The sequence below is a fragment of the Psittacula echo genome (genome assembly GCF_963264785.1).
Source record: "Psittacula echo genome assembly, chromosome: 2".
NCBI lineage: Eukaryota > Metazoa > Chordata > Aves > Psittaciformes > Psittacidae > Psittacula > Psittacula echo.
Window position 1 is genome coordinate 8509217 of NC_137737.1, and position 144179 is coordinate 8653395.

Below are 144179 nucleotides of genomic sequence, written 5' to 3' on the forward strand. Positions count from 1 at the left end.
TGAATGGCTCTGCACAAAGCAGATCCTTGTCCAAATAGGTGTTCTTTAATCAGGGAAACACAGCAGAAACAGAAAAACCATTTAGGTGATTTACTGTGAAAACAAAGTCTGTACAGTGCTCATTGTAACATTAAACTGTCGTGTACAGCAGAAAACAGCTGCTAAAATTCTCCTGGTTGTAGAAGACAACCTGAACAACTGATCAGAAAATTGGCGCCTAATGGGGTTCTTTGCTGTGGAGTTCATCACTTTTAAGATCCTACAGCGAAGCCTTGGCAGAAAAGCTGTTTTGCTACAGAGCAAACGGGAAAGAGTAACTCCATCCGAAACGTGGTTAATTTTCTAGTTAAATTAGAAAATCTAGTAGTAGTTTCAGGTATAACAGATGAACAATCTTATGTGCAAGAGAGAAAGCAAAGCAATCTGTGCTTAGGTCTCAGACAACGCAGGTTTTTCTGCCTTGTGGCTTGTTGTGCCCCTCGTGTGAAGTTACCCTGTGCTTATTTAGCATTTATACTCGTCGTCTAAAACCAGGTCCCACAAAGTGCAACTCTAAGAATCAGACTAAATGACAAACCCTAAGTTGTGACGGGGCTGGGTAGCCATTTTGGTGGTGGCAGCCATCTTGGGGCAGAACAGATTGAAATAGCTGAATTTCCAGAAATGACTAACATATTGCAAATGTGATAATTTTAAGATCCTCCTTCCAATTGTCAGCCACTGTGCTAGAATTGGAGGCAGGTTATGACAATCTGTTGCACTATGGTGCATGACCGTAAGAGGGAATATTTTCTGCCACACATTTTTGGGCTCTTAATGCACAAAACACCAGAGATTAAAAAATAAGTTACTTGTAGAAACCTCTTTCCAAGGCCATGAGGCAAATCGAGAGCATACAGTGTAGGAATCCTGACTCTCAAGATCTTATTGCAAGTTTAATATGTGATGAAGCCTGGAAATGTTAAGTACTTACACATGGAAAGCACACAAGCACATCACCTTTAAGGAGAACACAGCCTCATTTGACATGTAAGCCAAATGCATGATTTGGGAATCAGGTTGCACTTGAGATTTATTTCCCCTGCAAGAAACTTTAACCACTCAGGGCTTCATTACAGCAGCCACTGCTCATGTTGGCGTTTTGACACTCAAGATGTACCCAGGTATTTATAAGGAAGAAGGGAGATGGTATTTGGTGAGGAAGGATGACGGGAATACTGTGGAAGCAAGGATGGGGCTCACATTTGGGATGTGCAGGAAAGGGATACAGTCACAAGGGAAAGCAAAAGTACCTGTTAGGAAACTTATCTTTGCAATTTTATTTTTCAGCTAGGCTTAAGAAAGGCTGAAGTGACAGAAGAGCGAGATGACAGCAGGCTAAAGAAGCAGGAATCCTCAAACACAACCTCAGCGACAAGATTGATGAGCATGGCTCACAGATTATAAACGAGGGAAAACGATAGCAACCTCCGAGGCTGGAGACAGCACGTAACAAGCACCGCGATGTGGAGCGGGCACCGTGCTGCTGCTGTGATCTATCACCGCTCCCACCACAGGGTAGGGCAGGGCTCTGACAGCCGAGAAGCCGCTCTGGATGCGGAGCGGCGAGGCAGAGAAAGCCAAGGGGAGCGGCGCGATGCACGAAGAAGGGCTCTCGCCGCTGAAGTTTGGGTAAGCGAAGGTCAAACGACGCGACACGAGGGCTCATCGCGGAGCTCCGCAAGTGACTTAGCCCGCCGACAGCGGCGGGGTCCGGGAAGCGGCCCGGCCTGGAGCCGGCCAAGACCCTTTCGATGTGGCGCCGTGAGGGCGGGCGGAGGGGCGAGCCGGCGGGGGAGCAACAGGCGGGGAGCAGCAGAGCGGTGGCTGAGGGGAGCGCCCTCCCCCTGTCCCTCCCGCCCTCTCCCTCAGGGCTGCCCGCTCCCGCGCGCGGCGGGACCGTTAAAACCGTTACGGCTCCCACTTTCGAACTGATTCAAACTCGGCAGCCGCACGGCCCCTCCCGCCGCCCGCCAATCCTCACCCCACACACACACCCCGCCACCCCTGCACAACGTGAGGCGGCGGAAGGTTCCAACTCCCCCCGGCCCCGCTGTGGAGGGGGGAGCCGGGGCGCGGGAGGGGGGAAGCGCGAGAACAAAGAGTCCCCCCACCCCTCCCTGCCCCCCCCGCACGTGTGGAGCGAGCGCCCGCCCTCCGCCCCGCCCCTCCCGCTCCTGATTGGCTCGGGGTGTGTGTGCGGGGTGGGGGGGACGGTACCCCTGTCCGCGTCCATCCAATGGAGGCGGCGCTCGGCGCTCGCCAATGAGAACGATGCCGATTGGGCCGCCGCGTTTGGCGCTCGGTCCGGGAGGGTGAATCCGGCAGCCGGAGGCTGAGGGGAGGGAGAACGGGCGGGCGAGCGGAGCGGAGCTGGCGGCGGCGGCGGCGGCGGCGGCGGGGCGGCGGCGAGAGGCCGGGCCGGCGGGTGAGTGAGTGGCCGGCACCGCGCCGGTTCGAGGCGTTGGCGCCGGGAGCGGTTATTTATAACCGGTGCTTTATAATAGGGGGGAGGGGGAGAAGGGGGGCGACGGCTCCCAGGGAGCAGCCGCCTCTCCCGGCCCCCTTCCCTTCTCCTCCCGGGGGGCGGTGGCGGGGAAGGGTGAAGGGGTGCGGCGACGGCGACACACGCGCGCTCCCGGCCGGTGACAGCTGGAGCGGAGACATGGAGTCTGAAGTGCCCTTTGTCTAAGTTGGCTCCGTGCAGCCCGGCCGGCCGCTCCCGTGCCGACCCCCGCCCTGCTGGGGGTGAGCTCGTCCTGCCCTCTCCTTCCAGGGATGAAGGGAGAATGGGGAAGACCCGGCGGTTTCTTTCCCCTCCTCCCCGTTCCTGCCGACCGCATGCGGCGGCTTCAGGCGCGGTGTGGTTGAAGGGGCAGAGCGGAGGTACATGTGCGCCTAACGTACGCCGGGTAAGGTCTCGCCCCGGTGGTGCGAACGGCACAAAGCTCTCCGCCGCTCAGGCGGGCTCCCGGGACGGAGCTCGGACAGGTCCGGTCCGGGCTCGGGTGCTCTCAGCCTCCCGGAAGCCGGCACTCGGCGGGGTGAGCCGGGCGGGGAGGCTGAGCGCGCCCCGGGCCGCCCGCCCTCACCCCAGTGCCCTGGAAGCCGGTGCTGGTTTGGGGATCGGCGCCCGTCGGGGTCCCCTCCTGTCCTTGAAGGGTCCCGTTTCGGGGAGGGAGTTTGAGGGCGAGGCAGTAAATCAGTCTGGCGGTGGCTCCGGCGAACTTCCTATCTTAAGGATTCGCAGGGCACCGCGCGATCCTGATCTTCCAGAGCGCCGCAAGAAAAGTTCATAGGGAGCTGGAAATCGCCGGGTTTGGATCTGATGTTGCCAAGCAGGGGTGTACAGAACGCTATCTAAAACTAGGGTATTTGGGGAGGTGTGAAGGAGAGCACTGAGCAGAACTGTCCCAGAGCAACAGATGTGTGACTGGATAAAGCCGAAAAAATCGGCGTGTTGTGGTCATAACGCATATGTATTTGACATTAGCAGGTATTCGTGGTAATTTGGAAATAGTGATTAGCAGACAAAAGGAAAGCAGTCCGTACACAGATGCAGCAGGAATGGGGTAATAAACTTGTACATTCCTCAAGATACTTAATTCTAACTTAAGAAGTGCTACCTTTGTTTTATTGGAGCTAGAGAAAAGTTTGTGTGTTTTTTATTAAATGTAGAGCTGGAAGTTCAGATTCTTGATCTTTCTAAAAAGAAGCCTGTAACAGTTTGAACAAGGTTGGTTAACTGTTGGAGGATAGGTTCGTCTTTAAGTCTAGCAACTGTAGTTTCAGCTATTATGGGTTTGATTCCTACTAATACAGACTTCAGTGAAGAATTTTACCAGCATTTTCAGTGTGATCATAGATAGGTTAATTTTATTTTATGGTTTCTTAGGGGCTGGTGCATTCAGGTTCTTTGTGATTTATAGAAATTAAAAGGTCGTTCTTTGTTTGTCCCTAGTGTCTATATCAAATTGAGAGTCCGGGGAATGTTTATTTGTGGTAACAATAAAGCGTCTTCAGAAGGGTGAGTATTACTTGTACACAGCGTATTGTAACTACTCTCACTTTAGATTATTAAATTGAGAATATTTAAGATCTACAGAGTCTTTCAGAAAATGTGCTTCTAGGATTTTAGGAGATAGGACTCAAAAGTTTAGGGTGATGTGTCAAGTGCTTTTCAACTTTGAGAGCCAGTGCTTTATCAAGTACTGGCTTTAAGATTGTTACATCAAAAATGGTACATTTCTTCTGGAGTTTCCTTTACCAAAAATAAAAAAGAGGGGAAAAATAAATTATGTTTTTTCCTTCCTCTGTCTACATGAGGAATGAAAGTAACAATTAAACAACCTGTGGAGAAATATGTGACAGTAAAATATTCTGTGAGATGTCAACACTTCTTTTAATCTGGAACTTTGGAAGAATTCAAGATTCTAATTTAGGACAAAAATTGGTGAAAAAAAGAAATGCTAATTTTTTAATATGTGATTTCACTCTGACACTGAAAATCCACATCATCAAAAGGTCATAAAATATCTTTGCTCAGTTTAAAACGAACTGATGTGGTAGTGTGTAAACTTAGGCCACAGACTTGAATATCAAGCTAATTTTTTTTTCTCCCTTTCAGTATATTTTTAACTTTCCTGCTGGGATTGCCGCAGCTGAAATAGGGTGATTTTGTTACAGGTGTGCATTCAAATGGTTTTTTGTTTTTTCTGTAACGTTGCAACATTCCTAGGTGAAATGTAAAGATACTCCTGTACTTCTGCTTACCTCCAAAAACACTTGGGTTTAGCAAGAAAGGCATTTCTGTAGAGCATTATTGACTGCATTAACTGCATTATACATTGAAAGGGTGCAAGCTGACTGCCACTTTGTGTAAAGCAGTTCATGTCAGAATAAGCTACATCTAACATGCAGTGCACTCCAGCAATGTTCCCAGAAAAGTTGGTGCACTCTAAAATTGCTTTTGAAATTAAACAAGAAAATCTGTTCTTGTTACCATTCACAAGAAGATTCAGCCTCTTGCTGTGTGTATCATGTACATGTTCACAGCTATAATGTTGAACTGAAATGATTTTAGGTGACTGTACTACATTCATGTGGTTGAAGAGAGTTCTTTTTAAAAATGGCTGCAATACTGACAGAAGGCAGATTTAATAAATGTTTGCTTTTTGTTGTATTTGAGCAAAAGGGCTGTGGGAAACTTTAAGTGTTGGCTGTAATCTGAAAGTTCTGTAGCTGTACAGTTAGCGTTTATAGATGTGTCTTAGCTGACTTGAGAAGTGTCTGTGAAACTTAATAGTGGTGGGAGGATAAAGTTTTCCCCAGCAAGGATGCTGAAAAGCTCAGGAGCAGGACCTGGCCTTTGTTATACAAGGGATTTTACAGAGTCAGGTAGGTCAGCTTCACAGAATGAACTTTGCAAGCAACATTCAGTATATCAGATTTTTAAAACCATGGCGGAAATGGTCTACAAACTGTAAATGTAATTCTTAATGATTTGCTGAGGTGTTTGAATAATACGTACATTAGGAACCAAGCCCTCTGTTAACAGAAGCCGTAGCAGAGTAATTGGAGGTTTATTTTAATGTTAAAGATACTACCAACCTTCTGTTCCTGCTGTCAGTAAGGTCCATGGAAAGAAGTGCTGGGCCCTTTGAAATGTCTGATTGAAGACAGCATCTGTGCTGTCTGTATCTAGAAAAGTATCTATACATGTATCTATACATTTAGCATCTATATATGACTTGCTCAGCTGTTCTAGAGTGGCTAAGTCGATCTTTAAATGGGTGAGTTGTGCCAGTACTGACATAGTTTAGGTTGTAACTTCAGTTAAGTGGCAGCGTCTGGGAGGAAGAAAGGTGAGACAAAGAAAAACCTTGTATAAAATGGATGCAAAACAGGGAGAGGTGCTTCCCAGGGGAATGATAAAAACATTGGTTACAAGTTAGCAGAGTGCTTAGGTTTGTTTGTTAGCTCTGAGTATATACCCAAGAGTTTTGTTGAGCTAAAGATTGAAAGGACAACAATGTACAGAATTACTAGGCAGGTATTCTGTCTGTTCTCATGGAGATCAGTTAAAGGCTCTGGGCTGATGCTGTGTATGTCTGTTTATGGATGAGGTGAAACTAAAGAGTGAAATTTGTTGGAGGAGGCAGTAGTTTTTATTGAGCTCTAAGCAAGGAACAGTGAAGTTTACTAAGCCAGTAGTGACAGTGCTGCTTTCTGTAACTGATCATAGTAGGTAGTTTGATTGTTACAGATTTTTTCTAGTTGTGTGCCTAGATTTCCATTAAGATGTGTCAGAATGTGGGCTTGAGGTTTGGATTTTCAGTGGAAAGGAGAAATCTATCTGTCATATTATAGTCTAAATATGTTTTCTGAATTAAAAGGGTAAAGTAACACTGGTAAGCTTGGGTAAAGGCAACTCTTAAGAGTGAAAAGTATAATTTGCATAGAGCATTGATAAATCAAGCTTCTTTTTAACATAGTAAAAGAGGAATTCTTCAATATATAACCAGTAAGTTTAGCACAGTCTCGCAAATTAGTTTTCATGTAAAAAAAAAAAAAAAAAAAGAGGTAGAAGAGGATGTCTGTTAATGTCTCTGCTGAGTCCAGAAAAAAAATGTAAATACAAAACAAACACCTCCCAGATGAATGTGGGTTGTGTCCTTATTTTAGGAATCTTTTGGCTACCTGACAAAGTCTGCATATAGGGTTTTTCAGCATTTGTGCTTCTGCTCAATTTGTGAAAAATACTGTTGTCTTGGAACAATTTATAACACATGCTGTGCTTCCTTTCTAATGGTAAAAGCAGTAGTACTTTTAAGGTGAGAAGGCCATTTGGAAATCTAGATAGTGTGCACATTCTGAATGCTGTAGATAAAAATAACAGCAAAACGATTTGAGTGGATCACAGTGATATTGTCATTTGCTTGAAAATGTTATGTAGTGCTTCCAGAGCTTCTCATTTGCATATATAGGACCTCATTAACAAATGAGGTAAAACTGGTGCATTACTGTGTGCAAAGAATGATTTTCTTGATACACAATTGCAGATGAGCTTCAGCATTTGCTATTACTTTTCTTTTTTTCTGTATGACTGATGTTGTATATATAATTACACAAAGTAGTACAAATTACAGTCCACATCCTGGATTTTCGAGGATGTGAACTGAAAATAAAGCTTTACAGGAGGGCATGATTTCTTTATACTTTAAAATTACTTTTTAATCTAGAACCAGGCCTGTTTCCCTTGTCAGTTTTTGTTGTATCTGGCTCCTTCCCATTCTGCCTTTTACGTGGTTGGTTCAGTTTTTCCTGCCATACGTTCTCTTTTTCACAGCCTGCATGCTTGGTTTAAATCCCAATCAGATGTAATTTAAAGAACAAAGTATTTGAAAGGAAGGAAACTCAAACCTTAAGACTCATTTATTTTATTTTATTTTATTTTTAATGTGAGCTGGTTTCCTTTCCATGTTTCTGAACGTAAGTGGATCTGGCAAGCTTTATATTTTTGGTGTGTAGTTGTCTGATTTAGTTTTTCACTCATAAGATGAAAAATTCTAGAGATGAAATTCAGTTTGCTGCTTCTGTCAGAAATCGGGCAGATGTGTATTACAGATGCTTGATTACCTGTGAAACTATACTATGGCAAATGGATTGAAGCCATTAAGTTACTATCGTCTCTTTTTTTAATCATCTCCCAGCTATATGTCCACTAGTTTGCCATGTTTCTAGTGTGTATTTATTGCTGATGTGCTTAATGCAATGTTAAATCTGCTGTTTAACTATTGGAAGAGATTGACATAAGTTCTTTCATTCTTAAATTAGTTTAACCATTACTGGTGTTCAATTCATCATTGCTTTCAAACTGGGGAGACGTAACTGGTGCCAAAGCCTTACTATTTGTAATTCTCTTCCACAGCCTAAGAGAGTTGTTTGATTATATTCTTTCACTGTAGATTTTTTTGGGGAGGTGGGTTGGTTGTTTTGGCTTTTTTATAAGATAAACTTCTTATTAATTTCCTCCTTCAAATCAAGCTGCTGGAAAAGTAGTTATGTTTTATTTTCCCTTTATAAGCAACATTTCGTCTTGGGTAGGGATGCCATACATTAAACCTAGTTATTTTGAGGACTCTAAAATGACAGTGGCGTAAGTAACTCCTATGCTTTCATCATTTGAAGCTCATTTTGGAGTTTTCAGACAATTGGCAAATACCAGCTCAGCTTCAAATTTTGCCAGACTTCTTACAGTAAATACTGCATACATGGAAATGTAATTAATGTCTTTCGAAGTTCAGGCTATTTGTGCGGGGAAAGAAGGGTGGAATAGCTGTCAAACCACTTCATAGTTGTGTGGCAGGGATTTTGGAGTGGGGGTTGCTTCTGTGTGTGTGGATTGAGCTGAAGAACCTGTGGCTATTTTGGAGATTTTAGAGTAAAAAAGGTGTGTCCACAGAACAAGTTCGGGTGGAATAGTGAGTGCACTTCAAATTCACACCCTAAATTATTTTGCCTGTGGAGACATGCCTTAAATGTTCTCAGCAAGTGTTACTTTTCCTGCCAGATTTATCCAGGATATCAAAAAGCTGAATTTTAGGAGATGGAGGTGTTGGGCAACAGGGGTTATTTGGAATGTGTGTGGGAGTCATAAAACTCTTCTGCGTGTCTGTGAATGAGTATGAAGGGAGAAATTGAGGTACACATCTGAACTACTCAAAGGTGAAGTTCAAGTGTTTTGCAACAAAAATTTGCTTTCTTCCGACAAATAGCCAGGCTTGGTCCCGTGTAAGAAATGTAGGATGGGTTTAACAGTGACTTGTAAAAAGCATGGTCAAAATTGGGCTTGAAACTTTTTGTTGCTGTCCTGCTGTTTGGAGATTTAAAAGGTTTTATTTGTTTTTTTATTCCATATAGTCCTTTTGTGTGCGCAGATATAGTTAAAAGTATTCATGCATGCAGCTATCCAAGTAAAAAGTAAATAGTTGCATTACTTAATGCATAGTGTTTTGTTGATGGTGCCCAAACTGAAGTTGATTTCACCTAGTGCTAATATTGGTTTGATCTTTAATAGAGAATACTTGGTCATGATCTTACCCTTCTGTCTTTCCCTTTTCTCCCACCCAAATGGATGAGTACTGGAACTTGTGATTTTTATTTCCCAAACAGTACTTTTCTAAAAGTATTGTTAATATTAATATTGTTTAAAAATTAATTTAACAATTAATATTGTTTAACATTTGTAATGTTAAAATATTCTGGAGCAAAGGAATAATATAAGGAGTTTAGAAGAATTCTCTTTGAAATGCTTACTCTTACGCTTTGCATAGTATTTAGTAGTTAGTTCATGTCTGATTTTGTTTCTCTGAATGGTGAAACTGTAGGGGGATACAGAAAAAGAACTTAATTTCTCAAGGCAAGAATGCCTTTGAAAGTTGCGGGCTGACATATGCAGACCGATTGACCACTAGTAAAGGTTTCTGTTTTTCTTTTAAGGGCTGCCTGAAAACAAATTATGCTGGATTACTTCTTTTGTTTTACTCTTGTATTTGTTTAAGGAAATGTATTGGAAATCTAATTATTTGTATTGAAATTTTACTTTCATATTATTAAACTCTGAGAAGTAGCTATGCCATCGTTTCTTGACAAATATTCTAAATGAAGGACTCCCACAAGATGAGGTAATGTCAGAGTAAATCCAAAGGCAGTGTACTATTAGAGGAAAAAAAGTTATCAGACTGATGCCCTCCTCTTTCTTTATGGCTGGTAGACAACATGAAATAAGCTTGTTTTCTAGAGCAGTTCTGTTGAATTTTACTCAGGTATTTAATGCTTAATTAATCTATAGCTAGTGCCAAAAACTTTTAAAATGGTTGGGGGATTTTGTACAGACTGAGTTCTCCCCTTTTTTTTCCTTATTTAAATCTTGGAAGCAGATTGGTTAAAATTATTTGGATATTAAGAAAATTTTGGTTATATTTTCTGAAGTCCTTTTGAAAGGTCTCAGCTATTTATAAACTGAGCTGCAAGTTTTTAACATGCTGGTGGATAAGGTAAGGGATGTTGAATACCTGGTAGTTGCTTTGCTTTGGTAGTTTTCTAACAATAGAAATAAAGTATTCTAACGTAGAACCAGTAACAACATAAATTAAGATTCCTCATGTTTTTTCCAGGAAGAAAAAAGAAGTGAAGGAAAGTTTCCTTCTCTTTAGTATCCTAAGAGCTGCTTGACTCTTCATTCTTTCTTTCCTCCTTGTTCTGCTTGGTTTATAATGGTGCTAGAAACTCCTGAAAATAATATTCAAGCAGCATAGTGTTAAACTATCTATATGAATGAACTGTTTAGAGGAGAAAGCAAGAAATAAAATACTGTGGGGGGGCAATTTATTTTCTCATTGTATTTTATTTTTTAATCAGATGGGGAGCATGATTGAAGAAAATGTGAGTTCTGTAAACTCTAGAGTTGGCTTGTTTTCTGCCTGTCTTGTGTGCCAGTAACTGAACTGCTCGGGTTTACTCTGCGAGGTGAGCATTTCAAATAATAAGTGGTATGAGTTTCAGTATGGATTGAGCACATTCAGAACCTGATCTGCAGGCTTTGGCATTTACTGCTCTCACAAGGAGCTGAAAAATGAATGTCTAAGGCCATAGTTCACAGTGTCTTTAGATGGGGACAGAGTGGCTGGATGGCCACTTAAGTCAAAAGTAACAAGTATTTTCAGCCAGAGGACTTCCTTGCTTCTGTCAGTCTCTGGCTGCAAAAGTGCTTGTGCTGTCAGGAGGCAAATGACAGCACAAGTGCAGGAACAAGTGGCAGGTAAAAGTCCTTAGTTTTGTAGGAATATCGGCATGAAGTAGAGGTCAAAGCCATCTGGTCCTCCAAGCAGTTTTTGTCTGGTATGTGTGGGAAATAAACAAGAAATTGTGTTTGAGTAGATTCATTTAACTGTAAAAACAGACTAGAAACAGTAATAGATGAAAGAAGGTAGATGTTGTGATCAAGGCAAGCAGAAGTCAGGAGGTGGATAGGGCCACTTTTCTTGGCCATGCCAGTGGACAGGATGAATTTGTTTTGTTTGTCAGGACTTCCCTGATTATTATTTGGAGTTCACACTGCAGCTTTTCATAATGCCAGAGCACTTACAGTCTTAATGAATCTGTTAATCTGTTACAGAAAACATATATAACTTGGTGATCTCTAAACCATGTCATATTTGATTTGTGTTTGCTACTTATATCAGAAGATACTGCAGAGTATGTATGCAGAAGGATGCATCAGCCTTGTTATTACAGGAAAGCTAAAAAAATCAGTCATTTGGAAGGAATTCTGATGTACCTGAGCTAATCAGTGTAAAGGTATTGCTTATGTCAATAATTTAGTAACCACTGCAACTAGTTTTAATTTAGGGAATAACACTATGAGTAAAAATATAGTCATTACAATTAATAAGGTAGTTTGCTAGTAGTACTACTACAAGTAAGGAATTCGATTGAATGAAGTATATCATGAAACTGTACTCTTCACCAATAGCTGTTCACACAGCTGTAAGAGAAGGGTATGTACATTTATTTTGTTTATGATGGACATCTTGATCAAGGCAGCATGTGGTGAACAATTGGCAATTTGTCACTATATGGTGATTTTACTTCTTTTTTTTTTTTCTTTCAGCCTCTTTTGAAAGAAGCTGAAATTCTTACTCTAAAGATACAGAAAAGCATCTCGGTTGTCTTGTGTGTTCTGAAGTATCCATTGGGAGCTATTAACTTAAGGAACTGCTGGGATAAGAACAAGGTCCAAAAAACCTTGTGCTTGGGAAGGAATAATTGAGGAGGCACATCTGAGTTGCAGGGAAGCAGGTCAGAGAGTAGTTGCTTATTGTGAACATGTGTCCTGCTTGACTTATCTTTTTTCTAGAATGTGTTCAAGTTTATTTAAAAATGAAAAACTAAAAGTGACATTTTACTTTGGGGAAAACCAAACAAACAATAAACCAAACCAAAACCCCGAATCAAACAACAGTTTAACCTTCCAGGGTAGAGGTCAGGCTCCTGATCTGAAGTACACCGAGTGCAAGGTAAGGCTGTAGTCACTGAAGCAGCAGAGAATAAAAGATCTGAAGAGAGTGACACTTCAAAGGCACAAAGGTTGGGCTATAAGAGGAGCGGAAACCTATTAGGATAAGATGACAACTAATTTGAAAGAAGACCGCTTTTATGGTGGTTTTTTATTATCGTAATTTTAAAAGTAATGATAACTTTATGAAGAGTATGTAGCACTCTAGTTAGACAACACACTTCATTAGTGAAGAGCTTTCCGATCTGTCTTTAATTATGCTAAGAGGTAGAACTGAAGGCTCCAACTGTACCATACAACTGTACCGCTCCAACTGTACAGAGGCCTCCTTCAAATGAATAAACACATGGAATAGTAGTGAGAAGGGGTGTGTGAACTAACTAGTTGATGGAGTTGTTAAAGGAGTCTGTAACATAAATACTTCTACAGGTTAGAAAAATCGGTGCTTACACACAAAACTGAAGAGTTGGGGCTGATTAAGCTCTTAGGCATTTTAATTCACAATTTATTGCTCTCAATAATAGCGGTGTTTTCCAAATTGTACATGTAGCTGATTGAAATACCGAGAATTTTGGAATGCAGTGGTGATGGTTTTCATCTTCTGAAATATTAAACTGGAATTTAAAAGGCAAGCAAACTCTATAGCATCAGCTTTAAAAATAGCACAACCCCTGGTTTTGAGATGGCAGACCCAGTTCAGAGTTGAATAGTTCAGGTTGCAAGGTACATCTAGAGGTCATCTGCTCAAGTCTCCCACTCGGGCAAGGCCAACACTGAAATCGTCTTTTCCAGATCACTTTTAAAATGTTTTGAACATTGAAGATTCCAGCACCTCTTGGCTTCATGAATTCCTATGCTGGACTGCACTTTGTTGAAGAGTTTCCTCCCTATGAAGAAGTGAAATCCCTTCCTGTATTGTCCATTGCCTCTTGTACTTTCATTTAGCATAGGTCATGTCTCAGCAGAAGGTCTAGACTAATGCACAGCTTCTGTGATTGTCTGGGTTTGGCTCTGATTTGTGTAAGAAAACACGCTGTTCAGGGAATTAATTCTTTTATGTATTAGTTGAAATTCTTGAAGTGACTTGTCCAGTTTTGATAAGGCCCAGAAACAGACAAAACCATGGTTTAGAGTGTTTAGGAGTTAGGGAGCCTACATGTAATATTCTTAAATAATTAAGAATAAATGGAACATGCCTTGAAGCCTTAGACTTGTACAAATAATAGCAGATTGAAAATAACCGTTGTTAACCAATGGTCTGAATATGTGCAGTTGTGAATATCTCTAGTGGGATGTATGAGGCAGAACTGAACTGTACAAACCTACACTCTTCCTTTGCTACAGACCTCTTCTATATTTGTCTTGTAATGGCAACTAATGTAGGCAAGTTACAAATGGTTGCTGCTGTTGTTTTGCTACTCACTACATCTTTTCAGAGCAGTCTTAAGCTCTAGATCTAGAGATAGCAGGAAATGTGTTTCTTGAGAGCTACTGGCACAGAAGTAGTTTGCCACATTAACTGCTTTGCTGATTGTGCAGAGTCTTGTAAAGAAAAAAATTACATGGTGTGAATAGTATGTTTTACTTGGTATGGAAGTGTTGTAATCTAAGGCAGGTGGATAATAGGCCCTAACAGATTACTGACATTGACATGGAGAGTCTTTGCTCCTTTCTCTTGTCCCTGGTTGCATGGTTCCTCTTCTTTCCTGCCAGATTGAATGCTTATCTGGCCAGCATGAGCAATTTGGACCAGTTAAAAAAAACCGCCGCTTTTGAGTGCTGAAGAGATCTGATTTGAGGTAACGGATCACCTTAATCAAATTTATCATGTTTGCTGTGTAAATTCTGAGATGCTGAAGTATTGCGGACAGACAATGAAGGGAGGAAACGAATGCCATTTTAAGATCCCACTTCCTTTTCCAGTCCTAGCTGAGAAGTACATTAAGAGGATGTATTTGTCATCAGCTTCCAAAAGCAAATAGGTAAGTGAATGTGCTGCTTAGCTTTGGTTAAGTTGTTCTTCAAAGTTAAATTGTGTTTGATAAATGGTAATAAAGTAGTAACCATGGATTACGTCACAGAGAGTACATAACTCCCCGCCCCCCCCCACTATTGTAGTGACAGACAACTACCTTTGAAGGGATTCTACTAAGTGAAATGTATTTTAGTGTTGCAAGTAGTAATTGTGAGTAACTAACTGTATCACAATAATAGGAGCTTAATTGCTCATAATAAAAACATGCCTATTCATAGCAGCAGACCTCCTGCTTTTGGCACTGCTATATTACCTGGAAAGCCTACAGCCATCATCAGTCTAGTGTTAGGTGTTAGGGTTGAGAGTAAAATGCCTTGCAATTAAAACACGGGCTTTTAATTCTGCTTGCAAGCCAGGATTTTTCTGCTGACTTTAGGGAAAGGAAGTATTCTGAGACTTGGACATTTGTTTTTGCACACAGACGTTGTTTCTTGGTTTGGGGTTATGGCATTGGTATGTCTGGGGCTGTTCATGGTTCTCTCCCTTACATCAAGTTTGTTAAAATTGATAGTTTTGTCTTTAACGATAGCTTGTATAACAGTTTCCATCTCTTGAGCAATCAAGAACATCTTGCAGAACGTGGGATCTCAGTGGAGTTGATCATGATTGTTGCATTAGCCTGCGTGATCCACAATGACTGAAACTAGTCAAGTGAGGAAGGACAGATTGGGCTGTTTGGAGTTACCTGTTTAAATCAGTTTCTTCTAGATACTGCCAAACAGAGCCCATTGGAGGTTAAACTTTTGTGGGCCGATAAGAGCCTGTTGGCATTTATCTGGCTGAAGGGTGGCACAGCTGGCACTGATGGCTTAATAAATATTTCTTGTTTCTGGTTGTTAAGAATAACTTTTCCATGCTTGTAAAACTGAGTGGCAGAGAGGCAACGTGCCTTGACAAACACTTCGGTTGAAGCCTTAACTGCTGCCCTCTCCAGTTTCTGTTCTTTGCCTCTTTTTCCTGCCCCAGTATTGTCCCCCTTTACTTGTGTTGATTCAAGAATTCATGTGGCTGCTGAGCAAACCAGCTTGTGGAGCTGATTTTGTTGAAAAATTGTATTTAAAAACTAAGTGTGTTTATTTTCTGGGCTGTTCGGACAGACTTTTTTTTTTCCTGACCTATTTTGATTAACAGAATCATAACACTTAAGCCCTCACAGCAGAGAAGGCAGAGTAGAGGCAGAAGTAAGTGATCAGGGGCCACTGATACAGCAGACAGATGATATCTTTTCCAGGCAAAACTGACACTAAATAGCATTTGAGGAAGGTAGTTGAACTAATGGTAGCATTTGCTGCAAGTTCTCTCTCTAAATTTAAACATCCTTTAATGATACAGTACTTCAGCATATGGAATAACAACATGATGCTAATTTTAAAGGAGAGATAAGGTATTTTTTGATTAAAAATAGGTTGAACTGCACTATAAACTTTAAAATACAACATTTCTATAATGTAGAGTAGTAAAAAACACAGTTGAGTTTACTCCCATCTACTTTTCTATGACTAGCTCTGTAAAAGATTCAATGTGCTGTAGTTGGTTTTGTAGTGAAATGTTATTAATGAACTATGTTGATCTTTCCTGTGGTGGTGTACTTCAGAGCTAGAGATTTGTTAATCGGTCTGGTTTGGTGTCTGAAATACCCAAGCTGTCAGTGTCCTTGGGAATATTTTTCTTCCCATGGAAATGAGAATGTGCTATTTTACATAGATAAGTTAGGAAGAAAACCATGTGTTGTCTGGCTTTAGAAAATCCAGAGAGTAGCAAGCAAGCAACCACAAAACTTCTAGGTGTATTTTTTGTGTGTCTGCTGATGGCACAGGTAAAAAGCCCTTTGAGGTGCTGGGAGTGTCATTCTTCCCCCGCCTCTGCAGCTTGCATAACTTGATGTGGAAATAGCAGCTCTGAAATCGCAGCAGTAAGTAACTTTTCTTACTTAGCCCGAGCGAGTAATATTGTTTCTTGACCATAGTGTTTTCATGAGTCTTTCTGTGCTGTTGAGAAAAGTTTGGTATAAATGAAGGAGACGGGTCTGACAGATTACAGCATTGCTTTATGGTTAACATTGGAGTCAGTTGTTTTGAAGGCTGGCAATATGTTTTATTGATAGTTTATTTTCAGGTGCTTGAGAATTGTAATAAGAGTCTATTAGAAACTGATTCCTCCAGAAAGGTTTAAGATAGATTCATAGAGAATATTGTCTTGGTTTGCATTTAGGGTGCATGAAGTAAAGTGTTTTTCCAAGAGTTTCTAAGTAGTACGTTTTAGTGTAGCATAGATGAAAAAATCTGTAGCTGCAGTTGAACAGTCATTTCATTGTATCATGCTATGTAAAATCATGTAACATAAGATAGTTCTTTACTGAGAGGGTGGTGAGGCACTGGAATGGGTTGCCCAGGGAGGTTGTGAGTGCTCCATCCTTGGCGGTGTTCAAGGGCCAGGTTGGATGAGGCCTTGGGTGACATGGTTTAGTGTGGGGTGTCCCTGCCCATGGCAGGGGGGTTGGAACTAGATGATCTTAAGGTCCTTTCCAACCCTAACTATTCTATGATTCTGTAATTTGATTTATTTTTTCATGAGGTTTTGGAAAGTTGACAACTTGATGTCTAAGCTTAATAAAAAAAAAAATCAATGCATTATCTTCCTTGTTTGTTTGTTTTCTAGCAAGTATTGAATTTTTTGCAGGCTTATGGGAAAATCATGTTAATCTCTTCTGTTGCCAAAATTCTGCTTTTTGAGTTGAACGTGAAAGTTGTCCTAAATTCTGCTGCCTGATCAAAACAATTCTTTTAGTGTGAGAAGCAGCATAGAAGGGTGTGTTGGGGGGTGATTTGGTTTGTTATTGCTGTTGTTTTGTGGGCTTTGTTTTGGTTTTTGTTGTTTGAAACTAAACCACAAGTTTTGTAGATGCTTCAAGAAGTTCAATGATGGCTTCAGATAGGGTTTAATAGATAAGAATTTCTCCATTAGTAAGATTTTGTGTATGCTGAGCCTAAGAGACCTGTGTGCTGTCTGCATCTGATAACAGCTTCCAGCTAAAGAGCATGTTTGCCACTCCAGGGCAACCTGATGTATAAAGCCAGTGCCTGTTTGTGGTGAGAGCCACGCTGTTGGCCTGAGTGCCTAACAAATCCTTCCTGCTTTATGGTTGTGCACAGGAAGCCACAGTTGTGGATGGCATCATCAAACTGATCGGTGTTTCAGAAAACAATCACAAAGAGAGCTTTTATTTATCATTAGTTTAATCCAGTTTATAGGCAGTGTTGAGGTGAGAATAAAGAGTTGGGAAGGGTGAGATGATTGTGAGATGCCACCACTGCTGAAGAAATTACACAGGCAAGTACCTTGTAGCATTGAATCTAAATGAGTAAATATGATATCTGAAGTGACAGTTCATGAAGCCAGCTCAGATGCATGTTTTGAGCTTACCAGTGCATCCAGAATTTAGTGAAAGTGCATCACTGTTCACAGTGAGGTAGAAGAGGTTGAGAAGCAGCATGGTGTAGCTCATGGGGCAGGGTCATGCAGTTAAACGCATGGTTTTAGAAATCAAGGTTCTGAGAAGCGAATGTGAAAGTGTTTGTGTTTGGCTTTATGGGAGGTAGAAGTAGTACTTCCCCCCTACCTGCCCCATCTGAGTTATTTTATTCCTTTGTTACTCTTTCATTACTCCAGAGAACAAGCCCCGTGATTTTATTGCTCAGTTTGCGTCAGGCTGCACATGTGGTTTCCCTCTTGGGTTTTATATTATCCTGCATCCTCCCCCTCCATATCCTTCCCTACCCTGCTCCTTCATTGGAACTGTTGGTCAAGAGTGCTCTGAAGTGCAGTATTGTACCAGTGTATGCATAAATTTAAAAGATCTGAATAACCTTTTGGGCATAGATTAATTCACAGTAAAAGAGCTGAGAAGTTACACTGCACATAGTATATTTTAGTTCAGGAATATCTCCAAACAAATCCTGAGTAGAGGGAAGATAATATAACATTGTTAGTTTAAAATATTGTGTAATATTAAGCGCAATTTGAAACTAATAGCATCCTTTTAAAAGGGCAGAGCCCCTCATTTGTTCTCCTATGCTTTTCAGCATGAAAATTTTCATTGGATCTTTTTCCCCCCTGAAATTTGGCACTGTAGCCAGAGGAGCTTAAATATAGTCTTTGACAGCAGTATGACTGCTTGAATAGACTGCCTAATTTAGAGAATTATCTGTGTGCTTGTCTGTCACTGATGGATATTGCCAAAAATGATCGAAGCAAAATAGGACATTGTCTTTAAATAAGGCACTTTTTATGTTCTGTAGGCAAAACAGAAACAATTTGGGCTGAAATTTTTCTACACTTCTTTCTCTTATGAATTCTAGGTATATTGTACATGCTTTGCTGAAAGTAAGCACTGGCTCATTTAAGCTTATAGGCATGAAGTGTCTTACAGCTTCCTGTAAAGAATGTTGATCTTGTACATCATTATGAAATGCTCAGCAGAGTTTATTTGAAACACAAATGTATCTCCTCTAGGTCATTGCCATTTTTTGTTGTTTTTAATTTCCAGCTATGCAAGCACAAGTAAGAACTGAAAAGAATAGCCATGTATTTGCTTTTATTTTCCTGTAGGGTCTTTTTAAATCAGTGTTCAGGAGGGTTCAGTGTGTCTCGTTCCCAATACCATAGTTCAAGCACCTTATTGCTCAAGAAGAAGTGTTAGTTTTGTTGGTTTTGTTATTCTTAATGGTGGTTTGTTTAGATTACACTGATCTCTCATTAGTATGAGCTGGCTGGGTTAAGTACAGCTTTGGACCCAGGGTATTAAGCCTTTGCATTTAAGTGTGGCACATGCATCTCTTTGCTTGCCACCAGGTTGATTGCCCAGCTTGGAATGAGACTGTCTGCCTATGGCTGTACCAGGTTGATGCTAGCATCTCTTGGGATGTCTCACCATGCTTCCAGTGCTCCCTCTGCTGCAAGGAGAGTTATGGCAGGGTTTCCCTTATTAGTGTTATACCAGGTAAGGTCTGGCAGTGTTAGTTGAGAAAGTCATTCTGCGCTCTTGGAGATGAGCTCTCGGTAGAAACAGAGTAACTGCTTTAGAGTTATGCTTGCTTTCTTGTATCTATTTTGGACATGAGATAATCTGCACATAAATAGCTGAGTTGGCTGCTACATAGTTTCTTTCTTTTGGGTAAAAGTTCTTAGGATTGGGATCTGTAGCAGTTAGCTCTGTAGGCCCTTCATCTGAAGAGGATGAAAAAATGGGAAAGAAACAGATGTTAAAACAATAGAATCGGCTAACAGTATTCAGAAGGGGAAATAGGGACAGGGAAGTGGGAGATGGCCTGGGGGCTTTCAAAATCAAATCATTGCACTAAGACAATCCAGTATCATGTTTTTGTTTATTAAATAGAAACTGCTTAATGTTATGCTGTCTTCTTGAGATGGGCCATAAACTATTCTTAGACAGATGGGATTTAGCTTGTGCCACTTGTGCTGCTGTAGGGAATATTCTGAAACTTTATACGGGAAGTTGACTAGTTCTGAGAAATTGATCTTAACATTCACTAGCTCTGCAATCCTGGCTGCAGACTGCATAAAACATCATTTAAGGCAAATAGATAGGCTTTTCTTGTAACAAACTGTGTAGTTTATTACAGCTCAGAGTACTTGCAAATGTGAACAGCAGAAATGATGGAAGAAAGTGATTTGGAAAAGGTTGTTCTTACACCTAGGTACTAGTGCAGGTGAATCAACAGTAGGCTGGAGACAGCATCTACAATCCTGAATTTACCCCCAGAGGTTAGTTTTTGTTGCTGTTTCCCTGAAGTCTTAATTCTCCAAATTGCCTTTACTTTCACGGATGGAGGTAGTGTCCAGCACCCTTCTGTAGGAGTTAATCTTGCTGACTCCTTTTTTTTTGCTCTCCCAGCCCTGACGAGCATGAGCTGTCCTTGGCTGGGAAACTTCTTATCCTAGTTTCTCAGGTTTAGTTTCTTAAATGTATAGTTTTGGAGGCAACCTTTGAATTGACATTAGCCAAATGCCACTGACAATTTCTGTAGTCCTAATGTGAAGATTAGAGATCGATTGCACTGTGATAATTAACCCTGTCTGCCAGGAATATGCTGTTCTCTTCCTGCTCCTTTCCCTACCCCGCCTTCTGTCTTGTGTTTGCTTGGGTTTTTTCCCCCCCCCCACTCTCTTCTGAGATTAAGGACAGAAAACCAATTGCCTCTTACCACAGTACATGTGTTAATAATAGTGTAATTCTCCTTTGGTGATGTTGCCTACAAATCTGGAGAGGGGCTTTTAACAATGGCCTGTAGTGACAGGACAAGGGGGGAATGGCTTTAGATTCTCATTTCAAATCTAAAAACCCAACAGTTTTTCTTACAAAATATTGTTTAATGTCTTGCATAAGGCAGAGGGGAGATTGAGATGAGATACAAGGAAGAAGTTCTTCCCTGTGAGGGTGCTGAGGTGCTGGCACAGGGTGCCCAGAGAAGCTGTGGCTGCCCCACCCCTGGCAGTGTTCAAGGCCAGGCTGGATGAGGCTTGGAGCAACCTGCTCTAGTGGAAGGTGTCCCTGTTCGTGGCAGGGGGTTGGAATTGGATGAGCTTTAAGGTCCCTTCCAACCCAAACTGTCCTAAACATACAAATACGGATCACTCGGTTTAAAAATCTGCTGCTCAAATTCAGAATTCATGAATAGATTTCAGGGATTTTTCAAGATTAATGTTTTACAAACATGTGTCCAGGACACTTTGGTTTTTCCTTATCTGTAATTTTTCTTTAACCGATACACACATATACTTCCTTCCCACTTAGTGCTTTCTCTCTTAATATGGACTTGCCATTTAAGAGGCCATTTCTAATTTTATACATATTTGACTTAATGTACTATGTGTATCCCACTGACTGTTGCTCATTAACATTATTACTTTACCTAGAAGAACTTTTTCTTGCTATAACTTGCCAAAAGCAACAGTGCGTCTTTTCATTCTCTGTGTTTTGTTGCTTGGTGCCTTGAAGGTTAAATTGTTGTTTATGTTGTGCCCCAGATAGCAGTTTGAAACTAGTGCAAGAGGAGAGTGTTCTTGTAAGTCCCATTTGTTCTCAGATAAATCACCTGACTGTTATGTTGTTTTAAAAGAAAGTTTTTACCTTCTTGTGAGATATTATTTTACTCACCATTTTAATACAGGAGGTAACAATAATGTTCATTACTGAAAAATGGAATAGATTGTATTTGTTTGTTCAATGTGAATATGTTTCAGGTCTTAAATCCTTGCTTGCAGGGTCTTCTGGGAACTGCATTTCAGTCGTATGAAAGAAAGATGGGAATTCTGTTTGTTTTGTTGGTTTTAATCTAATTATGTATGATTTCCATGTGGACCTGATTTTGATGAGCAGGGCTTATCTGGCAATTTAATTTTGGTTAAGAAAGCTTTTTTTCTTTTTTATGCCTGAGTCATTTGTTATTCTTCAGGAAACTAGAATAAGAGGGGCTGTGGTTGGTGCAGGATTGGAGTAAGTAACATAATCTGTGCTTTGTTTTGATGGGATTCAATATTGTCAGCTGAGCTTTCATTATCTTTTGCGTTCATTGGTACTTTGTCCGTGTCTTTTGGCTGAACCATAACTGAAGTGATTTTGATGTTCTGTTTTGTATTACTTAAACTGAAATTCTGTGTTTCTGTTATTTAACGAGACTTACTCGATTTCCAATTTATATCCAGTAACTGGGATGTTTTTCCATATTTTTGCTTTGCTTAGGTTAGCATATAATATAATCCGTTTCCTGCACTACATAATGCTTTGACGCTGTTCTCTAATCAATACTGTAGTGCACTTTGATTCACCGATTGTCTTTACTGTGCTCCAACATGAATGGCGGAGGATATTTTTAATCTATATTTTTTATCTCTTGTAACCACTGGTGCTGTGGCAAATGAGAGAGAGGTTGGTTCAACTTGCTGCCTTGAGGCATGGAAGCAGAGCAATTATGTTTTAATACTGCTCTAGATTTACCTGCCTCTGATTGTTCTCTGTCCCTCCCCTCTGCCTAGTTAGGTGCTTCAGGCATTAGGTGAAGCTTATTTTTATACTCTTTTTTCCTTGAAGGGTACTTGCCATCATTTGGGGTGGCAATTCTGCCATTTGTTTGTTAATTCATTCTCATTTCAAATCTAAAAACCCAACAGTTTTTCTTACAAAATATTGTTTAATGCCTTGCATAAGAATGGATGTCAGGCTCTCATAGACTATTACATTTTGTTCAGTGTAAATGAACCTGTATTGAGAATAAACTGGTTTGTTATTGATCCCCTCCCCCCCCCCCGCATCATCATAAAGTCTGATAGAATGCAAATTTGACTTGTACAAAACTGCTGAAAATAGAGCTCTGCCTACAGCAGCAAAGAGCTTTCAATAATTTGGATAAAGCTGTACACATGGCTGCTGGGGAGCTGTGGTGTGGGGTAGGGGAGGAAGCACTGGGCATTTGACTCCAGCCTGAAGAAGACACCTTAGTTCATCTTTACCTACCTTGATATTTAGAAGGGGTGGAATTGTTTGAGGAATCTGGACAGGCCGGATCAATGGGCTGTGGCCAAATGTATGAAGTTCAAAAACGCAAGTGCTGGGTCCTGCATTTGGGCCCCAACAACCCCACGCAACTCTTCAGGCTTGGGGAAGAGTGGCTGGAGAGCTGCTTGGTTGAAAAGAACCTGGGGGTGCTGGTCAACGGCTGGCTGAACATAAGCCAGCTTATGCCCAGGCAGCCAAGAAGGCTGATGGCATCCTGGCCTATATCAGTACTAGTGTGGCCAGCAGCGCCAAGAATGCGATCATCCCTCTATACTGGGCACTGGTGAGGCTGCACTTCAAATACTGTGTTCAGTTCTGTGCCTCTCACTACAAGAGAGACATTGAGGTGCTGGAGCAGGTTCAGAGAAGGGCAATGGAGCTAGTGAGGGGTCTTGAGCACCAGTCTGATAAGGAACAGCTGAGGGACCTGGGGGGTTTAGTCTGGAGAAGAAGAGGCTCAGGGGAGACCTTATTCCTCTCTACAGCTACATGAAAAGAGGATGGAACCAGAAGGTGGCTGGTCTCTTCACCCAAGTAACAAGTTATAGGACAAGAGGGAACAGCCCCAAATTGTGCCAGGGGAGGTTTAGACTGGATATTAGGAAAAATTCATTGAAAGGGTGCTCAGGCATTGGAACAGGCTGCCCAGGGCAGTGCTGGAATCATCATCCCTGGAAGCGTTCACAAACCATGTAGACAAGGCCCTCAGTGACATGGTTTAGTGGTGGAGTTGGCAGTTGTGGGGTAACAGTTGGATTTGATGATCTTAAAGCTCTTTTCCAACCTGGTTGATTCTGTATTTCTATGCTCAAATCGATTATGCTTGTTTGAGAATGTATGAACCTTGGGCAACTGAGCATTTCAGCCTTTCAGTCCACAACGGCTATTGTGAATGCTATTTTGAGCTATTCAGCGAAATACTGTGGATTGTTATAGTACAGCTCTTGAGAGGAAGGCAGTCTTGGATGTTGTGGTTTTGTTTCAGGATGCTGTCAAAATAGTCGCTGCCAGCATAGTCACAGCATACGGTCATGGAGCTTGAAAAATGCTGAGCAGATTGGCATATTCTAGCAATGCATTTGGATTATAATGTAAAAATACAACTATGTTGCCAACAGTCCTATAACATTAAAATGAAGCACTTGGTACTAAGAAGGTGATCAGTAAAAGTTGGTATCAGTGTCCTGTTTGCAGCCAGCTGCACAGTTTGGGGCTTTGTAGGATACTTGGGAAAAGAGCAAGTTGTCTTATTCTGGCTTATTCAAAACTTTTTGTCTGAATTCTAGAACTTTTTGACACTTGAGTGGTTGGGTAGGAGGACTGTACTTTGGGGTAGCTCTCTGCCCTTGAAATCAACTTCAGAAGTCTATTCAAGGAGTTGATATCTTACTGAAGAAGATCCCTTCTGCAAGGAGGGGAAGGTTTGTCTGCCAGAAGCATAACTGTACAGAAGTTGATTTAGGGGACCGCAAAGATTCCAGTGTGTATCTTTGCAGTGGTAATCTAAATTTATAGAATCATAGAATAGTTAGGGTTGGAAAGGACCTTAACCTTAAGACCACCCAGTTCTGACCTCCCTGCCATGGGTAGGGACACCTTGCACTAGAGCATGTCACCCAAGGTTCTGTCCAACCTGACCTTGAATACTGCCAGGGATGGAGCATTTACTACTTCTTTGGGCAACCTGTTCCAGTGTCTCACCACCCTCACAGGGAAGAACTTCTTCCTTGTATCTAACATGACCTTCCCCTCTTTCAGTTTGAACCCATCACCTCTTGTCCTAATGTTACAGGCCTCGATGAAGAGTCCTTTTTAAATCAATTAGGTATCTTGAGGCATTAGAAGTGCTTAAAGCAAATATGAAGGGTCTCACTGATTTGTAATTAAAATTCTGGTGCCTATGACTCAAGTATATATTACTTATTTTCTTTGGATTGGGATGGGATTGCAAGTGTCTGAAAGCAATTAAAGGAGTTCAATATGAAAAGTATTACAGGAATGTCTCTATCCTACCTAACTTCACTCTAACCTCCTCTGTAAGCAGTGGTGTCAGAGCCGGTAAGATTAACATCACATTTGTCTCTTGTAGGATAATCATGGGTCAAACCGGAAAAAAATCTGAAAAGGGACCAATTTGTTGGCGAAAACGTGTGAAATCAGAATATATGAGACTGAGGCAGCTCAAGAGGTTCCGACGTGCAGATGAAGTAAAGGTATTGTCACCTTTTGGCTCTATTTGCTTGAAAAATGCTACAAAACCTGATCTTCTGAAGTATGAGTTGTCCTGCAGTTAACACCTACGCTAACAATTTTGTTAAATACTTTGTTAACATACTGAAAGCTTGTCTTAACTCTGATCTTATAAACAGATATGATACATTCATATGTGATTGAATCAGGCATGCTAAGTGTCAGAAAAGATGGCGGAGAGCAAGTACCGCAACTTCTTCATCCACATATTCTTTCCAATTCCATTTAGAATTTAGTTCCATGCTAAACCTGTAGGTCTCTAACCTGAAAACATGGGTTGAGTCAAAGATAGGGATAGTGACATTTCAACAAAATTTGGACATCTTGAGTTTTGGCCGCTTTTTGCATCCTATCTAGTTTTATTTATTGTTTTAGTAAATGTTATAATTCCTTAAGATGCTAGCAGCTGAATTTAGAGTCTTTGATTTCCTTGTAACGTTTACAATTGTGATTGATTTTTAGAGTATGTTTAATTCTAATCGTCAGAAGATACTGGAAAGAACAGAAATCTTAAATCAAGAATGGAAACAACGTAGGATACAGCCTGTTCACATCATGACTTCTGTGAGCTCATTGCGCGGGACCAGGGAGGTTGGTTAACATGTGTTGTGGTAATCCCACTTACAAGGTTGTTAACACGTTTTTGGTTTATTATTGGAAAATTGCCTGTTCTTTATTATGTTTTCCAGCATGGCATGACTTGGCAGCTAAATATTTTGTGTATGAGTCTCTTAAAGAATTTGTTATTTACTTCAATCATATGACTTGTGGAAAGCAATAAATATGTAGCAGGTTACCTAGCTTGGATCAATATACACAAGTGAAACTTCTTTATTTCTGATAATACCCAGATCTTACTGCAGCATCCTTTAATCAAACTGATTAACTGTCTCACTGATACTGGGAGTTTAATCTTGCTCATGTTGGAGTTGACCCCCGATAGAACAAATGAGTGTTTAGTTTAGTTCTGATTGAGCTAAAGCACATGAAAGCTGTGAACATACCCACTTGACAAAAATCTTTTTATTAAAGTAATTTAACCACAGAGGTTCTGAAAGGAATTAGTTGAGTTGATGCACCCTTGTGTTGCACAAGCAGACTGGGCATCAGATTTATGAAATCCACTTTCATTATGGTGATGCAGTTTGAGCACGTAAACTGTCTTTCATGTTGGTAGCTTGAGCATTGGTTTAAGGGTACTCCAACTTTGTGTTCAGCCCAGGTTAATTTCTCATCGTTCTCAGTTGCTCTTTAGGCACTTCTCCAAACTAAGTTGGTTTGATGTTTCATGTGTAATAATCTGGAAAGCTAACTTAGTTCAATAGGATGAGAATGAAAATACTTTACTGTACACAGGGTAAATAAACCCTCACAAACCTAAACCAAAACACTTTCTCTTCAAGGAAATTTGTCATATTTTCCTAAAGTTTTATTGAGGAACTGAGGGGTGTGTGTCACAGAGGTGCATTTGTGTGCATGCATGATTAAATGCAGTGACCTTCACTGAAGTGTTTTCTTTTAAACATGATTGAATATGCAACTAGTCATGTACAGCTCTACACCTATTATATAGCACTATAGGATCAGAATGTCTGATAATTGACACAGGGTAGATATCCAGTTTTCACTTTTTTTTGTATGTGTTACAAGATGATCATTCCTTACCATTCCTCTTTATTTTCTTTGTTGTTTAGCTTGATTCACTATTATTTTATGTTAATTTCCTGCCTGAATTGATTTCCTGCCTGAACTGCTAGAGCACGCTAATTACTGCATTCAAATCCAGGCTCTGTGTCATGAATCGGAACTCCACTGCTTGATTTAGGATTGCCATAATTTATAGCGAGAGAAGTGAAACCAAAAACAAATGGTGGGGGTTTTAAAAAAATTCCTCTAATAATCTCTTTTTTTCTTAATATGCTGAATTTCTTCAGAGTTGCAGAGGCCACTGGCTAGAAGTTTAGTGACCTGATAGAAAGGTTTTGTGAGAGCCTCCATGTGTTTGGTGATGCCTGCAGGATATCACTGGTGGCATAGGTTTTTGCCAGTGGATAGTCCAGTCAGCATCAGCCAGAGACCATAACATGTCCTGTGCTAACCTCATAAGCATTAAGCTGAATTCCATCCCAAAACAATGGGGCAATGTGACTGAGACTTGGTACCAAACAGTCATTTTGACATAGTTTATTTGTCAGGCTGAGGCTTCCAGTTCCAAAGATAAAAGCAAAAATATGCTAGATGATTGCTAGCTAGAAAATTAAACATTAACCTGAAATGGAAATAAAGCACTAGCATAGGACAGTATCTTGAGTATTGGTATCCACAGCAGAAATCTAATTTCATGTGCTGCAGATTAAAAAAGAAAAGAAATAAATCTGGCTTGTGTCATTCTACCGGGGTACTGTCTCTGTATACTGTTTGTTACATTACTTTGTGTATTTCTTTAGAAATGTGAAGCTCTGTTCATCTTTCCCTTCTGGAAAGGAGAAAGATCTTTTGTCTCCACTTCCTTTTTTCCTTTCAGGTAGCTATGATAGCTGTTCTAAACTTTGTTTACCTCCAAATCCTCTTTGTTGTACTTTCCCTAGCTTTGTATGTTCCTGTCTGCTTTTGTTTGTAACTTTTCTTCCAGAGTTCTTCGTACTGCTGTCCAAGTACTTGAGAAAAGTTGATCTGTATCTGTTACCTGTTGAATAGATGCAAGAATAACCTAGAAGCTGTCTGTATTTCTATGGCATGTTTATCTTTTGGAGGCTATATAACCTCTGAATCTAGATAAAAGTCACGTCCTAGAGTTGAAAAAAAATCATTGGCATACCCAGAGTTGCATATTAAGAGTTAATTTTCATTTTTCCTTAGTAAATAGTGAGCATAATCAAAGGCTTGATGTTAAGGTAAACAGGCATAATGGGGAAACAGGGCAGCAGTTAAGACACAGGAAGAATTTATTTCCATAGAAATCTTGCAGGCATTAAAGTAAAATTTAATTTTTTTAAGCCCATAAATAAGTGATTTCTGCAGTGTATTGTTCTGGAGCCAGGGGAATTCAGTTGCTTCTCTGGTGGCTTGAGTAAATACTCTAACATCAGTGAGAGTATTAGCAGCAACAGGTGCTAAATCTGTTTGAAGATACCAAAGATAATTTGTATTGCAGGTTGAATGCTCTGAGTAAAATATTACCACAGCCACTTATTACTAAGTGGGGAAAAAAACCCATGATCTGTTAACAAAGGTATTGACACAGAAATAATTCTTGCCTCTCTTTTGCTGCTAAACCTATTCTTACTGTTATACCCTAAAACTCTGATGCATTTTTCAAAGGCTGATGTGGTTAATTTTTACAAACACTTTGAATTTTGTACATTATAGAGTGGTGTTCTGTGATTTATTTTTTGTTTGTTTCTTTCTTTCAGTTGCTGTTGTTGCTATGTAAGTGTAACTTCACCCTCTTTTTTTTTCAGTGCTCTGTTACCAGTGATATAGATTTTCCAAAACAAGTCATCCCACTGAAGACTCTCAATGCTGTTGCTTCTGTGCCTATAATGTATTCTTGGTCTCCCCTTCAACAGAATTTTATGGTAAGTTTATAAAGTTCTGGGAGGAGAAATGTATGGAGGAAAGGGAAGGGTTAATTTTGGAAATAAACCAGCAAAAATCTGTTGCCAGTTAAGCTCCTTCTTTTCTGTATTGGTAATAGGCAGTAATAATCAGAAATAGGGCCCCCCAAATAAAATAATAACAAAACCATGTAACTTAGATTGCAAATGCAATTCTCAGTGAACTGAATTATCTCTAAAACCTTGCTGTAAAAAACACCCTAAGTTTATTGAATTCAGCTGACCAATTCTTTGTGGCAGGTAACAAATGTAGATGTATTGGAAAGCATACAATTAGTGCAATGAGAAATGTTTTCTGGGCAAAATGAACGTGTTTATGCAAGACAGTCAACCTGCAGTAGAACAGTAATTCTTATGGAATAAAGAGAACTTAATCCTGAATTAGGCTCCCCACATAATGGTCATTCTTACATAGCAACTGGGTATAGCCTTTTCTTCTGATTAGCTTCACTGTGTGTAGAAGCCATGATGTTAGATTTCTCATGTAGGTATTTGACTTGTTTGAAAAACTTAGCTTATTACAAATCTTTGTCACAGCATTTTATATATGGTCACCTTTGCTGACAGGTTATTATGATAATAGCAAAGTGATTTAAATAACCTGTTTTATCAGCATACGCATGGAATTCTTCCACACATTTTTCTACGTGCTTTCAATTCATCAGTGTTTGGATAGTTTGCACTACTGCAGAATCATGATCAGCAGGAGCATTTACACTTATTTTCTTAACAATAGAAGGGGGTTCTGCAGTATTGGAAGGTACAATTGAGAATCAAGGGCCATAAATTCTAATGATAAAACATGGGAGTATTAATTCTTTTAGTCTATATACAGACAAAAAAAAATGACAGTGGAGTTCAGATTAAATTGTGAGGCATGTTTTTGTGCTTGCTGTTTAGACGACTTGAATTTAGAGCCTTTTTGTATCATATTTTTCTTATCTCTGGCAAAGCAATGAAGGGAAGGTTTCCATTGGACATTACTGTGGAAGAGAACCAGGGCAGGGAGAATGAACTTGTCAAATGCAGGCTTCCCAAAGCTAAGTAGTTTAGTGTGGTTCAGTAGCAGAAGCTTTATGGAAACACCCTGCTCACCTGCATGTTAGGTGCTAGTGTCAGTATCTGGAGCTAGTCACCACTAGTATGTGAAATTGTTGAAAAAAGATGAAGGTCTTGTTTTATTTATCTAGTTAATGGTAAATATACTAAAGCAGTGAAGCCAGTTAGTTAACTGGTAAAATAGCAATACAGAAATGCTCAATTGAAAATGCAATTTAAAATAGTTTGATTATAACTGTTATTACTAGGTAGAGGATGAAACTGTTTTACATAACATTCCGTATATGGGAGATGAAGTGCTTGACCAGGATGGTACCTTTATTGAAGAACTGATCAAGAACTATGATGGGAAAGTGCATGGAGACAGAGGTGAGCCCAAACACTCAGGTATACTTATCACTTCTTTCTACATAAATAATTGTTGTTGGTGCTGCTTGTTAAGGCCTGATGCTTCATTATTACAGTAGTATCTCTAGAATCCCTACGTTGCATAAACATTGGATATAAGACTTCCTTATTTAAATAAATTGTTTTGCATTTTTATAAGGCTATGAAGTGCTATAGTAGCAGTACATGGAAATTAAACACTTCAAATTTTTCCCTAAACCATACAGTGGTTCATCGTTCCTGGCAGTGCTCAAGGCCAAGTTAGACTGGGCTTGGAGCAATCTGGTCCAGTGGCAGGGGTTGGAACTGGATGAGCTTTAATGTCCTTTCCAACCCAAATAAATTATGATTTGTGATCATAATGCCTAGATGCAACTTGGAGACGTTCTTGGTCTTCAATTTTGTGCTCAGAGCTTTAGAATATAATAGTGTAACTTCTCTGCGTGTATCCTGCCTAGCAGAAAGTGGCAGGAGCAGTATGCAAAACTCTGATAGTGATATTTGCAAATGTGATATAATAGAATAATCTCTTGTGGGTTTTGGGTTTTTTTTCTCCTTTAGGGAAATTACCAGCTATTTAAAAACCTCCTTTCAAAACCTTCTTTTCTATAAGTCAGTTGTGTCTTTCTGTTGGTACACTATATGTATGTATATATTCCTAGGTGTTGTTTACCTCTTCTGCGTGGGAGCTGGAGTACATGTGATTTCATTTGCCTGTTAGTTTGCTAAAGTCTCAGTGAAGTAGCAACCTTTCACTTGCTCTATGTGCCCGCTCAGAACTAAGTTATCCAAACCTGAACTTAACAGTTGTAAAGGTTTCTCTGACTACTGTTTCCTCCATCACAGAAACATTGCCCACCACTTTCCTCCTCCCTAAATGTGGTATTGTTTCTTAAAATTAATTATATTCCTATTAATGCTGGAGTGACCGAGAGAACTACAGTTTTGAGTATATGGTGTGCCACTTGTGAAGGTTAAGCCTGAGGTTCAATAATAAATGCTACTCAGTCCTGTAGCTGTCTTGTTAATGTCCTCAGCATAGCTGGTGCCTTTATATTTTATGAGGAACATGAAAAGTTTCATGGGGTTTTGCGTTTGGATATTTTTACAGATTTACTGATTGCTGACATCCGTGTCAGAACTGGTTACATCAAAATGGTGACATGACTAGTAAATGTCTTCTATTATTGATTTATTATTGAGTCTAGCTTTACAATTGATTTTGTTTCACTGCCTTTGAGTCCCATGTTAATGATGGCAATTACTGTTCTTATGGGTCCTTCAAAACTATATAAAGTAGAAAGACTTTTTTCTTTAGTCTCCTAATAACTACTATTCTTGTGTGACTGTCATTAAATGTAAATGCTGTGGGTATCTAATCCAAAGACGTTCCCATATAGGAGTTAGAATTGTAAATTTACTCTGTAATTGCACTTTTGGGAGAGAAATTTGTACTAACCTGTGCATGTATATTAAGAGTTCTGTTTAAAACCTCCAAATTAAGTACCTGCTTGTTTTCATTGTCTGCATAGGAATAAAACTATTAGTTTCCTTCAAGTTATAGTTTGACACCCAACCCCAGCCCAGGTTCAAAAGGATGGTGAAAGCACTACGTTTCCCACGTAGTTCCCAGTTACTTTTTGGAAGTAACAACAGTCTGTCAATACTAACTATGATTTTCCTCTCTGCAGAAATGCCTTATTGTCTATCTCTGCTGCCCTCTGAATTTCACAGCAGAATATAAGCTAATAAGCAGACATGCAGCATTATATCTTTCAGTTTTCTCTTGAATTTTTTGTATTTAACTGTGTTCTTTTTTTATCAACTTGCCAGGGGCTGTGTAGTGGGGAAGTGAATGCAATGGAACTACCAACCAAAAATATCTTTGGGGATTCCCTAGCTGTCCAAGTATAGCTTCATAGACTGTTTCATGTATTTCCAGGCTGGCTTAACCCAACCGTGTTGGAACTGGGATTCTGGCATAGCGTCTCTGAAACAGTCTAGCTAGAAAGAAGATATTTCTTTATGCTTACTGAAGCACAGGGAGTCGGGAACAGAGAAATTTCAACATGTTTCCTTCTCCCCTTCCCAGCTGTCAGTCTAAGAAATAAATACTGAGTATTTTTAACTCTTCTCAGTTCATACACTGAAACAAAGAGGGGAAACCTACGAAATCGTTTTTCATCAATTACAGCGTTTTCAATATACATAATTGAATTCAAGTGTAGGGAGGATTAAAAATACTTCATATACACCTTGTGCTCTTCTGTTCACTCCCAATTTTGCTGACTTTCAGAATGTGGATTTATCAATGATGAAATATTTGTTGAGCTGGTCAATGCACTTGGTCAATATAGTGATGATGAAGATGATGATGATGGAGATGACAATCCTGATGAAAGAGATGACAAGCAAAAAGATCGGGAAGGTAACAGGATGGGTATGTCTGTCTGCAGACTTTACAAATTAAAACCAAAAAACGCTCTTTTTTTAATCACTCAATAAATTTATTCAAACCTTCTACTTGATAGTGTTCAGGTCTAAAGTAGCACCATTTTCTTCATCATTTCCTTTGTCATTTAGCTGAAGAGTTGTACAGAGAATACTATGAAAGGTGCTTTTGCTAATTTTTGTTTATCAGCATATTGAGACCGTCAAATGCGCACCTAAAATGAGTTGAGTATCCACCTAGTAAATGCTTTGGTACTCCTCAGAAAATGCAATATCATTATGCTAAAGTAGGCAGAGTTCTGAATTGCCATCTCCATCTGCTGGTGAAATAATGGTTTCTCCAAATTTTACTAGTAAAGAGTTCTTTCAGCAGGAAAGATCACTTAATGCAGTTTAACTTGTGGGTCATGTAGAAATAAAAACCTTTTGCTTCTTTTTTTTATTAGGATTTTGGCGAAGTTCCCCTTTCTCTGAACACCTCCTAGAGGTAACAAAGGAGCAGAAATATAATCTTTCTGGTTTCCAAATTTGTTTGCTTCTTTGACAGAGAAAGAAAGCCACCCACCTCGGAGATTTCCTTCTGACAAGATATTTGAAGCCATTTCCTCAATGTTTCCAGACAAGGGTACAGCAGAAGAATTGAAGGAGAAGTAAGAAAGTATTTCTTAAGATATGTTGTGGTGCTGCTTTATGAAACAAAAGATTCTCTGACTTCATTAAATACTGAATAATTTGAATTAAATTAACCAATATTTAATGGACTTCATTAAAAATTGGCTAACAGCTTTGTTGATTAGGAACGGTCCCTCTTGCAGCTAGATTCTGAGGCCATTGTGCAACTTTGCAAGTGATACTTGACTGGAATTGGCTGTTCCCACCAAGTCAAACAACACAGAAGTGTTTCTTAGCCTTGCTTTCAAACTATTAAAAAGTGGATGCTTGCATGTGTTTCATAATCTATATTATTTTTTTGAAGTGGTAAAATAAAAGCTTTTCTTAAAAAAAAGAGAAAAGTCATCTTTTTGGAGTTAATGAGTAGTCTATATGAGAAAATGGTGGTCCAGGAAGTAAATGCATTCTTTTCTAGCCAATTTTATATTTGTATTAAGGAATGTGGAATTAATAACTTGTCATGTCACTGACAGGTTGACCTTTCTAGCTGGGACATACTTCTTAAATTTCTTCTAATTTGCCACTGAAAACGCAGAGTGGTACTGGAATCAAAAATTACTTCTTTTTTATTATGCTGAGTAAATACAATTTCTTTCTTTCTTTCAAGATACAAAGAACTGACTGAGCAGCAGCTTCCTGGAGCTCTTCCTCCTGAATGCACGCCAAACATAGATGGACCAAATGCTAAATCTGTTCAGAGGGAGCAAAGCCTGCACTCTTTTCACACCCTCTTCTGTAGACGCTGTTTTAAATACGATTGCTTCTTGCACCGTAAGTACAGTTATAGGGCACTTGTATAGCTCTTAATTTTTGCAGGTTGGGAAACCTAAAAGTACCATAAGATGCAATACAGAAGGAAGGAAAGAAGGAAAAAATTGTAATAATACCACTAAAGTTTATGAAAACAACTTGTTCATGTTGACATAATTTAACAGTGAAAACTAGACCTCAAAAAACTGAACGCAGCTGTTTGGGGTAGTTTGTTGCCCTTTTTGCACTTAGCAGTTTGTATAGACTTCCTAGCTTGGACCAACCTGTAACATTCCTTCTCTTATAGTCCTCGAGAAAACGACATTGTTTTCTACCATTTCCTGTTTGTGCATGGAGAATAAGTTATATTTCTCCATAAAAATACCTGGTTATTCATCAGACTTCTTTAATTTTCCAGCAGGGAGAATGAATAGGCATGGACAGTTTTGTTTTGTATTCTCTGGGGTTCTTTTCTAGCCACTTGTACGTGGTGATTTGAAGAAGAATTGTTTCAGACAGTTGAATTTAGAAATTGTGATATCCTTTCCATTGAATTAGTCTTGTGTTGTCCCATTCTTTTGGGGGAAGGATTTAATGAGAAGGTTAGCAACGATGTTAAGGTTTGCAAAGTGTGAAGAATAATAGAGCTTCTTAAGTGCTACTTGAGACAATTCTTTCTCTGAGAATGGAGTCAAATGTAAAGGGGAACCTAACAGTCAAATATGAAGTGGTTTGACTTGTAATTGAATATTGTGATGCCTTCTCTTCCAACTTAATTTTCTCTTCTGACTGAACTGTTCATTTGCATGTTCCACTGTGAGTGTGCATGCGTGTTTGTTTGGAAATCTTTGTTTTGTTAGCAGCTCATCATCTAGCACACATGCTTGTATTTGTACGTCACACTGAAGGCTCTCCACAGTGCTGGTTTTTGGTATCCCTTAGTTGCCTTTCAGTTTGAGGAGGAACTGGAATTGTTCTCAGCAGGTGGGGAGGAGGGAAGCTTTTCCTGTTCCTAGTTTCTTTAGTATTTGTGGATTTTGGAGTTAGGTCTGTTAGTTTCACTTTCTCTTTGCAAGCAGGCCTTGCTTGAAATGCAAAGAAAGATGCTCTTACTTCTGAATAATGTTTAAGAACAATAAGCTTCTGGAGGTATACCTGCTGCCTTGTCCAGCCAGGTTCAACACAGTGAGTTCTGTGAAGTTGTAGATTTTGTTTAGAAGTACCTTAGCTGCCTGGATGATTCATTCAAAGAAGTGCTGTGTATAGCCTTGGTCAGTAGGACAGGGAAGTGAAGCTGTATGCTGCCTCTTGGCAGATCCATTCATCTGGCTTGACAGATGTTCTTGACACTCTCAACAGTCTAGCAGGGTGACTGAATGCCAGTCTAATTTGATGACTTTAAAAGGATTTTGGATTTTAAGTCCTCAAGAAAGCATTGTCCAGACATAGTGAGAACAAACTTCTAGTAGCACCCAAGAAGACTTTAGGTACTGCTGCAGTGGTGATTTTAGGCCATTTTTCTCATTAATTTTATAAGCTTGTAAGAGTTTTCAAGTGAAGATACGGGCTCCTCTAAAATACACATATATTTGATTACTCCCATAATTTATATATATTTGCCTTTCATAGTCATTTCTGCAGATTGTTGGAAGTAGAACTGAAAGTATCCACAGACCACATTTTCATGCCAACTACTCTGGAGCCTGGTATTAACAGATTTGAGTCCACAGTTTCGAGGCCCCAACTCTGAGACTTCTTTTATTCTAGTGTTGTGAAGGACAGGTTCATAGTGTTGTTCATTTTGGTATGTTCTTCAGTGCCAGATTCAGCCAATGACTAAGTCCAGAGTCATGTCACTGAAGGACCCCAGTTCTTACACTAGCAGCATCCTTTCAATTCTGTGTTCGTAACCTTCAGATTGAAGACGAAGTGTTTATGCTTAAAGACTGCCTAAGTTCTTGTTGCTGGTGATTTTTTGATAAGTCCCTTAGGTTAGTATTCTTTCCAAGGTGGTGTGTGTCCAAGGCCTCATTTTAAACCATGCCTTGTACTTAAAAAGGCCTAAACCTGAAGCTATCTCTTCAGGTTTTCAGGGTCATAGCAGAAAGAAGGAAGAATAACACTTCCGCTGTGGAAGCATTCAAGGTGTACCTTTGTGTCAGTATGAAACTACCGGTTATGATAATGCTCTTCATGACAGCTTATGCAGCACTTGCATTGTCAGTGATAAAAATGTATGTGATACTTGATCATTGCAAAGACATCTCTTGGCACTTGATTTACACAGTCACTATGTAGCCTCCAGCCTGGACACCGAAGGTAGAAAACCGATGCTTCGGTCACCATTCCCTGGAGACATACCCAAATCCCACCACTACAATGCCTGGTCACTGCTTTGGACTCATTGCTTCCTTCTGCTTTTTGTTTTTGTAACAACAAAGGAAAAGGATTGCTTCCTGTCTTTATGTGTCTGTCTGTCTGTGTGTGTCTGTCTAGAGCTAGGGATTGTTCTGTTAAAAACTGAGAGTGCCAATTGTAAGACCTCTTTGCTTGCTGTGAAATCTTAAGGCTGTTGGTCAAATCCATCAGATGCTTTGCTGGGAATAAGTAATTCATCAAGAAAAGCCTGCTCTGGTGATAGGAAGGCTTCATCAGCAGTTTTTGGTATCTCTGCAACAACTTAAATATTTAGCTTCTTTAAAAAGTGTATAACATTTCTACTAGCCCCTAATCAGTTGTTTGTATGTTCTACTTCTTCCAATTGCCAAGAGCTAAAGGGTGATGTCCTGGCTTCTGCAGATGCTCTTTTTGATGAATTACTTTGGGAATGTGGTGGGCTGTAGTGATCAGATTTGTTCTTTGAAAGCTGCAATTCTCTGGAGAAGGCAGAGAATTAAAAAACCAAAATCAACCCAGGAATTCTATTAGGTCTGGGTTTGATTTCTGTAATTGCCCCCTCTTAGAGTCCATTTTTGTTACTAGCTTTATTTTATGGAGTTTCCAATCTTTGTTCTAGAGCATTTGGGTTAAATATTAGAAAAGTTATCATTAGACTTTTAATGTGTCAAGTCCCCTTGACGACCTGGCAATCCCTTTATGTGCAGGTGATGACATTACTGAAAAAACTTGTGTACCGACTTCATTTGCTGGCAGCAAGGAATTATGCCTATATGTCTGGACTAACAAAGAATTTAGAAGAAGGAAAAATATCAGGTAGGGAGAATTTCCCAAATAGCTTGACTGTGAAGCAAATGTACATTTCAGGCTAAACTCTTGCCTGTGTACTTTCACGTTATGAAAAATATCAGATTTGAGCCCATTGGGAATGAGACAGGTAATAAATCTCAAAGACAGAAAACATGCTTAGTGAAGCAGTTTTAGAATGACTTTCTTAAGGAAGTCATTGAAGAAATATGGAGTTCAGTTATTTAGGAAAGTCTGCAAAGTAGTCTTTGGTTAAAAAAAAAAACCCACCGAACTAACAAAACCTACTGATATTTGCAAGACTTGTAGTGCAGCTATACAAAGAGTTTTAATCTTGTTCTGGGTCCTTTCGTTGTGAGAAACCTCCCAGAAAATACCTCACAACAGAGAGGTAGATTCTGACTTTAGTTGTCAGTACTTCGACTATGTTGTTCTTTTTTGATATAGTGGAATACAAGATATGGTTTAATATTAAGTGTCAGATATAGTGTATTTTTGAGGTCTTGCTGGTTTAAAAAGTCAAACATTGATTTGTTTCACTGTGTTTCAAACTAAACTGGTCTTCATTGTCTAAAGGAAAACAGGGGTTTTTTTAAACACTCATTTTAGGACCTAGCACAAATGAACTCCTGAGAGAAACCTTTGAATCTGCAAAATACATGTGAATAGTTTTGATTTCTGCATATTGCAGCGGTCTGATGTGGGTCATGGCTTGCAAACCTCTTCCTGTTCTTTTGCCTTGTTGCCAAATGATTTTCCTTGTGGTTGAAGAGAGTGTAAAGCCCTGAATGAATGAAACAGTATATTGTGCTGGTCTAAAGGTGCAGTGTTGAAACATGTGGGTTTTTTCTCCCTGCACGTTTGAGTGGAGGGGCTCCCATCGTCTCATTTTTTTTCTTACAAGCTGGAAAAAGGTGGAATATCTTTGCATTAAGTTGCAAGCTTTCTTTGTTATTTAGCATATTTTACCTACAAAATGTATGAGCGTATTGAAATGCATAAGGAGCGATATGTCAGGTAAAAGCTGGAATGTGGGGGAGGAAAGAGTAGCATAAATTATACCCCTATACTTGCTTGCAAATAATCTTTACATATCTGTATGTCCATATATGGTAAATTGAAACTTTTTTGTGATTCCAGATTCATAAAGTGTAGTGTATTTCTCTGGAGAAAGTGATGCAATATTGATTAGTGAAACTTTTATACTGTGTATACATTTTTAAGGAAGCTTTCGAAGAATACATTGCTTCCCTGAGGTTCCCATGTGCTGTCATTAGTGCAGGCATTACTTATAGAATTTATGATTTGATTTCCAGTACACCTTTCCTTATGGGAGGGAAGCGTGAAGTGATGGTTCCAAGATGGAGTGGTTTCATTAGAGAAGCTCTCTTACGAAGTATTTGTCACTCTTGGTCACCCTTCCCACTGGTGCCAATAAGTGCTTGTGGAGCTATGTGCAAGCCAGATCGCTGCAATGAGATTTGCTTTATAAACTTTGCCTGTGAAAACACGTGAGCTCTGCCCACATTCTTTAAAAGGGAAGGAACTGCATTTGAAAAGTTCAGTCTTGAAAGCATAGTGGGCTTAGAGAGAAGGCCTTGTGTACAATCCAGACAGAGATGAGTAGGAAAGCCTATGGTGGTGGCTTATTGAAGGGGAAGGATGTCTGTGATATTGGTCTGGAACAGCTCTTATGGATTAATATGGGTAACAGGGTAACATTCTTTCAGATTAAACATTAGCACTTTTTCTTCACTGAGTGTTGAAGAACTGTGGGTTACAGCTGCCTATCTGCAACTGTGGTGAAACTGTAGCAGAAGTGCTTTTACAGTGTTGGGAAATCGTGTTTTCAGATGGGTGTCTTTTGTAGGTCCTCATGGAGCATTAGGAAACAGGCAGCTTGCACTGAGTAGTCTCTCTTATTAACTTGAGTACGGTCTGCATTTTTGTTCCTTGCAGTTGTGTATGACACTGTTTAACACACTGGGTGGGGGGGAGTATTTATTTACACACACATATGAATATTTTTATACATAAATTTAATATATGTATTAAAAGAAAAAAATGCATGGCTCGAGCATGGGAGAATTCTTGTTTAAAAGAGAATTGCAGAAAATTAACGATGGTATTTTGAAAAGCTCCTGGTAAAATGTGGGGCCATGGATATGAATTCTTGTGAGAATCTAGCTGCAGGTTTTCCAGGCTTCAGTTAAGTAGGAGATACAGAAGAGTTATCAAGACTTCCAGCAGAACTGGGAAAGTCAGCCTCTCTGAAAACATTCTGCTGGGAGACAGAGGTTGCATGGGAAGAGAGCTGGTAGAGATGAGCTCTGGCAAAGGGAATGGGTAGGGAACTCTCTCATCCTGTTATAAAGGTGCTCATGCCCAGTTCTGCTCTATTCCAAGTCACTGTTCTGCAACTGATACAGAGCTATTTAGTCCCTCAGATACATGAGCAGACACTTCTCTGCAAGTTGCAGGCATAACTGTGGCTGTTCTGATCCACAGTGCTTTGCAATGCTAACTTACCCTGCAGCTGGGGTATGAGAACTGACCTTACCACCTGTCAGCTTATTTGGAATGCTGATACACTAATAGAGTAAAATGCGTATGTGCCCTTCTCTCTAGCAGAAATGAAAAGCAGGTCCATTGCCTTTCCAAAGTGTGTGGGGTTGGATTTTTTGACAAGATGATAGAAATTGCACACCTGAATCTTACTGGTTGAAAAAGGATCATGCATTAATAGGGGAAGCCCTGAATAATTCTGTTTAACATGGTAATGGAAGTAAAGTCTGTTCTGCTTGCTGGGAAGGGAGACTTAGCAATTTTTCCTTGATATGTGAAACAAATGGGATGATTGTGTTCACTGATGTAAATAGGCATATGCAAAATTTAACCATGTGCTGTCTCTGTATGTAAGTGGTAAGTCAAATGTCACCAGATGGGGTTTATTTTATAGGGTTTTTTCCATTTCTTATAATTTTTATTCTATTTTTAGTAAAGTCTTGGCAAACCTTGTATTTTGATATTGTTTGGGATTAGGTATTGAATGTATTTTCATAATAAAACTTACAAATGTGATGTTTTGATTCAACAGCATTCCATGCAACTCCTAATACTTATAAACGAAAGAATACAGAAACAGCATTAGATAATAAGCCTTGTGGACCGCACTGTTATCAACATCTGGTAAGATAATTTCATATATTAGAATTCACTAAGTGCTAGTGCTAGGAAGCTACACTCAGTGTAAGGACATGCTGAATCTATGATAGTGCATATACTTGTGGGCCACTTGCAGCCAAGTATGTTATCTTCAGCTTGTGCATAAGAAAAGAGGTAACTTGCAATCATCAAATGAAAGTCTAAGTAGGAATAATGTCAGCTCTATTAGATGTAGCCTAAGATAATTGTAAGGAAGAAAGATTTGCTTCCTAATAATGTGTTGCTGCTCTTGTGTCCAATTTAGTCAAAGAACTGGGTCTTGCAGACTTATAGCTCTCTTGTAAGTAAAATTACAACTCAAAATGATAAAGGTGTTTTAGTTTGCTGAAGGCAGATTCTATCCAGTGTTTGTGCTCTTAAGAAACAACAGGGATAGAAGTTAATAAAGTGAAATCCCTAATAATATAGTTTCAAATTTCTCTCATACTTCTCCTAATTTTTTTAGTATGAGAAACCATCTAATTTTCCAATCTGGAAATTGGCTATGCATTGTCAGACCCTTTTCCACTAGAAAACAGATTACCAGTGACTGCATTTTTAAAAATGCAGAATGCATATTGTATAAGTGCCATGTGCAAGAACAGTTCTTGTATTTTGAAGAGTATTTGTGTGGCAAATTCTCTTATTTTTTGTCATGTAGAAAAACAGAAATTTACTATTGAGTTGTTTTTCACTTGGCAGTCAAAATGAAAGTGGAACTCAAATACTGACATAAATGTTTTGTAAATGTAGGGTTGGGGTTGTTTTCATTATAGCATCAGAAGTATTTATGGTAATGGTTAGAGTACATTTAACTGGAATTTGTGTGTATGTGATTAATTTGTAGAATAATGCAAAGTTATATAGTATGCAAGTAGAATGTGATCTCCCCCAGTCCCTGACATAGGTGAAAACAGTTTTTGCTATGAGGTTTTAGGCCTCAGCAGCTTTCCAATATCTGAAGGGGCCTACAAGGGTGCTGGAGAGGGACTCTTCACCAGGGACTGTAGCAATAGGACAAGGGGTGATGGGTTCAAACTGAAACAGGGTAGTTGAAGTTAGATATAAGAAGTTCTTTACTGTTAAGGTGGTGAGGTGCTGGAACGGGTTGCCCAAAGAAGTGGTGAATGCTCCATCCCTGGCAGTGTTCAAGGCCAGGTTGGACAGAGCCTTGGGTGACATGGTCTAGTGTGAGGTGTCCCTGCCCATGGCAGGTGGCTGGAACTGGATGATCTTAAGGTCTTTTCCAACCCAAACCATTCTGTGATTCTATGGTAATTCTTTTACTGAGAATGGTAATGTTTTGTGTTTAGGAAGGTGCAAAGGAGTTTGCAGCTGCCTTGACTGCTGAGCGCATAAAGACACCACCGAAGCGCCCTGGTGGCCGCCGGAGGGGAAGACTTCCAAACAACACCAGCAGACCTAGTACACCGACAATAAATGTGTTGGAATCTAAAGACACAGATAGTGATAGAGAAGCTGGAACTGAAACTGGAGGAGAAAACAATGATAAAGAAGAAGAAGAAAAGAAAGATGAAACATCTAGTTCCTCTGGTAAGGCTAGTCAAGGCTTCTTTATCCAGTTTGCTGCAGTGCTCAAAAGAATTAAAAACAAGTTGAGCCAAGTGATCCTAGAAACCATGTATTTGGAACGTATGGATCTGACTCAAAAGACAGTAATAACATGAGCTTAATCAAAGAGAAGACTAAGAAAATTTCCGGATAATCTCACCTTTATATAGAAATTGAGACAATGTAATTTCAGTAGCTACTGTTACCTAATTTTTAACTTCTTGAAGGGGCATGTGGAAAGTGCTGTATTGTTGTGGCACTTAAATTAGAAAAAAACCAATAGAAACCTGGGATATATTTAAGGACAATTCATTATTAGACATTTTTAAAGGCTATATAAAATTTTTGGAACATAGTCTTCCATTGACCCATACGCTCAATTATGTATTACAGAAGCAAATTCTAGGTGTCAAACACCAATAAAGATGAAGCCAAATATTGAGCCTCCAGAGAACGTGGAATGGAGTGGTGCAGAAGCCTCAATGTTTCGAGTTCTTATTGGCACCTACTATGACAACTTCTGTGCAATTGCCAGATTGATTGGGACGAAAACGTGCAGGCAGGTAAGAAAGGAAGCTACTTACTAAGGATGGTAGCACTTTACTTTTAAAACTGAAGAAATACTAGTTTTGATTACTAAAAGAGAAAATTAATGAATTTTCTTGGTTTTCCCAAGAATGCTATGATCCAGAATTCTTGCCACAAGTAGATAAAAGTTAGTTTTAAAACTGTTTTAAAATAAAATTTACAGGAGTCTTAAATTAGACTATCTGTTGTTAAATGACAATCAACTTTAAATGTATTGAAAAGAGACTATGACTGGATATAATCTGTCAGTTGTTGGTTGGAGGAAATCATACTAACTTGGAAAATGAGCAACTTTCTACCAGTGAGAGATTTATCGTGGATGTATTATGGTATCTCTTGTTAGGTGTATGAGTTTAGAGTAAAGGAATCTAGTATTATTGCTCCAGTCCCTGCTGAAGATGTTGATACTCCTCCCAGAAAGAAGAAAAGGAAACACAGGTAAATCTGTTACTAAATAACCTTAGCATAACAATAAATTTGAGATACAGGGGATCAGAACAGAAAGTATTTTGGAGGAAAAAGTCATGCAATTCTTCACCTTTTTCTTCCAAAAGCAAAATTTGCAGCATTAGAGCAGAGTGATGTTTTGGTTTCAGACGAAAGGCTTACTGCATTGGGAAGTGTAACCTTCCACTTCTCTTACCCTCTCCCTTCTTTTTAACCTCTTTTACAGCCAGATTCTTCTAGGTGTATTGCTGCAAGTAGTCAAACTAAGTTAAATTAGAAATTCTCTACACAGCTTGTTATAACATTCAGGGTATTGTGGCGTAATTTTGTTTGCAGCAATAAATCATGAGTTTTAGAAGTGTTATAATGGGATTCAGTAATGATTATATGGTATTTCCTAAATTAAAGCTTATGGGGTTTTTATGGTGAAGCGTCTTGATTATGATTCAGATGGTCAGTAAGCAAAAGCGTTCTAGCAAACTAGAGGATTGCCTTTTTCTTTTAAGAGATACTATTCCTTTGTAGCACCTCAGTTTTGTAACCAGAACTTTAGAGGACCAGGTTAACAAGTTATTCGAAGTGAAGCTGCAATGAAGAACAAAGCCAAGCCTTTTGCTTGAGCCACAAAGACCATCTGAAACAATTTCTGTTGAAATTGGGAACTCAGTGGCTGCTGTCTGTCAGTGAAAGCCGTTTTTTTTTCTTTGAGAATCCTGAGGTTTGAAAAATGCAACTCTGCATTGAGTAGTTTTATTCCTGGGGATGAAAACATAGGAGATAAAAAGCTGACTGAAACCTAGTGAGACCATTTCTTTCTGCGAGCAATAAGTACACTTTTTTTCCCATAAAGTTTCCTATTTCTCCTTTTAACTTCCCTTATTTCCCTCGAGTTTGTTGTTCCAGTTCTTCTCCCAGTTCTTATCTCTTAGCTTGACTAAGTATATTTATTATTTCCAGGCTTAGGGAAATCCCTGCTACTGGCTCAGATACTGTTGACGTGGAGTAGCATGTTTCTGCTTTGTAGCAGAGAGGCAACTGATGCAAGTTAGGAAAAGATTCAGTGAGCATCTGGAAGAGATCCTATTCACAGCAAAAGCTATTGATTTAATGCTCTTGGCACAGTTTTCAAGTTTATGGGCATTTGGTGGGCTTGGCTGTTTAAACTTGGAGTTATATTAGCCATACTGCGACTCTGGGAATTAGTTTTCTTTCAGATTGAGACAGCTTGCTATCAAAATGGTGCCACTACATCTATTTGAGAAGAGCAACTAAAAGGCTCAAATGTATTTTGAAGCTGAAATGGATTGTATGGTTGCCATGTTGACATTGTTTTGAAGGAGTTTTGAGACTTTTAGGGGGTATGTTGTTTAGGGTTTTTCCCCAAATAAGTAAAAGCAGATACCATTACATGGGATTTCTTGATGTTGTTTTGTTATTAATTAACAATGTAAAAACTTTCATGCTAGCGGTTTAGTTTTTGAAGTGACTTTTAATTCTTTTAAATCTCATTGAAGGAAGGAGATAAATCTGTTGATTTTCCAGACTATGTGGCAATCCAGCTGTCTCCATTCTTCTATGTGCAGTAGTCTTTTACAAAGGAAAATCATTTAGCCCATCTACATACTACTGTAATCTGAGCACTCTAAAGGTGGCACACAACTAGCAATTGGGAAAACCATCTGGAAGTCTTTCTCTGTTTCTTAAGTTTCTTTTAGTTGACTTTACTTACTCCTAGAGTAAGAAAGCTGCTTTTAATGGCTTCTTGTAACTGATTTGATAGCAAATTTTCTTATGAGATTTCTTCCCATGTGATCTTGGTGCCCATATAGGCATACTGAGCAGCTAGCTGGCAAGGCTACAGCCCTCTCGGATAGTAAAAGATATTCTTTTCCTCCTTCCAGTGTCCATTTTGTTAGATAGCCACAATGAGGCCAATTAATGAGAGAAAACACTTGTTTTCTGGAGAGCCAGTAAGTGTCAGAGCATGTCCTACATGTCGGACCTGGCAGTTTGTAAAAACTCTGCTTTACTGGAGGAGCAAGTATTTCACATAGATGCCAATAGAAAAATCTGAATCAAGAAAGAGTATTGGTCATTCTCTTATGTGTATGGGTTTTTTTCCATTGCTGGAAGCTGAGTTATATTTGCTTTAATAAATCAGCAATCCTTCCTCTGGATTAGTAAGGATCTGGTTTTGATTGTAAGGCCATGTAATGCTGCTTCTCGATTGTTTTTGTTTTCCTCCCTTCCCTCATCCCCTATTCTTAGTTTACTTGGTAAAATTTATTTGAAAGGATTTCTTTTTTCCCATTTTCTGGTTTTCCTCCACCTTCTGCTCAGCCGCTGTTCACTACATAAGTTTCAGTATGTTACATGGCTCTCTGCCTTAGAGTTCAGGGTGCCTTTAGTAGATACTTAAAGTGTCACTGTTATCGGGCAGCACATGCAGTTGAGGCATTGGCACAGATACTTTATGTGCCACCTGGTTGGAAAGCTGAGTCTTAGAGTGGCGAGGAGACTTTGGATAAGATGATTTGGGAGGCTGAAAACAAGTCTTTAAGTGCTGCCAGAAAATCAAATGCTGCACAGAATTAACTAAGATACATTGACATCATTGGCATGTATTTTGAGTTTTCAGTGCTGTTTCTGATAGCAGGGCACCCCTGTACAGAGAAAGAAATGCTATTGTTACTTCTTTCTTTGCATTCCTACTGCCTGATTAGCTTATAGCTGTGCCTCCTAAAAACACTGGTTGTTAGCAGAGAGGAGCAATATTTTTGACAGCTTCTGTCATAACGCTTCTGGAAACACTTGTTTTCTAAGCTGGCTATCCTGCAGATGTCAGGAACCAGATGTACATATCCACCTGCTTGCTTGGAGATCTGCCACTGAGTTTCCAATTTGCTGCCTTGTTTTTTACGATGCTTCAAGTCATGAGAGCTTTGTCCATTCTGTCTTTCCCTTTCCTTTGCTTCTTGGTGCATGGGACCAGATCTTGCTTTTTTTTTTTTTCTGGCTGAGATAGCAGATTACAGGGCAGATTGATAAATTAGTCCACTTTTAGTATGGTACTCATTCAGGCTTCAGCTTGTGCACTAGCTGTGCGAACTTGCAGTGCTTCCTGGCAGTTTTTGAAAGTTACTAGTCAATGGATGTACTATTTGTGCTCATCAAACCTCCTATGGAATTGGTCAGTGTTGGCAGCTTGCTTCATGCTGTCTTCTGTCATTCCCCACAGTTCATGCTTACACTGTACGTCTGCAGCTTCTTCCTTACTAGGTTTTCTTCTTCCTGTGACACCACTCTCTTATAAGAGTGGCTAAACTGATAGAATCATAGAATAGTCAGGGTTGGAAAGGACCTTAATATCATCTAGTTCCAACCTCCCTGCCATGGGCAGCAATGCTTCACCCTAGACCATGTCGCCCAATGAATGGGTGAAAAAGGATGCCTTTGCCATTGTGACAGTTGTATTTGATTTTCTGTCCATTATGAGATGTTAGGGTTAATGCTTTGATGGTGGCAATCTTTGTTATATATTCACCTGATCTTGTCCATACAGCCTATAGTTTTCCATGGAAACCAAAAAGTCTCAGGTGGCCATTAGTCAGCTAGTGGCATTTAATGTTTGAAGTATTAAGATAGTGTTTACCAAAGGAAAAAAATACATACTGATTTCTAATTAAATGGTGTTTTAAGAAGTCTAGCCACAGAAAGCTTTTAAGAGTTTGGTATGCTAGGAGGTCCTTTTTAGCTTTGGCTGACAGACAAGCTTCTATGAAAGAACTGTTAAAAATACAGTATAAGCTACATAATCCAAATACCAGACAGACAAAAAGGAAAAGTAGTTTGATGTGCATTAGAGTAATTCAAGTCAAAATTGCACCACTTCTTTCAATTATATGGGAACTGTCATCTTAGCAAGAGTCATCAACTCGTAACTCATAAGTATGTTAGTAGCCTTTTTTTCTCAAGTGAGTCACTCTTAGTAGGAATATCATCTATTTATTGCAGTGCTCTGTAATGCTGATAGTCTTTGGGTTTGTTCCTTCCCCTCAACCTCAGTTATTTGGACAAGTCTGCCTCTGTGGGTTTCTAACTTGTATGAGTACCTTCCAAGGCTTTTAAGAAAGTTGGCTGTCAAGCACTTAGCGTTAAGTCTAACAGTAGAGCTTTGAAAAGGCAATTGCATGGAGAATCTTGTTTACCTAAAGCTGGTGTGTGTGTGTGGGGGGGGCCCAAGTAGAAATTGATATCTTGTTTTTATGGAAGAAGTAGCAGCTATAACATCCTATTTACAGGTACTTACAGCAGGAGATACTTTTTCAGAGTGTTGCATTCACTGAAAGGCAGAATAGCTTTCTAAATGTTCTGTGCTGGGGATTTTTGAGCACATGTGTTGATGAGTATTTTGGACTGTGAAGTAAATGTGCATAGAAAATGAGGTTTCTAGGTGCAGCTAGCTGTGTATTATGTGGCCAGGGAATGAGGATTCTCCCATGAGAGTATGGGAGAGTTGCTATAGGACATAGTAAGAAAGCCCAAGAAGTATAAACATTGATTATGTTTGTTCACTGAAATTCAAGTGCTAACTAAAATGCCTAGAATTGAAGAAAACCTAAACCCATTGATTTCTCCTTACTTAAGCCTGGTTTCCCTTTTGGTGCCTAAGGTCCAGTCAGGTCTTTTTTGCTCGGTTGTGTCTGACAGGGCTATTCTTGGAATAGTAGACATTTCCTGCCCAAAGACCTTGCAATCTGAAATGCATACAAAATGAAAGGGGTAATTGTACCTTGCAAGAACTTTAAAGTGTAGTGACTTATGTTATGATAACCGAAAGCATGTTATTCTTGGGGGAAGGGGAACCCAACAAAAACCACCACTACACAACAAAACCACCCCTTCTTGCAAAGGGAGAAAGCATGGCTGAGCTAACAGAGAAAGAGGGCACTGCAGGAAAACTGTAAAGATGTAAGAGAAAGGCATATAGAGTTTGAAGTAGAAGGGAAAAGGCTTAGCACTGTATTGACCAGTGAGAACAAACTGGGGAAAAGTGTGTCCAACCAGAAGTGTTGTGTGTGGCTGTGCCACAGACGTGATCTCCTGCAGTCATATACTTATTTCTCAGCAGATGAAGGATAATCCTTGGCTGTGATCTGCAGGAGACAACCAGGGTGGTGCTGGGGCCAAGTCCTGTGAAGGAAGCATCTTACAGACCTTCATCCCCCTATTTAAACACATCCTTCCCTATCTGCGATTCCATGTCCTTTTGCTGCTGCTTCTGCCTGCTAGAAGCAGCTCCAGCAGCCTCCTCTTTACCGGTTTTCCTTCAAGGCTATCTGAATTGAAGCATCTCTCTGGCCTGAGCTGGGTGGTGGCTGCTCATCTGTACAGTCCTGAGACTAGAGGAATGGTGTGGGGAGGGGGAGGGAGCAGCCTGCCAAGCCTTGATCTTGTCAGCTCCAAGCGACTGCGACAGGGAGGATCTGCTGCAACCACTTGTGACTTGTGCAGATGTTCCTGTCGCCAGAAACTTTCCCATTTTGAGTCAAGTGGGGTGGAAGACACAGCTACCTTTCCCAGCCCATTGCAGGAGGAGTTCCTGTCAACCTTCTTGTGTTTTGTGTTTTTTGCAGGTTGTGGGCTGCTCATTGCAGAAAGATACAGCTGAAAAAGGGTTAGCATCTTTCTATTCAATTTATGTCCTGAACTTTTAAGATCCTATTGTTGCTTTTTGGTTTTGTGGGTTTGGGGGGAGTTGGGTTCTTCACACCATTTTATATGTTACATGGGGAGCTATGGATTATAAGGAGATATTATAAAAAATCTAAGCTCTCATAACAGATATTGTAAGGACAAAAGGTATTGCTTGGGTTACACACCTGGAACTGCTCTGTAGAATTCAATCAAAAGGGAAGGAGGCTGAATTTACAGTCCTTCCAGTATGAACTTCTGCCTGTACTTCTCACTGAAGTATTAACAGTAGCAGCTGCAGTGAAAAGCAGCATTGAGGGTTTTCAAACCAGTTTGTTTCAGAAATAGTTATCTGGAAAAATTGTGGTGAGATGTTGGGACTTCTAGCAACATCAGTAATCGATCAGTTTGTGCCTGCTTTTTTGGCTGCTGGTTGCCAGCTTGACCATTCTTATGCATACATGCAAACCCAACACTAGCTCAGGAATATTAACAGCAAATTTAACTTATATAGCACCAAATTCTCCTAGCTGCTCTACAGGTAAAGCTCTAGAGTTGTCCCTGGTAGTCTCTTCTTGCCTGTAAGATGCTAGCATTGTCTCTACTGGAAGACTGACTTGGGAAAGCACAGTGATATAATGACCAGATACTGTTCTGCCAGTGTATCTGTTTGGAAGTCGACTGTTGCTCCAGAGTTACTTTGGGTATTTGAACAAATTCACCTTGCTGAATACCAGCGTTACTCCAGAACACTGGAAATTGTGCCATTGTAGTTTTGTTTTTCAGTTTTCCACAGTAAGCAGTGTTCAGCTCTGAGCACTTGAAGCAGCTGAGTTATGGGCAGAACAAAGTGCACTAGGAAGCAGGCAGCTAATGGTGACAAACACCTAACTGATGTTGCAGTTCTGGTTTGGTGGGTTTTTGACACTACTCATTTGTAGGCTTGGGATTCTTTTGGTAATTTGGGGGGTTTTCTTAGTTAAAGGACTAAAAGGGGATTTCTGCTTTCAAGAGTGAAGGGAACTGCCTGTTGTTTGTTTGCACCTTTCAACTTTACAAAATGTTGCTATTTTTGTTCAGATGGGTCATCGAATCATGTTTACAACTATCAGCCATGTGATCATCCCCGTCAGCCTTGTGATAGCTCATGCCCATGTGTAATTGCTCAAAACTTCTGTGAGAAGTTTTGTCAGTGCAGCTCAGAATGTAAGTAAAGCATTTAAAAACTGTCTATGAATTTCTCTCACCATCTCAAACCTCTTACTCCGTGCTAGAAGTCTGTCTGTACCATGGACTGTGCACGAAGCCATTGCATGAAGGCAGAAATAGTCTTTGGACTTAAAATTGAGGAAGACTAAAGTAAAATCAGAGAAGGAAAGTATTTGCAGTACTTCTGAATGTCCTGTACCATTGGCTATTGGATGTTTTAATATTCAGATGTGTTACAATCATAGAATCTCAGACTAGTTTGGGTTGGAAAGGACCTTAAGAACATCCAGTTTCAACCCCCCTGCCATGGGCAGGGCCACCTCACACTAGACCGTGTCACCCAAGGCTCTGTCCAGCCTGGCCTTGAACACTGCCAGGTATGGAGCATTTACCACTTCTCTGGGCAACCTGTTCAATCTGCACTCCCTTAATTTTACAATGTCATTTTTTCATACTTGCCTTTTTTATTTTCTATGTATTCTTTTTTAGGCCAAAACAGGTTTCCTGGATGTCGTTGTAAAGCACAATGCAACACTAAGCAGTGTCCGTGTTACCTAGCTGTACGCGAATGTGATCCTGACCTCTGTTTAACATGTGGAGCAGCCGACCACTGGGACAGCAAAAATGTTTCTTGCAAGAACTGCAGCATTCAGAGAGGATCCAAAAAGGTATGTAGCTGTACAGTTACATGCCTATTGCCTTGGTTTTGAGGTGGTTGTATATTCTCATGCCAGACAATGGGATTTCTTCCATTTCTTCATGCTGGCTAACAGGAAAAGGGAAACAAAAAAGGAGGTAGCTGTCACTGGTGTTAGCTTGTTCATGTGCTGCTGTTAAGCTCTGTGTACGTTTCATTGTGTGTCAGTTAGTCAGATTTTTGTGTAACAGTGCAGTAGGTTATCTTCTCTTCCACATTCAGACTTTGCTTGCAGCTTGCACATAGGCTGCTGTTCTAAAATGATAGCTCATCAGTCTTTTCTTAGATCAGCGTAAGGAATTTCAGCTCATAGATACTATTTCTTTCTTCGCTTGCGGATTCTAATGCACAAACTTGTATACAGGCTGCCAGAGAGATCTCAAAAGCCAGTTCAGCTCTGTTAAATAAACAAACCAAGGTTTATTTCTCCTCAGGAACATCTCACAAACTAGTTCAGTCCAGTACTGAATTGACCAGTAGTAGGCTCCTGTCTGCAGACATTTCTAGTTCGAAGTCTTTAGTGTATGTGTTTGTATATAAAACACCTTCATTTCAAGGTTAAACTTTTTACTGGTTTTCAAGTACTTCACGTGGCTTTTCTTTCACATACAATTTCTGATCCACAAGCTGCAATTTTAGTGTGCATTTGATAATGAGAAGAATTCGTGTTTGTTTTCTGTTCCCCAGCATGTATTTCATTAAATGATATACTATAAACCAAAGCCTACAAGAAAAAGCCCAGACAAAACCCAAACATGTCTAAATTTGTTGCTTTTCTCTCCCACAGCACTTGCTATTGGCACCTTCAGATGTGGCAGGCTGGGGAATTTTCATCAAAGATCCTGTACAGAAGAATGAATTCATCTCTGAATACTGTGGTGAGGTAAGGATGGAGAACACTGATTATGTATGAGTTTAATTGGTGAAGTTGTGTGTTGGCTGGGGACCAAGAGATTGTCTCTTGACTTGGTATCAGAGAGAGAGAGAGATGTGGTTGACTCCATATACAGTTACTGCTGGAGCCAGGAGCTTAACGTTGGAATGTCACCAAAAAATTGACATAGGTTCTTGTGAGAATGAGAGGCTGGAATGTCATTTTTGTCTTAGACATAACTTCAGTTCAGACACGCCTGGAATTCTGTGCAAAATCACTTAGTATAGTACTAAATTCAGCAGGCATTTTCATTAAATCACATGTAGTAATAAACCCCCAAATTGGGTTTGCAGTTTTGATTTTGAGATGAGAAGCAATTCTTGCTTTCCTTCTGCTCTGAAAGAGCTTATTCATGCTAAGAGCAAGCCATTGTTGAGCGGTGAGTGCAGGATGCTTGCTGAAAATAGTACTTCACATTTAAGAATATTTTCAGTAACAAAGAATAAAAACCTTTTGGAATGTCTGGGGGTTTTGACCTTAGGCTGCTATGGCTACAAACAGGAAGAGGTGGTCTCTTTGACAAGTACTATTCCTTTCAGATTATTTCTCAGGATGAGGCAGACAGAAGAGGAAAAGTATACGACAAGTACATGTGCAGCTTTCTGTTTAACTTGAATAATGGTATGTATGTGCTAGTCACACCCCTTGCAGCATAGATCAAATACGCACAGTCACCATTTTGGTCAGCCCTGTTCTTTTGCAGGCAGCAGGTACCATGGAGAAGTTTTTTTTTCTTCTCCACATCCTTTCCTAGCAATGTGTGGATCCTTAATACTCACAGCTAGTGCTTTTCTTTCTTTTCCTACATGTTAGGAAACCCCACTACATCACTAAGTAGTAGTGATGGAGCCTATTACACAAGAGGAGTAGAATTAGAATTTAATGAAGTAAAACTACGTGCAAGCATTAAGTAGCTTAAAGAGTTTAAAAGGCTTGCTGGGCATTGTCCGAGATAATTTTACTGTTAATTAAATTAGCAGTTAATTATGTTGGGAGGAAAGAAGCCACACAGATACATGGCATGTGGCTACTGCCACTTGAAGAGACAAATACCAGCTGTGCTAAGTGTGAAATCATGGGACATACTTGAAAGAAGGAAAAAAGCTCCTTTATGTCACTGTTGACTTAGCATATTTGTGAAGCTTGTCCTTGTGGAATAAAGTAGAGAAGCTTCAAATGAGAAACTCGAGTAGTGCCACTGTGGCAGGAGATAAATGGAAAGCACAGTGTTGGGCAGCAGGCATAGTGTGTGTCTTGCAGAACAATAAAGCTGTTGTAGGATGATGTGCAAGCTCTCCCATATGGGTAGCTGAACAGTTACCTTTCCAGCTGCTAATATTCTAGCACTCTAGGTATTAAGCACAAATATGTAGATATCATTCTTCTTCCCTCCCTAGATTTTGTGGTTGATGCAACACGCAAGGGCAACAAAATTAGATTTGCAAACCATTCAGTAAATCCCAACTGCTATGCAAAAGGTAAGTTGTACATTTGCTTGCTTTTAGCAACATATGAAATGCTGTGGGCTACTTAGAATACACATTTTTACCATTATTGTGTTAATGCCAGTTTCAATTTCTTTTTGCACAGTTATGATGGTTAACGGTGATCACAGAATAGGAATATTTGCTAAAAGAGCCATTCAGACTGGCGAAGAACTGTTCTTTGACTACAGGTTGGTAGATGGATTTTGTAACTTCTTCCTATCATAGGCTGGATTAGCTTTCAGTATTTCTGCCCAGCTCATCACTGCTTACTGTGCCTGCCTCCTTTACAGCATCTGGTCTCAACAGCAGAGAACCAGTCCCCTTGCACAGATACTAATTAGAGATAATATACGAAGAGTGACTCGAGAAAGCAGCTGGTTAAGAGCTTTGCAAACTTGGAGCAGCAGCTTGTATAGAGAAAAGCTTAGGGACAAACCTGCACATCAACCTTCATCAGACTGGGTGCCCTAGCTACCAGTTGGTGTTCAGAAATGGGAAGAAGTATTCCTGTGTTATTACAGAGAACTGCTTGTTAGGGTTGTGTTTGTAATTTCTTCTCAAGTCATCTCCCTTGAAGAAAACTAAGCTGTCCAGTGATGATACTGTGTACGTCAACCTTGAGAAATGCAGTTGCTTCCCACTAGCCAAAAAGAACTTCAGCATTGTGAGATTCCAGTGTGATATTTCCTCTTGGTCAAACTGCTCTAAAAGCAGTTTCTGGAGTAGTGTCAGTGTTGTTCTGCATCTGCAAATGCACACAAGGATTAAAGGCCCCAGCTTGTGAGAAACTAGGGGAAAGCTCAGTGTGTTCCAGGCTCTGGTGCTGCTCTTTTGTGTCAGAACAAAGTGAAAATGTTCTGTGTTACTGGGATTGATTTTTGGTTTTATTTTCTTTAATTTCAGATATAGCCAAGCTGACGCCCTTAAGTATGTGGGCATTGAAAGAGAAATGGAAATCCCTTGACACCAGCTACCTCTTCTTTTAAACAAACAGCTGCCTTATCTTCAGGAATTTCTAGTACTGTGGGCAATTTTAGTAAAAACAAAAATGCAATTTGCAATTCTGTATTTGCAGAGTACTGTAACAGTAATTTATAGTAACAAATTTCAAACCAACCCCAACTTTTTATTGCCTTCTCACCAGCTGCAAAGTGTTTTGTACCTATGAACTTTTGCAATAACGTGGTGTGGTACATTTTTCAACCTTGAATAAAGGATACTTGAACTTCTTCATTTTTACTGGAACTGTGTTGGAATTTTGTGTCAGCCAGTCGAGGAAGCAACGGGAATTCGGCCCTTCAGCTTCTGAGCAAAGGCAAGTACACGCTTGTCTATTCTGTTAATGCTCCTTAATTAATATGAAGACAGAAAGAGTGCAGGAGACATCAGTGAGGATGCTCATCAAACTTCAGCCTATAACACCCAAACTCTTGTCACAATATCAGTGTTTAAAGGTTTTTCTCTGCTTTTGCTAAGCCTCATCAGTCCTTACCCCATACACCCATGTACAGAGAAACACTGCTTTAACCAGTGAAGGGTTAAGGCTGGGCTTTGAGCCTTGAATCATTCAGCCTGTTTCGCTTCACCCCACCACTCTTATACCCCGCTACAACAACCTACTAACTCGAAGCTTTCTGCACGAAGGGGCTACACAAACCACACAGAACAGCATCGTAAAGCCAGCAAAAACAGCAGCACAAGCTCCACTCTTCTAAATGCCAAAAAGCAATTTGAAAAAGGAACATCAAGATGCTTCTATTACCCAAGCTGCAGTCCTCAGGGCAATTAAAGTCCTTTCAGAATAGGGACAGCACGCATGCAAAAGCTCAAGTGGGGCTGAGACTCATCTCCCATTTTCCAAATCCATTTGGATCACATCTAATACTGCTCCATTACTTTATTTTTTTAACCCACAGCCTTGTAGGTCACAGCTCAATTGTAACCATGAAAAGTTAGATTTCCCTCAGAGAAAAATGGGAATTGGCACAAAACCTGGCTCCCTTCATGCCAGAACAAACACTGAATAAAACCCACATCATTCCAAGGGGGGGGGGGGGAGGGAAAGGATTTGGCCGCAAAAACTTGGCTCTTTTCACCATAAAAACCAGAAAATAAGTTACCAAAAGGGAGACCTGTGAGGATGGCAGCAGTAAAAGCCAAATTTCATATGGACAACTGAACACACAACAGTGTGAGAAGAATGGAGTGAAGTCTGCTCCATCAATACAGGTGCAGTAACACTCCAAGCTATTTAATTCTGATCACAGGTTGCATTTCATGGCCATTAATGTTCAGGAACACTCAGTTTTCTATTCTAGTCAAAGAAAGGGGTAGCCAAAACCTTCTTCATCCAGGGCAGCACAGAGGCAGAGGTGATGCCCTTCACAGTATATTAAACAACACTAGAAACACCTCCAATATCAGATCAGCAAGTACTGCCGTGCATATTCTAAGTGTTTTCTATTCTGCCCACCCTGTGAAATCATCACAATTTCCTTCTCTGTTCAAAGCCATTTCCTCTCAAAAAAGAAACAACACACTCGATGGTAGATGACAATTCATTGCTTAAAAGAACAAAGTGTGCTTAAATCGCCAGAAGCCCTGGCAAAGGAGGAGAAGCGAAACGAATTTCTACAGCTTTCATAACCATTATACCTTTTATTTACATTTAGAAAGATAAATCATGAAACTTAAAACCAAATGCAACTTGTACAGAAATCTTTTAATTTTTTGTTTTGTTTTTTTATTTATCACACATTAAAAAATGAAACACACTATACAAATGGGTTTTCATAGCAGATTACACATGGGTCCATTCAGACTCGCTCTCAAAGTGCTGCCAACATTTCTAAGTGCTGCCTGGGATGGCAGCGGTTTATCCTATAGCCAATGTATTGATTTAAATGCAGTAGCATGCAACCCTTAAAGGAGAAGGGTTTGATTCCTTTCTGTTCTTAAATTAGGTTAAATGGCATTGGTGTCCATATTTACATACTTGAAATGTATCAATCCTGAGCAGTTCTGATGTAAATCTGAGACTGGCTGATGGGAGTCCTGGTCTCAGATATTAAAAAGGGAGGTCCAAATGGCAGCAGGGTGGCTGCTATGAAGTTCCGTTGCTTTCGTTCTTTCCATCACATACCTATTTGCCGAGTGTCACACAGTCAAGTAATTGCTAATAAGAACGTTAAGCCAAGTAACTGTAGGTGTCCTTCTCACCATCTACACGTTCCAAGTACTCCTTCTCGATCAGGATGTCGATGCATTTCTGTGGGAGGAACAAACGCAAGCGGTGGGACACCAGCACAAGAATTCCTCCCCTTTATGGTTGCTACAAACAGAGAGTGATTTTGGCCACCGAGCTTCCTGCCAAGTGAAGGAGGAGGGGAGAAGGAGGAGGGGAGTAGGCAAAGGGCACAAACCAGGGCAACTCTGACCACATCAAGCAGAGGACTTCACTAATCCACTTTGTTCTAGGAGAGATCAAGAAACTTTGTATTGAGCTGACCCACCAGCAGTGGTACTCCCACAACTGGGAGAGCAGGAACAAGAGGTAAGCCTGGAGCAAAGGCTGTAAGCTGGCACTGATGTGGAAAGATGCAATCAAGCTGCTATTTTACCACTGCCAACAATACAAAATATGCATATTATAAACTCCCTAATTCTGGTTGAAATATTTCCTACTTATTTACAACTCCAAAAATCTGTCCCTACCCCCCCCCATCTCCTTGGCTTTCCTTTTTAATTCAGCAGCATGTATTCAGTCTATGTCCTCCTCACCTCCTAGAACACGGGTTTAGAGCTGTGGTTCTCACATACCTTAATTACTGGAACTCGTGGCTTGAACCTTGAGGACAGCTGTGTTAGCACTTCTCCAAGCAGTTGCTGGTGTTTTAAAACCTTCCTCATTTTCATGATTCTCACAATAGCAGCCTGCACAGCAAAGATGAAAAGGTGCTTAGGAGCAAACTACTTGTCCTGCTGCTGGATAAAGCCATTTTTACTTAGAATCATAGAATAGTTAGGGTTGGAAAGGACCTTGAGATCATCTAGTTCCAACCCCCCTGCCATGGGCAGGGACACCCCACACTAAACCATGCCACCCAAGGCCTCATCCAACCTGGCCTTGAACACCGCCAAGGATGGAGCACTCACAACCTCCCTGGGCAACCCATTCCCTTGCCTCACCACCCTCACAGTAAAGAATTTCTTCCTTAGATCCAATCTAAACTTCCCCTGTTTAAGTTTGAACCCGTTACCCCTTGTCCTGTCACTACAGTCCCTAATGAAGAGTCCATCCCCAGCATCCTTGTACATCCATCTACTTCCCCAGCAGATCATGTCTGCTAGCACAAGAAGCATCATCACAGCAAACCTGAGCAGCAGATGGGGAGAAGCATGCCTACAGATGTCAGCTACTCACACAGACTTTAAGCACTCAGATTCTACACAGCGTACAGTCAGCAGAAGTGGTTTTGACATACGAATTTTACAAACTATGCTTATGGTCAGTCATAACAATAGTACCAACTGGTACCAAGAGCTACATGAAACCACACTTGGGTAACAGAAAGCCTTCTTTATACATGTAACCTTACTGTGATACTCTTAGTAGCACATCTGTATTTCCTTCCCCCACCCCTTTGCTTCTCAACTGGAGCCCAGATGAACTGATACAAAACAAACTGTTAAGTCCATACTACCTGGTTTTCACCCTGGGCAGAGGTCAGGGGGTGTCTCTGCATCCACAGAACCCAAACACTCATCAACATGATGTCTGAGCAAATGTGAAGAACGGTGTCCTACCATGCCTTCCACAGTTAGGAAATGCCAGGTTGGCTGGGGCTAGGGGAAGGCGTCCCTGCCCGTGGCAAGGGTTGGAACTGGATGAGCTTTAAAGTCCCCAAACCAATCTGTGATACTATGATTTTCTATGACAGACTCCAATCACCCCTAAGAGCACTGTAAATACAGTTTTAGCTCTGACACAGTGCATGCAATGGCCTGTTGTCTCTTAACAGAAATCAAGAAAAACCCACAATGAATTTCATCAAAGGATTACAACACTAATTCTGAAGTTCACAGCATGGCAGCATCCTGCAATGCAAGTCACCTGAATCAGTAGTTTCCTATCTTCCTCTATGTTTTTGTGTGTAGTTTCTTGCTCCTGCTTCTGTTCAGTCTTCATTGGCACGTTGATGTTTACCCTTAATTTTTTGCTGTAAAGGAAAACACCAGAAGTCAATCAAACGACGAGACTGTTTAGAAACAAAGCAAACCCTGAGCAAAACCCAACTCCAAAAGAAGCCAGGCATGGAGAATGCTGGAGTGGAGAGGGGATCTGTTACTCTAGTGTAGTCCTGTGTGCTGTACATTGGGAACTACCGAGCCACACTGTACAGTGACACTGAGCTGCTTCCATCACTGCCTTAACACAACTGACCAGGAATTCCCTAACCTTTAATTATTGGTCAAGGAGGGAAGAAAACAGATAAAGAGTGAGGTACAAGGAAAGGGTTTAGAATGTTCCTTTTGCTCAGATCTTATCTTCAGGAAGTACTGAACTCCTCACTGAACATGTGTGTGTTTATGTCTATGCTTTGGTAAGCACAGTAAGAAGTCACCACAGTACTGTGAACAGCATAAAACACACACATTGAAAGAACATTGGTTAAAGCAGGTAACAAAACCTACTGATAATCGGTGGTTGTTAAGTTTCCCAATCACTGTTCACTCTGAAGTTCTAAACTGAACCTGCTGATCTTCTCCTGTTCCCTCCAGTGGACAAACACTTAACACTTTGGCCTTTGTTGGGCTCTGTACACTACTGTAACCTTATAAACCATGATGTATTTTGCTGAGAGCATGCAAGTCATGCACCTAGGTACAAACCAGCACCATTTCTTACCAGAGATGAATTAGACAAGAATTAGACAAGAACTGAGGAACAAGAAGGACGTCCTGGCCTTGAGAGACTTCACGACAAAGTCAAAGACAGCTGAAGCCTTACCCATCCACCCTAGGCTGGTACATGTTGGGTCTATACTTGAATTAGCACTTGAACCCTGGAACTTTCATCCCACCTATTTTAGGTTTTACCCAAACTGAAAGCAGAGGAGGATGCGCCTCATTACACACAAATGATGGATGCTGAAGTTTTTCCTTACTTTTTATAACCAAGATACAGTTTTATTAAGGTATCTGGTTTCAACTCCACCTCATCAACATTTGCGTTTTCATCTTCCAAAACCTGCAAGGAATGAATAAAACAAACCAATAAATACACATCCATTGATACATGTTGCTGAGTGTTAAGCAGGCCATAAAAAAGCAGGAGTACTTACAAGCAATTTGGATTTCAAGAGTATCTGTAGAACTTGTGCCAAAATATCCTACAAAATTACAGAAAGCGTTAGCAGTGCAGACAGCACCTTTAACTTACAATACTTCAACAAGAACACATATATTTAGACTGAGATCTAGCAAGTGTAGAACACTGTAAAAGGAGTGAAAAGAAGCAGCAGAAATGTAGTTCACAGAGGTAAAATGTAATAAGGCCCTGTCCGGGTGTCCGGATGTATCCCCCTTGCCGTCAGTGAAACAACATCAAATGCTTTAGAAAGACTGATGCCAAACACTAGATCTTTCCAGTTACTGATTTAGGAGCCAGATTTATTATGGTCCAACCATAACTGGGGCAAAAGAAATAAGCAAATAAGTATCTGCAAACAAGCATCTATAATAAATGGTAACCCCATCAAACCCCTGCGTTTGCTGTGAACCAGCAGCAGCAGTAACTTTCTAGATAGACATTCCTAAACCTAAAGATCTCACTGACTGGAAGTTGCCTCACTTCACACAAGATGCAAACCTAGTAGTAAAGGACACAGGTGCCAAATAAACTACGGCCATCAAGTCCACTTGGAAAGAAATGAGGGAACCTTTTCCACAAGAGAGTGAGCCAACAAAACTGCAGATTTCACTACGGTCATGTAGGTAGGCCTTGGGATGCAAAGCAGAACAGATGCACAGATCAATTCATTTAGGGGAAAATGCTGGTTTTCCTTGAATGTTGTCTTTTAATATTACAAAGTACACAGTGGGATACCGAAAACTTCCTACCAGAGCTCAGTAGGAAGCTACACAATTCACTCCAGTCACGAGGAGGAGTATATACACACTAAGATTCATCAGAAGACTAGGCAGTTACAATTACAGCAAAGCAAGCTGGCCAAGAACAGAGCACATCTGTTTCCATGACAGAAAACAGTTCTGGCTTCAGACGCAGAATCTCAGAATGGTTGGGGCTGGAAAGAGCCTTCAGATCACCCAGTTCCACCGCCATGGGCAGGGACACGTCACATGAGACCATGCTGCCCAAGGCTCTGTCCAGCCTGGCCTTGAACACTGCTAGGGATGGAGCACTCATCACTTCTCTGGGCAACCTGTGCCAGGTCTAATCCCGATTTCTTACAATAGCAAGAAGAGCCCTGAAGACCCAAAGACTTGTTCACAAGTGTGATAAAATGTGCAAAGTCTCTACCATTTTTATTTGGGTACTGTCTGTCAGCTGCTGCACGGTGTAGGCATCTTCTGTGTTGTACTGCAGTAAAATCGCCATCTGGAATGTGGATGCCTGAAAAAGAGAATGAAGGGGAGGAGGGGGGAAATCAGAAAACGAGAATGAACAGCATTTGAACAGCCTGAAACTCAACGGTTATACACATGTATGGGAATAGCTGGACAACAGAATAACCACCTGCTGCTCACCATTACACTATAGAAAACTCTAATGTTGCTCATACAACCAGAACTCTACCTTCCAGCATTATCTAAACATAAGACCTAAGATTATGATCATTTAAGAGGCTGCAGACACTTCATCAAATCTTCTATTACATGTCAAAGCCTTATCTACTTGTTAATATAACTTTTAATTATTTTCCTCTGTCAGTCCCTGGCTCTTACCCATTTCATCTTCATTAAGAGCTACAGCAAACACTGAATTCATCCCCACAACCCTCCTAGCTCCAGCAGAATAATGAAACCAAGTTTATAAGCAAGGCTTGTATCAGTGGCTTATTCACACCTATCACCAGAGGGTTAACATATGCTGATGACAAGCTCAGAGTCTGAGGTTATATTGTTTCTTCTCACTGCTGTGAACTCCCCTCTTCAGTCAACTTTCTGAGCGAAAGCAGACAGGGAGGTGTAAAGAGCCTGAGATTTTATGCAGAGAGGCTGCAGTTGTCTCACACAACACAGTTCAACACCCATTTAAAACCACAAGTAATGTATTCCCTTTAATAAGTCAATTTGCTTTTAAACAGATCTGAAGTATCAATAAATAAAGCATAGAATAAAGGCTCTGTTAATCATAATGCCAACCACCATCTGGGGAGGGCTGGCATTTATGTTCACCTCAGTAACATATGGCTCTGTAGCCAGCAGGTCTTGCACCTTTGCTCTGCTTTATTTAAGGGCAGTAGCATTATTCACAGGAATAAAGCTAATGAATGCATTGTGAGCATCGTACATAGTAGCTAAACATGTATGTGTGTGTGTATGCATGCAAACATACGCTCCCCACATCCCCAATTAAGGAACTGAATGATTAAAAATACTTACTGAGATACATCATTACATACTGCTAATGAATATTCTGACATCCAAATTCACTGCACTACCCATGAGTTTGTGTGCAAGCACAGGTGTTCACACAGACTCCACTCCTTCAACCTCTACACTCTTCATTTTAAAGGACCATCATGCAGATAACTGTGTTTAAGGTAAGGAAGGGCAATTATCTCCACTGGAGCAGAGCGTGAACGCATGTCTCTTAATAATCAGCTGCATCCAGCCCTCTGAAAGCAATCAGCACCGAGCGCTACTGGCACGACGTTATCCTTACCTGTAACGTGTATCTGTTTTTGAAACAGTTGGTAACCAATTCCCCTTTGGACAGCTGATACAACCATGTTAATTTCCTTCCACTATGACGACTGGCATAAAATGCAGTAAATCTCTGATAGCTCCGTTCTAACTGTATAAAAACAACAGCAAATAAAGAAATTACATTCTTTGCCTTCATCTACTTTCACTAGAGCGTGCTCTGGAACAAAGGAGAATCAAATCTGATCACCCTCCACTGCCATGTTGTCAGAATGAGACAAACAGAAACCCAAAGCATTCAGATTCTTCAGACTGGATGAAGGTTTCCCTATGTTAGGAGTTTCCCCTTGAAGTGTCATTAATCATACAAACTTCAAGTATTTAAGTTCTATTCTCCCTTTTACAATACATTAAGCAAGGCTAGAAAGGAGACTTCTTTTCACCACCTTCATCCTCCAAGTACAGCAGTTAAACGTATTTCTCATGTTACTTATTCCTGAATTGCCTGTTCTGGATAAGCACTCAACAAGAAACTGATGACTGTAATATCTAAAGATTTTACTGGACAAAGCCAAAGCAATGGCAGTAAAATTATACACAGAAACACACAACAACAAAGATTTTCTTCAGTTCCTGTTGGAAGCTTTGAAGAAAGATGCATTAAGTAGGGTCTTCCCATAGGAGAAAGCACGTCACGCAACTCCCTCCTACTACCTTACTCAACTAGCTTGTTCTGAATACCCTCCAGCCAAACAGGCAAACACCAGAGACACTTCCAGCCCTTTGCGACACACAACAGAACAGGAGGAGACAACAACCTCGTGAAACAGATTTCTCACACGATGATCCCACGTTTGGATGAACCAAGTGCAAGCGCCTCACCTCAGATGGCAGAGCAAACGTGCAGGACTGCTGGAATGGCCACGATCCAGAACTCAGCACCTGGATGCTGAAATCCACTGCAAAACAGGTGAAGAGGCTGAGCTCTGGCGTTATCGCCCTCACTCCTATCCATCTCATAAAACACACAGGCCTCACTCTAACACAAGAGGTGGTTCTGCCTTTTGCTCAGACTAACACGGTGAAAAATATTAAGTTATATATTTTTTATTCAGACCATAAACCAAAGGAATTCATGTAAGAAATCACTGTAGTTGGAGAGCTTTAGATTTACTGTGACAGTCGCTCCACTTTCTCTCATCTGTAGAGGTTATTAGTCTGCTTCTATCCCTGCAATAGATTTCACTTTTAACATGCAGGCGTATGAATTGTAAGCATTCATTTTTATGCGTAACGCAAACTCCTCACTCCACAGTACACAACTGCAAGAACAAACATCTTATATTGAAAGCAAAAACTAAGTAAAATTTAAGCCTGGCAATGACAACTCTAAATGTAACCCAACAATTCTTTAAAGAATTTGTTTCAACGTGCTCTGGTGACAAGTATACGTCTTTAAGTATACACCTATATACTTATACGTCTGTAAGTAACTGAGCTGTTGAACAACCTACCACACAACATCCTTTTGCCTTACTGCTTTTTACACAGGTATGAAATTCAGCCAGATTGTGCTCAAAAATGGTTAAAGGAAAACATCTTTTCTAATCAAAAACAAAACAGGAGGAAATAAAGAAGGAAAAGGAAAGATGGGATTCAACTTCATTTAGTTACATCCCAAAACATGAGCTGCGAAATCACGAGGAGACTACCCATACGGAAGACATAAAGTGCTACTATAGAAGAGAAAGTACAGACCTAAAAGACTAATTTAAAAATCCTAGATATCATGGCCAAAGTAACACTGACTTCGGGGGGGGTGATGTCGCAAATCAAGTATTTCCCTCCTACAGTGAGCTCTGTAGACATAAGAGGAAGCTGAACTACTCAACAGTAACTTAGGTAAAGGTATTACTTACAATCTAATGGTTCTGAATTGGTCAGGTGCTTTTTAAACTGCTCATTCAAGTCCTTGCTTACACCAATATCTTGGAACATCCGCTGCAGCTTGGAGGTATACTCAAAACCACAAGCTTGCTGTATTTTAAAAGCACAGACACATCAGCAAGACACATTTTTCACATTGGAGAATAGAATAACAAAGTATCAGAGCCTATTTTCTTAAAAGAAGATGTACAAAGTTCAGTATGGGTCTTACTCAAAGTGCTGATCCAAACCAGACACATTCTTTAACCAGCATCAGACACTGAAGAACGTTTTCTTTAGAAAGGAAGCAATGAAACAGACTACTAGAAGAGTATTAGATCATATTCTGCTTGACCCTGAATGAACAAGGGTTAATGAAATCAAGCAACTCTTCAGCAGTCATTCCCTTGGACAGTTATATCCATGTCATTCATTTGGATAAGAATAATTAGGCTTAACTCAATCTTAAATCCATTGGATAGACATGCAATACAAGCTTCTAGGAGGTAAAGAAAAGGCGCGAGTGCAGGGAGGAGACCTAGGTTGTGTATTTCTCTATTATACTAAAAAAAGAAAGGACATACATCAATGCTTTCTAAGGCAGCCTGATGACCTGCAGTCATGGGACAGCCATGGAATACTCACTTTTAGTTTAGAGATCATGCTTGCCTCAGCATCATCACTGGCACTGTTCTGATGTACAAGTCTTTTTGCCAGCATTTTAGCATAGAATTTTTGAAACACATCTTTATCCTCAATGTACTTGAAGACAACCATCTGGAAAAGACAAAATAACTCGTAAGGAAAAAACATTATCCGTATTATCTATTTATTTAAAATGAAATAAAAGCACAAATTCCACGTAGCCATTTTAAATCTACTTCCTACCAACAAGCCACACCAAGATGAAGTTCATTACTGTAAAGATGAAATATTAAGGAAATCAAACATACAAAATAAAAAGGTTTTCTCTCATCTGACTTCTATGACAATCAAGTACTACCAAATTCTCACAGCTTACACAGAAGAGAGCTGTATTTACAGACATCTTACCACTTGATTGAGCGTATCTTCCAGTTCTGCTTCTTCTGGATTCTTTGAGCTGCAATTAAAGACGTGCATTTTTAATGAGTCTCACACTACAGAATTAAAACCACGTATGGAAGTATATGGAAATTTCATAAATAAAAGGAAAACAAATTGAGTTGTTCTGGGATCAAAGACTCTTTGGAGAGAAACAGTGTTAACGAAATGAACTCTTCACAAATCCATGTAAGCGATTCTGAAGTAAGTGATTTTTAAGCAATAGGCTGAAGGCCTGGAACATGAATCACTTGGGACTTCCCAATAGCCTGGTACTTCTCAGTATTTATGGGCTTATAGATGGATCCTTCTCTTCTTGCTGCTAAATGGTAGCTTCATTTCTTATCTTAGATAGTACAGTGAAAAGAAAACAGCTCAGAGAGCTCGGTCTTGACTGCTACACAGCAGTAAGAACTCATGTGGCATCACATTGGTTTCCTCCATATCACGCTTGTCCATCAGGCATAGCCAAGATCTACCCTGCAGAGAGCTAGTATTTATAAAGCAGAAAATAAATCCTTTGCTGAAGGAGGGAGGGGATGGGAAAAAGCGAGCAAGTTGTTCTGTTTTGGGTTGTTTGGTGGTGGTTTTCTTCATCCCAAAAAAACAAAGCCGGGTAAGTTGCCAGTGACAAAACTGACACCAATCCATTATGAACTGAACTGATCCCAAATCAAAATATGAGCTGCTAAACCATTTGAAGCCAATTAATTATGAACCACAAGAGATTAGAAAGCATTTTTTGTCCTCCTCAATTTCTGCCCAGATGGAAGAACATAGAGGAAAAACAGGAGGAAAGCAAGCATTTTAATGGAAAAAGGGAACATGCATCTCTTCTTTACAACACAGAACACAACTCAGATTTTTTAGGGAAAACCAAAAACTTTAAGAACCCTTTCTGTTTTATTAAGAAAGAAAAAAGCCCCAATGAACTCAGTTTCCTATAAGGAAAGAAAGGTCTTGTATATTTATTTCTCCCCTCTTCTTAAAATCAAAGAAGTACACTCTCTATATCCTTCAGGAACAGTCCCATTGAAATTCACGTATTCAGAAGCTGGTATAATTATTTTTTCTTGAATCGTTAAGTTCTGTTTCCGACAACACAACCTAAGACTTCAGAGGCTAAACTCCTTCAAAACCAAAGAAACCTGAAGCAATACTTTGTCTTTGAGGACGTACCTTTTCTTTAGTAAAGAGTCACAGTATCGTGCCAGTAGCTCCGGGGATTTACTGGATGATTGAGCCATTTTTGTCACTGCATTATTATTTATAAATCGACCACAGGCCTATAAATCACAAAAGACAGTGAAATTCTGGGAGACAAAACACTGAATAGAAATAAGAGCTCACCATATGCCACTACACGTACTTACTTTGTCGAGTGCAGCCACAAAGCCAGCATCATTGTTGAATGCGGACATGACTAAAGCATTGTATTTCTTATGGACATCCAGCACTGTCTGTACATACATTTTTGGATCCTGCAATAAAGAGAGATTGGCTTTTTGCAACCTGTTGACCTTCTGCATTCTACTTCCTCCACAACAGAGCTCCTCACTGGCTTAAGCAAATCTTTATAGGCAAAGAAACATTTAAAAGGTGAAATAGTATCCAGACTAGTTTGGGTTCAGGACTGACTGACATTAGCACCAGCTTTCACTTACAGCAACCAGAGTGCACAGTGCGTACTATGTTATACAGTACAAAAGAGGACAAAACCACTCCCTCAAACATTGCAAACGTGTTCAAAGACATCAGCGTAATTCGAACTAGACCTGAGAGAACTGGACAATCAAAGTGGCAGCTGCCATAGCAGATACCCTCAAACCTCCATAGTAAGAATGTAACAGGTATATCCCAAATACGTATAACTTGGCACAGAGACCTCGGTCATTGTTGACAATCCTAAATGATTACGTGCTCAACAGCCAGTGGCAGCCAACTGCCAATAAGCATCAAGTTTATGGCACTCACAGATTGAGTCCTATGTGCAGTTACTGATCTTTGCATCCCAACAAAGATAGAGTGGAGACTGAGAACAGGGACAGTGAGGGGCAACTAAAGCACCAGGCAGACAGGGCAACTACTCTACAACAGCTACTATAGTTTTTAAGCTACAAGTCTTCAATTTGGAGATCAGAAGCTTAGAAGGTTTACAAAATGAGGAGGATAACTGAAAAGATGAACAATCACTAAGAGCAGTTTTACAACTATTAAGGCACTTGATGAGTGACAGGAAGCAAGTTTAAGACATATGGTAAAGAACATCTTTTATAAGGTAATGGACTTCTGCCACAGGAGATAGGCTGTTGGAAGCAGATAATATCAGCAGATTCAAGATTGGATTAGACAAACTCACAGACAACAGGTTCATAAATGAAAACTAAAATGACTGGGCATGAAAGTAACATGTCCCTGCCCATGGCAGGGTGGTTGGAACTAGATGATCTTAAGGTCCTTTCCAACCCTAACTATTCTATGATTCTATGATTCTATTGAGAGAGCTCTGGATGCTGGCAACAAATGGCAAGAGTTTGGGGGCACGGTTGTATCAGGATCCTGGAAAACATTTCCTGTTGCCACTGAAGAAAGACATAGGCTGAGTGGAACACAGATCTAATGCTGTGCTTGACATAAAAAACTGAAGCTTCCAGACAAGAAATTCAAGTGGACTTGAAGGACATTCAGGAAGGTGTTTACTGATTACAAGGACTTAAAATAACCAAAGGCAAAAGAGACAGTAATCTTCTGACTGAACAGCAGCCTTAATATAGTTAATGAAGACTACAGCACAACTCATTCTGCAGTGAAAGTCTAAAATAGGTCAGATGAGTCAAGCTGGTATGACTATTTCTCTCCACTGACTACAGAAAAACTGAGAAGCATTTGCTCAGCTGATTATCACAGAATCATAGAATAGTTAGGGTTGGAAAGGACCTGAAGATCATCCAGTTCCAACCCCCTGCCATGGGCAGGGACACCTCACACTAAACCATGTCACTCACCCAAGGCTCTGTCCAACCTGGCCTTGAACACTGCCGGAGATGAAGCATTCACAACTTCCTCGGGCAACCCATTCCAGTGCCTCACCACCCTCACAGTAAAGAATTTCTTCCTTAGATCCGACCTAAACTTCCCCTGTTTAAGTTTTAACCCGTTACCCCTTGTCCTGTCACTACAGTCCCTGATGAATACCCCCTCCCCAGCATCCTTGTAGGCCCCCTTCAGATACTGGAAGGCTGCTAGGAGGTCTCCATGCAGACTTCTCTTCTCCAGGCTGAACAGCCCCAACTTTCTCAACCTGTCTCCATACAGGAGGTGTTCCAGTCCCCTGATCATCCTCGTGGCCTCCTCTGGACTTGTTCCAACAGTTCCATGTCCTTTTTATGTTGAGGACACCAGAACTGCACACAATACTCCAAGTGAGGTCTCACGAGAGCAGAGTAGAGGGGCAGGATCACCTCCTTCGACCTGCTGGTCACGCTCCTCTTGATGCAGCCCAGGATACGGTTGGCTTTCTGGGCTGCGAGCGCACACTGAAGCCTCCTCATGTTCACTTTCTCATCAACCAACACCCCCAAGTCCTTTTTCCGCAGGGCTGCTCTGAATCTCTCCTCTGCCCAACCTGTAGCTGTGCCTGTTTAGACACAGTACAGATAAATGAAATTAGGCAGAATTCATCATAGAATCACAGAAAGGTTTGGGTTGGCAGGTACCTTAAAGCTCATACAGCTCCAAACCCCCGCCACATGCAGGAACACCTTCCACTAGAGCAGGTTGCTCCAAGCCCCATCCAACCTGGCCTTGAACACTGCCAGGGATGGGGCAGCCACAGCCTCTCTGGGCATCCTGTGCCAGCACCTCAGCACCCTCACAGGGAAGAATGTATTCCTTATACCTAATCTCAGTCTCACCTCTGTCAGTTTAAAACCATTCTCCCTTGTTCTGTCACTACAGGCGCTTGTCTTCCTCTTGCATTTTTCATGCTTTTACAAACAGAATAAAGCCATTCACCAAAAACCTAAAACCAACAGAAAGTTGCCCTGCACAGTCCCATCCCAGTCATAAGTCATGGTTTCAGCTGTACAGTTCTTCTTCTTCTTCCCAGCAGCTGGTGCAGTGCTGTTTGGGCTTCAGTCTGAGAACAGTGCTGATAACACACTGATGGTTTAGCTGTTGCTCAGTACCACTTAGCCCGATCAAGGACTTTTCAGCCTCATGCTCTGCCAGTGAGGGCGGGCACAGGAAGCCAGGAGGAAGCAGAGACAGGACCCCTGACCCAAACTAGCCAAAGGGGTTTTCCATACCAAAGTACGTCATGCCCAGAATATAAAAAGGGAGGAGTCACCTAAAGGGACCAACCACTGCTTGGGTCAGGCTGGGTATTGGTCGGCGGGTGGTGAGCTATTGTACTGTGCATCACTTCTGAGTTTTTTTTCCTTTCCACTTTTAGTCTTATATTCTCTTCCCTCATTATTTCCCTTATCATTATCAGTAGCAGTATGTTGTACTTCAGCTACGAAACTGTTCTCATCTCAAATGATGGGGTTTACATTCTTTTGATTCTTCTCTCTATCTCGCCCAGAGGAGGGGAAAAACGGGTGGCAGAACAAAAGCTCTGAAGGGCTCCCCACAAAACCCACCAAGAACAAAACCAAACCAACAACAAGAACACAAACCCATAGCTTGAGGATCAGTAACACAGTGATGTGACTGTTGTTTTAAGCCTACCATCAACATTTGATAACTGTCCAGTCCTCACAAATTAAATCAGTGAGAGGCAAAACATAAGCAAATTGGAAATTGTATCAGGAAGCATTCACCCCCCTCAGCAGCAACCACACACAGACTTATTTTGACAGTGTACTTGCATTTAGAGCAGCTTCTCCACATTTCTCAATTGCAGCTAGACCCTGATTATGAATGTGGGTTTCCAAAAGTTTTTTCAGCTCTCCGAGGCCATCCTGGATTCGAGATACAAGGTTATACATGCGACCCAAGTCTGCAAAAAAGGAAAGCCAACATCTTCCATTTGTACTAGCTACGACTCCGATTTCTTATTTACAAGTTGCCAATAGGAATTAAAACATCCATCATCAACGAAAACGTATGTGCAATTGCTCCTTTAAAATGGCAGAGAAAACTCCAGGAAAAAAAATATATATAGCAAATCCTTGCACCAACATGGAAAGGTAAGACTAGTTAAAGAGAAAACCTGTTCGATATTATGACCTGTCTGACCTTCACAATGCTACATAAAACTTAAGAAGAAAACAACCTAATTTAATTATAGAAATAGAGCTACTTCTGATTTCTAGTTTTCATAAATTTAAAGAGGTGCAATGATTTTAACCCCAACTTACTCAGATAAAGTTTGAAGCGTTACCATGAATTACGACTACCATTAGTGCTACTGCTGGCTGTGCTAAAGAGTACAATATTCTCCTGGTTATTCTGAACAGGACAGTTCTCAAAGATCCAGCACCACCTTTAGCCTTTTGTGTATTAACACTTTCCAAGGGAAGGAAAGATTCTGGAAAGCATTACCACGGAACAGAACTAACAAAGGTAAACATAAATTGGATGTCACTGCAGAGATGTCAAAGCTCCGTGTTAAAAGCACAGCAGTTTTGAGCCAAGACTTCCCAAAAATCAATTAGCAATTTTGAAAAGTCTCAGACTGAAGAGGGTTTTTGGCTTTATTATTAATGTTCAGTGGGACAGATACTTTGTAGTTTCTCAGAGAAGGCTCTTACTTTTTTAATGCCTAATTAACCTTAGAAATAACCCAAATGAAGGTAAAACCAAAGATGTGTAACAAGGCAGTGCCCAAGACACAAGGTACTACTTTTCCTTTCTACCCTGACAAACTTAAGGAATTGCATCACTGTGGTAAGTGACTGTATTAAAGCCCCACATTGCCCACAAGCTTCAAAAAGTAAGAGGAAAAAGTAAAGCCTGGGAAGGCCTCCTGAGTCCAAAAATGATTTTCTAGTTTGTGCTATTGCCATTTCCACTGTCAGAAGACATTTATAAAGTCATATTACTAGTCAACACCCATCTGCATCAAATTCTCTTCCAATTACAGAGTAAATGCATTTATTTACAAACAGAAACAACCTCTAGTTGTGCAGGATAAAATAATCTTCTATTTACATTTGAAACAGGTAACTTCTGACCTACTAATCATGCACAATTGCCCTTTATTATTTTGAAGCATCTCCTAGTTATCAACAAGATGATTACAGTTGTTAATTCATAGTTGCTATTTTAATGCTGATATGTAAAGAGACAGAGGGCACAGTTGCAATTCACAGCTCTCAAATGAACATTAATAGTAACTTAATCATAATATCTCTTCAATTCCGTCACTTTCCCTAAAGCAGAATTACAGCTATTGCCTTCACTTCCTATATAGATTTAATTAATTCTCCAACTGGAAAAATCAGAAACACCATTCATCTTATTCATCTGCATATGATGCATAGGAATTATCTGCTGCCAGTTTCAACTTACTTAAGCATTACCTCCTGAAGAAACTCATAAAACATACCTGTCAATTCCTTACAGATACATAAATGCTTTGATACGCTTTACTTATTTTAGAGGAACCACTGAAGAAGTCTTTATTCTGTGTTCTCTATTGAAGGTACAAACTTGATCCATTAGTGGCACTTGAAACTTATTTTCACAGCTAAAAATTCTCTCATCTATTAATAATTGCTACTCTTTCCTTGTGCTTTATATGCGGTTTTATGTATCTTATATAAATATAGGAACTATATTTTAGAAGCTCCGTATTTGCTTCCGTTCCTCTTTTAACATTTCCTATAAATACTTCCAGATGACCCGGATTTTAAAAATCTCAAAGATCCATGGACTAAGCTGAAACAGCTCGTGAGACTCTAGGTCTGTTTTTCGTCTTACATCTCTTTCATACGAGCTTCATCTCCTGCTGGAAGGATGGCTCAAGTGCTCTTGAAGCTCTTCTAGCCATGTTAAAAGAGATCAAAACTAGTGCTGTTTTGCCTTAATATCTGGAATCAGAATAGGCTCCTTGAGGCAACACCCTCAGCCATCCCAATTTAATCAAAAGCTGCTCATCCCTTAGTTTAGTGTCTATCTTCTCTCTTAATCTAGTGCCTGAACAAATCACATTTAGCAATCACAAGAATTTACATTACTCACAAATCGCCAGGGAGGAGCTCTAAGCCTAAACCCAGTGTTTCCATCTCCTTACCTTCATTTTTGTCTGCATCCAACAAATTCTGGAACTCCGTATGAAATATCTCCAGGTGCTTTTCAATAAGCACTTGTTCACATTTTCGTGCTAACTCATCTTGTGTGCTCTCATGGAGATAGACCTGAACTCTACGCTGTTCCTCAAGAAGCCGAGCTTCAGCCTGAAGAACAGAGATACAAATACGAAACGTGTATGTAAGGCAGAACAGAAATCAAACAGCATTCATCTAGAAAAACACCACCAAAAAAGCCAAATCTCTCACTAATGCAGAGTTATGGTCCACCTACTTAAGCAATTATTTTTTCTGGAAATCATAACATACACATGGAATTGATGTTTATGTTGATGATAATATTATATACTGCTTGAATAGGGGGAGAACCACAGCAAGACTGTTTTCCCATTGCTTCTGAATAAGAAGATGGAAAGATGCTGTCAGAAGAAGAGAAAGCTGCTGACATGAGAAGCTGCAGTTTTAGCATCAGCGAGCTCTCCAGCTAAAGAGGCAGTTTTGTTTAAGACAAAACATGAAGATATTCCATGCCCCCACAAAACTAAAAGGCAGAAAACCTTATTTATTTAAGCAATTTAACAGTATGCCCATGACAAATTAATTTGAATGTTATCATCTACATTCTTACAAGGGAAAGCTTCCCAATAATCTACAATCATTTAAATTGTACTAGCATTTAATTTGGCACATAAAATGCTACGTAAGTGTACCTTCCTGGCAAACCAAAATCCTAGATGTCACTCGAGGAACAGTGCTTATGCCAAAATCAACCCTGAAGATGTTTATATAACAATTACCTTATTTTGTTTGCAAAGGTGTTAAAGATTCACTCTACAAGCCATCTGTAATTGCAGCACATCATCAGGGATGAATTACACATGCCCCCTTATTTACATTATTAAAGCTCCAAGTTATTTAAATTAATAACATCACCAAGAGAAGGAAATTAAGTTAATGCATTTTCCTGGTGTTTTGGAATACCAGCTAAGCATGGAAGATCATATTATGGACAACAACAACAAAACAATTCCACTGCAACTACACTGCATCATACACAGATGGCTTTAAATAATCTCTTGTCGCTGTCAGCTTCACTCATTTCTGTAATCATTTTGCACTTAGCTCTTGTGATATGGTCCTGGATTACCCTCTCCTAGAGTCAGACCAGTGCAGGTTTAGATGGAAAAAAATAAGAAATAAAGAAGTCAACTGTTTGGGAAGGGATGTAACCTCAAGCTTCAGAGCACTTGCCTCTTTCTTACGAGTAAGGAATAATAATCAGCTTCCTTAGTGACAGCAAACAGCAGCAAGTCTGTCTGATGAACACTGAAAACTGCAATCAGACTAGCAGGACTACTTATCTTATGTTCATTATGTTTGTTTATCTTATTTATTTCTGTAGTGCTCCATCCCTGGCAGTGTTCAAGGCCAGGTTGGACATGGGTGACATGGTCTAGTGTGAGATGTCCCTGCCCATGGCAGGAGGGTTGGAACTGGATGATCTTAAGGTCCTTTGCAACCCAAATCATTCTATGATTCTATAAATGCTGCCATTGTGTTAACAGTCAACTCTAAATTTGAGTTCCTTTATGAAAACAAATATTCACTCTGACTAAATTTAAATTTTCTTAAACTCTCCCACTTGTGTTCTTGTAACTCCATTTTCCTTTTAAAGTCATATTTCAGAAACAAGGGGAAAAACAATTCGTTCATACAACAGTATCTTTGCCTGTTTTAACTATAAAGATCAAAAGTTCAGTTTGAGACTTTATTTCAAGGAACAGTCTTAAGAAATACTGACCTGTATTCCCTACAGCACATCAGGCAGTGCCAGCTTTACTCATGAGTTCTGGCCTGAGAAGAAAAATTCATAATCCTTCTAAACTCGGTAAGCCTGCCTGTATAACTACATACACATATCCTAATTAAGCCATTGAGTATTCCACAAGAAACAACCATAGTTCTACTGTATCATGGTAACACTGATGTTACGTTGGTGTGCACTAAGGTACTCCAACAAGTTTCTGGTTTTCTTTTGCAATGCTATTTATCTCCAATTAGAACTCAATGCACAGTGCTTCACTGAGAAAGTCAAGCAAGCGTACTAATAGCAGATTACTGTGTTCTTAGGTCAGACTTCCAACAGATGACTTTTAAGACCTTCTTACTGCTAATGTGCCACCTGACTGCTGGACAACTTGCAGCTTTTCACATCAGTCTCATTTAAAGTGTTTCATAGCAGAATTCCAGTAATATCCGAGTAATAATTATGGAGAGTACTACTCTGTCCCAGGCATTTAAGTGGCATGCAAGATTACAATATCCAATAAAAAAAATCATTAAGTTTACAAAACTGCCTTGTCATGTTTGAGTAAAAAATGTTAAGAAATCCTTATGTGCAATGAAGTAGGATAAAACTGAAGGACAAACCTATCTGAATTTTAGATTAATAGTTCTGAAAACTTGCATGATCTCTCTCATGATCTCTCCAGCAAAAACATGCAGACTAGAGAGATCAGACAACCTGTTCCAATGAACTATTAGCTTTGATTTGTACATTTCTCCTTTCCCTCAGGCCACATCCCTTAGTTTGTATCATTTTGCAGGCTCTGATGATATTTACTGTAGAGTCTAATACATGTCTTTTTCCATTTCATCAGTTAAATCCCAGGAAATGAGTAATGAAAACAGTTTCTTGCTCAGTTTCATTTCAATGTATGCAGATTATCTGTAAGGAGATGCCAAGACAGCCCAAACAGCTTGTTTACATCTCTAGTGTATTAATTTGAGCAGAGACTTAAGGCTGTACAGTTTCTTGCTGAAGATTTCCCCTGCCTTATGCTAGCTTTATACGCGCTTTCAGCTTTGACATCAGCTTCAAGCGAAGCAAGTTGCTCTTTTGTGGATTTTTGAAGTCTTGAAGACTGTTTGGGGTACTAATAGGTTCTGTTTGCCACTAATCTCTAGTTCCTGAAATAGCAATGACCTTCAGACAGCTTTTTACTGTGCTGCACCAAGGAAGCCTGGATGAGCCAGTCATTCAGGTTATGGATGACAAATTCCCTTACTCTGTTTTAGGATGAAAGTCAGACAGGAAATGGAAAGGGAAGGAGCAAAAATAATGAATTCAACATCAGAAAAACAAACATAGGTAAGTCTGGGAACTACTGGGCAACTATCCCAATGCACTAAAAGCAGGACTTGTTTCACTGTAGTATTTCTAGGACTTACACACACACACTTTTTTTTTTGGGGGGGGGTGGTAAATCACTGACTTTAACGCCAAGACTCAGAGACAATGTGTTCTATGGCAGTTACACAAAAAAACCCACAAGGATAGTGCAGGGAGGGATGTGCATCTGGTTATTACATACTCAAAAAGATGATTTTTTTAGCTTTTCTTTTTCTTAGTTAAATGGGGAAAAAAAAAAACCCAAGTAGCAATTCATAGTCAGGTAACGTGCTGAGAAAATATATAAAGCAGCACTTGCCCAAGACGGAAGATGACCTAACTATTTCACATTAAGTACAACTGACCCAATAACCAGGCTAGCCATAGTCAATGTCTATCCAGCTTGCTCTTAATTGCCTTTTCTGGGATCCCCTGAATCAGTAACAATTTAAATCCATCCTCTGTTGAATAAAAGTATTGTGCAGTGTTCACTATACTGAAATATTCTGAGAGAATTAAAGCTAATTCATCAGCTACTTCCTTGGCTGGCTTGCTCAGGAAGAGATTTCAATAAATGTCCCAACACAGAGTTGCTTGTATAGGAACAGTAACTTGTAGGTCTAAAGCAGAATGACTGTTTCGGTGTCTTGAGGCCTACCAAAATGTGAATTTATCATTCTCTTCTATTTTGCCCATTAAGAATGTTCCAGACTTTCACTGTACTTACTGAAATACACTTAAGGAGACAAACTCAGACCTGATAATCATAAAAGCAGATCACCAAAGGGGAAAGAGAGCTAACTGCTTCTGCAAAATAATCAGCAGTTTAAGAAAATGGTAACAAAAGCCAAGAATTTCTGTTACTTTACCTCTAAATAAACATCTGTATCCAGAAATAATCACATAGCTTATAAAATAAATTACCTTCTTCATGTACTCTGTGACTGGGTTCTGTTGCAAGAATTCAGTACTTTCTCGTGTATAAAATCTCTCTGTGTCAGCAAGAAACTGAGATTCAAAGGATTCTTTATAGACTGTTAGTGTAGGTCCTTTTGCAAATGCATCATCTTCATTCAGCCCCAGCTCCACTAAAAAAATACACCAAAAATGAGCAAGTAATGACAAAATTGTCTAAAAGAATGAAGCAGTCTCTTGCAAATAAACACACTCTCTCCTAACTTACATGAGGGAATCAATTGGGACAGTATCAGCACCACTTTTTATAACTTTTAACAGTATGTATTTATTTTGCACTTAAAAATACGTAGAACAAGACATTACTTCTGTAAACTGCACTTGCTGATGCATTACTAAATGGATGATAGGATCTGGGTAACTATCTCAAAAACTAGTCCAAATTCCCCTTCCATTTTTTCCTCTTAGAGTTCCAGACTGCATATATACATGGGGTTTTTTTAATCAATTAAACCAGGCATTAATCTGCATGGCAAAGCTCTCCATTTCACGCAAATGGAAAAAACCAGTCCCACTACGCTCTTTAAACTACTATGCTTCCCCCCTTCCAGATTTAGTTCCTAAATAACCAATTTGTAAGCAACTAACACTCTTGTCTATCAGTTGCACTTTCAAGTTTTGCAAGTATGGTACAATCAACTGTAATTATGTCAAGGGTCTCTACAAGCACAAAGTTAAACCATAAATAACTACATTTATTTTACCATTAACATCTTTACCAGACATCCAAGCGGGTGGGATGCTACTTCTGGGCTCTGATAGGGAATATGCATTTATTTGTTTTTAAAAGAGTAAGAAAACCTTCGAGAAATCTCATTTACCATAAGATTGTACAACTCCGCTGATCAGCCTTGTATTGATAGTTTCACCATTTCTTTCCTTTTCAATCAATTTCAACACAGCATTTGTTACCTTAGAAAACACAGATTAGAAGTAAGTCAAGCAGAGAGAAAGCAGCTGGCAGGTAAAGCATAGTATTTAATGAGGAGTGTATTCCTATATTCAAGTCAAGCCCCTTGAGAACTAAATCTAAAGTACACCTGAACAGACATCACAGAGTATGCTACATCTTTAAGTTCTACAACATAATTACAGTCCAATTAGTGGTGAGCTGTAAAAGGGTATGAAAACGCTTGGGGTTTTTGTTTCGTTTTAATTTCAAAGAGCACCTTCTAAACCAACCTCCTCTTTGTTTTATACCTGAAATAACAGGAAAGCTTTGCAGGAAGAGCTGAACTAACTATCACAGAGCAAGCTATCTCCTGGTAAATAATGTGCTGTAACTACTGTTCTTCTAAACTGAAATCTAGCTAATACTTTCATAATATAATACAGTCTTGCCATCATGAATTACTGGTCAGTAAGAGCAAAATCAACATACATGAATATAATATTCTGTTGTGATGGAAATGTCGTTTTATATTGCACCAATTCACTCATTAAAAACATGTGAACTGAATGGTCCAGGCATTAATGTAAATGTGAAGATTCACAGTAGCACTAAAAAGACCAAAATCCCAGGCCTGTCACTATCTGTTCTCACACAGATATCTCACAGATCTCTCAAACCATTAGACATGACCATCAGCCTGCCTGGCTTGGAAACAGCTGAAGTTATGTTATTTAACATGAGCCCCAAGGGTCCTCTCAGCAAAGAAGTAACAGAACAGTCTTGGTATCAAGGTTTAACCACACACACAGAGAAAGGCCTCAAATATTCACCTTTCTAACATCAAAGGAGAAGAGCAGAAGGCTCCCTTCTATTCTCTGAACCCACCCTGTCTGCCCCCCCACTTCCCTTCAAATTCTCGTTGGAACAGCTACTAACAATATATAGAATCAACCCTATAAAAAAACCCCATAGATATAACACATATATACCTGCTTATTTAATGGCCTGAATAAGCAGTCCCTCCAGGTCACCAAGGCAAGCTAGAAGCAAAGAAAGGGAAATAAAAGATGCAGTAAGAAAGTATTTGTACATATACACATACACATGCAGGATAATTCCTTATGGAAAGCTGATATAGTACGCTAAATAATTGGAACTGCTTTTAATTATTATTATATTTTGGCACACACATTTCTTATGCATCAAGACAGTAAAATTACCACTTGCTTTATTTCTAACTCTACTCAAGATATCCCCTTTTCAGACAGTGATCCACTGCCAACTCTGAAAACTAACAAACCCTGCAGGCCACTCTGACAACATACAGCCTTTTCTGTTGGTGATTTTTCAGGCTGACAAGAGTCCCTTAGCATTGGGCTAGTGAAGTTAAGAAGGAGAGAAGCAAGAATACCAACTGGTTTCCTACCACATTGCAAAGTTATTTTAGTGAAACAGTAAAATAACACATCACTTCTCTAATGCTCCACCGGCAAGGACAATAATTATCCTTCATTTAAAAAACCCCCAAGTACTTCCAGTGATCTAAGATACAGAACTTCTGTTGTGTTCTTCCCGTTTATATTACTTTACATAACAAAAAAAAAATACCAAGATCACATATCAATCTTTCAGAACTACACCAAAATAACTTCTATTACAAACCAAATGTTGACTGAATCTTAGCAGCTTGGATGCTATAAAATTAGTAGAGATGTATTGAAGTCAACAGGGGAAAAAAAAATGCATTTTACTTCTCCGTTCTATATTTGAAACACTTGACTGAGTTCTAAATGGAATGACAAGGCCACTCTGATGCACACAGACAACAGTATAAGCAGCAAATATACAGAAACAGACATCCCTTGACAGTCTAATACTGGTAGTCCCAATACGTACAAAGCAGATTGAACATCTCACAGCTTTAGACCTGTGGAATTTTTACAGCTATAGTGGGGTGGGAGTATGGGAAGGGGGGAGGTTTCTACTGTTCCCACTTCTTCAAAACTTCTGTGAACTTCCTACAAGTTTCAGGAAGCAATCTGAAGGCCAATAATGCAAACATGACAGATGGAATGGATAAATCACTTACTTCAAAAAGCTACTTACTGAATAAATTTCATATATTCCTTTACGACCTTCATCGCACTCACGACGAACCCAATGTCGATTGAGGTAGGCACATATCCCATTCAAGACTTTGCTTGAAAACCTGTAATCTTCCCACTGTTGGGTGTAGAATTTCAGCACACTCTCATCCATCAAATCTTCACCATCCTGAAATAACAGGTTTGCCAGTACTGTTGGGTAATTTTAAGGTACAACCAAGGTAATCTAAGAGTGTACAGCCTTACTGTGTAATAAATGTACACCATGCAATACATTATAGGAAACATACTGCTAACACTTCTACATTAATAAGACAAGGCCAGTATGAGATTCAGAAATTAAAATACTGATAAAAGAAACACTACATAGCACAGAAAAAGCTCCAGAAGCAGTCCCATCCCTCCTGTGGGATAGTAAGAGGGCACCACATGAGAAAACAGCCAGCCACATGGTTAAGTGAGCTCAGTAGAACATGTCAGTGCAACGGCAATGTGTTCAACATGACAATCTCCCTAAAACACATTGCCTGCTGCCGCTACTGCTACTTGGGGAGCTGAAAGAAACAAGTGTGGATGGGGTCTTCTCTGGAATCCTGTCAGGTAGAAAACAGAACCCCATACTCATGGAAATGGGTATGGCATCATGTTTGTTCTTGTTACAGAAAAGACTGTAACACATGGAAGTTCAAGTACATTTCCAAACTGGAGCACTACAGCCTGAATGGACAAGGGTATAAAGCCACAGTGCATTCTGGATAAGGCTGCTGACACCTTTATGCAGCTTCATAAGTTAATTACACAGTAGGCTTGAAAGGACACCAAGAAATCTTTTATTATTGCTCAAAACTAAAACCCCAGAAGTTTAAAGCATGGTTCCTTTCCAAAAATAACTAGAACCCATTCTCCTACACAGCAGCCCAACATCCACCTCTATTAGTAGTTTATTTATTAAATCAAATTACTGGCTATCATCAAGGATTTTCAACATAACAGACAAGCATTTGTTCAGCATTACTATTATGTTAGTTAGTTGGTTACAAGTCTAGCTATTCTTGTTCAAGATACAGGACAGCTTAAGATGGCATATAACATTACTTCTATAAAATACAGAAACACTGTTTTGGCTTGAAGAGGAAAAGCAGCTCACAGGTACTAGGACAGAGAGCAACTGATCTATGGCCCAAGGTGAAGCCTACAAAACATTCCAATAGCTAATGGAGACAAAAGCAGATTTCAAAGTCATTCCTTTTACTTCTAGTGGCTGTATACACCTCTGGTTTTGTTCACACAAGCTTTGTTCAATCAACCCAGAGTACTACTACAAACACAGATTGGTTCCATCTTACCTTAAGAAGATTTGTCAAGTAGTTCTTCAGAAATTCTTTTAGCCGTTTGTACAATTCCAAGCCAACAAACTGGGCACCTCCAGGTGTCTGGCCCTTTTTCGATTTAGAAGGAGGTACTCCAGCTCCCCGTGCTTGATTAGACTGGTGTACGCTAGTACAGTAGTTATAAACATGACTGACAGGAAAGTTAAGGAACAGGTATGTGCCAGTAAGGGACATTAAAAATACAAATAAAGCCAATGTTAATTTCAATAAGCTATTTTTATATGACTGTAAATGACAAACATAATACACTACAAGATTCAGCAGTCCACATAAAATCAAACCAAAGCTAAGAAAATGAAGTCATTTTCAGCAGAATTATCTGCAGCAGGTATGTGTCAGACTGAGTGCCCTGTAAATACTGACACCAACATTAAATTCACCTAACACTTGCTTAATAAGACCAAAACAAACCAGTGGAATTTCCTAAGAAGATTATTTTCAAGGTTTAAAGGGAATTTATTTGATTTATTATATTGGCCTTCTACATACACGTATGCTTTCATTTGAACAGCAAGACATTTCAACAGTAGCCTCAAGCAACGTTCAGTAGCTGAAAACACAGAGGACAGTACTTTTGTGTTCTTTCAAACACAATCCTTGACAAAATATTTGGCCATTTAACACCAGCAGGCAATGGACAAACCTAGAAAACAGTAATGGTGAGACACACACTCAAATAAATGCATACCACAATATGAGATTCACTGAAACCCAGTTTTAGGCTGCAGGTATAACCCAGCACTTACACATGAGGCAGTAATAATTTTTGCCCTCATACTAACACAGCCTACAAGACTTGCTGTATCTGCTAATGTAACAGTTCAAGAAAACACTGTTTTCTGATCCAAAATATTCAGAGTTCTTCCAAAGTGGAAGTCACACTGCTTGAAACACTTCAAATAAGAAAGCATCCTAAAAGAAACTGCAATCCACAAACAAGGAAAATAAACTAGCTTGGTAGAACTCAAATTCCACTTGATGAGGACTCAGATCTGACAAGTCACTCTCATGACTCACCTGGCAAATTGTGAGACAACAGGAACAAAGCTACTGAGCGCTCACCCTTCTATTGACAGTCTGAGGACAGGCTTTTGAATCACATCCCTTGTTAAGAGAAGGTTGCATTAAGCAATCCAGAAGATCTAATTTGGTTTTAACTTGTGTTTTAAACTATGTGCCAAGTTTCAACCACTAGACAGGCTTCCTCCATGCTATGTCATGTATTAGGTAATTAACACATTCCTGAGATTTGCTTTTTATCGTTCCCTTCAGAAAGACCAGCACAATATAATGGAAGGCATCAGCACAATTAAATACCAAGGGACTTCCAGCTCCCAAATATATGATGCATTACAGTCATTAGGAACAAACTTTGCCCAACATTAACCCTTTATGAAAATATACAGCATACGTTTCTTACTTGTTACCTCATCCAGGTGCCAAATAACTGGATTTCCCCATATCAACCAATAACAAAAAACTTCCATTTGTGCTTAGCAACTGAACCTTTATCAGCCCCTCTTATCTCTCTCAGTCACTTATTTCCTGGACATTAATGATTTCTTCCAGTTCCCAGCCATTCGTTTGCTCAGCTTTCCTGACACTGTTGCTAATTTTACCATCTTCACTTTGGTTTCTAAATTCCCTCTTCAAGCGAGGAACCTCAACACAGGGTAACAATTTTCCTCTAGATATACAACTTACTTGCTTTTCACAAACAAGAAAAGCAAGGCTTACCTAACGGTTTAACTTGAAAATAGTTAATATAAGGTCCTCTGAATTGTGCATGGAAAGTCTCACCATCGTGATGCAAGGAAATTAGGGCTGATTCATAAATACCCTGTTGGCAGTCTTGCCTCCCTCTTCCCCTATACTCTCCTATCCCGTGTCTTTGACCAAGCCTGAAAATAGGAAGATTGTCCAGATGATGGGCAAATTCTTGCTGGTTTTGTGATTACTCCACAATGAAAATATTCTTTCTGTTCTTCCCCATGAATAATCACAACAGCCTTCAGAAAAATAAAACATCAAGGTTAGAAGACATAAGCCTTTTTCTAACCCCATACATGTTACTATGAAAACCAGTATCCCTTGTGAAGTAAACATTTGAGAGAGTGAGACCTTCTGTCCATGCCTGACAGTAATCAACACACAGCTGGAGTAAAAATATGCCAGTAATGCCCATCTTTACCTGTTATTCTGGCTTAAGTCTTGCTAGCCAAAGTGTCTATAAGACAGTGCATCTGAAATCCTCCAGTTTAGTCATTCTAGGCAAGTCAAACTGAAGTTTGCCTGTGCAGAAGGCAGTTTGCAAGTGTATAACTGACATATTATACATAAAAGAATGCTCTCTCACACTTTGTTTACAATCTGTGTCCCCATCTGCTAAAGCCAAGCACTGACAGAAAGAGTGACATACTCAAAGCAAAATCAAACTTGCGCTGCTTATGACAGTGCATGTCAGTCCACCCGAGAATCACAAGAGGAATGCTGTGAAATGAATTCTTGGTTGCAGAAGGCAAACTAATCCCCTCAACTGCTTCATATGCTGGAAATCATATACATATACTTATGGCCTTGTAGGAGACAGCTTCCTCTGAAGGAAATGTTCCTGACTCACAACCCACCTGGAGGGCTTATTTGCCACCTACTTTCCCAGTGGCATAGGAGGTCATGCAGGTAACCAGTGATCTGGACCGGGGGAGTGACTGCAGCTACAACTGTTGTTCCTGTTCCTAGATCCTGTGCTGATCAGATCCGAACTTCTATGCCCACACATGGGAAGTGTTCAGGCTCTTTCAGTAGTAGTGCATATACTTCCTGAGCAAGGATGCCATCAAAACACAACGTTGCGCACGCCAGAGTCACCTGTAATCTACCCTCTGTCCCAGCAGAGTACCAAACTACAGAGTATTTTTCCCTCCAGAAGCAACTACAAATAGAAATTCTGTGAGACATGCATCAGTTGAATTCAACACACTACAGGAAAACTATCAGGTTTTACACCAATAGATGCAAATTACTCAGTTCCATTTAAGTCCCTAATCTTGATTTTTTTTTTAATAAAGAAAACAGTTCTGCAGAGGTAATAACTGATTCCCTTTTCGGCAGCACAAAGTCCTTACAGTTCTTCCATTTTGCTATGGAAAATTTACATAACTGAAGCAAGTCTGCCTGAAGAACAGATATGTAAAATTAAAAGGAACAGAAAGGAAAGCAGATTTAATACAGTATACCACAAAACTATAGGGCAGAGAGAAAAGACAATACAGCTTTTAGAAAGGAAGAAACAAGCAACAATAATAAAAGCTAAACTCTCTAACCAGAATCTCTCATTACTTCTAGTCTCTTATTAAAGGTCATTTTGGGGCCCAGATTTGCTGTTTCCCAGACGTTAAGCAGTAATTAACTCTATGCTGAGTGCTCTGTCACCTCAAGAGCTGGCCTATAGGAACAAGCTGAGGTTAGTTCCACTTTTGTCAAGAATTTGTATTTTCCTAGATTACAGCAAAGGCACACAAGAACACCACAGTTACTGAAATACTGATAGGGAAATTGCTAGGAAATGTGGAAGTTTTGTATTCTTGTAAACCACTTCTAATACAAACAATACAACTTACAATAAAGCAGCTAAGAGAAATAGACATGCCTTATGGGACTACGTTTCATACCCAAACAGATGAAGGGATTCTGTGCAAGTTTTTGATATTATAAGGTTGCTGAAAAGCAATCACTTTCAGAATAAGTGCTTTAAACCTTTACGTCAGCTTGGTGAGGAGCAGCAGTAAAACAAGCACTGCGGAAACCTTCTTTCTTTTCAGGGAGGTATAAGCCAGAGCCTATTTAAGTCTGATCGGTCCGACATCCAGTAAGGAAGGGCTTACTCACACAAAGCAGTTCAAAGAAAACAAAGAAATTAAGACCCTGTCCCCAACCCCACACATTCTCCTTTTGTATTTCAATACACTTTATCCCAAGATCAATTGCACATCTATGTCTTTGGATTAACTGCAACTGCACTGTTAAAACATCCCCATTTTAATCACTGAAGCATAGACTGAAGGAGCTATTACTGAATAAGCCACATGGATGCTATGAAAATCCAGATATAACTGAGTTCAGACATGCCTCTACAAGTCTGGGATCAGAGAAACTACCAGCAAAAGCCATTAGAAGAGTAACAGATATCTTCTGTTTCCCTCTTCATGCCATAAACTCAAGAGAATCACAGAAACACCAGTTACAAGGAAAATACAAATTTCCAAAGCCAAATACATATACAAAGTGTATAGTCTTTCTGTCAGGAAGTGTAAGAACTGTGATACCTGAGGTTGCTTTTAAGTTTAAATTTCTTTGCATTGACAAGAGGTTGGTTTTGTACAGAATATTCTTGGTTACTATATAAAGCAAGTAGAACAGCAAGTGATCATTGTAGAAACGAACACTAAAAAAGGAACCAATCACACTAATATAAACATATTTTGCACTTAGCTCACACAAAACCAGCAATTTTTATAGATATACACAAAAGCATACAATTATACCTACCTTTCCACACAAGGTAAAGTATATAATGTACCCTTTGATCATGTAGACAAATACATTTACTTCTACCTTCACATTCCACTAACTGCCACATGAAAAATGCTATGACATATCATCTTGAATGTAAGTAGGATCAATATTAGCAGACAGCAGAGGTTGCCTTGATGTATCCAGAGTGACCTTAAACAATCTGACATTAAAGTGAAAGGCTGGCTTAGGAATTTCAAGAGAAAGTGGAAGAATTTGAGGCTTTAAAAGTACATGCCCTAAGACCCCAGTATCTGTTTCTGTACGGAAAAAGTGTAATAATCTGTTCAGCAGGAAAAAATCCCAAACAAGATCCTATGCTGCCTGGTAATGACAGATTCACGTGATCAGGAAAAGGATACTCACAGTTTTACTACAAATCTGCTCATCTAAAATCCTACTAAATTAAAGGAATTCCAGCGAAAGCCACTAGGACGAGGACTGCAACAGAAGCAACCACAAAAGACCTTGGCAAATGGATGCCAAGGGCTTCATGGTTTTGCTTGGGCAACACGTGCTACTGATGCTGAATCTTTTCACAAGTAAGAAAAACATTAAATGTTTTTACATTTATAATTAAATGTTTTTACATTAAATACATTCTATTTAATGAACAGATTATCCCATCTGGTATATTTAACATGTAAGCGTACTACACTCAATTATTTAATGTTTAACACAATCTTTTCCTTTAGCACTTGCTAATATCTCAGAGAAAAAAAAAATCCCAGTTTATAAAACAGATTACAGCAACCTTTCATGATGCACAATCACCTACATTTGGTCTGATGTATAATTGGTAACTACCACCTTGTTAAAGTAAGTTAACAAAACTGAATCACAGCAAGCAAATTCAGAAACAAGGAAAAAGATTTTCTGTAAACGAATGAGATGTGACAGAACAGCCCAACTTGCACCTAACCTTACCTGAAAATACTTAGAGCACTTACTCTTAAAAATAATGACTGCAGCTAATAATGAAACACTAATAAGAAACATATTTGTAAAATCCAAATATCCAGCTGTACGACTTGACCAGATTTTACGCTATAGCAAATTCGGGCATTTTAACAACAAAGAGCTATATAACAATTATGCCAAACACAACTACTCAAATGTGTTATGTGAACTGCTGATTTCAACTGTATGATTTTTATGTACACAACATTAGAAAGACTTCAAAAGCCAACCTGGACACTGCATATATGCTTTTAGTAAAACATCTGCATCTTCTACAGTTCTGTATACTCTTCTATTTAATGAAAAGATTTTAAGGTACCCTGATGCAGGTGAAAACCTTATTTGTTATAAATTAATGGAACTTGGAATCTTTAAACAGTTCTATTTTTCCAATTGAATTTTCTTTAAATATTAAAACTGGACAAAAAGGTTCTTCTGTTGCGTATGAGCATAAATTAACTACAGTGTCTGAAAGAAAATCCTTAGAAGTGCTTCTCAGAGTATACTTTGTAAATCAAGACAGTGAAAACATGAGGTTATGCCAAAAAAAGTCATTTTGATATATCAAATAAAAAGTACATATATGAAATGCAAGCCCACCACTAAGCTTTCCTGGAAATGGGTAAGTTGATGTGTGCAAGAAGGAAGAAAATAAGAATGTCAGAAAAGTTATTCAGCTTTTTGTGTAAGCCACTATGAAAAACTTCGCAGTTTAATATAGTGCAGGAAAGCTTTCTGATAGTCTAGTACCTGGTCTGAGAATCTGCTTAAGATACTTAAAACAAGAGGAGTAACAAAATCCTTTCATTCTCTCCACTGCAGTGTTTAAATCCAAATGTATGTAAATTCCAGTTCAGCCTCTCACACCATGAGGCTTGAGGAAAAGAAACTGCAGACTCACCATATGATTAGCTTGAAAAAAGGGCATGATGTTGTGCCAAAGAAACCCAGAAAACTAGCACAAGATGTGCAAGTATTTTATCATTGCCAAATGGAATTTAAGAAGAGCCATAAAGACAAGTGCATAATAGCAATATGAGTAAGATGAGGAAGAACAATTCTAGTAAATGAAGTGAGAGTTCTTCAACCAACAACCAAAACCAGAAGATCATCACTTGCTAACTCAAGCACAGCTCTCTCTCGTACAGACTAACTGGCAGTTTCTTCCAAATGCACTAAATGCCACAGAGATTCTGTATGCAGTGATACCACAATTTTATTACTCCTTGACTAACTGCAACAAACGGGGTTCCCTTTGTGTTGTTGCAGAACTGTGGATTGAACTTTTTGCCCTTTGCATAAAGCAGAGGGATCTACTTCTGTGTGAACCACCGTCTCAGGTGCAGTGTACCAGAACTTGCTGCTGTCCTCCTGAGTTCCAGGAGTGATTCATGAGCAACTTCATCACTGCTCTAACACTGACTTTTATAACCTAGCCCTGTGACCAACAGCCTCCAAACTAAATGCCACTAAAAGAAAAACTGGGTTAAAAAGCCCTTCCCCCACATTAGTAATGGTTTTATGTCTACCATTCCTGGAAATCTAGTTAATTGTACTGATTATTTCTCTTTTCTGCATGAAGCCAATGCTTTCATGTAATTCTATGATAGTCTCCAATACAGCCAATCACAAAGTGGTAGTTACAACTAACTCTTCAGTACTACTTCAGTTACTACTAACTCTTCAGCACTAAAAATTACTTAATATCTAGGTAAGTGACAGAAAAGCATGCAGATTTCATTTTCAGGATTCTCACACATGAGGAGAAACCCCCCAGAACAACAAACCACACAACACCCCCCACTCCCAGTCTCATCTTCCACATCAGGCACCATTCTAAAGGAATTCTGTTTCTGTATGGAAAACACAAAGAACATACCTCCAAAAGTAATTACATTAGTACATTGATCTTCATAATCACATAAGGAGTGGTAAATAAAAAAATCACAACTTCCATAAGGGATAGGTCTTCCGGTTAGGTGCTCTGGCATAGGTGGCAGGGCAAAAGGAATCACAAAAGTATATGCAGTACAGAAAAATATTTGGTGATCATATGATCTGACAAAAAAACCCACCCTGTAACCAGAAGCACAAATGAATCTGAACTAGAAAAAGTAGGGATGAGGATCTTGACAACCAGCATTAAGAAACAAGATTTCTAGAATCATTTCAGTATTCTCAGATCTAGAAAACCCCTGGAATAATCAACCTCTTTCTCCTCCCTCTGGACTGAAGGGAAAAAACACCACCTTAAGTACAAGTTCTGGCCTGTACTCAGAAACTGAATCTAGTGTCTCACAAAAAGAGACTCTCTGAACAAAGACAATGAGTGGAGACAGGATGGAGGTTTCAAACCATTTGAATTGCACAACTCTTCTAGTTCTTTCTCAGATTCACCTGAAAGAACCACAACAAAAACATCTACATTTCCTATTAATTTTGACTGAAAATTCTTTACTAGATACAGGTCTAAGGGCAGGTTTGCTCGTAAGCGTGGTTCTCCTGTTATAGAGGGATGAAATGGAACCCACTTCAGAAGCAACACTGTCCACTGCTCAAGATTTCCAAACTCTTGTCATATCCAGCGCCCTTGTAAGCAGGACTGATCTTCATACCCCTTACAGCTGTAGCTGAAACTCACCTGCAGCTGCTCTACTTTTCAAACCTAGCTGTTTGACAGGCAGAGCTTCACAAAAAAAAAAGTCTGTCAATCTACTAGACTTGACACACACATGGAGTGAGCAAATATGTTACAAACACTGTGTCTGAAAGGGCAGCAATCCTTTAAGCACTATTTCTGAACATGTACAATTGGTATAGGATACAAAGTGCATCATTATCTTCATAGCAGACTAAAAACACTTAGCCTAAACAGTGTCACGTATTCTGAATTATCAGACTATTAATCTACAAATGAAACTCAACCACCAAATTTATCTACTGAATTAATTCACTTATGAAAGCAAGAAAAAACATCCTTGGTTTTGGACCAAACAACTCCTTGAGGGAGCAACACAAACGAAATGAGTAATGAATAGAAAACATATCTCTTTTACAGCTTCATTCCAAGAATATCTGACAACATCAGAAGGAGGAAAAACACCATAACCAAGTGTTATAATATTAGCATTATAATAAGTACTTAAGTCTTCAGTTGCCCTTGTTGACAGACCTCAAACAGGAATATATTAAAGGCACTCAGAAGGAAAACAACACCTCTCGGAGCTTCTACTTCATGTCAGATTTCTATTAGACACTGAACTTTTGCAGACTTGTTTCATTCAGTCAAGAACAATGCTGAAACTAGCACTGCAAGAAATCAGTCACTTTAAGTCTTAAGAAACCGAATGTTACTTCATCTTCCCATGACTATAAAGATGTATCCCAGGAACACTCAGCACACTGCTTAGGGTTTTTCCTACCCCAAAGAGCATGGATTCTGCAGGCACAGATGAGATTACAAACTTCGCTATCTCCTTAGTAAGTCCAGAGAATTACAGAATTAATTGCTCTATAGCCTTAAAGCTCCTCTTTTATAGCAGCTTTGTCCTCTCAACAGAATTCAGACTAAAATTTCATATGTAATTCCAAACCAGTGCCAACAACAGCATTAGACATTAAGTTATGGATCAGTACAGTAACCTTTATTAAAAAAATCTAAAAATTGATAAAGAAAAAACAGCAGAACTGAAGATAGGAAATGTATTCAGTCATCATTTCTTCTATCCTACGTCTACACACTGTTGTACTACCACTTTCTTAAGCACTGTTTACTGTACTGAGCAACAGAAGGAACACAAAAGAGCATGCCACTTTACAGGTGGAACATAAAAGAAGGGTTTCTCACTTTCCAAAGTCGTGAAGTCAAACACTGAAGCTACAATATAGCAAGAGGCACAGCCCTCCAAATCATTCTAGAAGATACTTATGCACTGACAGAAACAAGTTCCTACAATATTACAAACAGTACTTCAGCATGCACATAAAAGGATGAACAGAACCCCTTTTTAGCATATTATAACTCCTAGAATGGGGAGATGCTGGAAAAGTTCAGTATCTTTCTGATGCAAGTTAGAAATTCAAGAGAAATCCACCGGGTGCATTTTCACTCCAGCTGGAAAATTATACAACTCAAGAGTAAAGTCCTACCTTAAGGATGCCAAGAGAAAAAATTTCCAGGTTATTATCAGGAAGACCTGTAGCATAATGCCAGAGACTAACATAATGAGGAAAATAATTTCTGGTTTATTTTGGTGCTTTGTGGACTCAAAATTAGACCTATTAATAAAATAACTTTAAACATCAGCTCTGTTAAAGATAATAGTAATCAAACCTGAAATTCAGAGGTAGCCATAATTACAAAGACAGTTTTCCAGACAAAGGAATGTTCCTGCTTATTTGCTAGTAAGATTATATAGAAAAGTCTAATCTTCAAAATAAAAACATATTATTCTAAGCCATTAAGTCCAATACTTATGAAGCAATTCTGAGTTTAGAAAAGTAAAAAGCTATCTCTAATCTACTAACAGTGAAAGTACTAATTGGCTTAGGCATTAGGATACGTGTAGAGTTCCATGTATCTGGATTTTGCCATACTTTGTCTGGTGTAAACCTGTTGAATTCCAGCTCTTAGGTCATCCCATATCTGGTCAAGACCAATCTGTTTAAGTCCATGCGGGTTCTGACTCCTATTCGATGACATTTTGTATTTCCTGTAAAGTCTTCCAGTGCAGCTGCCTGAGATCTGGTTATTCCTCCATCAGAGTCACAAGTCAAGTAACATTCTAAACTGAGTTGCAGTAACTCAGATATTCTTTACATACAAAGAGTGAAGTTTTCCAGGACGATAATCTGCAAAAGGAAAAGAAAATACACATTATACCAAAGGACAGACCAAATTCAGTCACGCTAAAGATTACACAAATAATTGTTTCATTTAAACGTTTTCATTTATACAGATGAGAAAAAAACATGACAAGATCTGAAATACCAGAACCAGGCAACCTAATTTTGCAATTCAGCAATCTACTACAAAATGCGACTGCTAGGGCAAAGATCAGTCCAAAGCCTGGAGGTACTTCGGTCACTGTTGCTGAAAACAAAATCCTAAGGCTAATAAGAAAATAGAACAGTAAAAATTTTTCCAAGTAGCAGACACTATCCTACTAAGAAACATTTCCTCCCTATACAGCAGGGAAACTCCAGTATTTCCAAACAACTCTGAGTTGCGTGGTAACTCACCATTTAACAAGCATCCTGCTGGATATCCAAGATTAAGACGACGACACTAAAATAACTATTTTCCTTCAGTTATCAATAACTCTTCCAGACTTGAGATGCTATTACAGACAACCTGGAACTCCAAGGTATTTTGGGAGCAGGATTTTTTCCTATCCGGTAAACACATGACTGTACCAATTTCTTTTCTAAATAAATAAACACCAGTTCCTTCAATGCCATCTTACAACCAAGAAAATATGCAGCCACTACTGGTGGGAAGAAAGAATAACTACTGGAGTGCACAAAATTAAGATTGAGTGACTGGTGAATGAAAGAGTAAGAAATTAAGAAAATGCACTGCTCCCATAAGTGCTTAAGGACACAGTTTAGGAGGCAGTGAAAAGATGGTTATCAGTTCATCAGCCTTGTGAAATGACAGCATAGGAAAACAGTCATCTGGCAAGGACGACTGAGAACATAAAGCAGAGATGATCCATTTTTACACCAGTCCTTAAAAATACTTCACAATTCTAACAAGTCTCATCCACTGTAGCAACAAAATAAAGAAGGTACCCAAAAATGACAAAGGAGGTAACATGATTCAAGAAATTAACCCACAAATAAGAGAGCTGTAGTTAAGTCAAGATCAACTTAAGTCTTACTGCAGCCTTTCACTAAAGGGAGCTTATGAAAAAGATGAAGAAAGACTTTTTATCAGGGACTGTAGTTACAGGACAAGGGGCAATGGTTTTAAATTGAAAGAGGGTAGATTTGGACTGGATAAAAGACGACCTATTTTACAATAACGGTGGTGAAACACTGGACCAGCTTACCTACAGAAGTTGTGGCTGCCCTATCTCTGGAAGTGTTCAAGATCAGGATGGATGGGGCTTTGAGCAACCTGGTCTAGTGGAAGATGTCCCCGTCTGAAGCACGGATGTTGGACCAGATTATATTTACAGGTCCTTTCTAGACAAACCATTCTGTAACCTAGAGCCCTTTCACTGAAATACTCCAAATACAGTGAAGCATGACTTTTTGCTATGCTTGTATAGACAAGAATACAGCTGCTGGCAAAGGCCCATATAAACCCTTCCTTAATTTCAAGGACAGTATAGGCCAAGACCTGACAAATCCCATTATTTGTTGTTGACCTTTGAGCAGTGGAAAATAGATACTCCTACAGCATGTCACAGGTGCCTTGTCACAGCCACTTTTAAGCTACTGCATGTTCCACTCCAGGTTTCTCACTGTTTTAAAGATCAAGTATTCTGTTATACCCTCTCTGGCCCCTATCCAATTTATTATAAGACTTCCTTCAGCTTTTTCTCCTTGACCCTAAAAAGACCTGCTAAGATCAGATCAAGACATTTCTTCAGGTTTTTTAGTCAATGACTGTCTTATTGCAGTAACACGGAAGTTACAATTTCTGATAGTCCTTTACTATCCATCACTCATAAACATTTAAATCTAAGGCTCTAAGTACAAAACCACTGAGGTCTTTTTATGCCAAGCTGAGCAACAAGTACCATTTCATTTCAATCAGGCATAAACTGCTTCTGTAGCTATTTTTTATTTTTACATAACCAACAATTATTTATAAAACTAGGTGGAAAAACCACAAATTCAGTCATATATCTTATTAATACATATCAGAATTCAATATATGCCTTAGAAAACATACACTTAAAATTCAACCTTGCCGTTCTGTTTCAGTACTTACAGTAAATTGGTTATTTAAGGTACATGGGAATAATGCATCATCATGCTGCACTGTAATACAGATCAGATCTTGTTTCTATTTAACTTCTTTAATTTCTGGACATCAAACCTGCTACAGTACTAATAATGATGGACTTTCACGACTGAGCAACAAAACACAGAAAGAACGAAGGCCCACAAGCAGCGATTCACCTCTTACTATGGGAAATAGTCTGTGCACGTTACACCCATGATCTCGGACTATGATTCTAAGTCAGTACTGCAATTCACAGCAAGAAAATTAATTCCATGTCTACAGTCCAGGAGAAGAAACTTTTTGGTTGCTCAAATCAGGTACTATCTGAATTCTTCACAGCAGCAAGAGAAAACACAGGTACAAATCAAAGCAGTTACGGATGCCCCATCCCTGGCAGTGTTCAAGGCTAGTTAAACAGGGCTTTGAGCAACCTGATCTAGCGGAAGGTGTTCCTGCCCATTACTCTCCTATTAATCTCCAAACGTCAAGCAGCCTAGAGCCAGAACACATTTTAGTAAAAATACTTTGGCATAATCTAATACAAATTACTTCAGTGCTGTACAAAAGTTCATAACAAAAAGCCAACCCCTTGCTAGCTAGCTAGCAGAACATAACTATTACAACAGTTCACAAATAGGCCAAGGTCCCTTCCCAGGCAGTCCAAAGGGCTCATACTCAAAGACACCTCTCCAGGCGCTAGCAAGAAGCAGCCACCTTTCCATTGAAAGCCCATGGTCACCAGCTGCTCAGCAGATGCGGAGTTTCCCCCTCTATGACAATGGAAATATTTAACTTTCTTCTCTAATTAAGCAGCTCCTAGTTCTTATGTACCCTGGCGCATCTACAAATACTGCCTTTTCCCAGAATGTTGTAAACTCAAGGTGTTCCTCACTCACACTGTACTAACTTTTCCTCCCCTCACCATAAATTAACGCTCTGTATTTAAGTCAGGATGTAGCCATCAAAAACAACGCTATGGGAAAGAACTTCATTTTGATTTTTGTTTTCTCATGCAGTCCATTACACACAAGTATTCTCTAAGCAACAAATTCCACTCCATTTAACAACATTACCTCACTATCGCTTAACTGGCTTCCAATTTGAATTTCACGATTAAACACATGAACACAGAATGATAGCATCACATCACTAACTTCCTAGACTCAAATAATTTACTTCTTCCAGTTAGTTACTAGTTAACACAGTTGGGAAATGAATCAATAGCTGAATAATGCTATAAACTACTATATTTTTTTCTCAGTTTCAGTCATGTGCAGGAAGAAAAATACAGGTAATTATTAATATATTACCCTAACAGGAGTAAAGTTTCACTACATAAGAATACTTTAACTACAAAAGCCTATTTTACGAAAGCAAGCATTTGTACTTAGTGGTTAAAGTAAATGATGGTGTTAGATGTGTAGAGAAAGGAGGTCAAATCTGGTCCACAGCAGTTACACTGCATCTCCCTACCCAACATTCCAATTACTACATTTACAGAGAGGGAGAAGAGAGAGTTTAGACATCCACCACTACTTAGTGCCTGGGATGTGTGCAACTGCCAAGAGCAAGGCACCCTCTCAAGAACTATGAATTCCTACAGGTAAATTAAAACCTTAGAACCTCAACATTATTAAGCCATAACCTTTACATCAGTGAGATCTCTCACCTTCCAATTGCTGTTGGCAGGACCATGCACACATCAGTCTTGATCTGACCATCACTGTGCTTTCTGGCCCAAACAGATCAAGCTTGCTGGTGACCTGCTTCATGGCAGGACCACAAACCCAGCATTGCAACATCTGCTCTGTAGCTATGGACCAGAGAACAGACTTCATTATATCTTCAGGACTAGCTATATTTACATGAAAAATGTAGTTTCCAGCTGATACACATACAATTTGATGCAGCCGTATGGCAGTGTTCAACGCCATCCTATCTTTCAACCCTGCATTCAAGCACTGCAGTTAAAACACTGTCAACCAAAACTGTCATTTCTGACCATACCAATTGTTCAAAGGAAAATTTATGCCAGAACTTCAGAACAGCCTTGAAGGACAAAGAGAGATTCTATTCCCTCCTTTGCATTACTGGGGGGAACGTAACATGACACACCTCATATGCAAGGAAACATACTGCATCTGAAAACACTGGGTTTGTTTTTGCTGATCATCTAGTAATAAACAGGATTCCTTTTAGATATCCCCATCTGAGAAAAATTACATGTATGCTGAATGAGGCCTACTAAGAAAATGTGAAAAAGTTAACTCTATTTTCATCTAGAAAATATAATAAAAGCCCCTGGATTTACAGCATCCAAATCCATTTGCTAGAGTAACTACCATTTTTATGTCCTCGTACAACATAACATTCAGCTTCACAGCTCCAAGACCTATGCATTACCTGTTCTTCTCCCACAACCACTTATTTCCAAATCACAGATTCCAAGATAGCTTACTTCAATAGTTACAGATGGAATTTGAAGTTGTCAGCTGCTTGCCCCAGTAAGAACTTGGAGGTCCAGGGCAAGGTTTTCCAGCTCACCCAAGAGCCTTGATAGCATTTTTCTGAAGACACAGTAGAGAGGAACAGGGCCAAGGCTTAGTAATTTCTAAGTATTTTATCCTTTGTCTAATTTCAACAATGAGGAGAACATTACTGTCACACCTAATAGCACGAGCTAAGGTGACCAGATTTAATCACACTAAAAACAAACAGTTTAGGGAGGAGAAGCAAGCTTCACTAATAAACTGTAGTGGAATGAATGTCATTAAAAAGAAGTTCAAAGATCTTTTATGTTTCAAGGTTTCCAAAGTTTACAAGTGTGTTTTAAAGTCAGAATTTCACCTCTGTACACTGCTTCAAATCGATTTTCTAAAACTGAAGGCAGGTTTCCCAATAACAGAAGTACACTACAAGTTCATTTGGACACTGGCTGCAGTTTGACATCTTTTGTAAAAATTGGTGCAGTGACCATGTTCATCTAAAAGGCCACTACAAGCAAAATATCAGCCCTCTGAACTGACAAGGACAAAAGCACAATAAACATTTAACCTTTGACTTCAAAAGACAAAGAAAAGGAGTAAGTTTAATACAGCTACACACTAAAAATGAGAAATGAGATTCCTCTTGCCAAGCTCCTTCCTCTCTCTTTTTCCAGCTTGACTCCTCTAACTTATTCTATCCTGCTCTCCTGTTGCTCCATTTGAGCAAGTCTGATCCAGAAATTCAACAGAACCTCTTGTGTTCAGTAAGGAGCAACATTCAGTAAGGGTCCTGAACAGTTTTACTCCCTCAAGGTTTCTGCTACCTCCACAGTGAGCCAAGATTATTTACCCCAGATATGCAACACTCATCAAACCAATGTCTTACAACAACAGCACACAAGTATTTTCAACTAAAACAGAAGCCTATTAAACATTACCTTTGTTCTAATACAAATTGCTTGCTTGTTCTTATGCTATTTTAAATCAACTTAACATACTGGATGCCATTTCATACCCTAGCTCACATAAATTTCAAAATTGCTACAGTTGACCCCAAAGTATTACCATATCAATATATTTGGTAAATATCCAAAGGCACACCAATTGTTTTCAGTTTAGGCTGGATACAAAAAGTATCAAAAATAACCCAAACCCCTCTGGCAACCAAAGAAGTCCATTTATCATTCATATATCCTCTCTTACCAAACACAGGCAGTTTCACAGATAGGACACTGCAAATGATCCATCCTACAAACCAGGCTTGAGATTCATCGTGAACATGCACACACACACCTTCTCAAAAGGCATGTAAATGCAAAGTACAGAGCTGAGAATATACCTCCCTCCTGTAAGATACAATTTACATGATTAATCTGATATAAGCACTGTGGCGGAGGGGGGAAGAGAGACATTTAAAATGTCTTTGCACCAAGTTAAATAATGTCTCTTGAATCCTAAAGGATACAACCTCCATTAGATGGAATGGAGAAAGACAAGAAACAATTCTAGTTTGTCCCTATAATCACTTGCACTCACAATTTATGATTTCAAATACACTTTTATACCCATGTATCTGCATTGTGTTTACTTGACTTCAGTTGAAGTTACCATTATGAGCACAAAACTGTAAGTACCATAGCTTAGTTGAGCCATCATTCTGCATGCAATATTTTATAGCACTGACACTTTTGTCCATAAGCATTTTAGGTCACTAAATATACAGACTATAAACTAGGCAGATAGTTTATGCATGTGAAGTGACCCAATCCCTAAAGCAAGACTAGAAGCAAGTGTAACGTCCTCAGCACTTAACATGCTATGAATGTGTAATTAATGAACATATGGAGAATCTGTCCATAGCAAAATCAAACCACACCTATGACAAAAATTGGTTATTCCAGAAATCATACCAGTACAAGAAGAGAAACGTTGGAATCTTTTTCTCCCTTGTCAACAAAGATATTTAAGAGAAAAATTATGCAAATTACAATGTTCAGTTCCTCTGTATTATTACAGAATACTGAGTTACATGTAGTGTGAAAAGCTTTAGTCCATCTTATTTTCAACAGAGTTAATTTCATTCTGAGAAGGCACATGTATACACACATACACTCCTCCTTTCTAAAAGTTGTCTTTAGGTGGTAAAAGCATCCTGCACATCATTTAAAAAGTAGCTTGGAGTAGAGGCAAGCATGCTTAATTTGCCAGTAGGTCAATATCCAGTTTTGTAAATCTGGCATAAAAGTTTATGGAGTTGCTACTTTACCTCCCTGACAATGCCTTCATCCTAGGCTTCAGTGTTCTTCCTCCACCCCCTCTTCTAGATATCATTGATCAGAGCTGTAACATATAAAGTGCTACAAGAAGTACGCTCCTACGTTACTTCATGTGCCAATGACACAATTGCCAGCTGAGAAAATAAAACAAAAGCCTGGATGTGTTCTTCATAGCTAGAAAGACACCCAAATTTACCTTTATTTTCAAATTTAAACAGAATTCATGGAAGTAACTTGGAAATGCTGGTTTTACACCTTTCTTATTTATTTAAATTATGCATGATCTTGATCACCAAAAGCCTTTTTAACTGACATGGTTTTAATTTTGGATGCCCAATTACAAGGGTTCTTCCAAAACATAAATGACTATTTCTCAGAAAAGCACCAAGCAAATTTGCATGTGCTGCTTTGCCATTTCTTTTTGCCTATTCTTTTATTAGTTCTTTGGCATTCTTCCTTTACTTTTTGATTTCAGCTTTCCTCTTGTCTTCCTTCAGCAAATGGTTCCTGCAATTTTTGACAAAGATCTCACTACAGTAACGCAATAGCTAATAGAGCCCAAAAAAACCCACCATATACATACTGCCTAAAAAAACAGAGGCTAGGTCTAGACTACAAGAGGTTTGCTGATGTATCTGTACATGCAAACTCTCCCTTCTGCACTTGCAGCTTAAGTAAACTTTGGTCAAGGTTAACATTCCTGCCAACAAGAAAAGTTTCATGGTGTTTTTTACTGCATCGACATCAACTTTGCAAACAGTATCAGGGACTACACCCTTCACACTACTATACAGGTAAAACTTCAGGTCTTGTTTACATGCCTCAAAGAGAGTTCACTTTTTTGCTGTTTAAGTAATCCTTGCATCAAAGCTTGTAGGCTTACTCATAAGCTGAAATGCCCTTTTTAACCTGAGGTCTCAGGTTTTCCTGTGCTACAAAGAGGATGCAAACCCTCCAGTGTTTTTTAACTGAGCTTGATAGCTTCTTAAAACACGGATTATGCTCAGCTCTTACAACTTGGAAAAAGGAAGGCTGCAGACTAGGAAAAGAGTAATACTGTGCAGAAAAAAAAAATCAAGTCAAGATGTGAGCACATTGAAGAGGAGGAGGAAAGGTTTACACAAGACAAAAGGCCTTTAGTATTCCCACTATCTGGGAATAATAAATCATATATAAATATCCTATATTGATAAAACCTGCATTAAAAAAATACACATAAGCCTTGAAGGACAATGCACATGAAGATGCATTTCTTGAATCAGACAGGAAAATGTAGAAAAGGAAAACGAGGGAAGACAAGCCATGAAAATTTAACTCTAGATATCCAACATTGCCAAGCAGAAAACAGAAGAATACACCTTGTTTTCTCAGGAAATAAAAAGAGAAAAAGAAGAGAAGGCAGCAGTGGCAAGTCACATCAAATGCAATTTAGCAAGAACAAAAACAGAAGACTCTGGAAACTCTGAAATACTTTGGGCCAGTTTAGAAACCATATTGATCCTGCAAGGACAGTTCTTACATGGAACTGTTTTTCTAGATACCTTAATAGTCATTAAAACTTTAACTAAATCCAACTTAATGAGCTAAAACACCGTGATCCTACTGATCTCCACCAAGACAATCTTGGTATGGTCTTACAGTCCACTTCAGACACAGCACGATCTCTGCCAGAACCTGCAGGGCAAGCCTCTGAACCCTGACACAAATGCCGCTCCATTATACCACCACTTAGTGCATGACAACATACAGTTTCATGCCGACCTGTTAGACACAAACAGGAATTTACACCTGTAATAATGTTTCCATCCAGCTGTAATAATGTTTTGAAAGCTTTCCCATGCTCTTTGGAAGGTGATTGTTCTTATCAGTAACTTTAAAAAGTACTAACATTTACAAGCACAGAACAATTCTGGCTGGAATCCCTTCCCAACAGCTTGCTAATTTTACAGCATCTTCCATCTTGTTACTTTTGCAAGAGCTCAGCTGATGAAGGCAATGCAGTTTGCCACTTCAACTTATAAATAAAGATTACAGTCACACCGATTCGTCTTGCAAACAGTCTGACATTTTCAGATGTTCAAATATACCACAAGAGCATGGCTTAGGCACTGAAGAGCTTCCTCCTATAGTCACCTTCACGCTAATATTTCATTCAGAAGTGATGACGACTGCAACTATTATATAGTAAAAACAGTCTACAAATTCTAGGACTTGTTGCAGTTACTCACATTCATTCCATAGAATGGTTTAAGTTGGCAGGGACCTTAAAGCTCACCCAGTTCCAACCCCTGCCATGGGCAGGGACACCTTCCACTAGACCAGGTTGCTCAAAGCCCCGTCCAACTTGGCCTTGAACACTGCCAGGGACAATAACTTTTTTAATTGTCTTCTTTTTAAGGTCTACATTAAGTGCACAGACATATCTGTTAGCAATCCAGATTCCTACTGTGGTATAAATGCTTCAAACATTGTTAGCAGTACAGCTCTTATATGTTTCATAACATTGACAAAGCACACTTACTTCCACAGCCAGCAAGAAAAAGAATGAGAACTTCCTCATTAAACTCCTGAAAGGGATTCATACATGATTTTTCTGATTCAAATTAACTATAACAGCCCTAACTTATATAGCAAAGAATCTATACCTCACAACAAGTGAGTTCCATATAAATTCAGTATAATTTTCAGCACATTTTTAATCCATTTTGACCTCCAATGACAGCACCTGTGCCTGGTATGCGAGTGAAACAGTTTAACTTCATTCCGTAAAAGTTCAAATTGACACACATGCCTAACAGCCACACTTAAATCCTGCTTTGTGCTGATTTAGCTTGCACCATTAAGTTTCAAAGCTAAGCATGCATTAGAACCTAACAAAATCAATTTAATTACTTAAGCATATACAGTTTGATTTTATACTACTCCTATTAGTGATGGCACTCTGGCAAAAGGCACACTATCACAACAACAAAACATTTCCAGTATTATCTCTGAAAAAAGCACAGTAAGAAAACAGTTTGTTTTCTTCAGAAAATGCAGGATTTTTCAATTCTATAGTAAAAGTCTGTTCTTTGGTGAAGAAGCAAGCAGAACCTTCACCCATGACATTACCACCATGAAAAGCAAGATGGAAAGACTAGCAGCCAATAAAACAAGTACTATTTCATAGAACCTTCTTTTTCCCCTCAATTTTGTCCTCCGAAACTTTAGATAAAACTTCCAGATGACAGTCTCCACTGCTGTGAGACTAGAGGAGCTTGCAAATTTACATATGAAATCAAGTGTAAATTACAGAGCAAACCAGGGTGAACTAAGGTCTCATCAGCAACCTTCCTTCTGAACTCTAATCCACATTAAGATTGTCCAACCTTAAACACACAGAGCAAGCCAAGTGCCACCAGATGCAAAATGAAAACACAAACAAGAAGGTTCCAAGTTCAGCTACAGCTGAAACAGCATCTCTAATAACCCAAGTTTTTGTAGCTCCTGCTTTAAACGTTGAAAATTAATTTCTGTCTACCTTGTATTAATGAATCAAATATATCTCATCCCATTAGCAAAGCCACTGCTATCTCCATGAAAATGGGAGAAGAGAAGCGTGCACATGTCTCCAAAGATCAGTCAGTGCATTACCAGAGCAGTGAGAAGCTGTACGCATTGCATAGGCTTTCAATCATCATGATCCTCACTGTCCTGTGTGTGAATAAAGTTTCCAGTTCTCCTCCACAGTAACACCAAGTTTGAGACGTACAGCAACATTAACTAGAGGAAATCTAATGAAACCCAAAGACCGGGAGCATTTTATATCAAGTGCACATACTTATAATTTAAAGAAAAACACAAGTCAACAGTATTGAACTGCAATGTGAATTTAGCGTTTAACTACCACAAAGACCTCAGAAAATATATTTGATCCTTTGTTCTTAATACTGATGTCAAGCAATGCCGCATACCTGCTAGACCAAGCTACCAGTGAACCATACGGACTCCAAATCAGAACAATCAAAAGGGGAAGAAAAGGAGATGACATATTTTTTTCCTGAGCTTTCGGAAGAATTTCATGAAGTTACAGCTTGTTCAAGAATCACAGAATGATTTGGGTTGGAAAGGACCTTAAAGCTTGTCTTGCTTCAACCCCCTGCCATGGGCATGGACACCTTTCACTAGACCAGTTTGCTCCAAGCCCCGTCCAACCTGGCCTTGAACACTGCCAGGGATGGGGCAGCCACAGCTTGTCTGGGCAACCTGTGCCAGCGCCTCAGCACCCTCAGAGTGAAGAATGTTTTTCTAATATCTCATCTAAATCTTCCCTTTGTCAGTTTAAAGCCATTTCCCCTTGTCCTCTCACCAAGTGCCCTGGTAAAAAAAAAAAAAAGTATCTTTCTTATAAGGCTCTTTCAGGTACTGAAAGGCCTCAGTAAGGTTTCCCTGAAGCCTTCTCTTCTCCAGACTGAACAACCTCAACTCTCTCTGCCTTTATTCACAGGAGAGGAATTCCATCCTCCTGATCATTTCTGTGGCCCTTCTTGGACCTGCTCTAACCAGTCCTTGTCTTTCCTGTGCTGAAGGCCTCAGAGCTGGACACAGTACTCCAAAGCGCAGTCTCATGAGAGCAGAATAGAGGGGGAGAATCACCTCCCTCAAACTGCTGGTCACACTTCATTTTACAAGTCCAGGATATAATTAGCAAAGAAGGTAGGGCAATCTTGAGGATAAAATACAAGAGATCCCAACTCTGGCAAAAATTTACATATTACTCTATATCAGTTTCCTGAAGTGCCAAATAAAATTAGCATTTTTCTGTTTTCATAGTAGTCTTCATTTATTTTTGTTCAAGGCTCACAGATGAAGAGGGATTTGAAAAATGTTACATTAAATAGACTGCAATAGAATAAATGTTTAGTGTATTAAAAAATACATAAATAAAATGTATTTCGTTTTGACCTGTACCATTTATAAGAAGAGGCGAGGTAGCAATACGGAGCAGCTTGCTGTTGAGACATCAGAGGTTCTGCAGGTAAAAAGAAAACTGTCAGAAAATTACCCACTGGAATACATATTATTTCCTAAACCAGTGGTTTTCCCAGCAGCTGTACAACAACTATTCCCTCACCTAACCTCACATAACTACTCATGCTGGATAATGCGACAAGTGTTTATATTTGACAATATTCCACATCCATTGTTACATTAAAGGCTACACTTTAATTTTTTACAAAAATTAAGAGGTTACATCAAAGTTATAGTACTAAAGCAGAGCACATCAGCTCAGGAAAGTTTTATTACCAAGTAATTTCATAGAACCACAGAATGGTTTGGGCTGGAAAGAACCTTAGCATCCTTCAGTTCCAACCCCCTGCCATGGGCAAGGATGCCTCACACTAGACCATGTCACCAAAAGCTCTGTCCAACCCAGCCTTGAACACTGCCAGGGATGGAGCATTTACCACTTCTCTGGGCAGCCTGTGCCAGTGCCTCAGCACCCTCACATTAAAGAACTTCTTGCTTATATCTAACCTGAACCTCCCCTGTCATGTCTGCAGCAAGTGTGAACTGCAGTGTTGTGAAAAACACCAACAGTCAATCTGTAGTAGTCTTCTACTGAAAAACCTACAGCTCTTACAATAAAATAGCAAGTTCCTTATGTAGACAAGCTCAACGGCTCTCTCTAATTTTCCAACCATTACATTTTCTTGCCTTTTCCTTACTGAAAGTTCTCCTTTAGCAAGTAAGGGAAACTCAAGGGTCTATGGGAAAAATCAAAAAGTAGTTTAAGTTTGCATGCTGTATAACTTACATCTTTCACCTAGGCCTCTCACTGTTGGTTCCAACAACCACTTTACATGGAGATCATCTTGAAAAACACAGTAATTAGAATGTTTTATAAGTTTATAATGCTAGCACCTAAGTAGTCTATTTACAGCAAGGTTATGCATTCCTAAAGCATACGCATAACTTCCAAAACCAAATATTCAACACTCTTCTTTCTTCCAGCTCTGCACAACAGGAAGACTGTATCAACCTGGAAGCTGCTGGGACTGCCTGTGCACATCCTCCTGGCATGCCCATCCAAGTGGGACACGTACCCTGTTCTCCTCCTGATGCACAGACAGACCCTGTTGGACAGCATGCAAAGTACAACAGAAGCACTGATGCAGCCACCTTATACCTCAATCCAATTCTGCTCCCAGCGCGTTAGAAAATCCTAGTTGGAAAAGTACTCCACGTGACATCAGTATCCACCTGCAACACACTCTTACTAGGACAACCCCCCTCACTTCACATCCATGATACAAATTGTTGATGTTAAGAGTGGTACAAGAGCAAGGGGGACATCTTTAAAGCTGTTTCATCCGCTTGGAATTCTTTTTAAGGAAAATCAAAGAACAATTTAATGCCAAGAAGACAACTCCAGATATACTCAATTCACACAACCACTGACACCCAGGATGTGACTCATCATTAAGCTAGGCCCTACCGAAATAATTGTGAGTATACAAAACTAAGCATGACTTGAGAAACACAGCAGATGAAAAGCAGTACGTGGAGATCTTAATATATAAGTTGTAAGAAAACACTTTTTAAGCTGAGTATCTCAGGTAACTCTCTCAAAGGACTCAGTATTGTTTTCATAACAATACAGTTAGAATACAAGAGCTTGCATCAAAGCTAAGAATATAAGCTAAATTCAGCCTCAAATCAGTATCCAAATAAGGGTGTGCATCAACCAACCTAATTTAAATGATTTAAATTAAAGCAATGCAATTTTCTCATGCTGGAAGTCTATGTAACAGGCCCATATCATAAGGCGAGTTTAAACCAGTGTATGAAGGACTAAGGTGGAATAAGACTTATCTGAGAACAACTACTTCGTCAGTCAAGGAGGAAGGTGCATATGCCTCATCTAAGTCCTAAAACTAAGAAACTTCTCTACATGACCCCTGGATAGGCAATGGAAAAGTCTCTTCCAGAAGGATCACTCAGGTCAGAAGCCTTGTTCAGTCGCTCTAAGTGTTGTCAAGTCACAAGGACTCGCGCGTACTCAGCTGAGAGAAGCAGCTGTCAATGCTAGGTACTGAACCTGGATTCTAGAGTTCAGTGTATAAATTACTCCCAAGATCATATGTGTTCCCCATGCCTCCATGGGACAACCAAGTCCAGTGTTTCAAGTGCATCTCAAACGTATGGCGATGATGAGACCCTGAAATGCAACCAATCTTAAGAACCAAAGCAACTAAGATGTAAAATAAGAAGATGGGCAACAAATGCTGAGAAGCAAGAGAAGTCACAAAGCAGGAGGCGGAAAGTTTTTTTTCTAGTACAGTCACCACCAGAGACACGAAATCAGTCCAACACAGACACCTAACCATTGATAGACAACATTACAGCAGTTATTCATGAGCATCTCTGAAGTCAAAAGCTATGCACTTGGGTACCTATGAAGTATCTTACTACTCCCCCAAAAAGAATGAATCCCAAACACATCCTGTATCAACTAAGTAACAATTCACAATACGGTATTACAAACAATATTTGGCCTAAGTTCAGTTACATGGCCACGGACCATTCCTCCTAGTCCAGCCCAAAGGATTTCCAAGACAGAAATCCTTCTTTTATCCCAGACTAGCATCAGGGTATGTGTATATTAAGGGGGAGGTATATGATTACATATGAACACATAAAGTGGGAAAAGGTCATTGAGGAAGTCAGTAACAAAACAAATTAAAACAAAATAAGGTAAACCAAGTAACTAATCTGTGTCCTCTCAGTGCGGACTGACAAGTATACAGATATACTAGGGTTAGATTCCTTTCTCCTCAAAGGCATAGCTGAAGGATTTAAATACAAAGCGGGGGAGACAGCACGTGAGTCTACAAAGGAAAGGAGTATGTGGAAAGAGTATTAGGTGAGATCACAAGGAAAGTTTTAATGACAGGAAAATAAGATCAGGAAGGCAAGAAAACACGATGAAGGAAAGAGCTACTGGAAGGAAGAAAACTGAAAGGGAAAAGGTAATAGGGGAATAATGATAGTGATGGAATATAACTTGAAGATAAGAAAGCATGGGAAAGGATCCCAGTAAGTAAAGTTCGCTTTTAGTGGCAAACTCACTGGGAAACAAATGAGGTAATTATTTGCAATGACAAAAAAAACCTAAAAGCAGGTCTAGTAATGTAGATGGAGGCAGTAAATGCACAAAGACAGAGAGATAAAAGGTTACAGGGGGCACCTTCCCTGGTAAGGCCATAACAGTAGGTGACAACAAGAGGAGGAGAACTGGTGTACAGTCCTTGACAGTGTGAGAAACCTGGAGAAAGCGACGAGGAGCTGGGGGGAATATCCCCCAGCAGCCACAACGGTGCTGGGGACACAGATGAGTCTCTCTCTAGGTACAGCCAAACAGCTCCTGAACAGTCCCAAGCGTCACTAGAGCTCTGGGGATAGCTGGGATATAAGAAGATGAAAGGAGGCAGCACAGAGGAGGACAGAGAGGATAGGAGGCAGGTGAACACGCTAAAACAGTGCCCAGTGAGGTCACGGACAAAAGCTCATGTGCAGCATAGAGCAGGGCCTGGGATAGCTGGGGTGGGCAGTCCCGGGGCCAGGGGGCTGAGCGAGGGCTCGGGGCTGCGGGAAGCCGGGCCCGAGATCTAAGAGCCCGCGGGGCGGCAGAGAAAGGCAGGGGCAGCCACCGAGGCGGCCCCGACCATGCGGGTCCGCGGTCACGGGGGAGGGCAGGGAGGCGGAAGGGAGGGCTGGGGCCGGGCCGGAGGGAGGGAGCGGGCAGGCCGGGGCAGCCGGCGGGGCGGGCTCCCGCTCCCCAACGGGGGCGATGCATTCCGAGTGCGCAGTTAGCGGCCTCCTCGCTCCGGCCCGGCCCGCGGCTCCCGGAGCCGGATCCGCGAGCGGGCCGGACAAGAGCTCCCACCACCTCCCTCCCTCCGGAGCCAGGTGCGCGCCCGGGAGAAGAAAGGCGGGCGGGCGGCCCGGGCCCGGCCTCCCCTTGCCCAGCTCCCGTTCCCCACAGCGTGACTCAGTGTCGGGCCCCGCTCCGCCAGGCCCGCGCGGCCTCAGCCCAGCAGAGCCGCTGCCTCCTCCCGGGCCCGGCCCGGCCTCGCTGCGACACAACGCCGCGGCCTCGCCGCACTCACCAGCATCGCGCGTCCCGCAGAGTCAGGCCGCGTCCGCCCGCCCCTTCCGCCTCCGCCAGGCCCGGATCTGCCGCCGCCACTGCCTCCCCCCCTTGCGCGGCCCGGAGAGCGCCGAGGCGCCACCCCTCGCCGCTCGCTCCGCCCCGGCTCACGGCGCCTGGGGAAGGTCTCCGGATCCGCGGGGTTGTGGGCCTGCAGGTGGCCGCGATGGGGTGGACAGCCCGCGTCTTTCCTCCGCTCCCGTGAAGGGGAGCGATGGACGCTGCGGAGGGAGGGCGCTGAAGCGGCACCGCTGAGGAGCCTTTCTCCGCCGGCAGGGCGGGGTGAATTGTGGTGACCTGTGCCCCTCCGCGTCCTCTACTGTTCCGTCCCGCGGCCTCCCAGGAGAAGAGTTGCGGGGCCTGGCTGCGGCTACCGTAGGGCCTGGGCGCAGTCTCCCGGGAGGGGTTATAGGAGCGGGGGGGTCGGCCCGTTCGCAGCCGGGGACCGTCGAACCGCCATCTCCTCTCCCGTCGGGCCCCTGCCCTAGGGGCAGGCCCCTGGCTGGCCTAGGGGCCATTGCTGTGACCCCTCCCGAAGCTAGACCAGTGCCACAGGAGCTGTTGGATTTCTGTCAGGAGGACACCTTTATTAGACGTGCTAAGACTTTCCTCCATCCATAGCTAAGCAGCTGCTTTTGTAATTATGAAAAATGTGAGTTTCTGGTGTGTCCTGGGCAGACTGAGCTACACCATACCCAGTCTTGGAGCCTGAGTGGATGGCACAGCTGCACGTTAACAGCTTGTCCGTGTGGAGCAAGTGTTAAACCAAACTGTGAGGCTCTTTGAATAACTCACATTAAGAGCCATTACCTCGACGTGAACATTTAAAACTTTGATGGCGATTAAAGTGTGACTGTCATAAGGACCTCCTTAGAAATCTTGCTGTATTTGTGAATTTCAGCTTAGGAAGAAAACAACTTGGAAACCAACATTGCAGAGAGAACACAGTAGAAATTGAAAGAAAGGAAGCTTTATTGTTCAGCTGTGAACTAATGGGAAGTCGTATGAAGGTCTGACTGATGCAAGGATTAGCAATTACATGAACCTGTTTGCCATCTATGAACAAATTTAAGCAAAAATACCTAGTGTAGGTAAGTTTATGGTAATAAAATACGAACTTCCAAGCATATTTGCATCCCTTATGTGGATTGCAAGTGGGACAGTTAATTTTTCCTTGTAACAGTATGAAATCAACAATACAAAATCATACCAAAATCAAGAAGACAGGTTTCAGAAAAGTAATGTTTTGGAGTCAGTCCTGTCTTATGTATTCCTGAGGACTGTGGAATTAACACTGCTAGAGCTATGCTGCAAAGGAAAAGAATGAGGTTTGTGTATCCTTGGTACTATGCCACACTGAGGTTCTTTGCACTGTACTCACACAAACCACGCTGATTATCCTTGCTGAAAATTCAGGTTCTGGTCCAGATTATACCAGGAGACATTTAAAGCAACTCAAATGAGGTCATAAGAAGTTCTTACCCTTTACATTAGTATAAACAGTGCAACCCAGAAAATGCAGTAGCTTCAGAGGACAGGCAAGAGAAACAGGGGAAGCAATAGGAAGAAACAGATTTCTGCCCTCTGCAAAATGTTTCACTTGCATCCTGTTTCCACCAGCTGTACACCAGTTTTGAAAATTAGCCTTCTCAAAGCTAATGGGCCTTAGTCATGTAAGTACTTGAAAAATTATTTCCCTGTATAGTAGCGCCTTACTACTGCACAGCCTACTGAAGTGGACACAAGCAAAGTCATTGACACAGCTGTTCTAATGAAACAGTGCTGACTAAGCACCAAAGAAACATTGTCTGAGGAACTAGTTTATTGTGCAGCAGGGACACTGTGTCATCCTGCTGGGTGGCATTGCAATGCTTATATTAATTTTGCACATGTAGATGTACTTTGCAAATACCATTCCAAGGCATGACTAAATTTCTGGCTTGCTAAGGTTCATGAGTTGTACTAGAGGAGGGTTTGTGTTAGTCATGCTGGATGCTGCATCAGCATGGCCAGTTCTGCATGGTGTGTTAAAGACTGGGAAGCGTGAGGGCAAACAAAATAGTCTGTGGGAGACAGGAACCAAATCCTAAGAAGGGTAGACTGATTGTAAAAAATAAGGACTCATTTTTCAGTATTGGAAATAATATGCCACATTTTACAGCAGCTGTATTTACACAGAGGTAAAGCTATCGTTGTTTTAAAATCCTCAAACAATAGAACCATAGGTAAACAAGTAAACTAGAAGACAAATGACAGGAAGGGAAAAAATATAGGGATAAGGAAGGTCTGCATTAGCACCATCTTGCACTAGACTGGGTTTTTTGCCTTAGCGATTTACTGCAGTACAAGCTTGAGACTGACAGTTTGGAGTGTTAAAAGGTTTGGGTTTTTTTTCCCCCTGGAATTAGATGATTTACACAAACTTTAGAGAGGTGAGGCACAGTTCTCTGATTTTATTCTTGGTGGTGATAGCTTCATTGGCACTCTGAAAAGGTAGGCCTCACTAGACAATTGAGATAGGGTGTATAACATGGCTCATTCATACACCCATTGAAAGAATTCCACTATCAGGATAAGTGGTCACAGAGAGTTATGATAATTGAATTCCAAAATAAATATTACCAAATTACCCGTAGCAGGATGGCTAATGCATTTTAAAGTATCCAATGGAATTGATGTACTTTGTATGAAAGGAGAGAAGCTTTCCCTAGAGATTTAGGCAGCCAAAATTTCAAGGACAGACTTCATGAGAGAAATCCACTCTATTTTTGCTGAAGTGAGTTTGTAGTGCTGCTGAGAGGAGCCTGTGTTGGAAGAAACTTGCAGGTTTCGCACTTGTTGCATCAGCAACGAATCAGCAGACATCAGGCAAGAAAATTATCATGACAATATTTGCTGTCGATGCAAGTAGGAAGCTCATTTGCAAAGAGGAAAAGCCTGAGTCATTCAAAGACACAGAGGTGCAGTAGCTGCTAGTATATTATTAATATCAGGAGGCTGGCTGGATGGGGAGGGATGCTTAGCCTGCTAGTTATGTCTACAGTGATCATCTGAAAACAGTAATTGTATCACACCCTTAATACAGGAAGACAGGCTAGTAAGGGTAGATAATGAGATTTTTTGCCACATTCTTATTAAATATGAGTTCTGTTGTACTGCCAAAGCACCAGTGACTCAGGCTGGCAAGGCAAAACAAAACAAAAAACCAACAGAGAGAGAGGCAGTACTGCAAAAGGGTTTAACCAAGCAACATGACAAACCTGCTTTTTGGAATTTACTGGCTCTGTAAGATACACAGAAGTAGTGAATACAGTCAAACACACCACACGATGATGCCTTATGTAAACTATAGCCACCTTGAATATAAACACATTATTCTTTGACTGTGATACTGACCCCAAAGAAAATAAAAGAAAAAACCCTCCCAAACACAAAAGCTCACATCACTGTATTAGACTCCACCTTGTAAATAGTAGTTTTGAAGAACTAGGTAAAGAAAATTCCTGTATGACAGTAGCTAGCCTGGATGCGAAGTTCTCTGAGTCACTGAGATTGTTACTACTGTTCACAGAGAATATATAATGAGAGGACAGATAACAGCAGACAGGTCACTGCTATACTTGTACCTGTCCTAAAAATTAGGGTAAAGACTATGCCTAACTTATCAGGAGAATACTCTTCCCATATAGCGCTTTGGTTGTGCTAGCGTGAGCCTTACTGTGCATCGCAGAAGTGACAAAGAGAGTGGAGCTATTATGCTTTTCTGCTGGCATGTGGGAACTCCCCATAAACTCAAATTTACTAATAGTCTGAGATTACTAAGCTACAGCTGTCTTTTGTTTTTCAGCTAATACATTTGCCAGAACCAGCTAGGATTGTCCTGTTAAGAGAAAGCAGTGTTATAAAGGCTGACCTAAGGAATACACACTGACTGTGTATTCCTAAGACTTATTATTCATATGCGTTACCTCTCTAGAACCACAAAATATTCTCTTCTTGTGTCTTTCAGTATCCATGACTAATGTCAGATGGAGAATCTCAAAACAAAGCAAAACTGAGATGAAGTACTTAAGTGGTATCAGCTACTTCTGTGCTGGTTTATTGGTCTTAATGAGTAGCATCAAGTCTGCCAATTACTGGTCACTTTGACAGCACAGACTTAATGAAGCAATACAATTCCTGCTAGTAATGCCTAGCTGTTCCTGTAGATACTGTGCTACAGACCTAATGCCTGTATTTAGTAAAGGTTGCATGGCTGTTTTGAACATCTCTTGCTTTTCTGTTAGATCCATTTTCCTCAGTGTTTCTGTCAAGAGTATTTGGCGAAACTCATAAGTCATGGTTCCCCATTTTAAGGTCTTATTCCTGCTTTTATGCTGAGCATAGTTTGCTCCCTAGCTCTGAGAAACCTCTGTTGCTTGAACTCGTGAGGCATGGTTTTACCCTTCCTGTTCCTTCTTGGGGCTTGCAGGCCAAGATATATGAAATACAAGCCAAAGTCTTTGGGAAAGGGATATATGGTTGTGTGCAGTATTTGAACATATTGCAAAGAGGCTACTAATTTCTATGGCTTTTCTGTGGAGTTGAAAATTTGAGTTTCAGGATTGGCCACCATTGCTAGTAAATCAGTCTTGGGCTCATAGTCTATCATGAACGTTTGTATAAACTGAGAAGAGAGATGACCTGTGCTTCCAAATTCAAAGGTGCCTGAGAGAATCTGTCAGTAGCAGATGATACGTCAGTGCTCTACTTCCACTTGTGCTATGAATGTTTGCCAGAAGGTAGAAAGCATTTTGCAGAGATCACATTGTTCTTCATAAAGAAGACCAACCTCTGCCTGTAGAAGACAGGCAGTGCTATATATTGAATTAAAACACACAAATATGCACAAATGTGGTAACCTTTAGTTAATCTGCTGCTCCTTTTATAGCCACAGGCCAATGTTAAATGTGTCAAGCACTCTTGATGGCTGTATCATCAAGAATGGCACAGAACAATAGCTCTCCTCAAGACTTCTGATTTTGCTCTTCTCTTCTTCTTTTTTTTTTTTTTTTTGCTCTTCTTCTTCTGAATGATCGATTGCTTCAGAGGTTTGCAGCAGAGCAAATTCCAAGATGAGAAGAGTTCAGTTAGAAGGGACCTACAATGATCATCTAGCCCAACTGCCTGACCACTTCTAATCAAATCTCAAGGTAGGATGTGGAAACTTTATGCAATATGTAGTATCACAGGATTGTAAGTGAAGCACCATTGCCCATCCAGAGCAAAGACAAATTATATATCTTTGGATGGAAGATGAGCAAATCACGTTATTCCCAACTTTAAGGTATTTTAAATTTCAGAATGGAGCTTATTTGCACATCCAAAGGCACATGTCTGCTCTGGAAATTAGTAGTGAGAAGAAAATGGTGGCAATTCTTTTTTTTTCTACTTCTCAATAATTTCTAGATTAAATGCTTTCAATCTGAAGTGGTCTCTTTCTGCTAATGCTTCTGCTGCGTGCTGTGGAAAATCATGCACTGAACCACTGCCTTTCCTTTTTCCATCCTCTTCTTCACTGCATTGAAGGTTTCTCCTGGGCCTGAGAACCCAAGACTCAGAATTGGTTTAACTTGTTAGAGCTCTTTCTTTGTAGGAGTTTTAACAGACTGAAACCAAACCTTGGTTATGCTTCTCATTTTTATTTTTATAAAGCAGAACTATGAGCTTCACTGATACCTAGTAAGAGATGGATTCCTTTTGTTTGTTGGTTTTCTGCAGTGGTTTGATATTTTGTGGTGATGTTTATAGAGGCAGCTGTTCACAGACACAACATGTTTAGTGAAGCAAATAGCTGTTCTGCATGAGCATTGTTCTTATGGGAACTCCGCTTTTCAGGCTTAACTTGTGAAATTGCTTCTACATTAGTGCTACATGAAGGAAGGAGAGCAAGGAAGAGAGGTCTCACAGGAGCAGACTTCTGCAAATCACAGCTCAGCTTTTCAGGCTCAGCAGATTCAAAACAAGAGTTTGTCCTTCCTGCATGCTTCCTCAGGCTAAAACTTCAGACCTTCCAAATCTCGCTTTCCTTGCTTTGATCCCTTTTAGATGCTTCACAAATCACCTCCTGTTGTAGGGGAATTAGTTTCTCTCTAATCAATACCGGGTTTGGCCACTGTACACAGAATTCCTACAAGCAGGAAAGTCTAATAAGGAACATCATAGAAGATTGTTTGTAATATATTTAAACGCTGATAAGCTTGTGATTTTCTGTCAGTGCCATGATACTTCAGAGTTTATATGCTTAAAGTGTATGGATTAGGTCTTGCTGTAGAGGTTTTTTGGCAGAAGAATGATAGGCAGGGGAATATTTGTATCCCAACTTCTCACCAGTTTAACAGGTAAACGCGGTGAATTATAACAATCACAAAGGGATGATTTGTAGTAATTTGATGCATTATCTGCATGTATCAGTGCATGGCATCAGTGTAGCACAGATGTTGCAGGAATGATAAGAAGAGAGGTGGTTTACATAGACAGGAAAACAGGTGATAAGTGAAAAGCTCTCTGGAGTGTGGCCTGCACTGCAGAAGTTTGATATCTGTGGTATGAGTCTGTGGGTAACTGTGACAAGGATGGGAGCTCCAGCAGCTCCTGCAATGTTACAGGCTTAAAGAGTGCTCTTTCTGTAATGAGAGCATTGGTAATGGGGCTGACGTTGGCACCGTGAATGGACACGCCAGGCAGTGTCGAAGGACACTGATCCTTTGCCTGGGAGTGCAAAACTTGCCAGCCCTGCCCGTTACAATCCATCTCCTTTTCCCCACAGCCCAGCTCTTCTCCCAGCTAGGAAAAAGATGGCTGAGAATGGGAAACAGTTAAGAAAACAAAAGAATTTAGGACTTCTTTCCAAGATGACCTCACCATAGCGGGGTAGTGGCAAATGTCCTATTGTGCATTGATAAGGAATAGTGAGGAAATCCTACATAGAATCATAGAATAGTTAGGGTTGGAAAGGACCTTAAGATCATCCAGTTCCAATGCCCCTGCCATGGGCAGGGACACCTCACACTAAACCATGCCACCCAAAGCTCTGTCCAGCCTGGCCTTGAACATTGCCAGGGATGGAGCATTCACAACGTCCCTGGGCAACACGTTCCGGTGCCTCACCACCCTAACAGTAAAGAATTTCTTCCTTATATCCAGTCTAAACTTCCCCTGTTTCAGTTTGAACCCGTTACCCCTTGTCCTGTCACTACAGTCCCTAATGAATAGTCCATCCCCAGCATCCCTATAGCCCTGCTTCAGTTACTGGAAGGCTGCTCTGAGGTCTCCACGCAGCCTTCTATTCTCCAGGCTGAACAGCCCCAACTTTCTCAGCTGATCTTCATACAGGAGGTGCTCCAGTCCCCTGATCATCCTCATGGCCCTCCTCTGGGCTTGTTCCAACAGTTCCATGTCCTTTTTATGTTGAGGACACCAGAACTGCACATACTACTCCAAGTGAGGTCTCACAAGAGCAGAGCAGAGGGGCAGGATCACCTCCTTCGCCCTGCTGGTCACGCTCCTTTTGATGCAGCTCAGGATACGGTTGGATTTCCGGGCTGCGAGTGCACACTGCCAGCTCCTGTTCATTTTCTCATCAACCAACACTCCCAAGTCCTTCTCCGCAGGGCTACTCTGAATCTCTTCTCTAATACTCTCTACGTCTCTGCACAATTAATGCAGAGGGAGCCAGAAACCTTCTTTTCACTTCAGCATCCCCATTTTCAAAGGAATGTCTATGGTATAAATACCCTTTCTGTAGTCTGAAGGTACGGATTGTTTTACATTGACGCCCAGCAGCTATGCCCAGAGCATGGCCACCAAGGGCTGGGACAGCCCCTGGGCCTCCTGGGCACAGGCACTGACTCGGGGCCAGCACCCCAAAGGTTTCCTCTGAAGGCTGCTGGGCTGAGGGGCAGCAGGTGTGGCTGGGCATGGGAGGCCCCGTCACGCCCATGTCATTGTGACACCACCAGCCAACACAGCAGTCACAATGCCCTGGGACAGAATAAAAGGGAGCAGCTTCCTGTGTGCCCTGGCAGAGATGGCCCAGGGCAGCCCAAGGATATCCAAGAGGAAGTCCTTGAGGAGCTGGTGGAGTTACTTGGAGGGGCCTTAAGGGAGGAAGACCAGCGCCTGGTCAAGGCTGCTGGAGGCCAGCTCCTGGCAGGACCAGCTTGTTAGCGCATGGGGGGGAAGCAATTCTTTTCAGCTGGATAGCTGTGGCCAGACCATAGGAATGCCACCTTGAGGAGCACTGCAGAGCTCATCATCCTCATCCCCTGTGGAGCCAGGAGCAGCAGCTGTAAGCAAAGAAATGCAGAGACGTTTCCAGGGATCCAAGTGCTTTGGAGCAGCCACAGGTGCCCACCAGGCATAGGGAGGGAGGATTCTTGCTCACAGGGTCAATCAGGCCAGCGGCCTTTGACCACTCTCAGGAGCTGCTGAGGTGGTTCTGGGTTGAGGGAGAATAGGGCTTGGGGATCTTCTGGGAGGCGTGATCTGCCTTTGGACCAGGAGCAGGTCTTGCTCACATGCTCAGGGATAGCCGATCGCCAGTGTTGGGGTCAGGAAGGAATTTTCCCCCGGGCAGATTGGCCCTGGGCCCGGGGGTTTTTTGCCTTCCTCTGAGCATTGAGCAAGACCACTTGTGAGGGCTCCTCTGGTCCATTCTGGCTGCTCATGCACCACGAAGGTGGCCCCTCGTGTCCTGCAGCTGGGGGGGGAAGGCTTTTTTCCCCCATGGAGACCTGCAAGTGTCCCTGGGGTTTTTTGCCTTCCTCTGCAGCAGTGAGCCAGCCCCTTGACAGGGCTCCTCTGGGCTACTGTGGCCCAAAGGCTGCTGCTCCTGCTCCACGTGGGTGCCCCTCGTGCCCCACATCTGGGGGGAGGAAGCTTTTGTGACTCCCAGGGTAGCCCCTGGGGGTTGCTGCTTGTCCTCTGTCGCATTGAGCACAGCCCCTTGTTAGGCTCCATTGGGCTCGGTTCGCACTCGCTGCTCTCACCCCTCCAGGGCACCACTCATGCCCTGGCTTTCTCTGGCTCCATTGCCCAGTGCAAGCTCGGAGCCCGAGCGAGCTCTGCTGTTCTCTTGGCTCCATTCCCTGGGGGTTTTTGCTTGTGTACAGCAGCCTGTGCTTGGAAGGGCTCCAGCCTTGCTGCCCATCAGCAGCTGCCACTTTCCAGCTCTCCCTGCGTGCAACACCAGTGCCAGGCAGGCACAAGAGCACTTTTCATTCATCTCTGGCCAGGAAGCACAGTAGTGGAGCAGTGTTGGAAGTCAAAGGTGTGCTTGTCATCGATAGATGTCATGCTTTGAGAAATACTGCATGGTCCACATCTCTTCTTCTTTCTTCATGATATTGTGAACGATGGAAAGGAACATAGTGGGAAGGAAAACAAAGTAGCAGAAAGGAGGGTAATGTAATGGAAATGAGAGTAAGGAAAAGGAAATTAAAGTAACAGAAGAAAGGATAATAAAAGAAACTAACGTAATGGAAAGGAACGTACCAGAAAGGAGAGGAATGGAACGGAACGGAACTGAATGGAATGGAATGGCAGACTGACAGCGCAAAAGGAAAGGAACATAATGGAACAGGATGTTCCATGTAACTGGAACAGAAAGTAATGGAATGGGAAGGAAAAGAAAGAAGTATTACTGAAAGTAAAGTAATACAGCAAAAAGGAACATAGTAGACAGGAAAATAACATGGAAAAAAGTAGAGTAATGAAACAGAAATGAGAGTGACGAAAAGTAAGATTAATGTAATAGAAGAAAGGACAACAACAGAAAGTAAATTAATGGAAAGGAATGTCCTGGAAAGGAGAGCAATGGAATGGAACGGAATGTATTGGAATGGGATGGGATGGAATGGAACGGAATGGAATGGAACGGAATGGAATGGAATGGAATGGCAGAATGACAATGCAAAAGGAAAGGAACATAATGGAATAGAAAGTAATGTAACTGAAAGGAAAGCGACATAATGGAAAGGAATGGAATGGAATAGGAAGGAAAGGAATGTAACAAAGAAATGAAATGGAAAGGAAAGCAACATAACGGAAAGGAAAGTAACACAAAGGAATATAACGGAAAGTAATGGAACAGGAAGGAAAGGAAAAGAGTGTAATGGAAAGGAAAGTAAAGAAGAAAGGAAAGGAAAGCAAAGTAACATGACTAAGGTAACGGAATGGAATGGAAGAAAGGACAATAAGAGAAAGTAACATAATGGAAAGGAATGTACTGGAAAAGAGAGCAGTGGAATGGAATGGAGTGGAATGGGATGGAATGGAATGGATTGAAATGGAATGGGATGAGATGGAATGGAATGGAACAGAACGGAATGGAATGGAAGAATGACAATGCAAAAAGAAAGGGACATAATGGAACAGAAGGTAATGTAACTGAAAGAAAGGAAAGCAATGTAACAAAAGGAATGAACAGGAAGGAAAGGAATGTAACATAACTGAAAGTAACAATGGAATGGAAAGGAACGTATTGAAAAGCAAAATAAGATAATGGAAGGGAGAGCAACATAATGGGAAATAATGTAATGAAAAGGAAAGTAACGTAACAGAAGAAGAGACAGTAACAGGAAGGTCAGTAACAGAAAGGAAAGTTAACATAATGTAACCAAAGGGAAAGGAATGGTAATGTAACTGAAAGTAATGGAATGGAACAGAAAAGACCGTGAGGGAAAGAAAAATAACAGAGGGTAAAGTAGCAGAAAGTTAAGTCACGGAATGAAAATTAACATAACGGAAGAACAGACGGTAACAGAAAAGTAACAGAAAGGAATGGAAATTAATGTAAAGGTGATGAACATAACGGAAAGAAATAGAATGGAAAGGAATGGAAAGCAACATAATGGAAAGGAGAGTAACGCCAAGGAATGTAACGGAAAGTAATAGAACAGGAAGGAAAGGAAAAGAATGTAATGAAAGGAAAGTAAAGAAGAAAGGAAAGGAAAGCAAAGTAACATGACTAAGGTAACAGAATGGAATGGAAAGGAATGTAGCAGGAAGGAAAATAATGCAACAGAAGGGAGAGTAACATAACAGAAAGGAAAGGAATATAGAGGAAAGAAAGGTAATGGAAGAAAGTTAAGTAACAGAAGGGAAAGTGAGTACCAGAAAGGAAAGTAACATAACAGAAAGAAAAGATGTTTTGCAATGGAACAGAAATGAAAGGAGAGTAAAGCAACAGAAAGAAGAAGAACATAATGGAACAGAACTGAAAGGAAAGGCACTTAGCAGGAAATAATGTAACAGGAACAGAAAGGAATGGAAAGGAAAGGAACATTACTGGAAGTAACGTAGCACAACGGAAAGGAACGTAGCGGAAAATAAAATGGAAGAAAGGAGAGTAATGAAACAGAAATGAGAGTGAGGGAAAGGAAATTAAAGTAACGGAAGAAAGGACAATAACAGAAAGTAACATAATGGAAAGGAGTGTACCGGAAAGGAGAGCAATGGAATGGAATGGAATGTATCATGCTTTGGAAGGTACTCCAAGGTCCATGTGTCTTCTTTCTGCATGATCTTGTGAACAGAAGAAAGGAACGTAATGGAGGATCAGCTCTGAAACAGAGTGAAAAAAGCAGTAACTCAAATGAGAAAAAACCAAATGAAACTTGATAAAATAAAATAACATAAAATTACATAAAGTAACAAAAATATAACAATCCAAACAAAAATAAAATAAAATCATAGAATAAAATCCTGATTACACTTTTAAGCTTTGTGATTTGTGTCATCGAAAGTGTTTTTGGAGCTGAAACCTCCCCAGCACTGCAGGGAAATAACATTCTTCTTATCCAGCTCAGGGTGAGTGTAGGTAATGGAATGGGGTAGAACAAAATAGAATGTAGCATTGTGGAGTGGAATGGATTGAATGGAGAGGCATAGAATGGAGTGGAATGGATTGAATGGAGAGGCATAGAATGGAATGGAATGGAATAGAATAGAAATGGAATACCAATTTCCAAAACAAGACAAATGGTCCCCATGCTTACTGCTGTTGTTTGGCCTGGGTGAAACAGGCAGGAACCATTTTTACATCCCTTCCCTCTGCCAAATTGTAGCTTCCATTTCTCTTGATTCCCATATGAGTCAGAAGATTGTGATGTAAGAGCTGTGCCTTCCCTGCCTCCTGCCCACACTTACTGCTTGGCTCCTGCCTCGGATGACCAACAAGAGGGGTGTCACGCTTGAAAAACAGCAGCTCCTACACAAAAGCAGGCGAACTGTGGGTCCCAGTCTGCACAATTCAACCCCACACTTATTCTGTAGGCTTATCTGATGTGTAAACCTGCTCCATGTCTATAGTCAAAGCAGCTGCAGAAACACCTCAGTGTCCAGCTTCACACACAGCTCCTCCCCACATTAAAGGTCGTACCCATTCTGGTTTGCATCAAGAAGATCTCACTATGGTGCTGAAGGGATCTTGGCGCAAGTGTCAGTGGTGGTTAGGAGGGGATAGAAGAAAGGTATTTTTCACCTTTGATGGCACCTTTCTTGTGTGCCATGCTACAGGGACACATTCCATTTTTCCAGACAAGTGTTTTCAAGGCATATAATGCATGTGCATTGTGTGAATGCTTGTGAGCATTGCCTATGAAAAGGATTCAGAAAAATTATAATATAAAATGACATAAAATTACGTAAAAATTAAATCCTTTTCCCACTTGTAACCTTTTTGATTTCTGTCCTTGAAAATGGTTGACCACGGCTGACCAAAAGTTGAGGCATATTACTGAGGGCATTGTCCAAAAGCCTCTTAAACAATGACAGGGATGGGGTGAGTGGCTTCTAGGGGATAGTGGCTCACAGCTTCTCTGTGCCACTGCTTGGTTTCTTGACTGTTGTGGAGACCAGAAAAACTGTACCTCAGTGATGGTATGAACTGTTTGTGAAGAATATGGTAGCAAGAGTGCTTCTTTGGTATCAGCAGAAACCAGGATGTTGCTAGACTAGATTTTGTAAAGTGATACAGCTGGGACCCAGTACTTTACACTATGATACTTGGTCTCTAGATTCTTAAGGTCTAGTACAGCCAAAGCCTTCAGTTAATTTGCTATTTTGAGGTAGTGTAAAAAATAGTATATGTCCAAAAATAGAGTTTGTGTGATTTCTGTCTGGATCAGATATGTTTTAATAATTTGCATAATGAGAAAGTTGCCAGAATGCTGTAATGTTCCTATCCCAGATGTATAAGAAAACGTCATGAATTTTTATGGCTAGGAGACCTATTTTGTTGGCTAGCAACAACTACCTTCACACGATTGTGAGGAAAAAGTGGTAGACTTACAGTCAGCAGAGTAAGTAATCAGCTTTGCACTAGTTAAACTAGTTCTCTGTTGGTTTTTTTTTAGCCAGGTACTAAACCCAGATAGTAACAGATGATGTTCATTTTTTTTCTTAAAAAGGAGTCTAATTTACAAGTCAATTATGAAGGAATTAAAATTGCTGTTGTTAAAATAATCCAAGTACATTGTGTTATTTGTGACTGCTGCTTTTAGTTATTTGTTATTATGCTTGCTTTTTTTGTTCAGCAATTTAGAGTGGGTCTCCCACATATCATTGCACGTTAGCCTACTTTGCTGGATAACAAATACCTTTATCTTTCCACTAAACAAAAGACTGCATAAAATTAGTAATAGTGATATTAGGATGTGAAAAACCTAGTGCTCCAAAAAGCCATTATAAGTACACTTGAACAATAATTACAGGCAACAGTGCCTTCAGTCCTTGAAATTCCTTGTAGACATTGTGATGGCACTAATCTTGATTACAGTCTGGGACAGTTTAGAATGCCATCTACTGAAAGACATTACCAGACCATGTCTGCCCGCTTCAGAAATAAACACTTAAAAATACCCCCAAAAGCTGAAAATGTGTTAATTTTCCTCTGGTTTCATACATTGATTTCTGGAAACAAGGTATTCCCACTTAACTGTTGTTATTAGTGCCCCTATATATATGAACTAAAGGGACTCTAGCTATACAATACAGCAAGACAACAAAACTAAATGATTTGTCAAGAGCTACATGTAGTGTTTGGGCTCAGATGCCGTATCATGGTTAAGTGCTATGCCACGTTATGTACCCCTTGGCACCATGCAGGCGAGTTTTTAGTTCTTTATTTTTTTCTGCTGAAGACACAAAATAGCATAAACTTCGAGCATTTGATGTGGGCTTGGCTGTATGCTTGGGAAGGATTACTTATGCTTGATATCGTGGCAATTTAGTTAAATCAGAGTGGTAGTGAAAAAGTACGTTACCTCCATCTCTGCACCATTTAAGGCTATCTGTCAAGATCATGCTATGCCAGTAGGGAAAATAATATTAAATAATACAAGCTATTCCCAAGGCAACTAATCCCTAAGGAACAACATATGTAAATGTATGAAAGTAATTGTAATGAGACTAAGGTCAGTAAATCACACAGATGCCTTGTACACCCTCATAGTACACACTGTGAATGGTTAATTCACAACCTGTAAGGTTGTAGGCTGAACACAGACCAGATGCTAGACTGAAGACATCTTATTTTTCATACATTCCTACTAATGAATTTGATGTTAACTGTTCCTTTTGTTTCTACACCATGCAAGATGACATGAAAAAACAGACTAATGATTGCCAGCATGGTCTGGACAATGTGTGATGGACTTACTGCTCAGGCTATTTTTTGACCTTGTCATGTTCAGGAAAGCACTTGAAATAAAGCAGATGAAAGCCCGTGTCCTGTGGGTTGTCCAGAATGGAAGGTTCATCACACTTTAGAACGTGTAAGTGAATAAAATGCTAAGTGCAACTTAATTTTCCTCATGGACAGTCTTGGTTTTGTGTTATACTTAACATCAACCTCATTGGTCAATGCCTGACAATAACTGATGCATCTCTGTAGCCAGGCTTCACCACAAAAGAGGTTCTGCACACACAAACTGGTCAGCTGGTGCAAACATGCTTGCTCGAGATGCTAAATGCTGCTCCTTCTTGGCATAAACATGAAGAACTTCCTGTTTGATTTAAAACATCCTGAGTATCATTATTTAATATTGGAAAGGCAACTGAGATTTCTTTTCAGCAGCAGACTACTGCTCTTTGCTTACCGATAGCATAAACCCTACTCCAGAAGTTTCCAGAAAGGCCATTGATAGTCCAGCTGAAGAAAGTACTCATAGAGACAGTTTTTGGTTGTGAACCTACATTCCCACACTTTATTTTTCTGATGTATAGTTAGGTATTGCTCTGAGTTTCAAAATTCAACCATTTTTAGTTAAAAACTAACACTGTGAGCAGTAACTGGAAATTAATATTTGTTGAACTGATCTCTAACAAGCCAGAAATTTTCATCTGCTCTTTAAGTGACTCAGTCACTACCATTAAAACCTCCCTTAGTTCAGAACTGTGATGTTCTCAGTTTACTCATCATTAAATAAACAGTAAAAACATTGACTTCCAACAGAGTGATTCATAGATCAGTTTTATTTTTTTTTTCTCAAAGCAATTCTCACCTCCCTTTTAAAGGTCATGTAGTCAAGTCATTCTCATTTTACAATGACCTCTCAATTTTTATGGATTTAAGGAGCCCTGTGCCATCTTAGTCTCATTGCTCCTTTTAAAGACTTTGCCACTTTAATTGAAAGTAGGAGTTAAAGACCTCTACCTGTTTTCCCCTATTAAGTTTGGATAGCCATTTTTACAAAGCATTATAAGTGAATTGGAGATGCTAGATGCTTCACACTGTGGAGGCTGGTCAGAAGGCTTGTGTGATATTCTTCGAGGACATGTGGTGGCTGTTGTTTTTGTTTGCCATTCTTGACGTTGCCACCTTCCAACATTCCAGGCACCAGGGATGCATCTCAAATTCTTGCTGAATAAAAACTGTGCTATAATGTGATGGTACTGGGATGGAAGGAAATGATGGGTAGGTGCTGAGCACAGGCTGCAGCAAGTAGCGTAGCCCACACGTGCCAGAAGGCTGCAAGTGATGTGCATGCGTTGAGGAGGACATGTGGAAGAACTGGAGCTCCTGCCCTCTCTTTCACTTCCGTCAGCTGCTTATCAGGATATTTTCTTCAAAGTGGTCATTAACTGTTGCTCCAAGTCATTTCAATGTTGCTCCACTGGTAGTCAGCGATGCCCACAATGGATTACGTCTGTGCTTCCAAAGATAGAGGATTAGTTGAGGGATGAGGAGAAGTGGAAAGGAATCTTTCAATAGTGGGGTCTTAACAAACATAGCTTCTATTTCAGTACAGCTGGAGGGTTTTGAAATGTCCTGCTTTTAACATAGGAATGTACTGTACAGTACAGCATAACTTTTCAGAGCTGGGTTAGGTTTATCGCTCCGTATTTGTGCAGCCACATTACAGGTAGACTGAATTTTAGAGGTGCTGAGAAATATAAATTTCCATGTGTGCTGTAGGTATTTACACTGAATGCACTTCGCTGAAGTGCCTCATATTTATGGCTTCAGGTTGGAAAATGTGATCCTTCGAAAAAAAGCAAAGAAGCTTTCTAAGACTATTTTTCCATGGCTTTATGACAAACATAGCCTTTTGCTGCAGTGTGCTTCTTACAGCAGTTGCCTTTTCTCTTCAGCTCTTAGTGTCACTAGTGGAAGGTGCAAACTTCTATGAAGCAATTTTAAAGCAGCTGATGATGGATTGAAGAGACTTGGCTTCTCTTAGGGATGTGTGCCAGAGAAAAATGGATCAAGGAAGGAGCCAAATGCGTAGTGCCTGTAGCAGGTGCTGTCTGAATTTCTGTAGAGTATAATATACCAAAAGTCTTTACAAAAATATTGTCTAACAGAAAGCAGTCAGATGGTCAGATTGAAGCCACCAACATAACAAAATAGATCAGCAGCAGGAATACTGCACCAATTGCAACTAACAAGACATGTCAACACTTCTGTTTATTTTATAAGACCCTCACAAGAGAGAACCTAAGGACCTTTCAGTGATAATTTCATGCAATTCTCCTCACAGTTCATCCATGTTGTAGGGAGGTACTATTTGTGTACATGAAACTGCAAGAGGCCCGAATGTCTGAAGTATCCTAATGTTTATATCTAAAGATGAAGGCAAGTACACAGGGAGATTTCCCAAAGCACACAGGTTCCTAGGCCCTATTGCTTTACACAGAAGTTAGGTATGGATGTGCTGTTAAAAATACAACCTGAATTTTGATTTGCAAGTTGAACTTGATAAATCCCTTTTCAAAAGCCTGCATGGGCTGATTCCCTCCCTCTCACTCATTTCTTTACTAGCTGTACAGGATTTGCTCATGGGAAAAACATGTAGGGAAACCTTCAGTACTGAAAACATTCGGAAAAATACAGTGAGTCAGAGGAGAAATGCATTGTGTTCATTAACAAGTGATGTACTGGTAGATGGAAGCAGTGCAGAGAACAGTACATGTTGAAGTTACACATAATTGTCTCCTCTCCTCAGCCGTAATACGCTCCCAGCCGGACAGATGGTTGGGGAGCTGGTATTTAAAATCAAAGGCCTTTTATAATACCAAATACTGCAACAGCATCTGCTCGTTACTTCTATGTTTAAATGTTGATGCAAAGCAAATATTTATGAATTCAAATACTGCAGGCTGCACAGAGAGCACTAGGTGCAGAAATGTGTTTCGGAGGGACTCAGCAACTTTGTGTATTGAATTTGTCCTCCATTCTGCAGCTGTCAGTGAGTTTTCGGACCCCTATTTTAGCCAGCATTACTGGGAGTTTAAGAGTAACAACTGCCAGTGAAAGTTGAATGCAGATGGAGTAAAGAGGAAGAGGTTGGTCGAGGCACCTTACCTTCATGCTCTGAAATGAAATGTCCTGTCCATTAATGAACCTGCTGAAGCCCTGCAGCACTCCTACTGCATTTCTAGGAAATAAGATCAACACCAGAAACGGGGAGAGCAGTTCCTCTACTGGACAGGGTAGATACTGTTGGGCTGTGAAGCTATGACTACTTGTCATGAGCAGCTTGAAGCCTTCTGCACTTGGTTATGAGCTCTGTCTGTATTGGTGAGTCTAGCACAGCCAGACAAGAAAACAGTGACATCTACACAGATAGGAAATCTGTCCAGGGAAGGAATTCTTTTTGAAACAGAAGCAGCTGAAAAATTCTGTCTTACCTCAGAAAAATACTAAGTTTCTGCATTAATATTATATTAAATATTAATATTATAGCTAGACACTAATGTAATTGCTTAAAATTTAATAAATATTACTATTATGTTTCTGCACTTTAAAAAACATGTTAAAAAGGTGCTCAATTATTGTTACACAATAATCGCAAATTCTACTGCAATTACTTTATAATATCATAAACTTCACAGATACTGATTAGTAAGGATTTTAGTTATGAAAACCTGAGGAGTTGAAAAGCTACGTTGTGTAGTAATCGTGCCCTTTTTAAATGAGGGCCAATGTCTTTATTTGTAACTTCCTCAACCCTTTCATTTCCATCACTAAAACCAAGGAAAGTTGCTGTATGTTTTCTTTTACCCTCCTCCATTTTCTTTCAGCTTTCTTTAATAATCTTTTTTCTTTTTCATGGTCTCCAATGTTGGAGTTTTTTTCACAGTTTTTAATCCTAAACTTTTTAAAAGTCAGGTGACATCTCCTATTAGAAATAAACAACACAAGCCCACCAAAACTGTTGCTGGACATTTCTCATTGATTTTCTGGATACTTTTAATTCTGAACATTTCCTCTCTGATATTTTCTTTCTTTTATGGCATTTGGCATTAGTCTTTTGCACTTTTGCTCACTCATATTTCTCTTTTCCAGTTACCAGCGTCTTGCTTTTTACTGCTTCTTATCCTCCCTAGCTTCCTTTACCTCTGCCTTCTGTGTGTTTTATCCATGAGTTTTCCCTTTGAGAATCATGAATGATACCACTCAGAACATGGCAGGAAATGTTCAGGTTAACTTCAAAGTCTGAAAAACAATCCTTGGAGCATGAAAAAGAGGAAGTATCATTGGTGTGAAGGCTAGGCCCAGGGGATAGTTTCAATTGATCAGAAATTCTCAGATCTTGGAGAACCTTAAATGGAAGATAAGCATTATACAAAATGTAATTGATGTGCTTATTGGTGCCTTTGGTGAGTCAGGTTAATACCAATAGCTGCATTTTACGGATATACACACACACACAAATCCTATTCGTGACTTATTCTTGATATTCATTTAGGCTCTGTATACCTATATAAGATCTCTCACAGCAGATTTCATTGAAACAGAGAGCAAGGTTTATAAAGCTGAATTTCTAATTGTACTTCTATCTCAGTTTAGGAACCTGAAAGAACCTGCTTGATTTTCAGTGATGCTGAGAACTCACAGTCTTTGCAGAGCTTAAATGCAGCAACCAAACTCAGTGGCTCTGGCAAACAGACCGACTTTATTAGAGTAGCTAAATTGAGGCAATCAGTTTTGAAATGTTCTGCTGCAAGATCTTGCTACAAGTTGCATAGGAAACCTGTGAGAGCAGTCATTCAAATCTGGGAATTCCAGCCTTCACTTCTCTTCATTAATCATGAGTCTGTTTTGAGTTTTTTAATTCCATCTAGTGCAGTGGCACAATGGATAGCTTTACAAAACACAAACAGGCAAATAGATTTAAATGCAGCATGCCCAAATTTTCATCATCTGTCTCCATTGTATGCTCTGTTTCAGCTTGCATTCCTGCAGAGGTATCATTATAGAAGCTAAAGAGTCATGGCAGAGGCCAGTAAGGATGTGGCTGGGCCTGTTTTCAGTTCAGCTCCATATCATCTGAGGGCTAGATTAGATCTATGCATACACAATGACCTCTTTTGGCATTGCCTATCACTGGCACCAATAACTGCTTCAAAATCCTTCCCAGGTCTCAAAAATACAGTGAGAAGACTATGCCTGTTTCTGAATGGCAGAAGCGAGGTGCAGAGGTGTGGGGTGGTTGGCATTGGCTATAGCCAAAAGCAGATGCTGAATCTTCTCATTTTCCTGCTGCTGTCCGGCTCTTTGGGCTGTGGTCCTTGACATCAGCAGAATGGCTGTCTGGATAAGGGTGACTGGAAAGAACAGAAAAGAGAGAAGAGAGACCAGCATAGAAGCAGGAAGGATTCACCTTCCTTTGAGGTTGCAGCCTCAAGAGAAGTGTCCTTTCGAGGGTTCAGCAGGGACCTGTGTGAAGCATACCTGAGGAGGAGGATGGTGAGAGGCAAGGGAGTTCACCTCCAAGGCCTTAATCTTGCTGCTCAGTGATTGCATGCTTGTTAGGCCATAGCAGAAGTAGAGTAGACAGCAGAAGCGGGTACAGCCTGAGCTGATTAAGCTGTTCTGGAGGACTGGGATTGCAAGAGGTAAGAGTGAAAAAAAGACTTAACGTGTCAGAATAGCGCCCTCCTACTTTGAACCAGCCTTCTAATCAGACTCACTGAGCAATGAAGAGCAAATTTACTGCTTGGGATTACCTTAAATCAATTCTTAGAAAATCAGTGCTTAGAAAATACTACAAAAGATGCTCAAAGAAACTGAATTATTCACCTGCAAGATATTGGCCTGGCTTTAAATTTTACAGTGATTGCTGTACTTGCGGTGATTTAGTAATAGAAAGTTATTAGAATAAGCTATATGTGATCCATCAGCTACGAGGATAAACCTGATACCTGTCCTAGGGTGCTTGTTTTTCCTGGCAGGAGTATTTTTTAATGACTCAAGTGTCCCAGGCAAGGCAGATGCTGGGGATGCTATCATGCCTGGCAATGTGGGGTGGGTTGTGATTGCTGGCCTCACATCACAGCAACAAATACTGTGCTGGCAAGGGATAAATCAAACCTGAACTCCTCCAGCCAGTGCTCAGCTCCAGCAAAGTACATGACAGCAGGACCAGCTCAGGGAAGAGTGATTTGATTGATTTTTTGCAATCAAATTTGGCAAGATTTAGTCCAAAAAGGGAAGAAAACACCCTACTCAACTCCCAAGCTCTCCAATAAGATAAGATTTTTTTTATCTTTCTCACACAAAGACTTTGAAATACATTTGCCTAGCAAATCCTATAGCTTATTCATCCAGTCTATTACACAAGTCAGGTAAGTCTAGTCCTTGATATGCTGAGTGTAAGAGAAGGTGCTTAAAGAAATGAATATGCTTCAATTTGAGTACAATGAAAGGTCTTTCTGGTCACACTGTGTATGTACATAGCTGGCAGTATAATGAGAAAGAGATTGGATCAGCAGCAGCTTAAGTATAGTCTGATTGAATGAATCAATGGGACTGATGCAAAGTACTTGCTTAAGATATTCCTAACAACTTCAAAAATAAAACTCCACTGTGCTAAGAAAACCAAAAGTCCATGGGTAATCTTTTTAAACTGGGCAAGACTTGCCCTCTTTGTAACTTCTATCAGGGCAAAAGCTGGTTTTGATGGTCTGTAATGAGAATATTACAGTCTTCAGATCAGTGTCCCAAAAAGTGTTTTTTGCATTGCTGGTGAGGGTGGTGGATGGCTTTTGGCTACGAGATCAGCTGTTTATATGCTATTGGTTGAAATTGTCCTTTCTTTCTTCTACCAAGTTTTGTATACATGTGTTTTTATATATGTATGTGCACACATGCACATGTGTTCATATGCATATACAAACACACACACAAGTTCATGACATACACGCATACATAAGCGTTTACTGAGAGAGATCATTTTAGGTTTAGCCAAAATACTTAAGCCATTTTATAGAATGGAAGTGGAGATAAATCCTCTGCTTGGTCATATGTCACAGTTATGGTGACTTTTCTTTGAGATCTCTAGTATAATATCCACCCCCTACACACCCTGCCTTCTTCAGCTCGCTGTAGCTGGGACACCACCTAGCAAGAGAGTATTTTACCTAGCTTCCAAGTTTAACAGATTAACTAGGGAATATATGTATTTTGCAGTGCCTCTCTCAGTTGTACTCTGCTGGGAGGATTCAGTGTGTCTAGGCAAGTCTAGCATATCTAGTCCTGCAAGCAGCATACACAGGCCTTCTTTTGACTTCTGATAGGATTTCAGCCCAGATATGCTGCCGAGCAGCTCCGTGGTGTTGCAGTATAAGAGGCTGTACAATTTAGTAGTGGAAGCTGATGAGACAACCTTATGGGTCACATTTTGGGCATAGATAGAGATTAGTCATGCTGTAGATTAGCTTAACTCATCTAATTGCCAGGAGTGCTCCTGTCTAAACTAGCAAAGCTTTTGTAAAAACACTGTACAACTGCTTGCTTGCTTTCAGTAGCATTTTATCATCAGCTTTGGGCTAATGTGATTTATTAAGCCTACTACATATTAGACAAACAGCCATCACATCGTGGCTGATATTTGCCCAGGGGGTTCGCACATGCATTGTATATGAAATTTAAGTGAATGTCAAAGAGAAGATGCATGTTGTTCACAAACTTTGCTGAAATTTCTTTGAATTGTTTGAACAATAACAACCCAATTCCTTCTACACCTGCCCATCTTTTCAGCCCCAAAGGAATAATTTATGTGAAACAGAACAGACTAGAGAAGAAGCACTCCCAGCGCATTGATACAATCAGGACGCACCATCCCTGTGGTTCTTGAAAGGCAGAAACCAGGTTACTTTTATGCTTTAGAACTTGTCTTCAGAATCTTTTATTTCCCTTTTGCCCACAACCCATTCCCACTATAAAGTATTGAGGGAATGAGTTTTGTGTGAAGGCTCCCACTGCATATGTCATGACAGTGCTTGTGTTTCCTGTGCCTTTTCTAAAGTCGATTCAGTCTGGACAGAAAAGCACTTGAATTCTCATAAAGACTGGCCCAGTAAAAGAAGGGTTGTTTTGAAGGAAGCACAATGAAAAAAAGTAGATTCTATAGGTTTTGGGACATTTCTAATATGGTCAACTGTTAAGGAAATACTGAAAGAGAATATGTATATCTAGAAATAATACAGAATGTAATATCTAGATGATCTATAATCTATAATAGACAATATGCTATATACAATATGTAATAATGTTACATAATCTCATGATGTGTCATTATATATGTATATGTATGTGGGTGTGTGTACATATATATATGTGTATATGTACATATAAAGATTTTTAATCATAGAAATAGTCATGATTTACCCAAGTCTGTATATTCCTAGCAATGTTTCTAAGTTTCCACAGACTGCTTAAGGCTTTTGGAGCAATAAGCAGCAATTAAGCAGTAAATTTGTAATGGACAACAGCAGGAAAATTTCCTTTGCTAATACTTTCAGTAATAATAAAAAACTACTTCTGATTAAACTGCAGTGCTAATCTCACATGTCTGTATTAGCAATATAACTGGAAAAAGAAAACCCGCCCCAAATGCAGTTAAAGGTATTCAGGGACGATCAGGTGCATATGTAAAAGCTAAACCAGGTATCTTTTTCTTACTCTTATTAGCTGTTCATCTGTAGTTTATGCTGCTTGCTTTTAATGTTTTTAAAGCTTTTTTTTTTTATCCCCAATGAGTGTTTAACCTCCATCCTCTAAATTCTCTAAATTCTTCCAGGGCAGAGGGAAAGTCATTTGAATGTAAGCACAAGACCTTTAAAGCCATTCTTAGATAAAAGCTGCAGGGGAAATCATGGAATTTAACAGGAGCTACGCTTTCTAAGTTATAGTGTGGTAAATCATGAAAAGGTCATTCACTCGTGATAACTGCTCAATAAGTCATTCTCTGACTACATCCACGACGCACAGCAAAATATTTAGTTCATGAGATGACAACAGTATCTTATGAGCTTCCCACAAATGCAGTCTAAACTTGCATAATTTGAAATCATTTACAGACTTTCAGGGAAACTTGATATCGCAGAATAACTACATCACAGATTAAAAAGACTAACAATGAAAGTATCTGTACAGATGCAGGCTTTGAGTTTAATCTTGAATCCTTCCCACTTCTATGTATGTTTCCCTGGGTCCCAGGTCAGCTAACCAGGGACTCAGGTGATGCTACTTGTAATGCAAGTTCAGGATGACTGTAAAGCTTTGATACACTCTAAAATTATTACATTATCATAGTTATTTAATTATCACGATGCTTTTATAGAAGCTGCTGTGTATTTACTTTTCACCATGTGTGAAGATGTGCTTTTATTAACTCTCAGTCCTGTATACTTAGCTAAGGACGCTGAACTCTGTCTGCATTCTTATCATGCTTTTTGTTGTTAATGGCCATGCTCTAGACCAAAATAAGCCCTCAGCTATGCCCAAACACCTTTGCTGTCTGTGTTAAGTTTGCACACACCCTGGCTGAACCTGCACTTGGGCAATTGCTTGCAAATTTCCTGAGGAGCCACAGGAGAAAGTTTCTGCCTAGCTTAACTTTGCCATTAAAAGCAATAGATGTGCTCTAGGAGCAGAACAGTTACTGGAAAGGGGCTCATTTTACACGGTCAAACACAGGATAAATCCACACTTTTGGACAAATTTTTGGCATTGACATAATCAGTTCTCCCTGCTCTGCTTATGTAAAGTAGCCATTGCAACCAGTTCAACCAGTCCTTTGAGAAATCCCATTGCATATGGAAGTGAGGAGCTGTTGGTGCATTTCCACATCATTTAGTTAAATAATGCTCTGGCTCTCACAAGTCACCTGCTCTGGCTGTCACCTGCCATGGTTGCTTCACTCTATAACCTTGCTAGGGTAAAATGAGGTTCATTTAAAGGTGAATGAAGACTACTTTGTAGTATTGTGCAAGCCAAGAACATAAAATGTATCGTCTCCTTTCCATAGCCACCAGAGTATTTGGGGATTTGTTTGCTATTTAATTTTGCTCATGTTTCTCTGATTACTGGAGAGAAAAAATAATAGATGCTGCAAGAGCTGAAGCACCTCTCCTATGCAGACAGGCTGAGAGTTGGGGCTGTTCATCCTGGAGAAGGGAAGTCTCCGGGGAGACCCTAGAGAAGCTTCCGGTGCCTAAAGGGGCCTACAAGAAGTCTGGAGAGGGCCTTTTACAAGGGCAGGTATTGACAGGATGAGGGGTAATGGCTTTAAACTGACAGAGGGAGATTTAGGTACAACATTGGCAAGAAGGTCTTCACTATGAGGATGATGAAGCACTGGCATAGGTTGTCCAGGTAAGCTGTGGCTGCTGCATCCCTGGCAGTGTTCAAGGCCAGCTTGGATGGTGCTTGAAGCAACCTGGTCTAGTGGAAGGTGGCCCTGTGCATGCCAGGGGTTGGAACTGAATGAGCTTTAAGGTCCCTTCCTAACCAAACCATTCTATGAGTCTATGATTTTGTGTTTTGTGACCTGCTTGGTGAGATGGATTCGAAACTCAGACTTCCCTGTGCTGGATGCAGGAACAGGGTGGAATGGGGGCTGAGGCAGCACTACAAATACTTGGTATTGTTTCTTTCTGCAAGGGAAAGTGGCAGCTGGGGAGGATAAGATGAACTTGATACTCCTTTAGAACTTCGTAATATAGCAGTGTATTAAAAGGTGAAGGGCTGAACACAAGAAAAGAAAAGAAGAAAGCAAAGGAAAGGAGCTTGGCCATATGCTGGACCTGACTGTGGCTGATGCTTTGAACTTGACTTGGCAGCATAGGCTTTGGTGGTTTGTACAGGCACATTCAAGACTGCAAATATTTCATGTCATGATGGGGTCATCACCTAGGCTGGGGATGGCTCCTATGGGTCAGTTCTGGAGTTTAAGATGGATGGGCAATTTCCTAAATCCCTGCAAAATATCATGTGGATGTGCCCTATGACTTGACTGCTGCTGTTAACCAGTGTATCTATGCAAATAGCTGCCTTTGGTATGTCTGCACATATTGCCCTGTGGGTAAAAAGGAAAATAGAAAGGATAAGGAGAGGAAGAGGAGAGCTGGAAGTAGCAGAAAATCAACTGTGAAGATACATTTTTTTGTGGATTTATGATTTCAGAAACTTTCACTGATGATACGAGGGGGAGAATGTTTCCCATCACGTTGTTATGGTTTGCTCTTGCTCACTTGCTGGGAGCATTTTTATTTCCCATAGGATCCCCAAAAGCTTGAGTCTTCATATTGCACTTGCACTCATTTATATCAACTGTCTTGGATGTTTTTACTTTGCATGTACTTCACTTCTCATTTAGCTTTCTAGAGCAACAGAACTCATCCTCTTGAAGCTTAACATAACTCTCTGGTCTCACAGAAAAATCTAAAATGGCAATTGGCAGGAAAGCATTGTATAGAAGCAACCCAGATTGGATTATGTTCCTGGTTATGTTTTATCCAGTAGAAGAAATTCAACCTGCTGAGTATACTATTTAACAGAAGTATTTTACAACTGAAAAGGGACTTTGGGCTTGATGAAAAAAGTTAAGATGGTTATACATTGTTCAGAAATACAAATAACCTAGTCTTACAAGAAATTAAATGATGTTAAACATTAATAATGCCATAAAGTAAAGCCTGACAGCCTTTCCTAAAAATCATGTGTATATTGTGAGCACCTTGTAATTTCCATCTCTGAATACCTATCTTCTTGACTCTCTGACTTGTCCTGGGATCCCCTTCTTTAGTGACAAACCTGCTGTTTGCTTATCAGTCTATATTGCTCCCCTGGAAGTTACTATTCCTCATACCTTCTATCAGTCTTCCGTCCAGGCCTTCTCTTCCAACCTGATGCCTCACCTGCTTGCTAGTTTTTGAGTGCTACATGGTTTTTTGTGGCACAAAAGCATTGACAGAGGTAAAAATGAAGACTCTTCTGCAGCTGGCCAGCATGCCCTGGTCGCCTTGCAATAATAGCCTGCTCTTGGCTGACTCAGGAGATACCAGTCTGATGAATTCAGGTCAAGCAGTGATAGTGGTGATTTCTGTGTATTTGTAAGACAGCACACGATAGTGTTAGATCATTGATGCTATTTTCAGTGGACCATTAGGGCATTTCTAAAGACACTTAATCTGTATATCATCTCTGTGGCCCCCATTAGGGCAAGTTGAGGCAGCTACACCATTGATTTGCTCTGGATTATTGGTCTGACAAAGTTAGAGACAACAGCCCCTACAATGAGACAGGAAGGATGTCTTTCAGAGCCAAAACAAGCAAGTAAGCTTTCATACCCTCAGGAGAGCTAGAAGCAATCAAAAGGTGCATGTTGTGATAAGCAGCCACCAGCTCAATGTGTGTGCAGGGTAGTGGTGGAGGGTTCCTCTGTCATTTGTAGATGGTTCAGAGGGTGGTTTGCTTCCTTATGAGGCCCCTCCTCTTCTTCCCCACTGCTGCAGGCTTCCATCTGTGACTCAGATATTGAATGCCTTTGGGACTGGGAGATAACATGATGGCAACTTCATCCATAAATGCTGGTGGCCTCTGGCCTGCTCTGTGCTGCTGTGAGTGATGCTTACAAAATGCCAAATGATGCCCTCAGAAGATTTTATCTGAGGGGAAGAGGATTTCTCTCCCCATCCAGTCTGTTTTCCCCCCTGTTGAAGCCACCTCCCACCAGCTATAGGACTTCAGAGTCAAGCCTGTGGACAGTTCACCACTCAAACTGACACTTGCTTTCCCACCACTCTGTGACAAGGTACCATAAACAAGAAAGCAACACTTGGTGCTGCAGGGGATAATTGCTAGAGGGAGCTGTTTTCACCTTTTCAAATAGAGGATGTTGTGGGTGCAAGCTTTAAAAAACAAACCCCAACGAACCTCCCCATCACAAGCTTCAACATACTTCTGCATATGCAAATGCCACTTTTGTAAGCTATCAGCTTTCCAAAAAGCTCTTGTAGTTTTATGACAAACTGAATTGTCTAGCTTCAGGTGGCTATTGTGAGGAAAGAAAAAAAAAGACCTTCTCCCTGCTAGAAAGCCTCAAATTCCCCCGGAATTTAGAGTTGAGCGTGGCTCAGACACCCCTTTCTCCTGGCTCTCCCGTCTGTTTTGCCACTCTTTGTGCTACCATTCGCTACAAAAACATCTGACTAATGTCTCATTTTTTTAGCACACAGTGCCACCTAGTCCCTGACCAAACAAGCTGGAGAATGATTTTAGTTCCTGAATTGCTGAAGTGTTTTATTTTACAGGAAAAGCTTCAGGAATAGTTTCTGTTTAGGCCAGTGTTCAAGCCTTGCTGCACTTCCCTCCTGTCCTTATCTCATCTACATCCCATTATCTGCTGGCTTGACTACTGCTTCTTGCAGGTGGCTACTTGCAGAGGGCTAAAGGTTTTATCTCTTTAGCTGGCCTGGCACTTCAGTTAGCAGCAACCATTTCACTTGCTTGGATGCCCATTCCTACCTGACTTTTTTATCCTCCTCCTGGTTATTGATACACTCCAAAACCATAACCTGGCATGCTCTACTGGCTGGCCAGACGGCAGCTGTAATAATCAAACAACCTGAAGTCCATTACATCACTCAAAAAATACAGACCATGTCTTCTTGGTGTACAGCAGATAAACATTAGGGTAATGGCCTTGTCATGGCGTGGAGCAGAACACACGTGCTGGTAACTGAAGCAAGAAATAAAGAGAAAAATCAAAGGAGAGTCTTACAACCTGCTGCTGCCACCCCTCCTATGCCTTCCTGCAGCAGCCCAGGTGAGCCTGCCACTCAGCAGAAACGATTGTGTTTCTGTGTGGTCTCTGTCCCCCTCTCAGGGGCATTCCTCACTTCCAGAGGAGAAGCAGCCTTAGTTGTTAAAAGCTCAGTGGGACCTGCAGGGCTGAGCATCTGAAGAAGTGTTCATTAGCATGACACTGAACCTAGTGAGGTTTTGCATTCCTGTGCAGATGACTATAGACTTTTGTTTCATTTTTCCTTTAGGGCCTTTCAGTGACAAAAGCTCAAAATACTTGTTTGAAACAGAGTCTTCTCAAGGAAATGCTGCTTTGAATGAAGCCTGTTTGCTTGGAAAACAGCCAAATGCTGTCTAACTCTACAAAGGTTTCCTTTTTGCCATTCTTTGTTAAGGAATGTAGTTAGCATCAGTATGTGAAATATTATTAACTCCCAAATTAACATCTCTTGAGGTGGATGGGGCAGTTTACACTTCTCATCTGACTTATTCAGGATCCGTGAAGAAAAATCAGGCTGGCTATAGCTGCTAGCTAGTCATGCTAGTAGGTGTTAGTGCTGGCTAATAACTCCACTCAGGTACCACTTTATATGCGCTTTCTGGCTCCCCAACCAGATACAATTTGCATAGAGAAGCTTTGGAGAAGGTTGCTACACACAAAAGGCTTCAGGCCACGTGAGATGTCTTGTTTATTCCTCAGGTCAATAAACTTTGATCTGGATACTCACTAGGTTTTCTAGGGGTTGACATATGTAAGAGTAACAGAGAGGCTGATGTGTTTCCAAAATGGAGCAACTGTATTGCACACACAATGTATTTGGGCCTGAACAGACCAGTTATCCACCACAAATGAATGTACTATTCCATCTTACAGTACCATGTTCTTTGGGCTGACAGGTCTGAGATTGAGGTGGTGTCGTGGTTTAAGACCAGGCCATAAATCAGAACCACGCAGTCTACTTCTCCTCCGCACCTCTCTTCCCCCTGCTCCTGGAGTGACGGGGAGGAGAATCGAAAGAATGCAACTCCCACGGATTGAGATAAGAACAGTTTAATAACTAAGGTATAACACAAATCACTACTGCTGCCACGAATAATAATAATGATAAGAGAAATAACAAGGGAAGAGAATACAACACCTCGCCGACTGATATCTCACCCCCCCCAGCAGTGATCCAGCTCTTCCGGGGACTGTCAGTTCTACCTCCTGGGCATGACGTGCTGTGGTATGGAATACCTCTTTGGCTAGTTTGGGTCAGGTGTCCTGTCCCTGATTCCTCCCGGCTTCTCCTCCTCCCTGGCAGAGCATGAGACTCACAAAGTCCTTGGTCAGGGTAAACATTCTGACCAGCAATTGAAAACATCGGTTTTATCAGTATTATCCCCAGGCCGAAAGTCAAAACACAGCACTGCACCAGCTACTAAGAAGGAGAAAAAATGACTGCTACTGCTAAACCAGGACAGGTGGTTATTATGTTCTACAGAATCATAGAAAGAAAGACAACATCTGTATATCAGCATTTTGACAGTGATATTTTAGGAACTGTAAGTTAATAAAACCAGAGTCATAATGATTCAGTAACACCATGTGACATTTCCAACATGACTGGCATTTAGTTTGGTTTCCAACAATTGCTAATGTAAGAGCAATTGTGTGAAGTCTATTTTGCCTGTAAAAGCAGCATTTCATCAAACAGAGCACACATGGGCTGTTTTAATATGCAGTGATCCAAGCTTTCCAGTTAGGGGGATTTTGAACAATTTAAGATCCAACTTCGGGGTGTTTTCCTCAGGCAGCACACAGATTTCCTTTTCTTTGCTGGAGGTGTATGACAACAACTCCTCCTGTAGAGTATATCACACATGGAGCTCATGATCTTGTACCATCACAGCTGCAACAGGTATCTAACAGCTACTTAAGGTACCCTAGGGCCAGCTGAGAATTATTCAGTGACCAGCTTCAATTATTCTGTAAAACCCCAGCCCACAGAAAGCCCTTCAGACTGCAGTGTTTTAACCTATAAACTGGTATTATACAAGATGCATTTATACATGTTTCACTCTGTTATTTGCAGACAGGGAGCACCAGCTTTAGTGAAACACCCTGGAGACCCCAGTAGCTGTTTTCCCAACCAAAGAGAATTGGAGCAGAGGTGTAAAGGTCCTGCGACAAGCTTCAGAGCCATGAGTGACCAAGGAAGAATAATGGGGGCATAGAGGCAATTTATGGTCTTTTTGCTGGCCTGTTATTTGAGCACCATACTAAACAGCAATGCTGAAGTCTTCCCTCTTGTGTCCCTCTCAGCATCCAACTTTGCTGTGCTTGCACATGTCACTTGTTCTTATGAGCAGTAGATGGCACTCTTTAGATTAACTTGCTTAAAGTAATTTTTACGTTAATAGAAACAGGCACATGTACACACAGACAAACAAATATTTGGTTCTCAGCAAAAGATATAAACCAGAAAAATCTGTGTATCTGAAATTTTACTTTAGGAACTATAAAAAAACCCACCAGAAAACTAAGAAACAAGGGTGAGGACAAAGTCTAATCTGAAGTTTCCAGGAGTTTGTGATTACTCTGTGCTATTTCTAACATTCTCATCCCTCTTTTTAACTCTAGTGTAAATAGCTGCCTGCTGTCTCCTTCTTGCTCTCCAACAGGACCTTTCAAGACTCCTAAGTGACCTACAGATGAACATCTAGTGTCAACATGAGAACTAGCTTTTCTCACAGCTTCTCCCCCCCCGTGTTCCCAGTATAATAATGGTATGGGATGATGAATTTTATTCTATCCTTTTTTAAGGACTGTCTTCACCAAGCCTGTCTTTCTGCTTGGTCTCTTCTTTCCCGTCTCCTGTTGCATCTTCCTTCTCTGCCCTCTCCAGCTTGCTCTGTGGAGGCTCTGCTGGTGTACTTTGTTTTGCTCAGGGAACTCCAAAACCAGCCCTTGCTCTCAGCACTCATACCAGTGCTCTGCATCTGTTCAGTTCACACTGCAGCTGGGAGAGTAAACCATGTGCTGCTTTTGTACGTCTTTATTGGGTTTTGCTTCTTATTACTATGATTTTCATTTGTGAAGTTCTGTTTCAAGGAGCTTCTCTGGATACCACACAAGCTGGAAGGGCTGTCACTTCTGCCTGTGGGACCTCCTGACTTCTGACTCTGCTGAGCTCCTTGCCAGCTGATGTGCTGTGACAGCTACTAGTAAATCCGGAGAGCAGATGGCCAGCCCAATTAATTTTGTTCTGCAGCTGAAGCTGTGGAAGTTCTCTAGAAACTGCTGCACAGTAATACTGTGATTGAATGTTTGTGTAACAGGGTTAAAGAAAACCAACAGCTTATTGGCCCCATAATCTGACACTGCAGCAAATCTTTTATGCACATCACATAGCGTCAGTGATACCAGGATGGCAGCCACAGCATGCCTTTGCTGGGATCCAAAGACTGTCACATGAGTTCATAGAATAACTAACTGTGCATCTCATTTCACTCACACCTGCACTGGGAATTTATGGTCACAAACTCTCAGAATTGTGTGCTCTGGTGTGAGGGAAGAAGACTTTCCCCCGGATCACGGAACGGTCTGGGTTGGAAGGGACCTTTAATGGTCATGTAGTCTAATCCCCCTGCAATGAGCAGGGACATACTCAACTAGATCAGGTTGCTCAGAACCAGTGTAATCAGGCAGTATACAAAAGACTAAAGTTGTTGTTAGTCTATTCATTTCTGATAGTTATTTGGTTACTGGAAGCTTTTAAAATTTATTCTCAATTTAGATTTGTTTTAACAGTTTTAACTTGTTATTTTTCATCCCCAAATGTATTCTTGAGGTTCCAGTAACAAATGCAATTCCTGACAGAAGTCCAAAATGCTGTTGCTGTACAGCCGTAAATCTCAAGGGCATCCTCTGCAGCAATGGAGGTATTAATAGAAGAAGTGAGATGGAGAGAACAAGCTGATAATGTTAGGGCTGTGTCCCTAGTGACAATATCTAACATTAACACTAGAAATGCTACCATTTGAAGCATATGTGGTGTGCAGTGGCACCCAAAGGCTCCTAAAGTGACTCGAGCAATTTTGGCATTTCTGTTTTATCCCACCTGTCCTTTTTCAACCATTTTTTTGCTTGTTGTACAACATTGAGTGCTCCTAAAACTGGATAATACCTCACATTGCCACTTTTACACAGGAAAATAGTTGCTATCATGTTCTTCCATCCTTGCTGCCCTTAAAAATGAGGTGATGCTCACATTTTTGATGGAATACAGGTTTACGCTGCCTTCCTTTCTCTCCCCTGCCTCTGCCTGCCTGCCATTGTTCATCACACTTGTGACAGGCCATGGTCACATCACAATGCTTTTTCCCATTCTTTTAGATCGAATTCCTGCCTGTGTCTTCTTGGTGCACCCAGGGTTGAACGGCCCTAAAAGCAGTTCAGGTCCATAGGAAGAAGGAAACTGTAAGGGACCTTCACAGAATCCTCTCTTAGGGTAAAGGTTATAACCTTTGTATATAAAGGTTCTAATACAAAACTTGGTGCTAATGTAATCATTTGATGATTTCAAAAGAGCAGACTGGAAGTGTGAATGAAGCTAGGGTTGGGATGCCCCCGTGACCAAAGCCAAATGGTGTTACCTGATTTATGGTTCCCAGGCGAGACTCACTCTTGCCTGATGCCGCCCCAGTGACAGAGAAATGATGGGTGCTGCTGGTGTAGAATCAAATAAATCATAATGTTTTACCCAAACCTTTTTCCCTTGGGTAGTTCAGTCCCTGCTGTGACACCGTGAATGAATTGTGATTGCATGCTTGGTCCCAAAATCAATTGTATGAGAAGCAAAAGGGGTGGGGAAGGAAGAGAGAAAAAACAAGTCAATGTAATTTATTGCAACTTACTGCAATGCATCGGAGTCCTTCTTCCTTCTGCCAGTGTGAAAGGGTCCTTGTGGACTTTACAAACGGGAGACAACTGAGAAGGTGGAAAAAGAGCAGTCTAGAAATTTGTTCTGGGCTATAACAAAGCACATTGCTAGATCTGAAAGCCCTAACACCAGGCAGAGAATTTGCTTTACTGGGGGCTTGTGAAATCCACTGCCCTTCAAGCCCTTTGCAGACAGGGTGCAGGGCCCTGGCAGTGGCTTGGGATGGTGCCTGGTTAACCAGCACTAAAACAGCTCTAGCCCTGGCTGCTCAGGGAGGGAAACTGCACCCTCAGCTGCACAGAGGTGTGTTTGTAGCCACTATAGTTCATCCAGATGGGTCATGGAAAGCCAGCAGCTAAAACCTAGGTTCTGTTCTCTGAGGCATACCTGCTGTGTAGGAAAACAGTATTAGAGTTGGCAGCCTCTCACAGGGCTGAGTTAATATCAACATCAACGAGGGAGCATATCTGCAGGCTGAGTGAGCCTTGCGGGTCCTGAGCACACCTGCTTGCATTCGTTTTGCTCGTCACCGTTAACACTGGACACCTGTGAGCATCCTTCTGGGCAGCAGCAGGTTAACCTGGTTTCAGCTGGGATAGAGTTAATTTTCTCCCCAGCAGCTGGTGCAGTGCTGTGTTTGGACTTGAGTCTGAGAACAGTGCTAATTGGTAACACACTGATGGTTTAGTTGTTGCTCAGTAGCACTTACCCTGGTCAAGGGCTTTTTGGTCTCACGCTCTGCCAGTGAGGAGGGACACAAGAAGCCAGGAAGGAGCAGAGACAGGACCCCTGACCGAAACTAGCCAACAGGATATTTCATACCACAGCACGTCATGCTTGGTATAGAAACTGGGAGGGAGTTACCCATAAAGAACCGATCACTGCTCAGGTAAGGCTGGGTATTGGTCAGTGGGTGGTGAGTAATTGTGTTGTCCATCGCTGCTGTCTGTTGGAGTGTTTTTCCTTTTCTCCTTTAATATTATATATCTCTCCTTGTTATTTGTTATTTATATTATTATTATTAGTACTATTATACTCTAGTTATTAAACTGTTCTTATCTCAACCTGTGGGGTTTACATTCCTTTGATTCCTCTCCCCATCCTGCTCTGCGGGAAGGAGAGGTATGAGCGAGCAGGTGCGTGATGCTGAGGTACAGGCTGGGCTTAAACGTGTTAGCAAGGTTTTGGCCTATTTGCTTCCATTGGGTTGCCTACTGGCAGGGACAGCCCCATTTCAAGTTGCTGTAGCGCTTCTGCTGTGGTCAGAACTGTGAGTCTGTGTCTGATAGTAACTGTCAGGGCACCTTATCCCCATGTCCAGGTTTCTACATCACGGCACAGAGGTTCACCTTTTTCACTGCTCTCTGCACAGAGGACTACCAGAGAGCAGCTCTCACATAACACGTTGCTTGGTGTGAGGACTGGTGGCTGCGACAGGGTAGATGGTGACCATGGCACCTGCAGGAAGTTTCTTACAGCTGGTCTTGGTGGACCACCAGAATAACCAGCAACAACCCGGGAGTGTGCCTTAACCTGAGAAATGCTTGCCTAGGGAAGGAAGCTGGCAGCCAGACTAGAGCATGTGAGGAAGCTTCCAGAAACCATGCTCTTTCCTTCCTTCCTTGGCCATCAAAGGGACTCCTCTCTCCTCTTTCAAAAAGAAAAATCTAACTTAATAAGTCTTATACTTTGAATCCTTGTCATTTAAGGCTCCTTTCAAAACTTTGTAAATATTCCTCCACAAATCTCTTTTACACACAAAAGTAGCACTTTCACATCATTTCTTATCCAGCTGAATAAACGTGCAGGCATCTGGAGATGAAGAAAAACCAATAACAGTCACCTGCCTACCACATCCTGCCATGAAACAACTGAAGGATTTGGAGATTAACAGGCTTACTCAGCACAACTCTGCAAAGGGAAATCCTGTCTCATTGACTCCTGAGCCTTAGTGTTTGATAGGATTTAAAATGCATCTTTACTATAGCCCTATACATCAGTCAGGCAACTAAACCCCTTTCTACCCTTCTCTTCACTGTACCCTGCTAAGACACTTAGCAATTTGAAACTGCTGTTATCTATGCAGTTCTTTTCCTCATCTTGGTAACCAAACTATCAGTCACTAATAAGAAGGTACAGGGACCCTTCTTCCAGCTAGTGAAGGTTCCCCTCCTAACACTCCTGGGAAAAAGGTGTCAGAAAGACCTGACCTCCTTAGATGAGCTGGCACTGAAATGATGAGCTTTCAGCATCGATGAGCTTCTCACATGTTGGAAGAGAGAGGAGTAGCTGAAACTCTTCAGGACCTTCAGGGTTCTCAACCATGTCCTCTGAAGACAGAAGCTGAGGTGTGCTGGCCACAGCTTATGGACAACCAGTGTTTAATCTGCTGTGTGCTTAAGGATACTAACAAACTGCAGACAGCATACAAAAAGCTGTGTGTTGCATGAGGCAGTAGCACAAAGGCTTCTTTGTGCTTCCAGATCTGATCAGGTCGGACAGGGCTTGGAGCAACCTGGTCTAGTGGGGCAGAGGTTGGAGCTGGATGAGCTTTAAGGTCCCTTCCAACCCAAACCATTCTGTGATTCTATTCCACAGCAGTCAGCTCCAAAAGCAAAGCATCTGCCTGTTTCTCACACAAGAAACACGACTTTCCATGGACACTGATAGATGTGCAAGTCACGGATAAAAAATAATTCTTTAGCACACACGCAGCATGGGACCAAGCTACAAATCTTGCTAGGTGATGACAAGAAGTATCAGTCAGAATTCAGTTCACAGAGGGCTGCAGATTTATCTGGGTATAAGAACTACGCAGCTTGTCCTCACTGTGTCATTATAAAATGCAGTGATCTCTGTGGGCACGTGCAGAGATGTGATTGGAACTGTGCAGAGCACAAAGGAGAGTTGAAACATTTCTTTTGCCTCTCTGCTTTAAGGCATGGTGAGGTTGTTTCATCAGCAAGCAGAGATAAAGGAAAAACTTCCCTTCTTGCTCAGCTGATAGTTGTTTTTTTTTAAACTGGACAGCACAGCAATTCCCTGTTTTGGAATGACTGGAGCTGCAAGGAGATCCCAGTTGTTCCGTAGGGATGAAAGAGATGACTAAACATATAAAAACACCCCGTCCCACAAAGTCCTTAAACGTGGTTACATTGAGATGATGGAGCAGGTCCAGAGAAGGGCAGTGAAGCTGAAGGGTCTGGAGCACAAGTGTGATGAGTAATGGCTGAGGGACCTGGGGGGGTTTAGTCTGGAGAAGAGAAGGCTCAGAGCGGACCTTATCGCTCCCTACAACTGCCTGACAGGAGGATGGAGCCAGGAGGAGGCTGGTCTCTGCTGCCAAGTAGCAAGTGATAGGACAAGAGGAAACAGCCTCAAGCTGCACCAGGGGAGGTTTAGACTGGAGATGAGGAACAATTTCGTCACTGAGAGGGTGCTCAGGCATTGGAACAGGCTGCCCAGGGCAGTGATGGAGTCACCGTCCCTGCAAATGTTCACACACCGTGTAGACAAGGCCCTCAGTGCCATGGGTGGCCTTGGCAGTGCTGGGGAACGGTTGGACTTGGTGATCTTAAAGGTCTTTTC

General features: G+C 40.5%; 2 protein-coding genes across 5 annotated transcripts; one reads left to right on the top strand and one right to left on the bottom strand.

The window, feature by feature from the left end:
* The first annotated feature begins 2421 nt into the window (after positions 1-2421).
* On the top strand, positions 2422-53979 carry EZH2 (enhancer of zeste 2 polycomb repressive complex 2 subunit). 2 transcript variants are annotated; one of them, XM_080611185.1, is made up of 21 exons: positions 2434-2467; positions 4001-4066; positions 24818-24941; positions 25441-25569; positions 28440-28556; positions 29903-30023; positions 32338-32481; positions 33040-33142; positions 33772-33935; positions 40216-40307; positions 41636-41876; positions 42288-42457; positions 42826-42920; positions 48566-48606; positions 49704-49829; positions 50322-50500; positions 51317-51412; positions 52003-52084; positions 52861-52941; positions 53054-53138; positions 53854-53979. In XM_080611185.1, exons 2-21 carry the CDS (start codon positions 4029-4031, stop codon positions 53912-53914), a joined length of 2289 nt encoding a protein of 762 aa, XP_080467311.1. In that variant the 5' UTR covers positions 2434-2467; positions 4001-4028; the 3' UTR covers positions 53915-53979. The 2 variants fall into 2 exon arrangements, with proteins under 2 accessions (XP_080467312.1, XP_080467311.1); XM_080611186.1 differs by lacking the exon at positions 4001-4066 and having other exon boundaries at positions 2422-2467.
* Positions 53980-55651: 1672 nt separating this feature from the next.
* Positions 55652-107160, bottom strand: CUL1 (cullin 1). Of its 3 annotated transcripts, XM_080611611.1 has the most exons (23): positions 103692-103709; positions 102845-102905; positions 90737-91025; positions 80598-80772; positions 79253-79420; positions 78136-78186; positions 77076-77166; positions 76204-76367; positions 72092-72254; positions 69723-69853; positions 66225-66332; positions 66031-66137; positions 64822-64870; positions 64414-64545; positions 63762-63879; positions 62725-62801; positions 61862-61993; positions 60494-60586; positions 59295-59342; positions 59118-59200; positions 58064-58169; positions 56770-56883; positions 55652-56218 (listed from the first exon to the last, which is right to left on the bottom strand). In XM_080611611.1, the coding sequence occupies exons 3-23, from the start codon at positions 90874-90876 to the stop codon at positions 56138-56140; spliced, it is 2331 nt and encodes a 776-aa protein (XP_080467737.1). In that variant the 5' UTR covers positions 90877-91025; positions 102845-102905; positions 103692-103709; the 3' UTR covers positions 55652-56137. The 3 variants fall into 3 exon arrangements, with proteins under 3 accessions (XP_080467737.1, XP_080467736.1, XP_080467738.1); XM_080611610.1 differs by lacking the exons at positions 102845-102905; positions 103692-103709 and adding an exon at positions 107047-107160; XM_080611612.1 differs by lacking the exons at positions 59295-59342; positions 102845-102905; positions 103692-103709 and adding an exon at positions 107047-107160.
* Between the last annotated feature and the right edge of the window lie 37019 nt (positions 107161-144179).

Coding starts and splice junctions, on each gene's coding strand:
- EZH2 (XM_080611185.1), top strand. CDS start 4,029: ATGTTTATTTGTGGTAACAATAAAGCGTCTTCAGAAGG. Junction 42,921..48,565: donor AAGAAGAAAAGGAAACACAG/GTAAATCTGTTA, acceptor TGTTTTTTGCAG/GTTGTGGGCTGCTCATTGCA. Junction 50,501..51,316: donor TTCAGAGAGGATCCAAAAAG/GTATGTAGCTGT, acceptor TCTCTCCCACAG/CACTTGCTATTGGCACCTTC.
- CUL1 (XM_080611610.1), bottom strand. CDS start 90,876: ATGTCATCGAATAGGAGTCAGAACCCGCATGGACTTAAACAGATTGGT. Junction 72,255..76,203: donor TCACAGAGTACATGAAGAAG/GTAATTTATTTT, acceptor TCTGTTCTTCAG/GCTGAAGCTCGGCTTCTTGA. Junction 66,138..66,224: donor TTGTGGCTGCACTCGACAAA/GTAAGTACGTGT, acceptor TGTGATTTATAG/GCCTGTGGTCGATTTATAAA.